This window comes from Tauraco erythrolophus, chromosome 13 (assembly GCF_009769465.1).
Source record: "Tauraco erythrolophus isolate bTauEry1 chromosome 13, bTauEry1.pri, whole genome shotgun sequence".
NCBI lineage: Eukaryota > Metazoa > Chordata > Aves > Musophagiformes > Musophagidae > Tauraco > Tauraco erythrolophus.
Window position 1 is genome coordinate 6,917,583 of NC_141477.1, and position 139,160 is coordinate 7,056,742.

Consider the following 139,160-nt stretch of genomic DNA (forward strand, 5'->3'; position numbering starts at 1 on the left):
TATAGGAAGGATATCCCTCGCCCTCATATGATCATTCCCTTCTCCTCATACTGTCGCTGTGCTGGTCCATTAAGGCACCTTACTCAGACACCAGCTTCCACTTGGAGCCTTTACAACCTCTTATCCAGAGCATGTCTGAATTTTTAAAAGTTCTGCATTATGTCTCCTTGCATTTCGTATTCAGCTGCACAACCAGAGCTGTTGTCTGCACTCTCATTGTCTCAGACCTCTATTAACATAACATCTTCCTTGATCTTGAGGAGTTAAAGCTCACGGTGAACCCTGCTGCTAAAATCAGCATCTTCCCTGGCCACATCACCACTTTGTATAGCTTTCCTATAGCCTCGATCCCTGTTGCCCCAAAGATAACCTGTACATCTCTGCCCGTGTTCTCCATACAACCGATCATCACTCCTGGTCCAAGCTGACACTCACTTTTTTTAGCCCAATGCTGCAAATCTCTGCTGTCCTGTTCCCCAGGAAACACTTTCTTACTTTCTCTCCCTACCCATCATGATTACACAGAGTCCTTGTAAACATTCACTTTGTTGTTCTCCCCACACGTTTCCTTAAGACGCCAGTTTGTGCTACAAAAAAATAGACATTGATTAGACAGCTGGTGTGTTGCAAACAACATCTGAAAAGGTGACTACCATGTCCAGACTAGTCTCATTATCTTCTACTTTTCCATCTCAATGTCTGCATTTCTGTTTGTTTCTTTTCTTAAGTTAAAAGTTTTGGAAGGACAAGCTTTTTGTACAGCAACATGCACATCGGTCCTGCTCCACACCTGGAATCTGTGGCTGACGCCATAGCAGTAACAGGGAAATTGCTTCTTCCCCCTTCGAGTGCACAGTTTTCATGCAACACAGGGATGGCATCTCTCCCAGATGTCTTCTGCTGTCTCCTCCTCTGGTTCAACCCTTCTCTGTTTCTTGGCCAGTGCCCACTCTCCATTTCAAACTTCTTCCCTTCTCTGTTTCACCTGTCCCAAATTTTTGGTGTGCCTCTGGAGTTTTCGTCCATCTGCCTTTCCACCATTCAATCCCCTTGCTCTCATCACTCACAGCTCACTGAAAGCCCACTTGTTTATGCCATCTCCTGGTCTCCAATCCTGCTCTGCTTCCCTGCTGCATTCCCGTTTCCCTGGACTCTCCTGCTTCCCTCTTCGGTATTTCCACTGATTACCCATGTCACTCACTCTCTGCTCATTCCCTTGAAACACAGACATATCTCATGCAGAGAGAAATCAAAATATACGAAAAGAGGAATGGGGGATAAGACAAGACCCATTGCCTGTCTCGTCCAGCATGCTTCCACTGGCACCAGCTGTTCCAGCCAAGACTATTAAAATCCCATGTGCAGCCTTAGGATTCAAACTCCCCCAACAGGAACATTCAGCTGTAATCCCTAATAGTTACAGATCAGTCTGTCTTAAGGCAGGAAGTTTTATGTGTGTGTATGAAAACATTATCATTCAAGACATGGATATCTCATTACCATCCCCAGATGAGGGAAGTACAGCAGGACTTGCTGCTCTTCCAGATCATGGCTTAACATAAGCAGAGGGATCAGGGTCTGCATTGCTCCTGCCCTACTGTGACGGAGCAGGGGGTGCAAAATCCCATCTCCGGAGGAAAGACACATAAACACTGCTTTTGTGTGCTGAGGAACCACATGGTGACTCGCTTCAAGACATCAAGACAATGGTCGGTCCTTACGAGCATCCCAGAGAGCATATCCTGATCCAGACATCCCCAGTACCTGCAGAAGGACCCAACGACTACCACAAATTCATGTTGATTTTTGCTGAACCCCCAACTTCATGGTCTCGTCTGAGTGCACAGCAGGTGAAAAGGGCACTTGGCATCTGGGAGCAGCTCCTCTCGCCCGTGTCACGTATCACTCGTGAGCATCCCACGCTGCCAGGGCCCGGGAATGTCGCTGTAATTGGGGTTTTGCTACAACTCTGGACTGAGCTTTCAGGTTGTAGCAAACTCAAGCCGATGCCTTACAGAGCTCATTAAAAAAAAGCTTTGCATAGCTCTAATTTTCATTTCAACATTTGCTTTACACCTCCAGGCTTACTAGAAAGCTGTATTTGTACCGGCAGAGACCTTAATTTGTATACAGAAACAAAACAAAAAAATCAAAATTAAACATGTGAATTCAATTGCTGAAAAACACCCTTTGACTAAGGGTTCAAATGTAATGACACTATCATTTAGAATAGCCTCATGTGAGTGTGTGCCTACCGAGAGCCGTGAGAGGAAAATAAACCACATTAAAATACAATTCCTCTAGCAGTTTCTGAGACGCAATCAAAACCTTACAACAGGGATTTTTCAGAAGACAGGATTCTAGCTCAATAATATCTATAGATTGGGTAGTCCCAAATGGCTTATGTGGAATTTTTATTCCAATCTAAAGGTGGAAATAATCTTTATGTATACATGTGCGCACATACACTCTTCACCACTGGAATAGCTGAGAGCCACATGCTTGGATCCTTGTCCTTGTACAGCCTGTGTAAAACTGGAAATTTAGGATGCCAGGCAGAGATTAAGACACAGGCACTGATGCCACCCATTTGCAAGCACCCGGTCTAGCTGGTTTCGATAGCAGGCTGCTCTCCACAGGTCACGTCCCAGCACGTGTCACTCCGCTGGGTCACTGGTGTGGGAATAAGGCGAATCTAGTTGATATAACACATGGGAATCCTCAACGTGTTGTTGGCAACATGTCTCACCAAAGGGCTTTGAAGAAACTAAGGAGTTGCGGTGCAAAAGCAAAGAACTTCTCTTGAAATAACAATTGTTCTATAGAAACAAAACTGAAAAAGAGGGATAAACGGTCGGTACTCACAGTGGAGGGGGTTATCTGCAGGGATCTGCACTGCTCGGTGCTGCTCAGCGTATTTGTATTTGAAATGGGAAACATGCTGGTTTGGTCTGCAGCTTCTGGATGGGTTCAACTGGAAACTGTAGAGAGAGAGTGCAGATGTGACCATCGCTGTGAAAGGGCTCCCATCCAAGAAGCCTTTACCTGGGCTGGGATTCCCTACAGCTGGGAAAGAGATACACAGGAAGGCTATAAAATCAGGAACGTCATGCAGGAAAAATAGAAGGGACAATTATTTACTGTTTCCCACAATACAAGAAGCAGGAGACATCTCTGCCTGGAAATGATTAGCAGCAGGCTCAAAAGAAACTGCAGAAAGCACTTTTTCCCGTGCTGCATAGTTAAGCTAAAGCACAAACGCACCCAAAACACCTTCTGTTGGCAAACGGTGCTCTCGGTCATCGAAGCCCAAAAAGCAGTTCTTTTTTATATTAAACACAAATATGTCAAAGAATATTCCCCAGGCACACGTGGGCATGGGTTTAGTCAAGCCTGCAGAAGACAGCACTTCACGACAGCCAATCCATGATGTCAAATCCAGTATCCTGAGCAAACTCCACACATTCACAGCTTCAGCAGTGCATGGACCTCCACAATACCATAAGAAATCCTGGCTTCTCACTCCTTGCCTCCAAGTCCTTGTGTCCAATCGGAGGCAATGACTTTCACCTAATCATCCCACAGGCTTTGGTCAGCCTGCTCCAGCGGTGTTTGCACCCACCAGGACATCCACAAATGGATAGCAAAGTATTAGTAGGATTACTCTCTGAAAACAAATCCTAAATACCCATCCTATCTACATGTCTTCTGGTTTATCCAGCCAGAGCTGCTGTGTGAGTCTTCTATAGCAAAGATACTGGCAGACCCTGAGAGTATCCTCAGACACTCTCCGTGCATTTTCCAATCAGATCTGCTGCTGGTGGCTGGGCTCACCAGTGCACATGACTCACTCCCAGGACGTTAGAAAGCATGAAGCAGAAAAACATCCATAAAGGATTAGATCACAATCCAGTGACAGCACTGACAATTACTAAGGGGGGCAGAAAAAAGGCTCTTGCTAAAGACTTTTGCTAGGATGAGTATTTTGCAGCATTTAAAATTCTTTGAAGATTAAGTGTGTGTTAAAAGATACCCTTGCTCAGAAACAGACAACCTTTGGCCGGTATTATATGATACAGCTATGTGGCCATCTGGATTCTGCCTTCAATCATTTCCATTGATTCAGAGGCATTTTAAAATGCTTAAGTTACTACATCGGATTTAAATTTCAGATCAATGTTGTCTTTGCAGAACTGCTCTATCTCGAAACGTGGCTAAGCAGACCCGCGCAGCGGCGGCAAGGGGCTGTGCCAGGCGCTGGAGCTGGCACCTCGCCGGTGCAGGCAGCCATTGACAGCGTCCTCTTGAAGCTTGTTGTGTTAATTCTGCTTGCAGCCTTCAAGGTCTCGGATGTCTTGGACGGCACAAGGTCTTTGCATGTTAAATTCTTCTCCTGGCAACAGCAAAGATGGCTCCAATTACCACCTTCTTGGAGACTTATTAACTAGAGCCAAAGTCTCGGAGTAGCATGTTTGGGTCTGCGGGTGGTTCACATCTGCTTCCCTTTCATCTCCATGCAGTGCGGTCAGATGGCCCGTACCATGCGTGCTGTCCACATCACCTGAACTGCTGCGTGTTGCAGGACCAGTCTCATCTTGGCCGCTCTGCTCCTCCTCCTCCCAGGAGCTCCGTGTGTCGAGCTGGCCCCATACGGAACCAGTCCTGCTTTATAGGGCATAGCAGAAATCTGCCAAGTGTGGTGCTGCGAACTATCCTCCTCCTCCTCAAACCAGCCATGGGCTGGTGCTAAATTAACTGCTTCGTACAGTGAAGGTGAAGTTCTCCATCGCACCCCCTGCCAGGATTACCCGGTTTGGCCTGGCCTCCCGGCCGTGCCAAGCCTTCAGAGCGTGTTGGGCTGCAGACTTTGGTTGACGTTTGCTCCTTCTCCTCCACTCCTGTCCACTGCTTTGCAAGAAGCCCCTACAGAGGGGATATTAGTTCAATCCCCTGGTGCCTCTTTTCCAGCGCTTGTGCGGAGAACGATGCTAATTACTGTGTTACATCCTGCAGCTTGAAAAGAATTCTCAATGAAGCTGAGAGAATTGGACTGAACACCGAGTAAGAAAGTGAAACTTGACTGTCAGCAGAGCCGTGACAACACCACAGGACATAATTCAGCCACATGCATCTGCCACGGTGAGTCCTTTTCCCCACAGTAAGAGAAACGAAAATTTAGTGATAAGCCAGAGCCTTGCATTGGTAACAAGAAATACAGCTCCTCCTGCCTGTAAGGGGCTGCTGAAGCTGAACCATAAAGGCTTCTGCTAAATTACATGTGGACGGGTCTCAATCGGGATTATATTTTTCCTTCTGTATTTTGGTACAAGAGAGATACTCTTTTTACAAAGCTGGAATGGGAAGAAACGCTTCCTCCTTTCAAGCTGCACACAGTGACTAAAGCTTTGTTGCTCCCTTAAATACCTAACATCAAAAATTCGGAAATCAGAGGCATTATCATTTCCCCAAGCTTTCAGGGCTGTTCTATAGGAGTAAAACTCTGGCTGATGTGTAGGAAGCCAGTAAACCTTAAAATAATTTTAGGAGATCCTTCCTCTTTTCCTGCAGCCTCAAAACATGCATTTAGGGATTAGCATCCAGGGCACCTATCATGACAGTCTTTAACCAGGATCAATAGAAGGAGAAATGCATAATCGATACATTGATGAGAACAACCTGACCTTTCCACAAGAACTGCAGGGACAAGGGAGCATTTAAAGAAAGTATTGGTAAGTTTTCATAAAACGAATTTCAAATTTGCAGAAAGTTCTCAGCTATATATAGATGAGGATGGGGGAGCCGACATCAAACAGCTGCATATGCAAAGGGCCTCTGGCCAGCTTCTGGCCCAGCTCCACCACGCAGCCCATCTCCCAGCTTATTTGCACGGCAGCCCAAGGTGAAAATACAAGATCAAGTGGGGGGAAAAAAATAGAAAAGAAAATAATAATCTCCCGCTGCGGATGCAGAGAGCTCTCAGGCAGGTCGAGGCTCCTCGCCAGCGCAGCGGGGTGAGCCACATGCTCGCAGGAGCCGGGGCTGCCCTGGCCCAGCACCCCCTGCCTCTGGGGGGACAGCCCAGGAGATGCCTTCGCCTCCTCAGCAGAGGAAAATGCAGAAACAGAGGCAAAACTTTGCCCCAGCAGCTCTAGAGCTGCTACGGCAGCAGAAAGGCAGGGCTGACCCTGATGCTTCGAGAAGGCATGCTGTCACTGCGGTGCCCAGGGCAGCAGCAGAATAACTCCCTCAGAGAAGTACACAGCTAATTAATTCCCCACATACTGTGCTCTGCATGTGCTGCTGAGCAGCCACCATTGCAACCAGAAATTAGTCCAAGTGTGAATATGACCGAGTAGGCAGGGGCTGACTTATCTTTCGCTGACTGCCGGCCACCCATCATCGCAGGAACACCAGCCCTAATGAGAATTTATGAGAAGCCACCAGCCTGGGAAGCTCACCTGGGCGGGAGGACGGGTCGTGCACCAGGACCTGGGCTCTTCCTTTGCTGGGAGGGCAGGCGTGTGTTTTGCTTCCCCAGGGGAAAAGGATGAGCAGTGCTAGCATAAATCAGAGCATGGAAGCACTCAGGCTGCTTTATGCACCCAAAACGCTGTGTTCTCCAACAGCTGTGGCCAAACAGCACATGGGAGCTGGTCAGAGCAACCCCTCCCCAACAGCTCCTTTCACCAGGGGTCTGCACCGTTTGCTGTGAATCCCCGGGCTTTGCTTTCCTCTCTTGCTTGCTGTGTGTTGGAAATACGCAGGGATGAAGCCAGAAGCATGGCAGTCTTCGTGATGGTAGGAGAAGACCTGTGTGGAGCATCTCATCTCTGCCTGGGTATGGGCAGGGGCTCAGGTAGCAGCCTGAAAGGCATCCCAGGAGATTTAACTGTAGCAGCAATCAGAGTGAGGAACCGTATAATCATTCCCTATAGGTGATTTTGCAAGCCATTATGTAATTACTGCTTTCCAGATTGGCATAAAAGTACCATAAAACTGTGCCAAACTGAGCTCAGGACTTAAAAATGCTTGGAAACCTTTGATATAGACAAGGAGTAGGACTCTGCTCATATCTGCAGCGCTTGGAGGGGACTCCGTGACAGAGGCTCAATTTCTTATTCTGCTGCAGATTTCCTGGATGGTACCAAATATATCATTTATCCCCATTTCCAAAATGGGAATAACCTATTTCTATTAATTTGCAGCAGCACGGTAAGCTGCTGGAGGCAGCTGTACGTTGCCCAGTACAACAGGGTGTCTAGCCCCGTTAGAATAAAAAGCTCAGCATTAATAAGTGTTGTCAATGCAGGACTTGTAGGACATGCTCAGACTTTGAAAATTCCTAACAAATTCAGCAAAGTACAAGGCTCCGTCTTGCTCTGACAATATATTTGGTTTAAAATCTATTATAGACAGATAAATAGATATTACAAAGTATACGTTATATATACATACACATATATACACACACACAGAGTTTTTCTTTAAAGCATCTCTGTCGCATTTCTTCTTTAAGTGCTATTGCTTCTCCTCTGCAACTTCAAACCCAGAACCAGGTATTTTAAAGCAAGGAAATTATGACCAAAGGTATAAATATGTCTTAGTGTACCACTGACTGACAACATGAGCTTCATTTTCATGCTTTATAACACTGCCTGAATCGCTAAATATATTTCTGTTCTTGTAAGACAGCATTCCACATAACTTTTATTTGTGAATAAAAGGCAGAAAGATGCACGCACGCTACTGGAATCAGGAATAAATTATTTCAGCAGAGTCCATTACTCTGGGAAGCAGTCTGAATAACAAGCCTGAGACATAAATACAGACCAAGACTAACGCTACTTCTTCGCCGGCATTTGCAACATCTGTCCCAGATCCCCAGGTCACCTCTGCAGAGCCTGAGTCAAAGCACCATCAGTGCGAGTCCTCCCGTTGCTTCCCACCAAGGGGCTCAATCTGCTGCCACACGCTAAGCAGCAGCCTCGCGTTAGGGTTTCAACCCCCCAACCATCACCACAAGACAGCTACTGCTGCGAGTTGAGTTGTGCCAGCACCCAACAGACCCAGCGCCAACAATCTCATTGCACGCCTAGGCACACACAGCCCTATGGACACCTCAGACAAGGAGCACTGGGAAGGGTTGGGATCCCTTGGAGTTCCCAAAGAGGCAGGACTAACAGCAGACACTTCCCTGGAGATGAGGGAGAACATTGGAATTTTTGAAGAAAACATAGGGAGGAGTTAAGGAGGACAGCACTGAGAAAATAATTTTTTCATCTAAATATGCAACCAGAAGTATTCTTTAAATAATACCAAACAACAGTCAAGAGAAGCACCAAAACATCCTTCGGTCACTCTGCTTTTACATTACATCCCTTCTTGCTTAAGTCAGGGCTCCCACCCAACCTGCCCAAGGTAGAAGTCGCAGGTGGCTCTGCCGTGCTGCCCGCACCACCCAACCACTGCTCTGCCACCTTTGTGTGCCAGCTCCCGCCTGGCCCGAGAGCACCACCAACCCCAACAGCAGCCACGTTCAGAACCCAAGGCTGCAGCTCTGGCCGGGCTGCCAAACCTGCCTCCAGCTCTTTCCCTGAGATTTGGTGTAACCACGTTGACCACAGCTGACCCAACAGCTCCTCCAGCCACACGTGTGCTGGGGACCCCCCAGCTTTCATTCCTGTCAGGAGTGCCTGGTTCGCATGAGCTTTGAGCACAAAATTGACGATGTATCCAAGCAGCGCCCAATAACATCGACTGGTGACAATGATGTATGGAGTCAGGTTCTCGCTGCTACACCTGCGTTGTAATCCATGTTCATCTTTCATCGAACACGAGAACAAACCCGTCTGATTTACATCTATCATGTCCAACGGTGACTGTGGAACGATCTCCGTTCAGTGCAGCCCTGTTCCAGCCGTGATACTGAAGGTCAAAAAAAGCTACGGGCAATATGTACGGGAGTGCTGCCTGGGTTTGAAGAACCCAAGTTCTGTTGTCTGAGGTATCTGTATATCATTTATTTCAAATGCTGTCCTGGTTCTGAGGACTATATAAACAATCATAGTGATCATATCCTTCCTGTCAATCCACTACTAAAACGCCTTTTTCACTCCAGTCTTCCCATTGGCAACGGATACCTTCAGGGTATCCTTGTATTTCTAGATATTCCAGAAACTGCAGATGATTTACTCTCACAGTCCTAATGTAGCTCAATCCATTCTTGTTTTCTATTCATGACAGCAGTAGTTTGCTAAAGAACATCGGCTCCTATCAGTTCATATCGCTCATGACAACTTTACAGTATCTGATATAATTTCTAATTTTTGTGCCTCGAATGGCAATGCGCATCCCAGCAGCTGCGTGTTCCAGGGAAGCGCGAAGGCACAGTCTGCATCCTGCCACCAGATGGTCCTCCATATGGACACAGCAGAGGAGGACATACTGGTGCTGCATCACCAGTGGCAATTCAGACCCTTCCTCCTCGCCATATTCTCTCTAAAGGCTGTACGTGATGTTGGGAATCATATAGCCCAAGTTCTCCATTCATTTCTGCATGCTACATAGACTCCAAATGTGGTGGAGACCACTTCATCTGGTGCGTTTTTCTGTTTCGAGGACTTGCAGGCAAGTGTGGTGACCCTATTTGTCTGCACCCTCCCAAGCTGGTTTGCTGTTTCCCCTTCGCCTGCGAGCTCCTAAGCAGCATCAGCATAGTGACAAACTCCATGTGGAGATAGATGGCATTTCTCCAGGGAGACACGTGTCCCAGTATGATTTGGAGGCCACAGACTGCATGCCATTTGGGTGGTGCAGAAAAATCAAATCCCTGCCTGCTGCCAACCAGAAAAGACCCTGGCCACTGCTCGTTCTGCCAGTGCAGAAGAGGGAACCCCAGAGTACTAGCCAGATTCCAATTTCTGTAATTACTTATTGACCTGAACGTCTTCACTCGTACCTTCAGGTGGAAAATCTGTTTGACATTCTGGAGCAGGATTGTCCAGACAGAATGATTAGACTGTCACAAGGGGGATTATTTTTAAGTGAAGTAACAAACCCATTCCTGCATAAGCTTCAGATCTGACAAACCTGTTACTGGAAGGTCCTTGGTACTCCTCCCCGATGGTTACTCACTTCCACACACCAGCACTGGATTAGTTTTGACTTTCGTACAGAGACCAAGACTCGTACACCAGGTTTCTTACACAGCCTATGCTACAAAGCATGTCCCACATCCCTCTTCCTCCTCTTCCCTGTGGCTGATGGCACTAAAGACAAAGGAATATCAACAAAGGGTGTGCCTGGAGACTGGTCTCAGAAGAGGGACATGTCTACTTTTTTGCTGCATAAGGAAATGGAGTCTTCTGAGCCACCAGCACACAGCAGAGCCCATTAATAATGTACATACACAGATGAGCTTTCCTTTAAATCAAGTACCAGTGGTCACCTGCGCAGTGACTACTGCAGGAGGAGGACAGTGGTACAACCAGCATCAAGTATTCCAAAATCCTGACCCATGACCTCAAAATGCTTGAGTTCAGCTAAATAGTATAAAGAAAATAAATGTCGGGCTCTTATTTGCTTACCTATTCCTGAGCCTTGAAGATGTGTTTTCTTCTCATGTACAAGACTTCTCATGAAAGCCCATCTACGTGCTGTAACCCATCTACAGGTACATGCTGCAACCACGCCATCCCCTGCTGCAGGAGCTGGATGTGCAGCAGCACCCATGGCTGGTGCAGCAGATCCAACCCCTCTGCAAGAGGCCACTTCAGTGCCACAAGGAGAACACAACATCATCTGCTCCAGCGGTTGTGTCTACTGCTGACCCTTGCCCCAGCCTGGTCTGCCTCGTGTTTTGCTCATTGACATCTGATGAGCTGCCAAGGCAGCGCAAGCCTCGAAGAAATGCATGGTCCTCTGCGAGGGGTGGAGGGAGGAGAAGAGTCAGGCATGGGCCTGAACAAGTGCTCGCTGCCAAGAACCTCCCTGCTAGAGGAACTGCTGAGACTTTGTTGTTTGAAATCCCACTGGGCAGCAAAACAGCTCAACGACTCAGCACCAACTCAGGATAGCTTCCCCACGAAAAGGAGCTCCCGACCCCAGCACCGTGGTCCCACGATTCCCACCGCCCCTGAGCACTGAGGGAGCCATCCAGTCATTACATCCCCTTTGATCTTTTCCGGAATAAAAGGCTAAAAAAGAACAGATTGTTTTCCTTAAATGTAGGGGGAAAAGGAGCAAGGGCAAGAAGGAGCAAAATTGGCCTGCTAGGTTCATCCCAACAGCAAGAAAAAGTCTTTTTAACTTCTCTTAATGAGAACTACTTTTTCCAGATACTACCTAATTATTGCAAATTGCTTCATCTTTTAATTGTTACTGCAAGGCAACTAAACATTGTTATGTTGATTGCTCAAGAGTGGATTGTTAATGGCTTTAATCATCTGATAATCCAGTAATACAATCAATGCAACTCTGCAACTTGTAGGAATAATTTTTGGATCCACATGCTAGGAAACATATATTGCCTTACCATATGTCAGCCTCCGTGGGCCGGATTCTGCCAGTCTTCCCCCAGTGCAGCTGTACGCTCACACAAGGCTAGTCCGGCAGATTTCCGTGGGAACACGGGAGGAGCAATGACTCATTTTATACGGGGCTGGCCAAATCGGGTAGGCAAAGGGAAGCCAACGGATTTAGGTTCTGCATTGAGATGGATGATCTGTTGTCATGGGAGAGAGGAGATAAGTTCACACCTGTGCAATTGTCACCAGGGCTGGGCCCTTGCTATGGCATGGAGAATTATGCTGTAGAGCACGTTTCCTAAGGAGGGTCCTGGAGCTCCAGAGCTGACAAGGGCACAGATGATGCAAACTGCCTGCGGTGGGGAAGAAGGAGGTGACAGGGGACCCTCTTCCAGGGGTCTCCAGAGATCAGGCATCAGAACTTCCAGAGCCACTCGAGCAGCAAAGCAGGGTGTCACGGAGGAGCCATATTTCCTACCTTCATGCCTCTGGTCTCACTGTGGCTTGGGACTGATCCTGGCAGCTGAGGTCTGATGGAGCTGGATCCTGGATCCCAGGCATCTCTGCAGCCTGTGAGATCACTGCTGTGTTCTGCAGGGAGCCCCAGAGAAGAAGATCAGACTGTTTGGAGAGACAGGTCTTAAAAGATGTAAACCTAACAGCGTTTGGCTCTGGAGCAGTATTTAGTCCTCATTAAATGAATCTCGATTCTCTTGGCTTTAAGGCTTTGTGTTATTTTGTTGGCAGAAACTGTTGATTTTCTGAAGTTTGACTGCCCCAGAGGAGCTGGGCTTGACACAGGCAGCCTGCTAGGGTACACGGCCATCTCCACCAGTGAGGAGTCCACTGACTGCTCAATCTGTAGGGAAAGCTAAACCCAAGCACAGAGCTGGGCACTGCCATCACTCCTCGCGTGGGGAGGGAAGAGACCAGCACCCACCAGCGTGGCACCGCGTGACGGTGACACAGGTGGAGGAGGACAGGAGGTCATGTACAACGTCCAGGGAGATGCGGAGCGGTTCAGACAAGCGTGCAGCAGGAGTGAGAGGCACGTGGGGAGACGCAGGCGACGGCACCAGCCAGGAGGAGCCCTGCCTGGGGGTGGAAGCAGTGGCAAGAGGTTTTTCTGCCCAACAGAACGGAGACGTCGCCTGCGTCGCACTCAATCAGATTTTCAGCTTCAGACTGAGCACTTTCGGAAGCTCCGCTGCCCCCCAGCAATGCAGGACAGGACAGGACACCCCTTCCCCTCACTTCAATTGATTCCCCCCATGCCACTGGGAGCGATTCTCACCGAGGATCACGGGCACTGCCCAAAATGCACCTTTGAGGCATAAAAACACCAGTGGAACATGAATCCCTTACAAGTCGCTGGGAGAGAGCTAAGGAGGAGCATCATCTGACACAGGCTCAGTCAAAAAAGTCGTTTCTGACAGACAGCAAGGACACTAATAAACTAAAGAGTTGCTTTGATTTAGTCTTCAAGGAAAAGGAGACAATTAAGAGGCGGTGTAACTCAATAACAGTTAGCAGGAAAAGGAGCTGTCATAAGCAGAGGAGGGAGCCCGGTGCCCAGGCAGCCTGCGGGGCACAGCCACACTCGCCCTCGGGGCTGGAGGGACAGGCACGGGGCTAGCTGAGCCCACAGCCTGTCCCCAGGACCTCGGGGACAATGAGGGAGGGCAAAGGGGCAAACATCCCTTTTTCTCAGGGGGCAAATCAGGGTAATCACAGATCAGCTTCCCTTTATTTTTAACACCAGATAAAATGAAAGGACATTTAACGAAGCACACAGGGGAAGCACCCACTAAAAAAAAGTAGAAAGATGATGCCGAGAGTCAGACAAGCCCCATCCAAGGCAGAGCTTGCCAGAGCAATTTAGCCCCAACTTTTCTAAAATGACCTCAGATCAGTGGGATTCATTTTTACTAAGGCTTGATTTTCTCATGTGCTGGGAACAGATTTTCCATCAGTGGTCAAGGAAGAGGCTGACCGTCACCAGGGGTCTGCAGGGTCAGTCAGGACCAAAGGTGAGGGGATGCTTCCAGAAAGCACTGGCCTTGGAGACTTGCCTGGCTATGGCAAACGGAGCTACACCCAGCGCCAGCAAGCAGCAATCACCTAAAGCAGGCGTGTGAAACGCAAGCTGGTTCCGGCAGTCAGAAGCATGTAACTGAATTAGCGAGATTTATTTTTTTTTCTCTGTCACCTCTCCTTTTTCTTAAAGGCAACTTCCATCCACAACAGAGCAAGGAAAACCTGCTCGAGACAAGCTCTTTTGAGGGGCAGAGTGTCTGGTTGCAAGTTGACACTACCCGGGGCTGGAACAGCCAGAGGTGTGAGATGCTGCCGCCCACCCCAGCACCAAGGACTTGACCCTTCAGGTTGTTCCCTGGTTCTAGGGACCAGCCTCATCACCTGGCACGGGCTCTGCACAGCCCCTGCCTCTGCAAACTGCCCACCTTTATGCTCATGATTAATTAGAGTCCGCAGGAACTCTGAGCTGATGTGTCATCCCAGAGCAGGACCAGAGCTGCTGAACACAACCCTGATTTTACAAATCCAAGCCCTCAGCCTGGCCAGGGCACTAGGTGCAAATGCTATGAGGAACAGGGGAGTCTCATTAAGGGATCAAGGCCTCAGAATTTTATTTTGTTTACAATGCAATATGATATTTTATCTTCAGACTTTACACCAATCCTGCCCATCGGTATCGGCAGCTCATCAACAGAAAAGGGCTCAGAGACCATCGTGTCAGATATCATATCTATCACTAGGGGGATCCTCGGGCGGGTGGCTGGAGCTACACAGATCAACATTTTTATTATCAAAACATCATATGCCTCTCTACATAGTGTAAATAAGACGAACTGTGAGAACAAAGATGTGCTGCTGATTAAAAATACATGTGCACATACCTCAACAGTTCAGAGTCCAGTGGGCAGAAATGTTAAGTGGGGTCCCACTGAGTGCCCTGCGAGGTCAATACAATTCAATAGTTTTATTAACAACTTGGAAACCAGACCAGGGGTATGCTAATCAAATCCGAACATTCTACCAGGATGGGAGGGTGGCAAATAATTTGCAGGACAGAAATAAAATACAATACGAGCTTGATAAATTAAAGAAGTGGCCTGCAATCAATACAAAGAGGTTCAGCAGGACAAATGCAAAAGATTAACTCATAGGAAGGAATAAACAAAAGGACAGAGGCTGTATGGAGATATCTGGCCAAACAGCTATACACCAGAGCGTGTGGTCTGGGGGGGGATGATTGATTGAACAGAAGTCAATAACATCAGGCTGCTGCAGCCCAGCAAGGTAATTATTCTGCTCTTCCCAGCACTCGTCAGACTGCTGTTGGAAGCGCAGCACGCCCAGATCTGGGCATCACGTTGTAACAAAGACAGACAAGCTGGAAGGAGTTCAAAGAATCACAAAAATGCCAAAAGATTTGGAAAACAAAAATCTCTGTATGTGTGTGAAAAATGAAGCGCAAGTGCAAGACCCCACTCCACTTTTGTTCCCAGCCGCTCCCAGGACCCTGCTGAGGCTGGAGGAGGTATAGCCCCGAGAAACTGAGGCTGGTCTGAGGTTGGTCTCAGACACAGCCTGGGGAGAGACACGCTAAATAACAGGATGCTACAGATGGGCAAAAGGGATGCGACATAGATGCAGGGATTAATTAGGGCTCATTTTGCCCTTGGTGAAATTGCAGCATCAGGCCAAAGCTCCAGCAGAGAAAATTTAGGGGAAATTTGACTCTGTAGCATTTCTGAAAATTCAGGCAATGAGAAGCAATAAAAGACCAAAACCCTCTGCTTAGAGGGGAACTGAAACCAACCAGAACACCAGCAAAAAGAAGAAAAAGAAAAAAAGCAGAGAGTGCCCAGAGAAGTCTGTAAAATCACTCTGGTTGGAAATGCTCTACATACCTCCCTGCCATGTCTGAAACAAGCCCCATCACACTCAGGTCCTGCAGACCCTCCTGAGCAGGGGTGCATCCCCACACTGCACAAAGCCCAAAGCACCCAGGAGCCCCACATAAAGTCAGGAGTGGAGCTCACCTGCCCCCCTTACAGCAGTAATGCTCTACACGTGCAGCTCCCACCACCATCAAACCTGGCTGCAATTAAAGCAGAAATGAGCTCTCCGCCCTTCGGTGAGGGCTCAGAACTGACAGAAATCAAAGCTTCTTGGCTGCAGCTGGAGGAAGGACCCACAGGAGCTCCCTGTGCCCCAGACAGCTCTGCCAGCTCCAAGAGCAGGAGCAGGGAACCGGAGCTGGAGGAAGGCAGGGCCTGGAGACGAGCCAGAGCATCGCTCAGCACTGTGGCGTGGAGACGGAGGTCTGCGCCTCTGCAGCACAGTGTGCAGGCTCCTGCCAAAAGCCCAATTGCACCATCTGCCAAATTAATATTCCTATTTTTAATATCTGGTTTAAAGGGAAACATTAAGGGGAGAAAGGAGAGAAAAATAGAACACCACTGCGCTGATTAGATTTCTAAACTGCAAGGAATCACACCAGGCATCGGGTCTGCTTCTATCCTGTCCTCCCACGATCAATGCTCTCTCCAGAGGTGCAGGGCTGCTGGGTCGAACGCGGGGAAATGCACCACTGAACACCATGCTGCTGCTGCCACTGCCACTTAGCGAGGAGAGGAGAGCAGGGAGGCCTGAGAAGATGAATCAAGATGGTTCATTTCTTTGTGAGGAGCTGTCGCCCTGTCCTATTTCCATCCTGGAAGCAGCGCCTGCAACCTTGCATCTCTTGGAAGGCACGTAGGGATTGCACCCTCAGCGCAAAAGGGAAAAGAGTGAAAGCGGAGGAGAGAGAGAAAGAAAGATGGCAAATCCCTCCGGTGAACAGAAATCAAATGCACAAGCCGTATGCGGGGAAGGAGATGGCCCGTGGAGCGGGCAGCAGCGGTTGGTGCTGGATTAGCAGGGGAGAGCGAGCAAGAGGCAGATGCTGGGAGCCGCGGCAGCAGCTGATAAGCCGGGGCAGGGCCTGATCCTGGCCCCCCGCCAGCTGCAGGGTCCCCCCCAAGAGCAGCACCCCCCGGGGCTCGCCCCGGCAGCTCCCAGGCTGAATGGCAGCCACCGCTGCTGATGCTAATGGAATTAAACACTAATATGCTAAATAGAAGGAAGAGTGAGAGAGGGGCTTGGATTTCTCTAGGTAGCAGACATGTCTGAGGTTAATGCCTGCCAATTCTTATTTGCTCTGCGATGTCAAAATCCATGTCCCTGTTAGCCAGCCCATTAGTCCCCCGAGGCTGGTAGCCCATCAGTCCTGTCTTGGTCCTCACCAACACTTACTGCGCTCACACGGGGCAGTGTTTACAGCAGACCTGCTCCCACTGGGCATCCCCAGGCAGGAGCTGGGGCAAGGACCAGCCCGGCTTCCCGAGCCTGGGCCAGGAGTGTTACAAAGCCAGCCTTAACGAGTGCTCAGGGAGTGCTGCTCTTACCTCTGCCACCTCACTTTGATGGTGAGCGGGGTCATCCCGCCATGTCTTTTGTTCTCTGAAAGGTGAGATGAGCTTCCTCACCTTCCTCTTCCTCCTCCAAAATGTTTTGGGGCTGCTCAGACTCTTATCATTGACTTTACACTAAGGACCCCATGGGACAGGAAACTTGTCTTCCGTTTGCCTATAAAACACCACTCTGTACATAATGAATACTAATAATTAGCAGGCATAACTATTAGAGACAAAAGATTGCAGAACCTCATCAGGCTGTTGGTCCATTAAGCTCAGCATCTGCTGCGTGTATGGGCACGGGTACAACGAGGGATCTCCAGCCATGACTCCCACCCACCGGGCAGCAGCTGCAGCTCAGGGCACCGCTGCTGGGGCACTTTGCACCAGCAAAAAGTTCGGCCTGTCCGCCCTTACCACTATAAATAGAGATTTGCTGTCAATAGGTTGTGAAGCCCTTTATCAGTGAGACCTGTATCATCATCCCCATCTTGCAGATGGGGAAACTGAGGCACACAGGACACGCAGGCAGCCTTATGATAGGGCTTGACCAAGGCCAGGCAGCAAGCTGGGAAAGTAACCCAGATTTTCTGCAGCGCTCATATTTCCCAGCTTTAAATTAATCCTAGTATAAGATTAAAAGGGTGAGCAGTGCCTTCTTCACCTCCTCCCAAGAGGGGAGACACTCACTTTCATAGTTTTCTTCCGTTTACATACCAGGCCACAGCAGTGAAATAAATTTTCTCCTCCTGCAACCATCAAGAGTAAACAGTCCAAGCTCAGTTTGGAGCCACATGTTCTTCCCAAATACAGATCACCAGAGACACTGGGATACAGGTAGGAAATTTGTCCTAGTATCAGTTTCGTCTACCTCCAGAGTCAATATTTCCCCAGAAGGTCTCCCCACTGCAGGCAGGATCCTTCCATTTATTTCTATTCCCAGACCTCAGATTTAGCAAAGCACTGAAGCAGGTACTTACCTTTAATCAAGCACATTAGTCGCCCCATTGAAGTCAATGGGACTTCTCAGGTGCTTAAAGCGAAGAATGTGCTCGGAGTGTGCTGCTAAGCCAAGGGAAGTGGTGGCTGATGAAGACAGAGAAAAAGCAGTCAACAAATGAACCAGAACCATCTGCAAATGACTCCCAACTGGGCAGGCTCCCTTCCATCTCCTTATACTGCTTTGCTTGCTGGAGAATTTTTCATTATGAATACAGAGCTCCTGCTGCTGCTACTGCTTTTAAATGGTGCTTAGTAACGCTAAACCCTTGGGGTTTGCCGCAGACACAGCCAGACCCTCCCGCTCGCTGCTGGGGCACTTCCAGCCCCGGCACAGAGGGCTGGGAATGGGAGGGAGGTCAAAGCATGGCGTTCCAGATGGGGAATAAGCCCAGAGCCATCATACAGGAAAAGCCATGATGGAGACACTCCTACCTGGGTTAGACCAGCCCAAACTGTGGCCCAGACATGGAAGTGATGGCCTCCAGGGATAGGTGGTGTTCATGCTACGGGGGAAAATCCCACGCAGCTCTGCATCCCGTTATCCCGGGATCGCTCTTCCCTGGCTGAGTCGTAGCCGGTGTGAGGGCACCTTGAGAAACACCTCCCACAAAGCATTCTCTGAAAGTCCTCCCTCACCTACCCTACCCATTTTGCCAAGCAGATCACCGGCACTCAGCCTCCATCAGCTACCCGGAATCCTCAGAACAAGCACCCGGTGTAAACAGTTCTTCCTAAAAGCTCAAAACTCATGTTTTACAAATAAGCCCTTAAAAATTCACCATTTTCTGCCAGTGAACTACTATAAAATATTCACAACATTCAAAACGAACCTGAATGCAAAACAATTCTTTCCTTTTTCAGGTGAGAAGTCGCAGAAGATGTTACCCCCAGCTCAGGTCCTGGGAGGCAGAGCAGTTCGGAGTAGCTTGTGCACGCTCTCTATTGCTTTTTAAAGACATTATAGGTGGCAGATTGATTTTTATTAATTATTTCTATCGCAGTAACACCTAAGGCTGATCTGATGTTGCTCTTATATTGCGTAGGAGTAGCAAATAATGAGATTATCAGGCTGTGTACTGCCTCTGAAAGTGCTGTATTTGGAACTTGTATCATTTATTGCCACGTACCCTGTAGACAGTACTTATCAGAGCAACACGGAAAGAATCCGTAATATTCAGCCGCCTGTTGCCACCTCCGTGATAAGATTGCAACGGCAGTTCAGGGAAACTCTTGAACAAGTTTCAGTGTCCTCAGTGTTTTCAGAGAGCGAGCGCCGTCAGCCCCGGCAGCTGCTGGGGGGCCCTTCTGCCAGTGCTCCTCTTCCTCCCCAGCGCAAAGACACTCTCCGGGTGTCCAGCACCAGCGAGGACGATGGGAGCAGCAGCGGTAAACTGTGCAGAACGCCGACCCCAGACACGCACAGAGCAGCTGGGAAGCAGCATCTTCAATCGCTTCAGCCAGATACCTGCCCTTATTGAAACACACGTACGTGCCAGGGAAGAGATGGTGTCTGTTCAAGAACAGGATCCACTATGCGTGAAGGGAGAGAACTGTTGACAGAAAGAGTGTAGCTTATTATTTAAATCCCACTTTAAAAAAATGTCTTTTTTAATAAAATTTCCTTAGAAAAGTCTCTCTTGTGTACACAAAGCCGTGGGGAAATTTCCCAAAGGGTACAGCAGAGATTACAAGATACAGCTTAGGCTGGAGCATCAGGGGGTGGATGCTTTGAACTCAAGGGGTTTCTAAAAGCGCAAGGGAAATTCTTCCCGAGACAGACTATTTCACAGTGTTTTAATAGGGGACAAATTACTCTTTTTTTTTTTTTTTCCACTCTCTGCAGGTCTGCCCAAAGAATCACAAACATTTTTCCTCCTTCAAATCATTCTCTAGTGAGAGAGATAACAATACATCTCTGATAGTCTGACTCCACCTATAGATCTCAAAGCACTCGATAAAGTTTCACAGGTTTCACGAGAGCTGTTTTTCAGGGGCAGGGAGAGGTGAAGTGGTTTCACTAAAGAGCTAACCTAAGTAGTTGAATCAAAAAAGACCTTATTATAGTAACACAAAAGCTTCGTTTGAGATACTACGATTTGACATCATCCCAAAAATATAATGCTTCAGGGCATGACTCCATAGCCATTAACGTTTGTGTAAGGCTTTCCATTGACATCGGTGGAAGCTGGGTCTGCCTTTTAAAAGCTATCCCTTCATCCACTCAGACAAGCCTTTTTTCTTTTTTTCTTTTTTTCTTTTTTTCTTTTTTTCTTTTTTTCTTTTTTTCTTTTTTTCTTTTTTCTTTTTTTCTTTTTTTCTTTTTTTCTTTTTTTCTTTTTTCCTTTCCCATTTGCAGCCGATGTTCTCCAGCCTGTTTTCTGGAAAGCGACAACTTTTCCATTTTCACGTAGAGCAACTTTATTTCCATGGTACGCCAGTCTGCTTGGGATGTCACGGCGTGGCTCACAGCAAACGCTAACGTGACACGACAGGCAGATGCAACTCACTGAGCTCTGCCTCGGCAGGACAAGCCAGGGAAGAAGTTTAAAGCAGCTTTTTCCAAGGAAACATGATGGAGAGAGAGGGTAGAAGGCTGAATCCCCCATTTCTGCTTCTGGAAAGAGAGACCTGACATTTTACAGCCAGGTTTCACTAAGGGCACGACACCACATCCCCAGAGGCAACAGGGACAGCGAGGGCACCGTCAGCCGAGCCACGGACGACCACAGCAGCCCGAGCCAGGGTGACGTGTTCCTCTGCAAGACTTACCAGCTCGCAGTCACAGCCGAGTTGTGTGCAAGCTCAGGTTTGCCTCTTGAAACACCCAGGAGACATCCTTTAACAGAGGGACAAAAGGAATAAATCATGTCGCCTACCCAGGCTGTAATACCTTGGAGGGTCGCCAAGACTCTGAAGCACACAGGCAAGCACCAGAAAGACAGATCCGTCCCACATCTGTGATGGCGCGAGGCAGCTCATGAGTGTCTGGGAGGGTGAACCCATCACCTGGCTGGGCTAAGTTGGGAGGAGGATCTGCACTGGGTCCCCAAGGACCCTTCTGGAGGGTCAACCAAAGCAGGAGCTGGTGTCTCCTCACCTCCCTACACCACCAGCTGAGGAGCAGGACCTGGCGAGCCCTGCTGGCAGGTGTCAACAGCCCTCAACGGGCACCTGCTGCTCTGCTCAGACCACTCTCTGGAGAGGAGCTGGTCAGCAAAGTGCCCTGCCTGGACCTTGACTTTGGTCTCATGGCAGCCACGCTGACTTCTTCAGGTATAGTCCTTCCTCGCTCCACTGCTTCATTGTCTTTCTGCATGTGCTTCCTGAAGTCAGGCCTGAAAAACTCCCAGCAAGAACAAACGCATCAGGGATGAGACAGCTTGGCGTAGCTTTGGACTAGAGCCTGCCTGCACAAGGTGTAGTATTCCAGCCACACACCAGCCACCATCACTCCTTGGACGGGGTGAGTATTTATGATGACCCAGGAGCCTGCATTAATTCATTTACCGTCATCTGGAGACTGGAAGACAACCCTCGGCTTCAATGGGTTGTTGGCTCAAGCCCATATACATCAAACTGTATCTGCAACATCTGAGCTGTCCCCATCTGTTACCCTGACTGTGAAGTTTACAGATGAGAAGCAGGAAAAAAGTTATAAAACGCAATGTGCAAGCCCTGCTCTTGTGCAGACATACAGGGCATGTTTAACTTCTCACACACAGCGCAATCTCAGCCGTCCCCGTGGACAACCAGTAACGCAGAGACATCGGCACGCGTGCCAGGCCACCAGCACGCACGGCTCGGGGCAGGCAGAATTAAGGTCAGCTCACATCTCGCAGAGCCCCAGACATGTACTTTTCAGGAGCTTCAAGCAGGTTGAGATAATTAATATCAATATTTATTAATAGTCATTAATATCCATTCTATACGGGGTAGAGTGAAGTCTCAGGACTCCGAGGAGCTCACTCTCGGTGAGCAGGATGGCTTTTCCCAGGGCTGCACCTCTCCAGCCCAGCACCAGCACGCAGAGTGGGCTGCACCATCCCGCTCACCCATCCACCCTCCCAAGGCATGACCGTCTCCGAATCTTCCGGGGCAGCGACCATCTCTGTAAGATTCACCACTCCCTTTGGCTGCACGAAGCCTCCAAGGAACGCAGGAGTTTGTGGGTGCTGGCTCCGGGGGAAACAGGGAGCACTTTTGACGTCCCCCTGTGCCAGCAGTTGAGGTGCCACTGCCACCTCCCCACCGGAGCCACTTGGCAGCCGGCAGAGCAGCCACGGAGCAGGCGCCTCCCGGGAAGGGTCGGTGTCAGGACGAACAATGGCTGCGTGGCGGCGCTGGGAAGCGGCACAACAGACTCTCAACGCAGAAATTACTCCAGGCACAAAGAAAACACCAACAAAGATCATACTCGACAGAGGCAGGAATTTCACAGCAGAAGAGAAGAATAGAGGCTTTAAAAGCTGCTTTCATTTCACTTTGCAGCTCGGTACGCGGACAGTCAAGCACCAGAAACGTTAGGGCTCGGGGCACGCTGCGGGTCATCAGGATTTCCTCATTTATTGCTTATTTCTTACATAAGCTCACTACAAACACAGGAGTGCTCATCCTCTCTGTATTGTTTGGCAACAGCGAGTCTGAACAGGATCTTTTCTTTTTCTCTCTCCTCTCCCTCTGAAGGGCTGCAGTAATGAGTGGAGGATGGAGTTCACTTCTCCGAGAGAGGCGGCTATTAGAGCTGGTGCTAAACACCCACATCAGAGCGGCTGCGAAGCAACGGCTCCCTCCTCTCCTCCCCTGGGAAGTCACCATCCATCCCGCAGCTCTGCTGGGGAAAGACAAAGAGGATGGCGCTACTAAAGGACACTGCCAAAAGGATTAACTCCTCCTGGTCCCATGCATGACCAGATGCCCTTCCCGCCGAGTGTCTGCTGCGGGCAGTGGGGCTGAGGACGGGGGTCAGCCCCAGGAGCTGGAACGGAGTGTCTTTGGGGAGCAAGGCAGACGGGAAGAGGATGCCACAGTCGGTATCCGGCCGGATGCCTCCTGACACCGAGGAATTTAGGGTTTCTGAAAAAGCCTGTCACGAGGCCAGGTTGAGATCTGCTGTGACCCTAAAGCGATTATTGCCTTAAAGTAGGTTAGTGTGTTAATAAATTAATTATGCACTGGGATAGCCAGTTGTCTGAGGAGAGAAGGATTAAAATTACCTCCTAGATAAATTAGGAGCAAGACGTCCTGTGGGGAAGGCAGGATCTGAACCCAAAGGAGTCTCACAGGAAACTGAAAGAAGAGACCAGAGTTGAAACCTGCCCCGTGTGCCCATCACTGTAGTGCGTGCCTTGGTGACGGGTGCCTGGAGTCAGCATCCCCGGTACCCGGTAAGAGCCAGGAGTGGTCCCTGGTGCACAGCAGGATGGGGGACGGGGGCTGAACGCTTGCTGGGGCTCGCGGGGATAGCCCCAGTGGGGCAGTGGCCACCGAGGGCAGGCAGCACCGGCACCACCCAGCAAACTCCCCGGATACCAAGGGGGACGCCGACCGGCAGCCAAAGCTGCCAAAAATTCAAAGCCTGTCACCAAATGATCAGCAGGATGAGATAAACGTTCCAGGAGTGCCTTGTCCCTCCTCCCCCAAGCAGGCAGCGATTACTAAGGACGTTTCCATGAGCGGTGTATGATCTTTATTTTTTTCATGCACAATGACCTTTAAAAGTACTGGCTAAGCTATTTGCATTGCCTGGCCCAGAGTTTCAACAGACAGCAGGAAGACGAGCATTAACCTTAATGGCTAAATCACTTCATGCCACTCCGAAGACAGAACACTCCCATGAGTCGGCAAAAGACCATTTTCATTTGATTATTATATATTTAAACAGCAACAAGCATCTCTTAAGGCTAAAAGTTACATGCCCTCCAAGGCTCCCCTGGTTTTCTGGAGGGCCAGCCCAGGGAAACATCCAGCCTGGGGCTTGAGCAGCACTTTGGGAGGAAGCAGGACACCTTTGAAGGCACCTTGCTGCCATGAGGTAGGGTGGGAGAGGCCATGCCCCGGCACAGACACGCTGCCTGCGACGGCTCCTCTTCTCCCACCGCACATTGGAAAGCCGCGAATTCAGGTCCGACCCCCAAACCACCCCGCAGCACTTGTGACTCCTTCGCGCTGGGATCTCACACATTTTTTTTCAGAGAAAAAGGATTTTTGTAATGTGTAAGTTATATTTATACCCACAGTAAAGAAGCAGCATAAAGAGCGTGTGAACAAAATCACAGCCCCCTCAGCGCGCTGCTTAGGTGAAAATACCTGCTTTGGAGCGAGTTAATTTTACGTTCGTAAACACGAAGCCTAAAAGGAGTAAGCAATGCTGAAATAAATTCCTAGAAATTGCAACGCTCATGGCAAAACGCGGCGTGTTATTCAGGCAGCTCTGATAATTAAAACCTCACACCCAGCCAAGGTCAAAACACGGCCCTCGTCCAACGCATATTTACTTTCATGGAAAGATTTGCACTGATCCTAAGAGATTCCCAGGAAAGACCAGCTCTCTATCCCTCCCGCAGGCACACAGCCACCTCCCACAATGCAGCTATTTCCCAGCAGCTCCCGGCTCTGCCATGATGCCGGGAGGAAGACGAGAGCGAGGGCCGTGGTAACCAAAGCGCACGGCGTGCGTGCTCCGACCCAGCCGGGGCACCCACTCAGCCTCTGCCCCTTTCTCACGTCAGCCTTAACGACTGTTTGAGATCTGGACCTCGCAGAGGTCGCAGCGCGCGCGCAGCCCCAGCCAGGGCTCTAATTCCGAGCCGGAGCGCTGTTATTAAGCCACCCGTGTCACCTCTCCCAGCGGATGGCTTGCAGCCCGTTCTGCTCCGGTGGCTGCGTGCAACTGAGCAGCACCTACATCTCCATATATCTATATGTGCAGAGAGGGGTTGTGCTGCCTACCCATGTGCAGAACAGTGTTTCTCACCAGGCTCTGGCTGCCGCTGCCTTATTTCTCTTCAGCCCTTCTAAACCTGGGATACCCCCAGCAAAGCCATCCCAAACAGAGCTTCGGGCTGCAGAAACCTCTGGGCTGGCGATCCACCCCCCGGCACAGACAGCAGGAACGATGTGGGGTTGTACCTGCCCCAGCCAAAATGCAAATGCAAAATGAGCCCTGGTGATGAGCCCAGACCTGAAGCATGGACGTGGAGGGGGCAACATGCCCAGGGGACACACAGGCACCTGGAGAAGCCAGCTCCCTGCCCAAGAGGTCTGCAGCTGCTGGCAAAGGGCACGGGAGACACTGGTAACATCTCTGGCTACCAGGGGAAGATTTGACAGAGGACATCTGTCAAAGCCCTCGTACTACAAACTACTGGAGAGGAAGCATGTGATCGTATTATTGGAGCTTGTATTGTGCCGCTGAGCAGCTCTATTCTTCATGTCCTTTTGTCATTTAAGAGAGACTTTTGTGACAGCATTTGCCTATCACTCCTAATTCCGTGCAGGTTTGTGAAGTGCCCTATTTTAAAAAAGCACCATACATTAGATTTTCCCATTCTCATTTTTCTTGATGTACAATACTGTCTAAATCAGTTTAAGATCAGGCCTGTACATCATCTCTGGAAATGAATACAAATACCTCTTATTCCAAGTCAAATTAAATAATCAGGAGATACAGCGGCCACTCGCATATTTAATACAGAGAAACACAAAGCCCAGAGCTTTCTGCTGCTGTGACACTGCCCACACCGCAGCCTCTCTGGCCCCAGCGTGGCTGCACGGGGCAGAGCCAACACCAGGAGAAGCACCGTGAGGACAATGCCAGCCCTGCACCGATGGTCACACTCGGCAGACCCTGCGGGAGCTCCGATGGTGCCAGAGCCCAGGGCCAGCATTGACCCCTCTGCAGCATGGCTCTGCCTTGAGCAGCCCTGGGGGCCACAGGTGGTCCGTGCAGGGGTCCTTGGGGAGCCCTCTTGCAGCATTTCTTGTCCTCTCCAAAAGCCAGAGGGATGCAGACACAGAGCATTGCGTTAGCACGTTGCCAAGGGCCTGGGGCTGCCCCTCAGTCACGTTTCAGTTTTCGTACAGGTTTAATCCAAAACATACCTTGGCACTTAGAGTTCACTGCCAGTTGTGCCTGCCTGGCCCAGCACGGGCTGTGCAGGCTCCTGGGTACTCAGCCGTGTTTGCTCCATGGGGCCCTCACCAGGGCTTGGGGTGGACAGGGCACAGCCATACTCACTGGCCAGGAGCAACCATGAGCACCTGGGCTTGCTAAGGTGCTAACAAGGAGCAACTGCCCCATGGCAGCTACAGCAGCCTTGGAGGAAAGAGAGCCTGGGATAGCACACAGAGCCCCTCTTGAAATCCATCACCTCCTTTTAATTAGCTGCAATTCCTGTAATTGGCTGTAAAGAGGAGGAGCAGGCATGAGGGCTGGCAGCAGGAGGCTGGAGGAGCTGCAGGTACCAACCCCTCCAGCTATCCCTGCCTGGGGTCACAGGCACATTTTGGCTGTCGAGTGGTGTGAAGCCGCAGGGCAACGCGGTCCTTCAAGCATGCCAGGGCACCTGCACCCTTCCCTGGCCACCACATCTGCCCCACAGGGCAGGGAGCACCACGGGCTCAGCAAACCCCATTGCTGCCCACACCCCACATCCCCCCCAGCTCCAGCAGCCAGCTCGGCTCCCCACCCGTGCTCTGTATGCCCAGCCATGCCTCCAGCCGTTGGCATTAGCCTCTTCCTTGACTGCTACAGCATGATTTTGTTTGGGTGATGGAAGCTGAATGCAGCAGTCAAGGCTGACACGTAACGCTGATGGATATATTGGCACGTAAGAGTTTTTTATGTTACTGGCAAGCGGCTATCAGGCGCTGCGACTAGCTGCCTGCCCCTTTTCAACTCGCCAGCTAAAATAAAATAAAATAAAATAAAATAAAATAAAATAAAATAAAATAAAATAAATAAAATAAAATAAAGCAGCAGTGAACGCAGCAGGAACGCTAAAGGAGAAACTACCCTGATGGCAGGGTCAGGAGAGCACAGCCTGCCCCAGCCCAGGGCTTGCTGGGCAGCCCGAGGGGTGGAAACCATTTGCCTAAGACAGTGGCAAGGAGTTCAGATGAAAAGGGCAGACCCTTTATCTCTAGGTAAAGGAGGTGCCAAAACTTGCGCTTGGATTGAACAGGACTGTGGGAGCTCAGGGCCACCAGCATCCTGCCTGACGCCGTGCCTGGAGACGGCCAAGCGCACCCATGTCCCATTGTCCTCCTCAGAAAGGACCTGAAGATCTCCGTTGGTCTAACTGGGCGCTGGCACCGTCACGTGGGCCCGCAGAGCCACGGCTTCTCTAGGGAAGGAGCAGTTGCCTTCTCCTCCGGTGCCCGGCTCCCTGGCAGCATCAGGATCACTGCTGCCCGAGTCACAGTCCCAGGCAGCGAGTGAGGGAAGTGGACTCAAGCATGGGACTTGAGTAGCAGCTTTTATAAGCTTTACACAAAAAAAATTACGCCTTTATAAAAGCTTAACAGCAGGTAGGCATAAGGCCATGAGAAACAGGGAGGTGGTAATGGTCTTTTGAAAGTAATTCCTTTCAACCATAAAACCAAGACTTGATGAAAATGATAAGCCATGGGATGTGGCTGCCTGATAGCGTATTAACATAAATGCTTCAAGGAGCAGCCGCAGCGGCCTCGCGAGCCAGCAGGAACAGGGGGAATTAGCAGCCTCATCAGCCGACGTGGGAGCTGCCTCACAAAGAGCCCCCCAAGGGAAGAGGCGCCGATAATTAATTGTTGGGCTGGAAATAGGCCCACCTGTGTGAGCCGCCTCTCCTGCCCCACAGCCCGGGCACGGGCAGGACAGGGAGTGGGTGCTGGGGAGTGAGAACAAGATGTTGTCCTATCACACCCCATCTCATCCCACCTCATCTCATCCCAGCCCGTCTCATCCCATCTCACCCCATCCCACCTGATCTCATCCCACCTCATCCCATCGCATCTCACTTCACTCCATCCCATCCCACCCCATCCGCTCCAGGCAAAATACTCCATCATTGCCCAGTGCTTGCTGTGGAGAGCAGGAGATCTTATTTCTGCCTTGTTTGCCATCTTTGCTCTTCCTTCCTCCTGCTCCCTGGCAGACAAGCAGACGTCCCTGCAGAGAAGGCTCTCAGGAGACCTGCTCCCAAATTCAGATCACCATCCCCCTGAAGAGGTACTCACCTGCCCTCGACTCGTGTCGGCAGCCTGGCAAGGCTCCCCCTGCCCACTCCCCTTCATGGATCCATAGTTAGAAACACAACTTGTGACAAAGGAATTTTCAGAATTCAAACGTCCCCTTACAAAACTAATATTCCAGTTCACTGGTGTCCCTGCCAGGAGGATGCGATTTGGTTGCACAGTCTATTATGTTCCAGAACGTGAAAGGTCAGGCTTAAATGGGATTTTTCATTGTAAAAGTCACCTACATGAATGACACACAGTACCACCACAAGGCATTTGTAAAGCAGAATCCAGGATTATGGATGCACCATTTACTTCTGTTTATCCCCCAAACACAGAACTGGAAAATATTTGCCTCTCCCGAGCCTTCAGCTTAAGAAATTTCCTGGAGCTCTGTGGGCTTTGGGGCCAGGCTGTCAAACAAAAGAGAGACGCCAGGAGCAATTAGCACAGCTGGGGATCGGAATCCTGCCCCAAAAATTCATCCTGCCTTGGGATCCATCTTAGTGGGCACGCAGGTGCTCCGTGGTTGGGTCTAGGTGCTGGCAAGCGGGATGTCGCCTGCAGCGTGAAGGGCTGCAAGCGCCGGGATGCCAGTGTGCCCGCGGGCACTGCCGGTGCTCGCCGCGGCCAGGAACCTCATGGCGCGGGCACACAGGGCTGGGTGCCGCACCACAAGGCCAGGTGAGCCACAACGGACTGAGAGGACACGTCAAGCCTGATCACGCAGAAGTTCACGAGGAAATGCCAGTGCTGAGGTCAATGTGTACCCCAACGGGTTCCCATTGCTCGGCAGCACCCCATCCTGTCTCGTCCCATCCTGTCCCAAACCTGCTCTCCCCAGGTATAAGCCCCATCTCTCTGCATCACCTTTCAGACTTCTCTTCATGCTTCTGATTTTTACTGCTGGGATAAAAGGGCTTTGAAAGCAGCCTCCTCCGAGGACTGAGGAAAAAAGGATCAAGATGTGAGAGTCGGGCTGAGAGGGGAAAGGTTTTGGGGACAAAAGAGAACAGAGTTGCTTTTGCCCTTTCAGGATCACGCATCCTGCTCTGGCTCACTCCAGAAGATCCAGAAGAAAGGGAGAGCCCTTTCAGCACGGAAAAGCAGAGAAAGGTTCAGCACAGAGAGCAGCAGGAGTGAGAGCAGCCCCATTATCTGACAGAAGTAGAAATAAGACTGGGAGAAAGAATGACTTAAAAATAAAAGGAACATTAAAACCGATGTTTCCCAGAGCATACGTGTGTGTGTTTCTTTCCATGAGGAGGGCATTTGGAGGGATAAGCAGGGTTAAAGAGCCTCATTCATCTTCCCCTTACAACTGTGCTGACTCAGAACCTGGTCAAACAAGTTTAATCTTTTTAGCGACAACAAAGAGGAGTGGAAGGAGGGTGGAAAGGAGCCAGCCTGGACGGGCAAAAAGGGAGAAAAAGAAAGCACAGAAAGAAAACTTCCCTTTTATGGCTTTCAGTTAGTCATTCCACCACGGAAATCTGGCCTGATGAGCTTAAGGGAAAAACAATGTCATTAAAGCTGTGGTTCTGCATCTGTCCTTTCCCCTGCTGCTGTCCTGGCACAATGACAGGGACCCGGTGGGGATGGTCCTGGCGCTGCCACCCCGAGCCCAGGGCATGGAGACAGCAGAGGGAGAGCAGCTGGGTGAGCAGGGGCAGGGTGAGGAGGAGGTCCAGGAGGTCCTTGGTGGGGATGGATCCAGAGCCTCCTTACTCCCAGGCTCACACGCTGCCGCCAGCACACGGTGCCGGTGCCCAGGAGCCAGCACCTCCTGCTTCCAGGGCACCGGCAGCCACCATGCAGCCCACCGCCCTGGCATCCAGCTGTCCCTTGAAATACAAACCTCAGCCTCCACCTCAGCCCTGGATATCTTCGAGCTTCCAGGGCCAGAAGAGTATCGGGGTGGGGTAAAGAAACAGCTTTTGCCCTTTTCGGAGAAGAGCGGCAGGAGGGCATCACTGTTGCGTCTCGCTTGAGATGGAAGTGTACTTCAGCGGCACTGCTCTGTAAGGAAAACGGCCATCGTCTGCCAGGGAGAGAATATTTTAAAAAATCAAATACACTGTATGAAATAATCCTACACTGGCTGAAGGATGAGGTCTTTTTCATCCTTAATTTCTGTAATTCCCAGTCATGCTGAGTATGATGCATCCTCATTTATAATGTAAGAGTTAAGGTTGGGGCAACAATTATTTTCAGGATCCTATAATCTCAACTGTAAAATTTCACCCCGGGCTGAAAATGAAAGAGCAAATCCTTCACTTTGGCATGAGCTGTATAAGACACAAAGCAGTTCCACTGCTAGCGAGTTACGCAAATATAAATGCACATTAGATTCCCCACTTAACATTTTTTTTTTCTGATCTTGAGCCAAAAATAAGATCTGAACCGAAATATGAATTTTTCATTGCATGTTTCTGATTCAAGATGCAAAAAACAGACTTCCGAGGCTGCAAGCGTCTACCTGTCTTCACCCACCTCCAGAGCCCTGGAGATGGGTTTGCTGAGCACACACCCTGCAGACAGCTACATCGTCTGACTGCGCCGCCGCCGGCTGCAGAGCCTCTCCGAAACGGCTCACTCCAGTCCTGCTCCAGATCCGTACCTGGCTGCAAATGCTGCCAAAACACAGACCCCCTCGGAAAGGTCTGTGCAACGACAACCGTGTGCGGAAAAGCAGAATCCCAGCTCAGCAGCCGGCATGCAGAGCAGCACCTGCCACAGGCCTGCCCATCACCTCTGCCAGCCGCTCCGCATTGCCATGAGTTCTCCCTACTGAGCCATGGCGCTTCAGCAACACCCAGCCTTGGAGAGGAGATGTTTTCCATGGGAAAGTTCATGCTCTCCCCGCTCCACTCCCCTCCAGACCTCACCAGGACGTCGGGTCTGACGTGAGCACGGTTGGCAAATGCAGACACGTGAGCTCTGCAGCGCGGGGACCCACACGGATCGATGCCAACGGCCGCTCCTCGGTATCCGCCACCGGAAAACACCCACGTGTGCAGGGAAACCTGGCCATGGTGCGGAGCGAGCGCTGCTCCTTTGGCTCAGTTTGATTTATCTTTTTTTCCTTCTTTTTGCTTCTTTAAGATCCTTCTTTAAGGATCACCACCGGGCAAGTTGGGCAGTGTGGGCAGCCAGCTGGGAACTGCAGGCAGAGCCACTGCCCTCCTGTCCAAGCGCGGGGGATGAGGGAGAGGAGCCCAACGAGGCAAAAGTACAGAAGAGCTTCTTTTGGTCATAAAATTTGACGGTGCTGTGACAGGCTGGGAAACATTAATTACCATTATTGTTAAAAAGAGGAATGGTGTCTGCTCTGGAGAGGGATACCCTGGCCTGATCTGGGAAAACATCCCAGGACAGCCCTTATGGACCTGCTTAAAATTCAGCTCATGTCGAAGTGCCACCCTCATTTGGGCTGCAGTAAGCAAGTGCTTAAGAGATTTTTTTTTTTCTCCAAGCAAAGCCAGACCAAGGCCACACAGACACAGGGCTTGGAGGAAGAACAACAGGGGAGGCTTTTCCCTTTCCAAGCCCCACGATGCTTTGACAGACATGGCAAGGCTGAGTCTGCAGGAGAGCCCGAGGAGAGAAGAGGACAGGCAGCAGATGCATTTGCAGGCAGCGAGGGAGAGGGAAGCACCGAATTCCTGTGCAGCTGCAGAGAGGTGGGGGTGCAGCTGTGCCGGGGGGGCAGAGTCTCAGCCCCCATCGTAATTCAGGCAAGAGTGCCCGAAACGAGCTTCAGGCAAAACCCTTCAGCTTAAGAGTGTGAACAGCTGATCTAAACCAGCCTGTGGACGGCGAGGCGGGCAGCCCCAGCTGGCGAGGGGAGACGTGCCCCCCAAACCTGCCTCCAGCACCGCTGGAAGTGACCAGGACCAGGTGAGCACTGGAAGTGACTGGACCCCAGCACTGGGTGTCCTGCAACAGCTGCGCAAGGATCTCCCTGATGATGCACATGGTGTGAGAGGAAAGTCAGAGCACCAACTTTAAACCTGGCTGCAGTATTTATGCACACGTACATAAGACTGAGAGATGACAGAATTATATAATTTGCTTGGTACAGATTTGCTGCTCAATTTTGCAAAATGTAGCGTGTGATGCAGATTGCTATGAGTGTTTGTTTTTAAATACCAGATTAATGGGCACATAAAATTACCGTAGCCTTGAGCTGATCCATTGCTCTATGACATTTAACGTTGGGTTGCATCAGTCATGCCACGTTGCGTTGCATCACATAATGTAATGTGACATGACTGATGAATACAGACCTCCTGCTCCATCGCCAGGGAAGCCTCACCAGCCTGAGAGCCACTGCTCGGACCGATGGCGCAGCTGGTGCTGCCGCTCCTCCGTGGGCTCTCCATCCAGGGCCCTCCCCATGAGGCACAAGGAGGGGACAAGCAGGGTCACTGGAGCCTAAATGTGCCGTAAAGGGCTATTTTTTTTTTAATTTCAGCGCCTCTTGGCTCTGGAGCTGCTCCACAACATGTTCTCCTGGTGCTCGGCACCCTCAGCTCTGCCTCAGCCCCTGCAGAGCCCTCAGCGCGGGCAGGCTGCCGCAGGGTTGAGATGCCTCCAGGCTGGCAGAGGGCTGCACGCCTAAAGTGGGCTGACGAGACAGGGATGAAAATCCACGTTAAGCTGCAGGGAAGTAAAATGGATTGAAGAGAGCATTAGCTAAATCCCCCGGTGAAAGGAGCAAGGGGGTTCGCTGTGCCACTGCCTTGGAAGGACGGGAGATAATGCTCCTCATCAGGCTGGGAGGGAGGCGGCAGTCCAGAGACCTTGTGCCGGCTGGCTGGAAGTGAAGGAGAGAGGAGAGGTGCTAAAGAGCTGTAAAAGGGTGCCCTGCACCTCTGTCCTAAATTTGCTCTCAGCAGGAGGTGAAGAAAATCACAGGGTTTTTTTTTCCCCAAACCCATCAAAAGATGAGCGACCACTTTGCTGTGCGAAGTCCACCTCCGCAGCCCCAGCTGTGCTGCAGTGATGCAACTCATCGCTCCACACCAGATGGAAACATCACACCTGCACCCCGTGAGGTCCCTCCTTCGCCCCCCGGCGCGGGCAGCAGCCGCGGCCCGGAGTCGCTCAGCCCCACAGCTTCTCCCTGAAGGCCACCTGCCTACCACTCCTCCAGGGCTCAGCCCGTCGATCCGATCAAGGAAATGGTCTGGGCTAAAAATAACCCAGATATAATCCTTTAAACTGCCGGGGAGGCAATCAAAATGACGATATTTAGGGATTTGCATGCAGTAGCTAAACGAAGATTATCGTATTTAAATTAGCCAGGGAAGGAAGGTCCACCCGGCAGGGCCAACGCAGTGGTCCGTACGGATGCCAGCAGCGATGGAGCCCTGCTCCCTGCCCCGACCAGCCCCTTCACAGCAGAACCAGGATCTGGCCAGTGCTCGGACTCACCACCCTAGCCACGCTCAGAAGAGAGACGGTTAATTGTAGTAAAATGGGAAGGAACGAAGGGAGCCAAATTGGCATTCAGTACTTGGAACGAGCGCTATCCCCGACAGAGCGTGCATGACTGCCTTCCAGAGCACGGCGAGCGGCAGGCGCACAGGGCACGTTCCCTCAGACACCTCTAAATAAGCACAATTTATTCATCTCCTACCACTCACATAATTTTTCACAAGCGATTATTCCCTACCTGTGCCGCTCTGCCTGGATGCTCAGCAGCAAAAACACAGCTGGAGCAGGGTCAGCCTGTTTTCTGCCCAGCACAGGGTGTAGGCACCAAGACACGTGGGATTTAGGAGTCTCAACCCTGCTGAGCCCAGAGATGCGGGTTGGGACATGGGAGCACAGCAACTGCCCTCGTGACACCCCAAACCACAGCAGAAACGATTGGTGAAACATTAAAAATGAACCAGAAACTTCCCTAAGCCCAACAAAGGGTTAAACTCCAAAATGTCTTGCCACAGGATTTGGCAGATGATAAAAATTTACTTGAGTTCAAGAAGAGAAAGGAAATGAGTAGGAGAAAATTCCCCGTGGGCTGAGGCATCCCAATCCCATCCCATCCTATCCCATCCCATCCCGTCCCAGCTCCTCCAGCCCCACCACAGCTCTGGGGGTGGAGAGAGCCCTCTGGGAGGCAGTGGGGTGTTTGCTTCTTCCTCTGTTCTTCCCAGGGCTTGAGCCAAAGCCCCTCCCTGGGCCAGCAGCTCGGGCTGGCCGGCCCTTTGCTGTGACCTGTTATGACTGCTCTTAAATCCTTAAACCAGCTTAGTTTAAATGTCAGTGAAAGATCACAGAGCAAGAGCACATCCATACTGGGCTATCACGGTTCAGCTGACGGGAGATACTTTGTTATGCCGCTGTAACGGGATCCCATCTCGGGCAAGTCCTCAGATGTTAACGTTAGTTTTGAAAATGGGTGTGGGCAGTCAGGACGTGAAAGGGGGTTGGAAAACTTTGCCCAGGATAGAGGCACCGCCATCGAATTCCTCTGATAAATCCCTCCTATCCCTTTATTCCCAGCAAAGGTGGGTTAAACATCCCTCTATGATCCTATATGCAGTGGTATATTATTTAATACACTTCCAAGACGACTGGCAGGTGGTGAGGGCTGGGGTGACAGGGCACAGAGTCCGTACAGTGGGGCTGGGCTGCTCCCGAGCACAGCCACGGCCCAGCTCACCTCTTCTCTATGATTCTCTGGACACTCTAAATAAAATCCATTTCTAAGGTCTCAAACAATGAATTTTCCCAGCAGATCTTTACGAAGTTATTTAGTTCAAGTGTCTTCGTAATTGTGATGGATTGAGACCAATTCGTCCCAGCTGTAGGGCGGGCAGCAGGAGGGAGTGGGGACGAGCACGGACATCGGCTCGAGCCCCTGTCACCGATTTTATTATGCCAGGGACATTCATCAGAGCCCGGCAGCCGGAAAGCACAGTCCGTCTTCAGCTCAAGGGGGATCGGCGGCGGGGGCACAGCCCCGGGAACGAGCCTGGGTCGAGGGCTGTACGGAGCCAGGCTAAGGATGGCAGCCTTCCCCTTCGGACACCCTGCGGGACTCAAACGGCAAAGCCACCAGTCAGCTCCACTGACTGGCATGATTTAAAAGCCTCCCAAATCCAGTCCTTTAAGGAACAAGATAGAAAACTATAGCAGTGCTGGGAAAAAGAAGTCGCTAAGACACCCCAGCTACTGAGAATCAGCCAGCGGCAGCAGCGAGGAAGCTGCTATAGCACAATCTGCTGTAAGGTTGGATGCAAAATAAAAAGAATTAAATGTATAATTTTACACAGCACTTTAAAAAAATCTATTCTCATTTGCAGAGATTGGATTTCCTCCTTGTCCTTCTCCCAGGTCATTTTCTCTCTGCACGGCCTTATCCCAGTGATTTCTCATCGCGCTTCCAGCAAGTGTGAATGGTGAGTTGCTTTGCAAATTCTGTTCCCTCTAGACTTAGATTATTATTCGCTATTGATTCATCGCATCCATCCACAAAGATGCGTATTGCAAAATATCCAGGAGCGGTACAAGAAAAGCAATACAAAATACCATTAAAAATGTAAAGAACCAGTCATCCGGACAAGACGCAGGATATGAACAACTGCAGGTTCATCAGGCTGCGGCATCAGCTCCCAGCTTCCTTTCAACCAACCCTACGGAATCTGAGGCAGAAGAAGAGAAAGAAGAAGCCAGTGTCTAATCCTGGCTTTGTCCACAAAAGCACTTCCACAGGAGCAAAGGCAGCAGCCCTGGTAGGAGGTCCACTACTCATAGGAGGTCCAACTCCTCGTAGGAGGCCCAAAGCAGCAGGGGCAGATCCGACTTCAGTCCAGACAACAAAGGGGAATACATGATGGTGTGCACCATGGCAGCAGAGAGAGATCCCAAATCTCCCCAAGCCCAGCCTCAGGTATCCCACTCCGTTTTCTAGTGATCTAGCGCAAAAAAAACTCCCACCCTGTGTAACCTCATACTCTACAGCTGCCCAAAGCCATGGATGATGTAAGTTCCTCATGGTTCACCACACTGAAAGACCTGATTGTGAGAGGACCCTCAAAACCAGACCTGCTGGATGCTGAGGGGCTGACCCCTCTGCCACAGCTTCAGAGGGATGAGGTAGCCCAGCTCCCCGTGGGCAGGGCTCAGGCTCAGTGGCCAACCGAGACAGCTCCTCTCTGGGAAGAGCAGCAGACGGCACTTTCCCACCGCCCTCACTCTCCTGGTTCCAATCCAGATGTGCAATTTAAAGCGCGTCTTTGCAGACTCTCCTCTGCAGACATCACTGCGAGCGGCACATCACAGTGACGCTCCGAGGGAATCCAGAATTTCCCTGTCTCCCTTCCCCTGGCCATCCTATCCAGGGCTCACGTTGCTTCTCATCCTGTGCGTATAGAAAACAAAAGAGAAAGGAAGGGGAAAAAATATATGGCTCACTGTATGCTCCGAGCAGAACAACCTACGTACACAGAGCACACAAATCATCTAATTCAGGGCTTTGTTTGCAGGAGTTTAATATTCATAATGCACCTATTTTTATTTTACTGCTATCCATAAATATAACTGAATAATTGCAGCTGATTAAAGACAAAAAGAAAGGAAATGTTAACACTGAGACAAACAAACACTGACTGTGTGGTAAATAGAAACACTCAAGGATTTAATTCCCTGAATAAGAGAAGGGAGGGGGCAGCGAGAACAGAGAGCTCTTGCCATCGAATTCCTCAGATCCGACTGCAGCTCGCGCTCCTGGTTGTACTTTCCTACAAATAATTTACAGTGCTAATGTAGTTTTTGCTGTACAAACAGCCATAGCCCCAGTGTCACACTGGAAGTTCTACCTTTTCCCATCAAACACCAGACTGAATTCACGTCTTCCCTCCCGCGCAGGGCATCGCCGCCTCTGCCGCAGCTTCCACTGCTGGTGGCTCATGTCCAGCTGAGACGGGCAGCCTGGGTCCACTTCTCAGCAGACCAGGAAAAAAAAAAACACCTTTCCCTCTCCCTTTCCATGCACATGGCCTCGGCACGGGGAGGTGCCACTGGTGCCAGGAGATGCGCTGTGCCCCGCTGCATCCCTGGCCCCGTGTGGGGACCATCCTTGGGTCCTTCTTCTTAATGACACCAAAATGAAGGCCTCTTTGTCAGGCAGCAATCTTGAAAAAATGCAATTGATTTTCTGACTTCTGGTCAGATTTTCCACCAAATTTAACACCCTACATGTCGTGCTCAAAATACAGGCTTTAAGAGCACACGGCAGTTATTGTTAAAGTTTATTTTATTATACAATATTACAGCCATTCGAGATAGATTGTATCCCCTGGCAGTTTCAGGGAAGTTTTTTTCCTTGTATTCATTAGAAGGAAAATAAAGTGCTTGCAAAAACTGGGAAATCCCCAATTTCAGTTAAATTGAGAGCATTTCAGGGACTTCACCTTCAAGAAGGCAGCAAGATAATTTACATTCTGACCTAGATTTCTAACCCAAATGTATTTGCCTGAATGTGAAATGACATTTCATCTGCTCAAGCGTTCTATTTATTTAATTAATTACCAAAGAAAAGGGGTGGAGGAAGGCTCTCTTTCTCAGATCCTACCAAAAGAGTTGGGAAGAGACAGGACTAACTCTCTGGTCACACGTAAGCAGAGGAAGAGCAATCCCTGAGAGGTCACTGCACCCAAACATCTGCTCCATGGGCTACACCAAGTCCAAAAGCTGTGCTGAACCTCAAGTCTAGCTTCAGCAAGTGCTTTTGCCTGGTGGGACCTCAACCCCCGGCCACCCTGTGCTCTGGTTCGTGTGACACCAAGAGCCAAGATGACTTTGGGCTTTGGGAAAGCCCAAAGGTGTTTGAGATCATACAAAACACTTCCCAAATGTTTCTGAAAAGCTGGACTCCAAAGCAACATGAAACCAAGGTTTTTGCATTGCAGGAAAAATACTGTCTCCATCTATGGGAGAGTCCATGAAACAGCTCTGACAGTCCTTCAGCCACTGAACAGTTTATCTTCACAGCCTGGGAGCTTCTGGGTTTCTTCCCCAGCTAATTCAACACTTCAGCCCTGAGAAGGGCCAACAGTTGCTGTTTTGCGGGATGGAGGAGAGCAGCAGCCAGGAACAGAACAGGCATAGAGGGAGTCCTGATGACCCCACACCTCCTCAGGCCACCTCCACATCTCCTCCTGAACCCTTGCTTACCTGCTCCTCTAACTCATGGCATTGCCGCTGCCGTTATAAATGTCTAATCTCACCAAGAACAGCTCTGCACAGTCTGTGGCACCCGGTTTCACGTGACAATCTTTCCCTGAGCCTCTTCTCCCTCTGCACGTTTCTGATGGAGTCCTACTGTGTCGGATGGTTTCCTGCTCCGGGAGGAACGAAGGCAGCAGCAGATCTGAGTCAGACAGCGGCCGGACCCTCCAGCAGGCCCTTTGAAGCTCCTCACCTAACAGACTCTGTGAAAGACACGTAAGGAGGAAGAAAGAGCCTTAATATTGCACCACAGAGCTAATCACCATAGAGAAAAGCCTTTGTGCTTTGTGAAGAGCGGGTCAAAGCAGCTCAGCTCGAGTGCAGTCAACAACCCCTTGTTCTGACACAAACAGATGCTCATCACCGAGAGACAGGTGAATGGAAAAGGCTGGAGAGAATGACATAATCACAGAGTAGCACCTTTGAATATGAGTGTGCTAAGATAAAACTTGCCCTTGCCCTCCATCCGCTTACCAGCAGGTCCCTGGAATAGTTATGCCTGGTACATGACAAGAATCTAGTCATTAGCTCTGTATTTGCTGGCGGCCAATGCCTGACCTGCTGAATTCATCTGGCTAAGAGGTTTATTTTCCTCTACTTTATTCCTGACAGTGTCATCTTTCAAAAGGCACACATTTCTCCATCCTAGAAGCAGCTTAGCATGGTCCCTCTGAGGACAGGAGACACTCAGAAAGATTTCCAAGTGAAACGCCTGAAGTGCACCTTGACTCCTCTCGCTGGGGACCTGTTCCTCAGGCTACACGTGTCCATCAACACCATTAAGAGCAATTGGGAGCTAAAAACTCCCTTACGGCAACTATGAGGCATCCCTGAGGAGCCCCTGCCTCTCAGCTTTGCTGCTGAGCTTCTGGCCATCAGGGTTATTCCCATCCTTCCAGCCTGTAGCTTTTCTCCGGCTGCTGCTGGATGTGGCCCCAGCGCTCACATGGCCAAGGCTGTCCCCATCCATGTTTCCGCACCCCAGAGTAACCCTGTCCCTTGCCACCGGCCCATAACCACCCTAAGGTGCTGTGATCACCTTGTTCTTTCACTCTAGCCTTCCTCCCCTGTTCCGCCTGGAGAAAACACAGAGCTCAGCTCCCACATTTGACTCATCCAGGCCACTGGTGGATAATGAGAGGGCGAGTGTTTGTGCTCCACGGAGCTCCCATTGTTCCTGGCTCTTTGTCTTCCCGCCCAATGCTCACTGGCCACCTGCTTTCCTCCCCAGCCTTCTGAAGAGGGATTCTTTGCTTCCCTTTGTTGTTCTCCCTGCCCCAAGCTGCCCGTGCCGAGGCGAGGCAGGCTCCGACCTCCAAAAGGAGTCAACAAAGAGGTAGGGATGCAGCCTGCCAGGACAGGGAGCACCACGGCACAGGGCGGGGGGAAGAGCAAGACTAGGTGGTAGGCAAAGAGTGGATCTCCCATGAGAAAACCAACCAAATAAAACAAACACAGCAGAGGAAAAGTGTGGAAAGTGACCCTATTTCTCATTACGGGAAATATTCATCCAGCGGAGGCTCCTCGTAAATTGTACAGGAGCTTCTTGATGAGAAGGGCGGTGAGCCTGGCCAGTGCCCTTCCCCATCGGCCCTGGCCACCGTGCCCAGGCACCGGCTGGACCATGCACGGTGGCCATGGCTCGCCTCTTTCCCAGCGCTCCCGCGAGCTGCACCTGGCCCTGCCGCGAGTGGCACAGGCTGCAGCCGGGAGACAGATCTGACCTGAGCAGGCAGCAAGACAGAGAGGTGGGATGTCAGAGCTCAGAGCAGGCTGGCAGCACCCTCAGCCGTGGCCAAGCCCGAAACTGGCAGCACGTGTCTGCTGGGGGGATGCAGTTTCCGTATCACTCTCGTACGGTCCAGAGCCATCGGCATCCGTATAAAACCCAGTGCCACCTCTTTCTGCCTAACAGTGGCTCCACGAGGCTGCAGGGGCTCCTGCCCCGCTGCCAGCAGGGATAACGCTTCTGCTGTAAATGAGTGTCCCGTGCCCACATGCCATAGCCAGACCTTGCCTGGCCCATGGGCAGCTGCCCATACACCCCACTCCCCCTCGGACCCCACTCTGGCTCAGGGTGCGAAGCGGCCCCCAGTTTTCATCCCCTTCCCACAGCTCTCCCACCGAGGACGGGGAGCACGATGAGGAGGGACTCAGCTGGCACCAGCCATGACGAGCAGAGCCACGGCAAGACGAGGCTTTGCAAGACCAGGTTTGGTCTCACACTCAGGAGCCCCCTCCAGCCCATCCCAGCAGACAGGGTGACTGCTCTGCACAAGGGTGACACATGGCCCCCACTGATCTGCTTTCAGGACAGAAGACGAGTCTCTCCACAGACATAGAACCAGCGCACCGAAATAACTAACTATCCGTTCAAGCCTGGAGACTGGGAATGTAGTTAAGGGAATAAATTGCTCCCGGCTACCCTGTGCCCTCCTGGCCCCAGCCCACTATCGCGTGTGTGCCGATGCCTGCAGGTCACAGCCCCGCTCGCCCTGCCTCACCTGATGCATCCCAAAATACCAACCTCCTCCGGCAAAAATCACGGAGCTGGATTAACTATGGTAATCAGCTCCACACATTTCTCCTGCCACAGCCAGGCAGCACAGCTCCTGTCGCCCGCAGAGCCAGGCTGGGAGCCGAGGTGGCCCTGGCTGTTCCTGGCTTTGCAGTGAGACCCCTCCAGCCCCTTCCCACGCTGGAAAGCCTGTGTGGATGCTGCACTGCTGCGGGAGATACTGCTGCCGGGGAGCTGCTTTACACAAGGAGCACTTGCATACAAAAAAGCTGCTCTGAGGAAGTTATTTGTTGCTGTAGCGCCAACCTAGTAGAAATCTAGCATGTACCACAGCACACATCGGGTAAGACCTGGCAGTGCGAGGTTTATTTTTGCCTCAGTTATTTTTTACCTCCCTCTGGTCCTTGATTTACCCTGCATGGGAGGATTTGCACATGCCAAAGAGCCTGCAAAGCGCTTCGCAGGAGAGTGCAAGAGAAGGGTAAAATGTTTAGCAAAGACGAAACATGTGTGCGTTCTCTGCACCAACATTTGCTGCTCCTGTATCCCAGAGGGTTGGAGGCTGGCTAGGGGTGCAGGAAGGACTGCAGGGAGCATGAGAGAAGGGAAGGAAGTTGGTGGGGTGGCCACGCTAGCAGCAACAAGCCCAGCTCCCCATCTGCCACCTTCGCAGCGCCGGGGGGGCAGGCTGCAAGCAGGATGGGCAGAGGACCACAGGACGGGCACCAAGAGGTCTGGGAAAAGCATCACCTTGGCTTGCTCAGCCTACAGCTGTGACCTGCCTGGCATGGGGACATCATTGCCCCCAGCAGCCCAGGGACCTGGCGGGGAGACACAGCTCATCAACGGCCTTGGCCATAATGGGAACCAGTGGCCTCAACCAGCGCAGAGGCCGTGTGCTGTGGCTGGGAGGACGCAGGGCCAACCACCCTTGAGGGTTTTGGTGAGCTCTTCGCACCACCGCTCGCAGCGAATCCCGCGGTGTCAGCGAGGCTGCACAAAGGCGAGGGCAGGGGGTTGCCGCTCCCCCAGCCCAAACCCCATCCCATTAGCACATCCTGATTCCCGTTCCCACACTGTTGGCGCATTATCCCCGTGCTGCATCCCGGGGCCTCAGGAAGCAGCCGGCGGGCGAGCGCTCTCGCCCTATTCAAACCAGGGAGCTGCCGCACAAAGAAAGGGGAGCAAAACCCAAACACCCTTTCACCACTCGCCCAGACACTCACTCTGGGTGATCAAAGCCTTTGCCGAGGAGCGGCTCGCCATGAGAGCTCAGCCAGGAAGGTCTGGTGGGACGGAAAACACGCCCGGCGGGAGGGGGGAGGTGGGGGGGATTAGCCCAATTTCCTCAGGAAATGAGACTGGTTGAGTCACAACTATTAGTCACAGTGCCTAATGAATTCTGAGCCCTTTAGCCAATTTCAGAGAAAATTGACTGAAAGGGGAGTCCTCAAGGTATCCAGTTCCTAGGAGCTTCAGGGGCCGGCAGCAGAGCCTGCTCCGAAGGGAGATGCGGGAGCCAGATCTTACCCATCCCATCACTCTCAGGGATCCTGGCTCCAGCCCGACTGATGCAACCCAAAGACAAGGCTCATTCGAGTGAACACCCCAAATTTCCTCACCCCGGTGCATCCCTGGGGTGCAGGGACGTCAGGAGGGGCCGCGTCTCGCCAGAGGGGCGGTGGGCAGGAGCAGCCTGCTGTGCCTGGCAAGGAGTTTGCTCTGCTCCAGCCCACGGTTTGCTGATTTATGTTTAAAACACAGACAATTAAATTACATGGGAGCTGATGCTGCTTAATGCATAAAGGCACTGAAATGCCAGGCCTCATCGGGTTGCCATGTAAATCACCATGGTTAAGCGGGGAGCTGAGAGCACAAATAGCAGGGGCTGAGTGTGCGTCACCCAAAACTCCCTGCCCGCAGCAGAGCCCAGAGGCATCTCATGAGGATAAGCAGGGCAGAAGGGCAGCAGCCCCACCAGGGGGGCTGGGCTGGCACAGGGGGGACTTGACCCCTCCACGGGGGGATTTTGTTTTGGGGATTACACCCCACATCAGGCAGAGCCACGCAGAAAGGAGAGCTCGTCTCCAGCAATTTACACACCAAGTGGTTCAGGTTCCAGTGAACTAAAATCAATACGAATAAAGGAATAATAAGAAGAGATGCTGCGAGAAGGGATGGGAAGGGAATGGCTAAGCATCCTGCTAGGGAAATGGCATAAATCCTGCTGAGCTCCAGGCCGTTCCCCGTGGGGCAGGTTTAGGGTGCTGTCCTGCTTTCCCCCTGCCCTGGCCATGTCACCCTGCGCCGGGTCGAGCAGCGAACCAGCACAAAAACTAAACTTGTAAGATAGAGCCCAGTGCGGGTGAGGAAGCCCAGGAGGAGAGCTCATGGCTGGCCGGGCTGCTCTGGAGGCAGCAATCCCGGATCCCCGTGCTGAGCAGTGACGGAGCAGGGCGCTGTCCAGCTGCCGCTCACATCAGGATCCTTCACACATCACCATCCAGCCACGCCAGGATTTTCTCTCGCAGGGAAGCATTTGCTCCTCTCCAGGATGCATCCATGCCCTGAATGCTGCCTCAGAAACTGCCAGAAACCACCCAAAGAGCTGATGCTTTGCTTCTCTTGCCCTTTCTTAACAACTCCGAGCACCGGACTTCTGCTGCTCATTAATTACCCGTAGTGATGAAGCAGCTTTCCCGTCACGTGTCATATATGAGGAGCTGAGTGCAGGGGGAGGGAAGGCATGGGAGACCGGGGGATCAGCTCCTCTCAGCAGGTTTTCTCAGCAGGAGCAAGGGAACGTGCGGAGCTTTGGGGATTTCACGGGAAACATTAGCACTGCCAAAGGTCACCCATTTCTGTGAGAGCTCCACAATTCAAACAAGCAGCCCTTGCAAGCCAATTAGCAGCAAATGTGGCAGATCTGGATTTTATTTATGGAGCATCCAGCAAACAAAACCGGATTTCAGCTCCATCTAACAGGTCGCCTCTGCCTGCTGGGTGCATTCGGTGTGTCCCAGTGGGCGTCGAGACTTTTACGACACTGCAGGCTGTGCCAAAAAAGAACACTCTGCAAATTACTGCCAGTCCCACGATAACATTCCCCACCCATCCTTGGCCATATGAACTCATTAGGTAGTCGATTTCAGCTGAATTAAAAAAAAAAAAAGGAAAACCTTTTCAACACAGAACACAATTACGTGGTACAGTTTATCACCCACCCAATGTTGCGGTAGCCAAGAGCACAAGCTGCTTCAAAAGAGACCAGATGCATAAACAGGGCAGCAGTTCGGCTGGCTACCAAGCCCGGCAGCCTGGCTGCCATCCCTTGCCTGGGGCATCCCTGTGCCCCTTGCTGCTGGAAGCCGGCTGGCTCTGCCATGGGAAAGCTCAGCCCTCACTTGTGAGACCTTCTCCCAGCGTCTGCTGGTGGCCGGTGCTGGAGGCTGAGAGTGGAGCTGAGCCCTGCGCTGGGCTGGGCTGGCACAGCCAACCTCCTCACGGGTGGGAAGATGCTAAAGAGCAAACCTGGAGTCGATGGCACCCTGGCAGGAGCCCGCAAGCAATCCAGCTGTGCGCTGCGAGGCAGGTGTTTGAGCGACGGTTTAGATCCAGGCATCGATCAAGCCCCTCCTGGTTGGGGGTAGCTACCTGCCGAGGATGTCGAGCTTTCTTTTTGGAATTGGCGTGATGCGCAACAGCTCAGCCCATCCTCATAGCACAGAGCGTGGGCTCGCCTGGGGCTGCAGCAGACCCTGGGGAGGAATTTCCCATGCCTTGGCTGGACTGGCACTGCTAAGTACCGAGGGCTGGAAGCTGGAATTCCCCCCTGATGCAAAACAGAGCAGGAGCCCATCCCCACCGGGGCACCCCTCCGTGCGCTGCAGGCAGGAAAGTCTGGCTGGCCATGGGTTCACACCAGTGTCCCCCCAAACTCCTCCACACCTGAGGACGAGGCAAACTACTTCACCTGCTTTGTCACCAGTTTAAAACCCAACATCCCACTGCTCCGTCCGCACCGTGAGCCGTTGAGCAGCAAAAGCACATGGTGGTGTTGGATCAATCGCTGCCGCTCACCGGTGCGGCTCACACACACATCAGCCCAGCAGGAGCCAGCACCGAGCTTTGTCATCGCAGAAGTACTTTTCAAATATACATATAACAACCTAACATCAAAGATCCTGAAAGAGAAGCTTCTTTCAGATGGTATCCCAGGCTCAGCCTCTACAGAGCGCAAACAGAAGGGATGAATGATGCTGGAAACAACAAAGAGAAGTAAATTGTCTCCTCTGGATGAACTCAAGCTTAAAATCTAAAAGAGGAACTTGTCTTGCTTTTGTCTCTGCTGAAAATCCACCTCCTGCCTGGACAATACGCGACTGTTGGGGAGGCAAGAGGCAGCCGCAGGGCTGGGCTGCAGCCTGGTCAAGCTCTATTTACAGCCCCGCAGCTCACCGGGGAAACAATGGAACCTGAGCACTTACTTTGATCAGCCCATTCAGATCTCCATCATATTAACGTAATATGTTAATTAATAGCAATAGGTCACGCTTCAGAGGTGCCTTTTATGCAACAATCAAGACAACTCTACCAACGCTCATTTGCACTCTCCAGCACCAAGGTACATGAAGGTCTCCTCTCTCCTTTCAAGATGACTAAACAGCGAAAAGCTGGAATCTGGGCTGCAAATGCGCCCACAATGCTGGACTGAAATGGGCTTTGCAGGGCGGCCCTCGGACACCTGCAGGTGGTCAATACAGAGAAGCACCTAGCACACCTGCAATCCTACCGGAGTAGCCCGGGCTGCAGACCCTGGCTGCAAAGCACTCGTGCTGCAGTCCCTAACATGGCAAGTGTGGCACATCACCAGGGACCACATCCTGAGGGCAGCAGGAGTACAAGAAACACCCTTCTCCGAAAGGCAGTGGTGAGCCAAGGCTGGGAAGCACCGAGCAACACCCAACCGTCGTGTGTCACTTAAGGAGAGGCATCCCCAGCCATTATATAAATTGCTGGTTCGCCATTTAACAAGTTAGCATTAATATTTATTGCGGCATGTTCACAATTGTAAAGATCTTCATTTAAAATGTTTTGTGCCTCACACTCTGTCAGCAGGGAAAGCACTATAAGGCAGAGAGCAGGCTTGCAGGCTCTAATGCAAAGTGATGGCTCCAACTTCAGAAGGGAAGCCTATTTCCAGCAGGAACATCTGCTCTCGGCATGGAAAGCGGGGTACCTAGTCAAGAAGGCTGGGAGCAGATGGAACAGGAAAGTTTCTCCTCCTCTTGTCGCAGAGTGAGGTTCACCACCTCGCCAGATTGCCCGGGCTGCATCTCCAAGCTTTCCTCTCTTCTTGCTTCCAAGCAGGCAGGGAGCAGGGAGAAGGAAAAGCGCCGTAATTGTTGGGTGCAGCAAGCGTGAACCCGACTGGGATCTGGTGCTAGAAGCCGTGGCGCTGGCGGTGCCGCGGTTCTCCACCTCTTGCATGCCTGCGGAGCCGCAGCCCGCCCAGCGAGGAGAGGTTTGCATCATCTGCATCGCCGGCGTCAGGGGAGGTGAGAACCGTCGGTGCGTCGGGAGGAGGAAGGGGGAGAGGTTGAGCTGAACCAGGCAAGGGGAAGGTGAGAGGACTGTGAAGGGAAACGAAGATTAAGGTGGAAAAGTGAGAAGAACTTAACACTGAGATCTGTTAAACCTCCCTCTTGCAAAGCCTTATGCAGGTGCTTAACTTTGCAGGCTGTGAGTAATCCAATTAAAGTTGTTAAATCCCGCAGAGACTTAAATTCAGGGGAATTAATGATGGCGCGCAAAGTTAAGCGCACACTTACTGGGAGAAATAGTGTGAAAAAGACTCCTTAGGAGAGAAAGCTTCGTGACTTGGGACTTTTAGAAGTGGAAAAAAACATCATCAAATATATCAAGAAATAGTCTTGCACTGGGCTGGAAGAAGCATTTGATGTGACCTAAAAGTCTCTTCCATCTCTGACTTCTATTAGTCTGTGACAAGACTTAAAAGGTCATCTAGTCCACCCCTTTGCTAATGCAGGATTATTCCCCACAGCACAGTGCCTGTTACTTTGTCCAGTCCAGTTTTAAATGAAAAGCCTTGCAAAATTTCCTCTTCCCAAGGACCATTATCCTCCCAATTCTAATGTGTTTCTTTTTGTCAATAGTTCTGTCAGTATAATGAAATCCTCACTGTGCTAAATTGCTAAAAAAGATCTAAAAGTCGAATCTTCTTCTAATATGACATGAAAGTGCTAGTATAAAAATAGGATTGTATTAGCGATTCTCCGCTGTATTGTATTAACATCCTATTTCACTTAAGAGAGGCAGGACTGAATTATCTGCAGATTCTTCCAGCCACTACTCTCACAAAGGTGTGTATTTGGGGTTCAGAGCTGCAGGATTTCCCATCAAAGCCATACAATAAAATCCTATGCGGCATGCAAAATGCTGAGGCAGGAGTTTAGGGCACGTGCCAAGCACAGAGCCCAACCCTGTTCTTCCCTGCACTCAAAGTCCATAGGGTTTGCGAAGCTGCCGGGGATGTGGGAAGAGGAGGGAAAAGGCAGGTGGGCAAGGCTTGAGGCCCTGGGACAGTAGAAAAAAGGACAAGCAAGAGTCTAAGAAAAAGCAAAACTTAAAACGTCCACGGTGGAAGCGCAGTGCAGCAGTGGGACGGGAACCCCGTTTCTCCCATTCGCAGGTCAGGGCTCTTGGCCAGCCCAGGTGAGAAGAGGAAAGAGCAGGTGGCAGAGACCGTGCAACTTCAATACAGCCAAAATGAGCATTCGGAGCCAATTTTGAGGGTGTGCCAAGATATTCACCTACCAGGAGGAGGACTGATGCTCCCAGCACACTTCAAGGAACGAAGCTCCTGGCACCCTTCAGAAGGGATGGGAGAAGCAGTGGAGGGGTTTGGAATGAGCACGGAGCCCGTGCCTCGGCTGAGAGCCAGGACAGGCAGTGCCCGAGCAAGGAGGGCACTCTGAGCACTCTTGACCGCCTTCAGCACGGGTTTTTGTTCGAAGCCTTTGCCTGCTGTTCAATGGCAGGTACAGCTGCTTCCTCACTGCACCGGGGCTTCAACTAAGTATTTAAACTAGCAACTTCGCACAACCCATCCCTGCCAGAACTAATCCAAGTTTAATGTGTTTTTGCATTATATTGTAATAAAAGCCAACACTAACATAGTTCTGTTTTCTTCCTAAAAACAAAGTCTGGCCTCTGACCTTTGGCAAAGTTGATCGTAGCATCCCATTTACCAGGAATCTGGAAAAAAAAAGTTTATCTCGCTTCAGCTCGGTTCTAGTCACCATTCCCAGCATGTTCTGTAGCCGTGCCCTCCCTGGGATTCACAGGAGTGTATTTTCCCAACACATGCTCCCTCGTTGCTATTCTTTTTTCTTCCCTTTATTTTTTTCTTTTTTTTTTTTTTACTGCATAGCAGAAATCTATTGAGTAGAAAGCCAGTGGGAAGCCACAGCTATTGTATCTCTGGTTTAGTTCCTTATCTGCTGAGGGGTCCTTTTGTGATGTGTTGAGGAAGGACATGCAGACAGCGCCTTTTATCACCAGCACAGCATCTCCACAATGAAAGGAGAGGCAGCGGGGATGCAGATGTGACGTTCAAGTATAAAAATCCACCATATGGTAAAGATTGCTTCAGCTACCGTTTGGTCAACATGTTGACACTTTGGTTATGAAAAGCAATATGTATCTCTCTCTTGGTGGTTTCTGTTCAAATTAAATGTTTTGTATCAGGCAGAGAAACTAATAACGAGCCAGGTTTTCCCTTGACAGAAGAGTAGTAACAAATATGGAGCAATGTGAAAGCTGACTTGAAAATTACTATTCCCAAGACGTGATAAATGTAGAGATAAGATTTGCTTGGAGGACTCAAATGAGACAAATGCTAAAGGTGCTGCTGGTGGGAAGAGATTCCAAGGGGAACAGGCAAAAGCAAAAAGTAGCATTTAAAAAACACAGTCTGACCTGTCAACGTTTCTGTTAACACTGAATTCCTCCCGGACACTCAACACCACTTCAGCCTTCTGCAAAACACCCTCCTTCTCGCAGCTAAGCGTAAGCAAAGAACCAGAAAAAAAGGCCTATGCAGGTGCAAACCATCGTGTGTTCCAGTCAAAACAGCAAGTTGTGCCTTTTTCAGCGCCTTTGAAAGGGATGAGATGCCCCAACACGTATGTGTAGACACGTGTACAGAGGTGGGCAGGGGCTCGGGCACAGCCCCTGCAGCTGGCCAGGGGCCGGGGGGACGTGGAAACGCAATTGCAGCAGCACCAAGAGAATCGAGGTGCAAAAAACCCCCACGAAACCATCCGAGGTTGTTCCACTGACCAACGGCATTCTGGCGGCGCAGCGATTCCAGCCTGGCTCAGGCTAAAATAAACTTCGTGCATCAAATATTTAATACCCCAAAGTCTCTTCCCGAGGCTACGCCCTGCGGCTGCGTACCCCGTGCAGGCAGGCTCCCGGCCCGCAGTGCCGAGCCGCGCACCCGGCATCTTCCGGCGCTTAGCGCGAGTTAGCAGCAGCAGCGATGACTTATTTAAGAGCAGATCAAGAAACATCCCAGCTCTCTTTGGAGACTTCAAAAGCAGCTGAACGCTACTGGTATCCTCCGATAAAGACACAGCTTTGCTGTACTGTCTGCCTCAGGGGAACCTCGCACCGCCAGCAGTGGGAAGGGGAGACGCCGCCACGGTAGGGACATCACGGCAGAGGGGGTACCCCCCACCACCAGCCCCAGCACCGCGGCCGCCGAACCCGCAGCAGGTGGAGGGGAGCCAGCACAACCCTTCCCCTGCCAGGGGCCACATCCTGCCCATGGCCCCGGTGGGCAGTCAGGGTGCCCAGCCAGCCTAGCTGCCCGCTGAAGAGGTGGGATGTGGTTTCTATGGCAACAAGGAGAAAAAAAAAAAAAAAATGTATTTTCCCCCCAAGGAGCACAGCACTGGATCCCCCAGCACGGGCATGGGTGTCAGCGCCGGGCACCTTCCCTGCACCACGGGCCAGAGAAGGAGCACTGGGGGACGCAGAGCCATGCCGAGGTTTGAAGATTGGGTCAAACGATGGAGGAGGGATGGTGCAGACAGCCAGAGCTCACTCCTCGCTAAGCATTTCTCCTGCCTCACCCAGCCAGGCTGGCCACCATTGCCTTGCACCTTCACACCTCCAGAGGTGGCCAGCGAGGTAGGGGGAGGGCTGGGGAGGTGACCCACAGGTGGGTTCGAGGCTTTCCGCCTAAATTTAGAGCAGGAGACCTCACCCCTTGCCTCAATCATGAGCATGGGCAGGTGGAGCTGGAGCAGAAGGACAGCAGGAGCGACATGCTTTAATAGAGACCTTGGGACCAGCTTGTTGGCCGAGGACGGAAACATCCTCCATCAACAGATGACATTTCCCGCTGGGAATGGGGGAACAAAAGCCCCGTGGCCAAAATCTCCACCCCAGGCTGAGGTTGATAGGAGATTCGATATTGATTCACTGGGGCCAGGATTTCATCGTGTGATTTAAACCTAACTCCTCCAAAGAGAATAAGATCAATTTTACAGAGAATCAAATAGATAAAGAACAGCCTTTGAGCCAGTGTGCAGCAGAAGCAGAGAGAGGAGTTAGAAAAAAGGTTCTTTCCTTATCGGGAAAGTTAAAAAAAAAAAAAAAGATAGAAAGGAACCTGGAGAAGGTTGTTTGCTCATTTTTTCCTTTTCCAGTCAAAACAACCCCGCCTCTGTCTGCTCTCCGCATGGGCACCGAGGGAGCAACACAGCAGAGGGTTTCTCATAGCAGGGCTGGATGGAGCTGCCATGGTCCCTGTCCCTGGAGCCGCCCATCCCTGGAGCCATCTCAGCACCGCGGGGGCCGCAGGGTCCGAGGCACTGGGCGCTCACGGCTGCAAGGCCACATGCAATGGGAGACAAGAACCACACTGGTGATACAGCCCCGTCTGCTTGAGCAGCAGAGCTGCCTGCAACAGGGGCTGGGGAGCGAGGGCGAGGTGGGGAGGGCAGAGATTTGGGGCTGGGGAGGAGACAGAAGCTCTGCCGCAGCAGGGGAGTGGGGCCAGGCTGGACCCCCTGCCCTCGGGTGCAGGGAGCCCCTGCCCCAGCTACCTCCACCTTTGTGGGACATGGGCTCCCAGGGAGCAACCCCCCGACCCCTTCTGTCTGGGAAGCCGGAAACCCTCGTGCTGAGCTCTCTCTCAGAGGTTTTATTATCGTAATTCCTTTTTATTTCGGCCTTGAAAGACAATTCATCACCCTGGGGCAGCTCAGACTGGCCCCGCCAAGGCTGCCGCTCTGCTCCTGCGCCATTTCCCCCCCAACACATTGGGCCAACTTTGAGCCTTTTCTGTCCTACAGCTTTACAAGGGGTCAGCCTCGTGTTCATCTGTGACCCTCAGCAGCCATCCCAGCCACCTTCGCTCGCCCTGGGCAAGACAGTCTGTGAGCAGCATGGCACCCAAGGCGGAGGCTCTCATGGGCAGTGATCTCCCTGCCTGTTATTTGACTGCAATCTAGAGGCAATTTTTCTTGGGAAAAGCTTTTAAGTTTGATCAGTGATGGGGTTAATATCGTTTGCCATGTGTCTCTATTTTTTATCTGTATTAAAGTGCCATGGCAGGGATTTCTACAGCAGTACCACAGTGGGGTTTTGTTGGGGTTTGTTGTGTTTTTTTTAAACACTGGGTTGCGATGACTGATCACGCTGCAGCACAGCAGCTACCAACCACGTCCCCACAGAACCTCCCGGACACCTCCACCAACGGAGTGATGTCTACCCTAAAACCCAGAGCTTGTCCCCAAAGAGCCATCCTTCCCGCTGCAGCCCATTCCCATCGCTGAGTGCTGGGAGCGGAGGCGGGAGCTGCGCCGGGCTGAGCACGGCAGCAGAGGTGAGCTCGGTAATTGTACACCTGCCTGTGTTTGTTCTCTGATGGCTCTTTGGGGACGCTCGCTTACATCACGTTCCAAAGAAAGGACAACAACACAAAACAAAAACAGATGCAAGTTAAACAAGTGGAAGGCCCGCTGGGGCTGCCGGGGAAGTTGGGCTCTGGTTTGTGCCCAAGGCGAATGTGCGCGGGCAGCTGCTCCGCACCCGTCCCCACGGCACTGCGACATGGGAGCAGAGCTCGGACCCGGGACCAACAGAGACCTAGCACAGGGACCTTCGCTCCCCCCACTTCCCTGCCCTGCCTGCCATGCTCTGTGCTTGCAGAGCCACGCATTAAACAGAAATATATATATATGTTTTTTTGCTTTGTGCTTTCAGGCCTTTGATCCCTCCAATTTATTTGTTCTTGTCTTTGTGGGCTTAACAGTCAAAGTGTATGATAATTCATTGCTTGTTAATCCAATTTGGCTCTATTTAGCTATTCCAGTTTAACATCAAATATAATATAAAATAATGTCCAGAAGAAACAGAAATGAGATCCGTGTCTATGAACCAGGTCTGAACTTTTGCCCGGTGAGGGCTGGCTGCTCTCTTTGCTAATTTATTTTCTTTCCGGCTTCGTCGAGCCAGTCCTTGCAGCTGAACCCCTCACCGCAGCCGGGGGCACAGCAGGGCGGGGGCTCCACGCCTTGGGGTGCAGCACAGCACCCTCAGGAGCTGTCTCCCGTGGGGGAGAAGGGACAGGCAGCCTCTGGCACAGGGAGACTCTCCGAGGGATGCTGCAGAGCTTGGGACTGCAAGCTGGATCACCAGGTCTGGGCAGTCTGGGGGGGACCAGCAGCTCCCTGGGGAGCCCAGCCCACCTGCAGCACCCACCTCTCAGGACTGGCTCCTCCTAGGTATCAGCACATGCCAGCCTGTGCCCAGCAGTGCCAGGCCAGACCCGCCCAGCCAGAGGCAGCCCAGGCCCAGTGGCCCCGCATCAGCTCAGGATCCGGCCCTCGGAGCAAGGAAGCCCCATGAGCAGGAAGATTTAGCACATCCCTTATGAGCCAGCAGCATTTCCAGACAGGCACGCTTGAACGGAGAATCCCTTTTTTATCTGCAGCAGACGCTCAATCACCCTCCCTCCCGCTGCCCGCCTCAGCCCTTCCCAGCACCGTTATTTATGTAAACTCCAGTGCCACCGTGCCCGCCGCTGCCTGAGCGCAGCAGACGCGGCAGCTCTTTGGGGGCACCGGCGGGGACGGCTGCTGGGGGCGTACAGTGAGGACATGGCACCAGCCTGACATCTCGGAGCCCGCAGCTCCCTGCTAGCAGGAGCCCACAGCCCTGGCCTTGAAGGGCATTTATTAAATCAGGAGCAACCCCAGCATCTACAGGGTCCCAGCAGGTTCTGGGTGAAAGCTGGTCCGGGGTGCCGCAAGGACAGTCATACCCCCGGGCAGCCATCAGCCCTGTTTCAGGTCTCAGCCCGTGTCCAGTCCCAGGGTCGAGGCTCCACGTCTCCTTGCTGCCAGACCCCCCGGCAAGCCCCACTGCAGCGTGGGCAGCCCCACAGCCACCAAACTCTGTCCTCTGCCTCCCACTGCTGCTGTTCAAGGGCAGCTCACCACAACCATTCCCCCCAAAACAGCATCAGCTCCTACCTGGGAGACAAGCCCATGGTGCTGGCATGGCTCTGGGTCCTCAGTGCAGGCAAGGGCACAGCTCGGGGACACTGCGACACAGCCCACTGCCCCACAGGCACCGGCACCAGTCTGCAGCACAGCTGGTCCCTAAGCAGGCTGCAAACCAGCCCAGACAGAGCAATGACTAGAAAGCCCCAGCCTCCCCTCCACAGCCTGGCTTTATCACCTCAACCCCTCCTTTCACCCACCTGCCCAACAACTCGCTAGTGAGGGTGCAGCCAGGGCTGGGGTCCTGCCGCTGGACTGATGCAGACCATTGCCCAGGGTCCCGGTGCCAGAGCTGACCCCAGGGCAGCCAGCCAGACCCCGCTGCATTGCCGGAGCTTTTACTGGGGGTTACAGCGGTGGGGGCTCATCCAGGCATGGTTAGCCCCAGCTGCCCCCCGCTCCTCGTGTGCCCCAGCCATGCGAGTGATGCTTGGGCATGCAGCTCAAGCATCTTCCCACCCCAGGGCAGGTGCTTCCCGTGTCACTGCTCTCACCCCAGTTCCACCTTAGTGTCACCTTGACTGTTAGTGTCACCTTGACTGGGCCATTGAACGAGCAGAGGTGTTAGGGAAGGGCCTTCACCCCTGCTAGCCACAAACCACCCGGATGCTCCGTGCGTAAGGCCGATCCATCAACAGACCATTAATTCAGAGGCAGTGGGTGCTCCTCGCCATCTCCCCACAGCCTCCAAAGTGCTCTCCTGAAAACGCAGGGAAAAGAAGTGTCTTGGTGGAACAGCAGTATGTGTTGGAGGCGTTTCCTGCCCACGCTTGCACCTCTCAAAGCTGTATTTCCCCTGTAAGTGAGGGGTAGCGGTGCCAAGGACTGGCACCGTGCCCGGTTTCATGGAGGCAAGCAGAAGGGCTCTGGCATGGCCAGAGCCACAACAGGGCTCAGAGCCTGCCCGCTCCAGTGGGTCACCCCTAGGGATGGTAATGACCCCTCCTCGGGGCTGGGAAAGCTCCGCCTGAGGTTTGCAGCCTCCGATTAGCCCTGGGAGAAGCGCCTGGGGAAAGGGCTGGTGGCACCCAGGAGACCATGCAGGCGCCCAGCCGTGCGCTGGCTTCTGCAGGACCAGCACCTGGAGCCCATCAAAGCAAACCCACTTAGGCGTATTTAACCAAACACTTACTTTCCATTTTATTCAATAATTGCTTTAATACTAAAATGCATTAGATGCTCAAAGCAGAGAAAAGAAAATAAAATCACATTTAGGTGGAAAACAAAGTTCTCATCAGATGAAAAAAAAACCCATGTGGCAGGTACACCATTTTGAAACAGAATCGTAATAATTTAATAAAGCTGCTTTATCATCTTCATAAAATAGACAGAATAGAATGGTGATTCTTTTTTTTTTTTTTCCTTTTTCCATTTTCTTGTTTACAATGATTCAATCACTGTGAAAATGTACAGAACATATATATCAGCATATACAACAATTTATTCTTCGTATACTCGGCAACGGAGACACCATGACGAGACGTACCGCGCTCAGTCCCGCGGCAGCCCTGCCTGCTGCTGGCAGGCGAGCGGCGCCGGTGCCGGCTCTTCCCGCTCCACGGTGCGAGACCCCCGGCTCGTACCTGCTGCCCGTCGAGGCTGCACGGAGGCGCGTGCTGCTGAAAACCAGTTTGCGTTGGGCGTGTTGGAAGATTATATCCCAGCTTAGATCAGCTGAACATCAGCTGAAGCCGACGGGAGATCCGTCTCGGCCGCGCTTGCAGCAGGGTCGGCTGGGCTTCTCCCCAACGGGAACCGCAACTCACAGGTTGGATCAGAGATTACCCATAGCTGCACGAGCAGCTGTAGCAACAAGATCATCGATTTTCCCCAATGACACACAAATGTGTTTCCATTCATAATTAGATTTTTGCCCCCCCCCCCCAAGAAGAATTTCAACATATTCATCAGACAGTGTGTTCTTTACAAAAGCAACTTGTTTCCTATTCGAAAAACAAATAAAAAAAATAAAAAAGGAATTCACTTCTGCACAACGTGTGATCCACAGGCCACCTCCAGCTTCACAACAAACAGGGAACGGCAACAACCTCAGCAGGATGGTGCTCGGGGGGGGCTGTTTTTCCAGCCGTCACGCCACTCATCATCCCCAGCCCTCCATCATCCCTCCCGGCACAGCCCGGCAGCCTCGAGGGTGGGAAAGGCCAGGGGCTTCCCAGGGAGCGGGGAAGGGTCCCTGGGCCAGCACACAGCGGGATCATCCCCTCCGGACCCCAGCCCTGGGGCTGCTCCAGATTAGGGTCCTCCACATGCTCGGGGGAGAATCGTAGGCGGTTGCTGCTCCCGGGATAAACAGGGGAGCGGAGCAAGTTTGCCTGGAGGAAACCAACAGATCCCAGCGATTTTTCCAAAATCAAATCTGAGGACACGTTTAAGTTATTAAAAAGCACAATAATTACATCTGGAACCACCCTAAACCCACCCACTCCCACCTACCCACCCTGCAGCCTTGAACACTTTTGCATGGCCAGTTTTATCACAATTAGGAAAAAACCAAGACGGACGGCGGTTTGCCCAGGAGCCCTGAACTCATCTCGAGTGACAGAGAGGGACAGTGACAGGAGCAGCAAAATATTCCGGAGTGGGACGAGGCGGCAGAGCCGGGGCCGCTCTCCGGCCCTCCCCTCGGCCCCGCGCAGCCAGGACGTGCCGGGGAAAGGCCCCTCGCTCGGCATCCCCGGCCGCAGCCCGGGTCAGCCCACAAAACTGGTGTTTAAACGATTTTCTTGGAGGCATAAGGGTTTACTGACCTCTTTAATGCCCCCTTTTAATACAGAATTATTTCACATTCCTTCTCGGCTGTGCTTTTATTCAGAGTGGCAAGGAACGTTTCCTCTGGGTAAATTAGAGAAATGTTTCTTTTTTCTTTTTTTTTTTTCTTTTTTTTTTTCTTCCTTTTCAGTTAGCATCTATTTTTCATCCAAAACGCTGGGCTGGTGGTGGCAGCTCCGCAGGCAGAGGGCAACGCTCAGCAGAAATTAAGGGCTGGCACTTTGTGGGTGGCTGGGAATGGTGATGGGGGTGCCCAGGGCCGGGCAGGGGGACACCCACCCTCCCCATCCTTGCGATGGGAACAGGGGGAGCTGGGTCCCATCCTGCCGGAGGTGGCGGGCAGACAATGGGGCAACGTGGGGCCGTTGCCCTGCGAAGCCAAGACGATCTGGCAGATGGGGCATCGCAGGCTCTGTCACTCAGCAAACACATACGAGAAGCTTTCCCCCAAAAAACACCCTCCCGAGCTGACAAAAACAGGTAACATCAGAATAAACCCAGCCTAACAGTTACAGAAAATCCAGTTACTCCAACAGCCCCAAGCCAGTCTCTTTCTTCTTTGCTTGTGTTTATATTATAATACACACATTTGGGGAAAAATAAAAAACAGAAGTAAATGACAGCAGTAATGGTAACACAGGCAGGAAACAATGCTGGAACAGAACTAACATATCCCTGAAAAATGGGCTCAAACTCCAGAAGAGGGGGGGAAAATCCCCAGTTCACTTTCCGGAGGGATGCAGGACATGACGTTAACGCATGTGATGGGAGCTGAATGAGGTAGTCATCAACACCAGCAAGGGAAGCACCACAAATTTCATTTTTTATTGGTTCTTTCCCAATTCCTGGCCCCAGCAAGTGGCAGGGGGGACAGACTTACTGTGGACCTGTCTCGGGCCAGCTACAACTTCAGGCAGGATCAATTTGCCCTGAAAAAACAAATGGCTGGAGCTTAATTTTATTTTGAGGATAATAATGACTGGAGCTTGTTTTCTTGTTGACATTTTTAATTTAAATAAATCAAAGCAACAAATATCTTATCATGATATGTAGACCTAGAAAGACTATTTCTCTAGAAACCACTAATTTCAACTTGCTGGTACAGCAAACATTGGCAAGAGCTATATATTTCCCTTCCATAATCAATTTTAAATTCTAGGAAACATTATTTAGGGTAGGAAAATCTGTCCGGTGAAGGGTTAATAGTTATAACACACTAACTGAAATCCTCCTACCTTACTCATACCTCACTGAGGAATTATCACTGCAAGAGAGCAGAGGGCTGTGAAGCCCCTTCCCTCTCTCCCTTCTACAAAATGGCTATTAAAGTAGCTCAATTTTTCAATCAATTTTATATGAGTAAATTTGTACCCACACAAAAAAAAGTCCTTAATTATGAGAAAAAATAATGAATTGCTTTAATTTTTCTCCATTAAGAAGGCACATAAATTGAATTAGTAGCGTTGTTACGTATCACCTGTCTGCCCCTAAATTAACATCACTATTGCTCATTCCGTACTTCTTTACGATGCAGGGATAGAAAGAAATCACAACAGTCTAAAGTCCATGCCATGGTGACATACACACACACATACTTGGCATAATCACGGTTGGGAAATGCTGACGTGGAAGTGTGTGTCTAATTGAGAAGGTAATTTAGATCTCTTAAATAATTCCATCACTTTGACTTGGAAATGATTGGCGACTGGGGATATCTAAATCTGGGAACTGGAAAAAAACCACAACCTAACCAACTTCTGGAAAAACTTTCCATGCATTGCCTTGAATTTATGCAAAAGAAACGGATAAGGGAAAAAAATTCAGCTCAGTGCATCCAACAGTCGCAATACAGGCAGAGTTTTCTCCCAGTTTTCCTGCAATGCCCTGTCACTGCCCTGCGAGAGCTGGGCGAGGCTGTGGGCGACGGGGGGTCCTGGAAGAAGAGCTTGCTCCACCGGGTCTGAAAACTGCAAGCTCCCCAAGATTTAAGCACGATGATTGTGATTTTTTGTATTTTTTTTTTTTTTAAGCTTGAAAGCCTTTTGCCATCACTAGACGTACAGTAATTTGCAATATCAAATACAATAATAGTACAGATAAGCATGTGACAGCAAAAGGATTCATAAACGCAGGGGTGTCCATAGCAAAACAGCAACATCTCAAAATACAAACCACCTCGTGTTGGGCGAATATTAAAACTCACCCGACTGTCATCTTGAGCAGTCGCACACGAGCAACGGCCGCTATTTTGTCTAGACTACAAAACCGCCGGGGTGATTACTAAAGGTGTCCGAATAAGGAATTTGACATTCAGTTCTTTCCAGGAACGGAAACTGATCTTTGTTTTGAAATATAAAAATATATAAACTCCGAGGAGGGGATGCCCTGTGCTCCTGAGGACCGGGGTGGGGGGTCTCACCTCTGCCCCCTGCCATCCACCACCTCCCCGCAAAAGCAAACCACCAGCTACTTTGCTCCGGCTGCACACCCCTGCCCGCCCCTTGAGACAAGTGGGATTGTCACATTAACGATAGCTTCATTTATAAACAATACATTTAGGGAAAGCTTTTAAATACAGCAATCTGTGAACCATTGGTAAGCGATAAAAACAATCTGCGCTGGGAGTCGTGCGGTCCCTCATCCTCCTCCTCCTCTCGCCAGGTGCCGCTCAGAGGACGATGTCTTTTAGTCTCCGGGCGCCGGGCGAGTCCTTTTCCCGGCGTTCCTGCAGCAGCGGGTTGCCCTCCTGCCCGCCGCCCTCGCTGTCCGCTCCCCGGGGCTCGGCCTCCGTTGGCCGGGAAGGGCCACTGTTCCCAAAGGGCTCCCGTTCCCGGTTGCCGGCGCAGTGCCCGGCGCCGTACGGTGCAGCTGTCTTGCCGGACAACGGGCTCTTCAGGTGGAGGGGCGAGGTGACGGGGCTGACGGCCTCGCAGCCGTTGCCCGCCTCGCGGACGGCACCGCTCACCTTGGGGCTGCCGGCGGCCGGGTCCACCGTTCTTTTGCCTTTGGGGTTGGCGAGCCGCTCGTCGACGAGGGGCTCGCCGCCCTCCTTGCCGAAGGTGGCGAAGGTCCTTTTTGTGCTGCAGTCTGCGTAAGGCTCCGCGTCCACTGCTGTTGCCTCGATGGAGAGGGCGATGACGTTCCTGCCGTGCTCGGGGGACTTGGCGCGGCTGGGGACGGCACCGCGGGGCATCCAGCACCTGTCCGAGTGGCCCAGGATGCGGCACTCCTCCCTGCAATGAAATCCTTCGCTCTGATCTGCGTGGAGAAAACACAAGGGATGGTGAAGGGCAGGTGCCCGCCGCACCCCCCAGCCTGCCCGGGGCAGGGGACCCCCGCCGAGCCCAGCACTGCCCATCTCTCCCACCCCAGCAGCAATCCTGCCCCGAATAGCAATCGTTTTTTAAGGCAAGGCTCGGAAGAGGGATTTTATTTATTTTTTACTGTTACTCTCTGCTGCTCTAAAGACCGGAGCTCCATTTCCAACAGGTTGTGTGTCATCTGCTGCCGCCAGACCTGCAGCCTGGGGAAGGGAGTCCCGGCTGCGAGTCCAGCACAGCGCCTCTGTCCCACGTCAGCACTTTCTGGGTTTAGGAACCAGCGCTAAAAGCCACCGCATTTTAGGCTTGGCTTGACGTGACATTTAAGCCTGGCTTTCTGCAGAAGGCGGGGAGGGAGGAGGGAGTTTTCTTTTTTCCTTGCAATGTATACGCCTGTTTTGTCTTTTTGCTTAATCCCCACTGACCTCCCACACATTGGAGGCTTTATAAATCTCCACAACTGCCCACTCCACTGAAGATTAAATGTGTCATTCCCAGCGTTGGGGCTTTATTCATACGAGAGCAATAAAGATCCCTCCTCTCGACTCAGGGCTGTCCCGACACCACTTTACAAGGCTGAAATATTGGAGCAGTGGTTTAACACTTTCCAAGGACCTTCCCTGCCCAGGTCCGAGCACTCCCAGGTGGGTGCAAACCCTCACGTCCGCTGCTCGCATGCATCCCCGTACTGCCAGCTGACCCCAAGGGATGGCACGGCCTCACCCCCCAGCACGGACGGACGAAGTGGGGCCCAGGGAAGCAGCCGGGCTCAGCCAAGGGCAACGCCGAAAAGCAGATCCAGGAGTCTTGGCTTTGCCGGCCTTTGCTGAGCATCTGACCGTGGCTCCCACCAAACACTGCAGGCTCACGGCTGCTTTTTGGTCTCGACTTTTCCTTCCTTTGACACAAACATGGAATTGCAGCTCAGAAAGCACAACCTTTCGCTACACAAATACGCAGCTCCATCCTGTTGTAACCTACACACACGCGAAGCGGCGTTGAGCATTAACGCCATTACCCGCGCAGGACCATGCTCCGTCGGTGCCGGTTTGACGGATCAAAGCCTGCGAAGGTGCAGACTCAGCCTGGGTTTGCTCCCCCTCCATCTGCAGACCGTTCATTTTGATGCTTCGTACATCTGTGTGCATAACCTCCGCTCCTCAGACACATTGGTATTTCCACCACATTCGAGCACTAGGGCGGCTGATAAAAATTCCCAGCACATAACACAATGCACCAAAATATGAGCAGCTTAACACTTACAGAGAATAAACGAGTAAAAGGCAGACCTCAAAAAAGAAAGAAAAAAAAAGAGGGTTTGGGTTTTTTTTAAAGGAGAAGCAGCCAATTAATTGAAAAATCTATGGGTAAAATATTACCTTTTTCTCCACATCTATTACCTTTTTCTCTACATCAGTGCAGCTACCCAGTGGTGCGGAGCGCGGTGCCGGGTGGCTGTGTAGGAGGTCTGGGCTTTACAGCAGTTTGGGAGAAGGATGCTCTGAGCCCGACATGCAGAACAACCTGCACTGAGATCTAAAAGCCCGTGCTCCTCGACTTTGATTCCATTACTTTCAAGTACTTGAGCAAAATAAAAAAAAAAAAAAAAGAGAAAAATTGCCCAGAAAGTGTTGCTGTCTGTCTATTTATCCACAGCTTAACTTGAAAAGGGTGCTACAGGCGTACAAAGTTGTGTAGTCTGGCTGTGATAGCAGAGGACTTGGTGATGGCTGGAGGGGCTACAGAAATATCTTGGGTTCTCATCCCCGATGAGACACTGATTTATTGTGCCGGGTGACCTTGGGCACGTTGCTGGAGCACACATCCCTTCAGTCGCTCCGTGAACATGAAAGGCCGGATCCGGACAGGCACTGAGCTGGCTGGTCCAGTGTGGGGAGGCACAGGGGGAGCTGCCGCTCCTTGCCTTCCCCACGCAGCCCCACATCCGTGGGACCACCGCAGCCGAGGCAAACCGCGCTCCGCATGGAGCATGGGCAGGTTTGTTTTGCCTCAACTCATTTATTCCACAGTGGCACATTTGACAGCTAAAAAACAAATGGAGGACTTCACCGACTACTGCTCTGCAGGTGGATATTCCTCAAACCCTAGAAGGGGACCCGTGCTTTAAGAGCAGTTTTATTAAAGACTGCTGGCGTGGTGCCTATCTGCTGGGAGATGATCTGCTTTGGACACCAAGATGCTCGTCTGCAAGTCGCGCCAGTGGCAGCTGAAATGGAGGCAGAAGAGGAAATAAAAAGCATTACATTAAATTATACCGTTTCAACCTTTTATTTTATGAAGGGAACATAACAAGTACAAAGGATGCCAGGTCGACAGGCAGAGAGACAGGAGTCTGCAGTCTCCATCCGTAGACCTGAAGACAACAGGTAGCTCCACAGCATGTTCTGCCTCCCTGCTCCTGTCCTCATCACCTGTCTCAGCTTTGGTCTGCAGATACCATGTCATAGAACCATAGAATGGTTAGAGTTGGAAGAGACCTCAAAGATCATCTAGTTCCAACCCCCCTGCCATGGGCAGGGAAACCCTCCACTACACCAGGTTGCTCAAAGCCTCATCCAGCCTGGCCTTGAACACTTCCAGGGATGGGGCATCCACAACATCTCTGGGCAACCTGTTCCAGTGCCTCACCACCCTCAATGTAAAAAATTTCTTCCTATCTAATCTAAATCTCCTCTCTTTCAGTTTAAAGCCATTGCCCCTTGTCCTATCACTACACACCCTTGTAAAAAGTCCCTCTCCAGCTTTCCTGTAGGCCCCCTTTAAGTACTGGAAGGCTGCCATAAGATCACCCCGGAGCCTTCTCTTCTCCAGGCTGAACAGCCCCAACTCTCTCAGCCTGTCTTCATAGCAGAGGTGTTCCAGCTCTCGGATCATCTTTGTGGCCTCCTCTGGACCCGCTCCAGCAGCTCCATGTCCTTCTTGTGCTGGGGACTTCAGAGCTGAACACAGTATTCCAGGTGGAGTCTCACAAGAGCAGAGGGGCAGAATCACCTCCCTTGAGGTGATTTAAAAAGCTCCCTTGGCTTGTCCTGCAGCCAGAAACCATCCTGCTCTGGGGAATGCAGAATCATAGAAGGGTTTGAGTTGGAAGAGACCTTAAAGATCACCTAGTTCCAACCCCTCTGTCATGGGCAGGGACACGTTCCACTACATCAGGTTGCTCAAAGCCTCATCCAACCTGGCCTTGAACACTTCCAGGGATGGGCCTCTACAGCTTCTCTGGGTAACCTGTTCTAATGTCTCACCACTCACCAGAGTGAAGAATATCTTTTTTATATCTAATCGAAATCTCCCCTCTTTCAGTTTAAAGCCATTGCCCCTTGTCCTATCACTACACTCCCTGATAAATAGTTCTTCTCCAGCTTTCTTGTTGCCCCCCTTTAAGTACTAGAAGGCTGCTAGAAGGTCTCCCCGGAACCTTCCCTTCTCCAAGCAGACTGGAGTGTCTGGGCTGCCCAGACCAGCCCTGATCTGGCAGCAGACCCAGAGACCAGCACAAAGCCCTGAGCAGCAGCCGCTTCTCCATGGCAGAATGAGGACCTTCAGCTACTCACCCACCACTGTCTTAACCCTGTACTTCACACAAAATACTGTTTTGGGAACACTATGGCCCAGGGAACACTATGGCCTAAAGAAAGGGAACACTGTGGCCCAAGGAAGGGGAACACCATAGCCTGGGGCTGCACAAGCTGCTCTGATCTGGGCTGGGCTTTGTAACGAGCCGAGCACATGGCCGGCACGCTGCGGGGAGAGTCCCATTGCCAATGAGGCTGTGGGGACACCTGTGCCACACGCAGGCTGTCCGGAGAGATGCTCAACAGCTTGCCCGAGCACGGGTGCCATGCACAGGTGACGGACGTGCAGAGCGGGGCACAGGTCCCGCAGCAGTGACATCCATTTTTCAGCCGGTCTGCCTTCACCCAGCGCAAATCCAGACCTTTGTTTCAGAGCACCCTAGGGCAGGGGGGCTTTTAAAACGTTCCCCAGGTACAAAACGTCCTGGCGGAAGCCTCGTCATCAAGAGGTGAGCGCTTATCCTGACATCAGGCTTGGCAGAAAAAAAGTGTCATTGCTGAACATAAGCCCTCACATAGCAAACACGAAATAAACCAAAACCAACAGCCACCTCTGGCATGAACATGCTCCTCAACAAGAATGGCAAAACCCATGTTGAGCTCCAGATTTCAAACCTTCTCTATTTGCACCATGGGGGACCAGCACAAAAGCAACTAATAAGGATCCCCAGTGCTGCCTGCGGGGTCTGAGCTAGGCAGCCAGCTGCCAAAAAAACAGGAGCTGCAGGAAGACCTGGTGGGAGAGACACCGACACCCACGGCTCCTCCACAGGCAGATGCACAGCCCGTGTCACCGGCACAGAATGGGAGCCGGGGACAACGGCACGGTGACGCAAGAAGCAGGGAGGTGACATGAAACACTGGGTTGCCCTAATTCCCGGGGCTGAGTGCCCTGATGCCTGCCTGGTCGAGACCCTCAGCACTTCCCAGTCCCACCAGGAAAGCTCTTGGCCAGAAGAGCAGGGAGATGGGATGGACAGCCAAGAGCCGGGAACAGAGAGGAGCCCAGGAGGAGCTGGCAGAGGACATGGGGTGGGCACTGGAGCAACAGAGCCTCCAGCTCCCCCCTGCACAGGGCCTCTTCTCGTTAAAAGGACGGACTAACGAACGTCCAGGGTGTGGAAGTGCTTTCATTCTCCTATTCAAAGCCAGCGTACCTGCGGCAGAGCAACACGAAGGCGGTGTGCGAGGCGCCCGTTCGGCTCTCGGAGCAATTGAATTATCTCCAGCGGCATCACAGCGCTGGCCAAAGAGACAAAGTTAAATCGTAGCAAGGTGCAAGTGCCTGGGAATGTAATATTCCTGATAAATGGCCAGATGACATGTGCTGTTATACAATCTAAGGTGCAATTTGGGCGATGACAATAGTCCCTGGAGTTTCCATTTTCAAACAGCCGCTCAGTTCAATCCAATCCATGTCAGAGCAGCTTTGCCGAGGTGAGTAAGTAGAGCTCATTTGTGCTATTACACGGGGAGCAAGGAAAAGGAGCGGAAGAGTCGCTTGAAAATGAAAAATAAGGAAAAAAAAGAGCGACTGGAAGAATCGCAGCCCGACTGGGACGTGCACAGGGAAAGGGGTGCATGGGGGAGCAGCATGGTGAGCGGCCCCAGCCCAAAGCCCCCAGCTCCGTGGCAGTGCAGGACACACGTGCCCATAGCTGGGCTGGTTCCGTGGGTGCCCCGTGCCGGAGCCCGGCTTTATCGCCACATTCCGGTGTTTCTTCAGCAACCGTACGATTATACTGTAATCACGATGACACTGCTCCTGGGTACAGCAAACAGCACGATCATTAAAAAATTCATTTCAAAATCTTCCTGGAAGCTAATAAATTTTACAGCAGTTTCAATCCTTTCTCATTGCAACAAAGAAAAGCTTAGTTCCAGACAAATTAAAAGTAAATTGATTGCCTTAGGGGAATCTATTCAAATATCACTTTTCCACGTTAGAAATCTCTTCCCGAAACAAGAAGAGGAAAGCCAGGGAGAACCAGCATGAGAACGATATGGAAAAGCAAATCATTAAATCTCAGTTCATGAAACTAAGGGGAGGGGGGGAGGAGAGGCGGAATCAAACTTAAAATAAAATGCAAATGTCTCACTGGGGTGCGGGCCTAGCGTTTGTGACGGAATTTATGAATAATAAATATGAATAAATAGTAAACACGAAGGGATCAAACACTGCTGTTGATGTTTACTCATGGTTAGCCATCTTTCATGGACAATGCGCAACTGCATTATTTAACGCTCCTCTTCCAGCTACTTTGGGGTTTCTCTTCAACTCCGCCACCTTAATTTTCCAGCACCCAGCACCCTCGGCACACCGGCGGAGCCCACCTCCCCTCAAGCCCACTCCCAGACGTTCCCAGCTCGGGAGCAGCGACCCACCACATTACACTCCAGATAAAATAATAAGCTCCAACAAAATACAAACAGTCCCCAGCCGTGGTTCATCATCTGCTTATAAATTAAGACTCTGCACCTCTCCCTTATCTCCTGTAATAGCATAATATCAGGAAAGAAGAGGTGGGGAATAGTGTATTATGTTTTTGACCTATGGGCTGTTACAGAGCCTTCTTCGCCTTTCCTAATAAGAAACCTCCAGCCTATGCAGAAATGTAATCCTGGCGTGGCTTCCCCTGCACAATGCTCAGAGGATACTAATAACCAGGGACAGTGACAAATGCTTTTTACCGCAACGAGGAGCCTTTCTTTTCCTCTCTTTCGCCATTGTTCGGGATTTACGCAAGCTAAAAAAAATGCTGTATTTTTAATCCTGGATTGTCTGTCCCGACACAGGAGGTCAACGGCGCTTGGACGAAGCAAATGCCTGCGAGGAATTATTTTAACGAAACAAGGGATGCGAATTAGATTAATTTATCAGGCGACTGCTGATAAGGACCCACGGCTGAATGCAGCTCACGGGCAGTGCTTCTGTAATGGTCAACGGAGAGATGGGATGGGACTCGCTCCCAGCTGCTGCAGACACACACAGCTGCCAAGAAGTGCCAAAGACCCACACTGATTTACACCAGCTGGATGGTTGGCCCATTCATCCCTTCCCCTGCTCTATTAATGACACCTTTTCTTCACCGGAATGGTCCCTGTACCACAAACTAGCCCACCGGCACATCTGGGGTGCCCAGCTAGCGACGCACCAAAGCCTAAGGAGGGATTTGATGGAAAAGATTTTCTCTGGAAAAACGTCTTCCCAGGCATGCTGAAGCCTTTGGGATGAGAAGGTAGCTGTGGGAAGGATGGTGGTCACCCAGGGCAAGAGGAGCTGGTTTTGGGGCACGCTGTGCATTACAGCAGAGCCAGACCCAGAAGGTATTATGGGCTGGGATGCAATTTAAGGCTGGTTGCCCCCCTTTACCTGGGACTGCAGGCCCATCCCCACCTCATTCACATGGCAAAATTAATTCCCCTTCAGAGGGCCGGTGGAACACACCATTTAAACACCAATTAATCCTTTTCTGAGGACTTAAGTGGTCCGTAGAGCTGGTGCCGGCCCCTCAGCGGTGGGGATTTCACCTCCAAAGCTCAGCACTCACGCCTCGATACAGGGCATATTAGCATCCTAACTGATGTTGGGATGCAGGATCCAGTCCTCGGAGAGGAGAGCACTCCGGGATCCAACAGACCTTTTCCATCACAAGCCATTACGGCTCCGTAATTCATAGGCACAGCTCCCATTAATGCTAATGGCAGTTACTGTGCTGCCTGCACGAGTGCAGAATACAACCCTTTGACTTCATTACTGGAATTCAATTTCATTAACACTGGATACAGAGGGATTGTCCTAAATACACTCTTTCTTACATTTTTTTCATGTTAATGTAACCATTTGAGTATATTATACCCTGCAGAGATGGAAACATTTCTAGTCTGTTTAAACACATTTCCCACAATTGGGAGCAAAACTTTGTCTCCGTTTATGTCTTTGACACCAGCTGCCTTCCATTTAATGGGACTTTAGTCACTAAAGCAAATTAATCCAAAGGTTACTTTTCGCCGCTATTGTCAAATCCGAAGCGGAGAAATTCACATATTCTGTCGGGGTAACGTGGGACCAGCCAGGCAGTCACATTCCAACGGCAGCAATTAATTGAATTATTACCCTATCCCATTCAAAACTAGGCGCTGCTCAGAAAAGAGCTGCTCGGCGATGCTGATAAAAATGCAGCCAAACAGAAATAACAGTTGGGGGAGATAAGATGCAATTCCCAGCTGCTTGTACTGGGCCAGCTCCTGGACCAGCGCCTGTCGGAGCAGCATCCCTGCCCCGGCTGCCGCTGTACCAATATACAACCTTTGGGAGGGTCACGGTGAACGCGTCACTGCAGCCTTCTCCGGCACCTCTCTTGGCCAGGATGAAGCGGAACAACCCGTCCCCATCCTCGTCCTCTCCGTGCAGAGACACGGAGGCCAGAGTGGTGGCAGGAGTGGGGATGCAGGTGAGACCCCTGCTTGCTCCCTCCTCCTGTGCACCCGCCAGCGTGGCTCTCCCACCCCTGCGAGGCTTCCGGTGCCTCCGCTCCACAAGTGAGAAATAAAGGAGCTGAGGTTATAAACGCTGATACATAATTTACTCCTATTATCAAGATTAAACACATCTTTGCATGCTTAGCATAAAACAACTGCCTTTCCCCAGATTTCTCAAGGACATGCATAAACTTCATTATTATCTAAATAATCAAAAGAGTATTTCAATAGAATATTTAACTGTCTGCCTACTGGAAACTCACAGCCTTAATCCAACACTGATCCTCTGTTGTCCTTCATGTAAATATTGTTGGGACGTCAGCCAAAGCCTAGGGAAGTGAGCTTCATCTTGGTGGATGGGAATCTCTCGTGTCAGATACAGTCAGCCTGACTAATGAGACCTACAGCTTGCCAAAACCTACAGCCTCGCTGTCTGTTCCAGCCATTGAATGCGTTCAGAAACCCAGTGGCACCAGCCCAGCAGTCTACAGATCCCAATCAACTATCAATAGCTTAAGTGTAAGTGATTGTGTATGAAGTATGAGCCAAATGTGTTTCCTTTTTCAGTTTTAGGACCTCCAGTATTGTTATTGCACCAGTAATGCTTGCACGGAATTAATCATAGACGTACCCACAAGGCAAAACATTATGAGAAGCTCTTTGTACTTTCTAAAAGTGCGCAGCTCTGAAGAACGGAGGGAGCTGGAAGGCTTCCCAGCACGGTGGGGCGTTCCCCACCATCGAGAGATAGCTAGGGAATTTTTCCCTTTTTTGTTCTATTAAACCAAAAGCATTGGTTGCTGGCCATCTCTCATCATGACATTGACCTCTCGTTCCTCCACCCTGGAGCCCAGCGTTATCTCCTCTCTGGTGTTCTACTTAACTCTTTTTTGGATGAACACAAGGCTTCTCCATGCTGGTGAATCCTCTCCTCTGAAGCACAGAGATGTCCCACAATGAGATAATGGCCCAGGGTGGCATCAGAAGATCCCACAGAGGACTGGGATGGCCACGGGGACAGGTCTGCAAAAGCTGCTCCGTGTTGACCAGCACCCAACAGAGCCCACAGTCTGATCCGCTCCTGTTCCTCTCTGCCCTGGCCACAGATCTACACGGAGAGCTCAAATGATGCTCCATCTCCATGCCAACGAGGGATAACAGTGATGCCAGGGGAACACCAGCCGTGGGTTAGACAGGCCCCATGGCCACCAGAAGAGATCATGGCATTGCCAAAGCCTAGGAATCTGGCCCGTTCAATTCAGCCAAAACTTTGTTCTGGCCATTGTTTACCTTCATTAGTTAATAGGGTGATCATAGTGTATAAATATGCATATAAAATTACTATAAGGTCAAGAGTGAAATCTAAAAACACATTATAAGCTTAGGGAAACTCCATTACCTGCGAGTCATGGACAAGCTCAATTTCCAGCAATGCATTCCGTCCTGTCCCATCCCATCCCATCCCATCCCATCCCATCCCATCCCATCCCATCCCATCCCATCCCATCCCATCCCATCCCATCCCATCCCATCCCATCCCACCCCACCGGCCCCACAGCTGTCAGGGCGAGATGGAGAACGAGCCCTCAAGTTTGCCTGAGGCTATAAACCGAAGAGCTGCAAGGAGACGGCTGAGCAACGGGAATGGAAAACAACTGTATTCTCATGAGCTGTGTAAGTTCTGCAAGGAAAGCAGTCGGCTCCACAGCTCCAGCCCTCCCAGCCAAGCTGATGCCAACCCCCTGATGCCCAGGCACTGATGCTGAGTGTGACATAGGGGGTCTGCCCACTGCCCAGGGGTCCTGCCATGTGCTCCCTTCCTGTGGCTCCATCGCAGAGGGCAGGAGGCTCCTGCTGCCCGAGGTGGGCTCTCCAGTGCTGCTGGAGCATGGCAGACTTCTGGGCCAACCTCTGCCTGCCCAGCCTCTGGTGATTTCCGATTTCTCCGAGGCGTTTCTGCAGCGCTGCCCCGAGGTCAGGCTGGATTGTGTTGGCTCCCGGCCCCGGTTCACAGAGCTGTCAGCTAAACTGCACCGCGGCATCGTTACTCCTGGTGATGGTGTGACAGACAGACGGAGCCCAGCTGGATTTTCAAAACCCAAGCACTTTGCAACACTGACAGGCAAGGAAAAAACCACCACCATCCCACAACCCTCTTAGTCTAAGCAGGTTTTATCCGGAAATACCCAACGTGATAGGTGTAAGACCCCACAAAGTCATTCCTCCTGAACCACTGTTCTGACCAAACCTTTTAACCGTCACTGGGAAATAAAGAGCGACAGGTACCGGCCCCAGCCTGCGACACCTGATGAGTCTCGTCCCCACTGCATCCTTAATGCGGCCTTTCTCCAAAGGGATAAAGCAAGGCTGAACTGACTGATATAACTCGGTGCTTTCAGACAGAGTTAGCGTGAGGAGAAGAGTCACGCTCACGACGTCGGAGTTCACCGCAGGGCTGCGGCAGCTGCAAAGGTGCAGCCGGTACCGGGGCCGAGCCACCGGCCAGGTGCCTGCTTCCGCGGCAGGAGCACAGGAGGCATCGTAAGTGGGTAGGTTTAACCCAAACGTGTCCTTCTGCGGTGGGGAATCAGCCTGATTTCCCTCCACCCTGGGCGCAAAAAGGGGGATGCGGTGGGAAGGGAGGCAGCGAGGTCCTGCGGTAATTCTGCTGGAGCCTCTCCACCGGGATCCACCCTCACTGTCTGCGGCACACGGATGTAATGCTGCCTCTTTGCCACTGCACGCTCGCCTCGTCGCTAAAACACTTACACATGCAGCATGCATTAGAATTAAAAAACCATTAAACCTCGGAAAGGAAAAACTTTGACAGGATGCGTAATATACTAAGTATAATTAATTAAATTGGATGAGGCACTGGGGGACGAGAGAAGAGTGGATGGAGACTGCTCTTGGAAAAGGGATGGTAATGCACTAATGTTCAGTATGTGCCATTAAGGAAGAAACAGCCTTGGAAGAGGCGAGGATGAGCGACCGGGGCTTTGAGAGGCGGCACCAGCCAGTTGGGCACCTCGGATGCATAGCAAAGAAGGTGATAGCACGGAAACGTGGCCAATTAGAGCTCTGAAAAAATGACAATGAAGGTGGAAAAGGCACCCGAGAGATGGAAGAGCAAAAACAGCACCCAGGTCGCTAAGCAGCAATACCCTACCAGTGACAGCCTCCTCCAGAGAGTATCTCACAACGCCCCGCAAGGGCTCGGGGCGATGGACCACCTTCACTGCCCAGCACCAGGTTCTTGGGGCCAGCACGGGCATCAGGGGGAGGTGAGAGGAGATTCATCCTGGAAACCATCTGGCTCTCCAGATGAGGTTATTCTTCAGTTATTTGTACCCCCGGCGTGGTTCCCTGGCATGGGGAGCACCTCGGTGCATCCAGCCCCCTCGGTGGGTGATGGCAGCGGCTGAGCTGGGGTGGGAAGCAGCAACCAAAGCCAGGGCCAGGGAGGGAGCACCGAAGGCGGCCCCAGTCCGACACAGCAGGCACGACGTGATGAGACAGCCCCAGCCCGGCTGTTCAGCAGGACGAAGTTTTAACAGGCTTAAGAACAGCATCAGCACTGATCATTAGGCAATTACAACTGCTGAAAGTTGACAAAGCACCAGGACCAAATGAATTATCTCCCCAAATCCTGCAGGCAGGAGCATGGAAAAGAGAAAAGTCAGCGTCAACAGCCTCTGATAGCTCACCGGGTGCAGAAGCAGTAACTAAAAACTAAAGGGCTGCTCATTTACTTGCTGTTTGCAGAGATAAAGGGGAAGGCCAGGAAATGAGGTCTTCAAAAACACTCTCATCGTTTTGGGAGTGGTGGGAGGGAAGGTCCTGGAAACACTGATACAGCCAGGATTGCTCAGCCCCCGGGGACATCTGATTCAACGAGGAAGGGATTGCTTGTGTTCGGAAAGGGAAGGCAGATTTTGGCTGGGGGAGTTCGCCCCTGAATCATCCTCAGCATGGTCACTCACTCAGTTCTGCACATTCCCGCACGGCAGCCAGCACTGGCGGAGGGGACGGTCGTGAGCTCTTCTCATAGAATCATAGAATCATAGAATGGTTAGGGCTGGAAGGGACCTTCAAAGGTCATCTAGTCCAACCCCCCTGCAAGGAACAGGGATATCTCCTACTAGATCAGGTTGCTCAGGGCCTTGTCCAACCTGGCCTTGAACGTCTCCAGGGATGGAGCATCCACCACCTCTCTGGGCAACCTGTTCCAGTGTTCTACCACTCTCATAGTAAAAAATTTTTTCCTAATATCCAACCTGAACCTACCTCCCTCTATTTTAAAACCATTACCCCTTGTCCTATCACAACTGGCCATCCTGAACAGCCTCTCCCCATCTTTCCTGTAGGCCCCCTTGAGGTACTGGAAGACCGCTATAAGGTCACCCCGGAGCCTCCTCTTCTCCAGGCTGAACAGCCCCAACTCTTTCAGCCTGTCCTCATAGGAAAGGTGCTCCAGCCCTCTTATCATCTTCGTGGCCCTCCTCTGGACCCTCTCCAACTGGTCCATGTCCTTCTTATGTTGGGGACTCCAGAACTGGACGCAGTACTCCAAGTGAGGTCTCACGAGGGCAGAGTAGAGGGGGAGAATCACCTCCCTCGACCTGCTGGCCACGCTCCTCTTGATGCAGCCCAGGACGCGGTTGGCCTTCTGGGCCGCAAGAACACATTGCCGGCTCATATTGAGCTTCTCGTCCACCAGTACTCCCAAGTCCTTCTCCTCAGGGCTGCTCTCGATCCAATCACCACCCAGTCTGTATTTATGCCTGGGATTGCCACGACCCAGATGTAGGACCTTGCATTTGGCCTGGTTAAACTTCATGAGGTTGGTACGGGCCCACCTCTCCAGCCTGTCAAGGTCCCTCTGGATGGCATCCCTCCCTTCCAGCGTGTCGACGGCACCACACAGCTTGGTGTCATCGGCGAACTTGCTGAGGGTGCACTCCATGCCACTGTCCACGTCACCGACAAAGATGTTGAAGAGGGCCGGGCCCAACACGGACCCCTGAGGGACGCCACTCGTGACCGGTCTCCACTTGGACATTGAGCCGTTGACCACTACTCTCTGAGTGCGGCCATTGAGCCAATTCCTTATCCACCGAGTGGTCCATCCATCAAACCCATGACTCTCTAATTTAGAGAGAAGAATGTCGTGCGGGACAGTGTCAAAAGCTTTGCACAAGTCCAGGTAGATGACATCCATTGGTCGACCCTTGTCCACCGATGCTGTCACCCCATCGTAAAAGGCCACCAAGTTGGTCAGGCACGATCTGCCTTTGGTGAAGCCATGTTGGCTGTCACCCACCACCTCCTTGCTCTCCAGGTGCCTTAGCATGGTTCCCAGGAGAATCTGCTCCATGACCTTGCCAGGCACAGAGGTGAGGCTGACCGGTCTGTAGTTACCCGGGTCCTCCTTGTTCCCCTTTTTAAAAATGGGGGTTATGTTCCTTCTCCTCGAGGACATGCAAAACCCACCCCTCTGGGGATCTGCAGGGCTTAATCCATGCAGGACCACGGCGACTCCCTGCTCCGCTCCCTTGCAAACCACGGGACGCTTGGCTTTGTCACGCCGTGCTTCTCAAGCACAGTCCTTCACTTTGAGTGACTAGGCAAGCTTTTAGGAAAAACATGCAAATGTGATTTAAAGCCTCTAAGTGATACAGAATATATCACATCCCCTGGGAATCTGTTCCAGGGGGTAATTATTCTAATTCCGAAAATCACGCGTCTCATTTGCAGCTAGAATTTTCCGAGGCAAACCTCCATCCCCCAGCAGTGGCTCTGCCCTGTTCGCTGAATTAGAGATGCTCAGTGGCAGGTATCTTCTCCCTGAGTCCACTCCTGAACACAGGCTGAGATGACCGATGTCTCAAGCCAAGTTCAGAGCACGTCCCCTGAGGACACCATCTCTCTTGGGCCTCATTTCAAGCCCAACGGTCTCAGCTGAAAGAGTCCCGCTGGATTCAACAGGCTTTGAGTCAGGTCCTAAATCTCCAGATATGTGTTTGGAGAGTGAAAGCCAACACCTTCAGCTACACCCAGAAGCTCCTGAGGCAGAACAGTCTCCAGAAAGCACAGGGATGGTTTTTGCACTGACAAAGCATCTCCTCTCCACCTGCCTGCCAGAGCTCAGTGGTCTGCATACAGAGGAAGGGCTGAGGTGGGTTTTTGTAGTGAATCAGTGAGACACGTCTACCCAGTAATGATGGAGGAAGACTGACAAAGCAGAGGTCAGGTGATGAGGGAATTGCAGGTGGAACGATTCATTTTAATTACTCGTCTTCATTAACATGAGGTTCCTGGATCCTACCATGATGACTAATGGGTCAAAATATTTGCATGAGTGAATATGCTTCCACAAAAGGACACGTGGCTGAAGGGTGGAACGGATACAGTATTTTCTTTGGATTTTACAAGGGCGTTTCCACTGAGATGAAGTGACTCCCCAGAGCTCAGCAGCGTACCAGAGGGGAGCAACCCTCGATGTGAGATAAAGATTTTCATGAGGCACAAAAGTGCCCAGAAAAAGCACGGCTGAAAGTGGAAATAAGTGACGAACGAGGTAAAACGTGGCTTATACTTGAGCTGTTTGTGTCTCCCCGGCACTCAAATGAGCTGGATACCAGCGTCGTGGCTACCTGTTCTCCTGACAGCACGGAAAGGAAACAAAAGTTTGGAACAAGCCAAACAAGTTCAATTTGCCTGAATAATTTAGGCTGCTGAGTTATCATGTGCTTCACGGCCTGTTGTCGAGAAAAGCTGAATTGCAGAGGAAAGGTCTGTAAATCAATGCATCTGAGGAACCAAAACTAACCAGAGAGCGGCTGCGAAAGCACCGGCATGTCACAACACTGCCGGACATAAGAGTCCAGGGGCGAGCGCCGCGGGGCAGCCGGCAGCCGCGGGCTCCCAGGATGGCTCCTCCAGAGCCTGCTGAGGGAGACACAGCCAGGCCAGGCAGAGCAGAGCATCGAGAAGCCACGGCTTCCATCGAAACGTGCTGGTGAGCAGCAATGTCAGCAGCACAAATAACGCAGAGAGCGAAAAACAGGAAACAAATGGAAGTCCAGTATATAATATAAACAGTGCCCAGCCAGAGACCCTCCTGGGTGTGCCAGACACTCCCCAAAGATATTTATACCTTCTGCTAATGCATCTACCGCTCCAAAAAACACTTCTGGCTCTCTGACCTTTTCTGGATTACTACTACGCACAGTTTTGACTTGAGGTTTCTAGCCAAATTCCTCTTCCCAAACCAGAGGTGCCCCTTTGTAACTTCTCAGTGAGCTGTGTCAAATCCAGAAGCACGGTTAGGTGAATTGAGAACACCGTTCCTCTCGCAGGGCAAATCCAGAGGCTCCTGGCCTGGATCGGGAGCAGCTCGTCTATTAAACCAGCTGAACGCAGAACGTGCCCACGCAGAGCAGGCAGCACTGTCTGCTGCACTCGCACCAGCCACTCTCCTGCCTTGTATCTTTAATGAAGCCGACACTTCCAAAGCAGTCAGAAGAAATCAAGTGCTTGACCTATTTGGGTTTGCAAGCGATGCGGGCACCCACCTTCCTCGGGCTTCTCACAGAGGTTTCCAACCAACGCTCCTCGCTCTTTCATTTTTCACATAAAACGGTGTGAGAACAACCACAAAACCTTCTCTATTCAGCACGCGCCCAGCAGAGCAAAGTCTTCTCCCTAGAAAGGGCCAGAACCTTCTCGCCTTTAACCCCACCAGCTGCAGGTGTTCAGCACCCCGCAGGATGAGGCACCCCCCTGCCTTACAGCCACCCCCCTCTCTCCACAGGGAACCTCCGGTGCCCGTCCCCGCACCGCCAGCCGCGTGCCGCGTACAGCTCACGGGTGCTTCCCTGCGATGCAAGGTGGCACCTGCGGTGAAATCTCACAAAACGATCCAAGATAGTTTTCTCCAGCTGGGACTGATTGGATATAGCCTGGGCACCGGATGATGTGGGAAATCAGTCGTAGCCGAGCACAAATTGCATGCGTAGAGGTAATTACTGCAGCACAAGGTTGGTAGCACCACTACCCACATGACAGTATATCTCAGCAATTTTCATTTCCTATTGCTTCAATTCAGAGAGGGGTTTTTTTCATCTTTTTTTTTTTTTTTTTTGTGGTTCAATTTTCTCCTTTTCCTACAGGGACTGACGTTAACCAGGGTTTCTTCAGGATAAAGCTCTGCTTTCACTCCAGCTAGTCATTCCACAGATCCAGATGTCCTCCTGTTTACTACACCCAGACCTCAAGCTTGACCCATCTCGACCTGACTCCGCTTCCCTGCCCCGACTGTGACTGTCACTGCCCGAAGGTGCCGTGACACAGCGGTGACCGCCGGTCACCCGCTGCCATGTGCCGTCACCCGCAGCCGGCTGTGGATGTCGGTAATGAAACACAACGTGTGAGGAGCTAATGAAGCTGGTTACAAAGCAAGTCGTTCTCCACACTTGAAAAAGGGTGAAAATACGATCGGGAAAACGGAACAAAACAAGGTTTCTGTTGAAAAATAAAAACACTAAAGAGAGCTAATGCTGGGAGTGGGGAAGCTGATCATTACTATTACAGATACTCAGCATAAATAGGGCCATGTTATGCTTACTGTGATTATACACATTGTGGCTAGCATGTATCTATAATACTTGCTATAAAGAACTTATTTTCCAAACAGACCCAGGGGTTAAATGCCGGATGGAAAGGGAAATCACTGAGCAAAGGCAACACAAACCCAGCCAGAGCACGGCACAGCCCCGCGCTCCCCAGCCCAGCCCCACTCCACTGCGTACCTGCGTGTCTGCCACCAGGAAAGGCTGCCAAACTTCTCTAGAATTCGTGACCCATTTAAAAATATTTACTCCCTTACCTTCATATATGCTGTATGAGAAATAAAATAACAGCGCTCGCCAGTTTTGAATGGCAGCACTTCCCTCAAGACGGATAAAAGCTGCGAGTTCTCTTTGCTGTTTGGTGCCAATTATTGCAGAGTTTTGACTTATATATTATTACGTAGATCATTTAGTAAAACAACCTACGTACAAACCCAGTGGTACGTCTCCCTTCAGCAGTTATCTGTTGGAACCGGAGCAGTTTAGACACTCACCCATATATACCTGATTTTAGAAAGGGGTGGGCTCCTTCCCCTGCATCCCAGGGAGATGCAGTCCCCTGCCCCGCAGCTCTGCAGCGTGCAAGCGTAATTAAGAGAGGTCCAAATGATTACTCTTTATTGCCCTTAAAAAGTTATTTGCACCACTTTTTTGGGGAAAAAAAAAAAACAGGCACTAAACTTATACCACCTGCTCTGCTGCTATGGGTCCAGCGCTGTACCTGACGCAACCCCGAGGTGCCGAGCGCGTGTTTCCATAGAGCAGGACAGGATTTAACCTGACGGCAACCACCCGGGCCCAGGAGGCTGCTCCGAAAGGCACCGTGCCGTGCACCCCGTGCCCACCAAGCCCAGGGTCAGCGCCCTGTGTGCGGTGATTATTCCTTTAATAAAGGGCCCTGTATTTTCCAGCGGCTGCAAAATTGATGCAGGTTGCCATGGTAAGCACACACTTTCCCATTTAGTAGAATAATAGACAGCTTTGTATAATTCACTGATTTCGGATGATTTCTCAGCCCAAGAGCAAGTCGCTCAAGTTACATAAGTCACCTGTTGTTTAGTCAATCTGGCAATTTTAATTAGAATAAATTTTTACGATTCCTCTTTGCGACACTTAGAGCTGCTCTGCCACCAGAATGCAGAGATGTCTGTAAATTATACAGGCTCCAATCACATCTTTTTTTTTTTGCCATTTTAATTACAGTAACATTGCAGCATTAATCATGTAAGCCTCTGTTAAACAAGTAACAGTCATCCTCCATCATAATTAAAAAGAAAGGCCAAGCAAACAGGAGCTTTGGAGTTTACCATATTTCCTCTGAAAATTGTGTTTTAACTTAAGAGTTTCACAAACAGTAGTTTTATTTGGCTCTAATTAGTGTTGTGAAGGAAACACCGAAAGGTTAATAAGAGATGGTTAGTTTGTAATGCAAGTTTCCCAGTGCCAGCCCCAGCAGTTCAGTCTGTTTTCAGAGTCATTAACGATGTAGATTGATTACAGGAGGAGATGGGGAAGTGCTTGCTTGCTGCGTTAGCAGAAGGTTAGGTTTTAGTCATATACCTTCCCTACTGTTAAATATGATGGCCATTACCTTGACCGTTTTGCTCGTCTTAACTGCTGTGAGATAGAAAGTGTTAATGGTTTCCTTAGGGGTTACTGGCAAAAGGAAAAAAAAAGAAAAAAAAAGTCCACATGAGCCTTGTTTTGGCTCGTTTATACGGGAAAAGGAAGCTGCAAGCTTGACTGAACTGTTTATTTATCTTAGAAATACTTGAAAATCCAAGTATTGTGTGGTGGTTTCGGAAAAGGATGCTTTGGGAGAGCCAAGGTTAGCACCGCCCCGTCCCCCAGCTGAACCCGGACAAAGTTCTCCTCTGCGAACCTTCTGCTTGGGCTGGAGTTGAGGAGCAGTTAAGAAAACCAAGCACAACCAGAAGCTGAAACTCTCTTATCAGAAATATCACTTCGTCATATCTCCTGTAAACTGCTCTCCAGTCACACAGCAAAAACATGGGTAAGCAATAACTAAATTTGACAAAACCTCATCAAAAAGTACAATAAAACACTAGAAACCCTCCAACTTTCTGGGTTGATGGTTCATCCATTACAAACCTACACGACAGGGCACGGATCCAAGTTTTAATTTTCCTCTCGAAGTTGCCAGAACGTTCACATCTGGTGAGTGTTTTCTGTGCTTCGATGGAAAGGATTTGAGGATCTAAAGGTTGTAACTCCTGTGACCCTGGGCTGAGTAACTGCAGTGACGGGGACATTGCGGGAATTATCTTTGATGGAAGGAACCTCAAAAGTGAAGAAAGAGTGCCAGGAATGTGGGATATAGGATAACGCTTCTTATGCAAACCAAGGCGGCTACACATCTGTTTGTTATTTAGTTCTGCTGTTGCAGAACAGGATCAGTGTTCACATACTGCTAAGGATATGACTTCAGTGTCACCCCTGCCCCATCAGCAGTTTCCAGTGAAGACTTCTCCACGCTGAGCTCAATGCTCCAGAGCTATGAATCTAAGGAAGAGGCATCACAAGGGACCTGTCTGTGCCAGCCACAGTGTCCCTGCATGGATTAAACCTCCTCGAGTGACCGCTGCCCCGCTCTGCCACGACGCGATGCAGCGGTGAAGGAAGCTGAGCCCATCGCCGGGCAGCCTGACCCACTGCCCAACTCTGCCTGTCCAAGACCAGGGACAATGGCTTTAAACTGAAAGAGGGGATATTCGATTAGATATAAGAAAGAAATTCTTCACTCTCAGCATGGTAAGGCACTGGAACAGGTTGCCCAGAGAAGTTGTGGCTGCCCCATCCCTGAAAGTGTTCAAGGCCAGATTGGATGAGGCTTAGAGCATCCTGGTCATGTGGAAGGTGTCCCTGCCCATGGTAGGGGGGTTGGAACTAGATGATCTTTAAGGTCCCTTCCAATCGAAACCATTCTATGATTCTATGAAAATGGAGCTAAGCACTGCATAGCTGGCCATGATAAGGGTCAACCTGAAGAGAGACTTGTTAGTCTGAGTGCTCGACAGCCTGTTTTCCAGTTACATTCACTGGTCTAATAAAAGACATTACATCCCTCTGCAAGCCAGGCTGGGCAACCTTAGCAGGAGCGGATGCTTGGGGAGGATGGAGAGAGGGTGTACAAAAGCATCAGTAACCACCATACAGCCATCCACGAGCTGACTTAGACGCTCAATAGATAATCGTTTAAAAGTGGAGGAATCAAAAGACAATCAACTCCTCTTCCCAAAGCCCAGCTTACCCACTCATCATAAAAATCCTTCTCTGGGGTTTCAAAGTACTGTGAGAAGCTGACTGCTCCCTCCAGGCTGGCCACCGCAGGAGCACCACTGAGCTCCCGAGGCTGCTTTACTGAGATATCCACCAATAATGCAGAAATCAGAAGAGCTGTAATAATTGACATTGCCCTGTAAAGAAAGCTTACAGCATTTATCCATCTTAAGGGATGTGGTGTCACTCACATATGAATGTTACACTTTATGTCTTGTGCTGCACATATGAATACAAGAAAGAAGGTATTTTTATTAATTCATAGAAACTTCCAGAGAAACGCAGCTGTATTTCCAGCCTCCAAAGCCCTAGAATATGTCACTTAGGTCTTCATGTACGTACAGCTCTACAGAAAGGCTTTTCTGCAGAGTAAAAGGAAGCTGCAGGTGGAACGACTGCTGGAAATCAGCTTAAAAAATCAACAGTTTCTAATACCTATGTTTGCCTCCAGTTAATACCATTAGTCATGTTCTCAATTCACGGCTGAAATGCACCCAGATACTATGGAGATGAGCGTTAAGAACCAATCGGAATATTCTAGATAAAACCTGATCCCCTAAATGACGATGTATCTGAATAATTTGGGATGCAACCAGCAAGAAAAGTTTCAGTGAACATGATGTGCCCGGCTCTCCTTTACATTCAAGCCTATTTCTATACTGTGCGATAGTACAAAGAAGATTTAACGTAAGCATTTAAATACAACCTGTTTCTATTCAAAGTACCCTGCGTCTTGGTGGAGTTTATGAGAGTCAGACACAATTAAACCATCTATGTGAGCAAAGTTACTCAAATGTGGAAATGTATGCGGGATCAGGGCTTTCCAGATGACATTTCACGCCAACCTTTACTGCTGATCTGGCACCAGAAAATGGAAGTGATGCTTTTAGAAGCAACTCTCTGAAGAGACACATTACTGACATTGCTTAAAAACCTTCTCACTTTGATTTTAAAGCTTGTTCGCTGTTTTATGGCTGTAGTGACTATTTCTAACGTTGGCTTTTTTTATGATTAGTGTGTGTTTATTATTTTCATATTTTCTTCTGCATTCTATTTTTATCTTAAACAGCAAATCACTGCTCCATTGAGCCAACGATTTTCCTTCTACAACTGATGGTAAAAATACTGGCCAGCACTGGGAATTAAGACAAGTCTGAAATCTGTTGCTTCTAACATTAAAACCACGTATTTGAAGTAGTTCCTTTCTGATTTCTGTGCTGGCAAGAGCTCCTATGACTTATAGCATGCAAGTATGGCTCAGCTCAAGGCAAGGTGAAAAAGGTAATAGAAAGGATTTAAGCAAATCCAGGTGCCCGTATACACCCACACAAAGAAAACAAGCCAAACCTGCACAGACGCTATGAAAGGAAGAGGGCAAAGGGATTTAAAAAAAGTCCCAGCATGAGCAAAACCAAGGGAGGAATAACTACCTGAATCACAAAACAGAGTATCTAGCCTCAAAGATGCTAATTCAGGTCCTGAGGGATCTAATCAACCTCTTTGTTGAAGTAAAGATAAAACTTTTTGACAGCGAATGCTTTCTGATAAAATGGAATTTTCAATTACCCTGCGAAACATCTGGTCGGCGCTGCCGTTTCCCGGGAAAAGTACCGCCACGCTCTGCAGTGTTGGAAAACATTTCACGCTGAGGTTTCCTCACATCGCTGGGAGGAACAGGCGTCAGGAGCTTCAAACCCGACGGCAAAGCTCCCACGGCCGCCGGCATCGCCCGGCACCGTCCTACGGAGACGATGCTGATGGCAGGTCTCCTGCCCGGCATCACCACACACTTCACCCTCTTGCTGGAAATCACGTTTTCCTTCAGCGCCGGGCTTTCAGTCAAGGTTATACCAGGACTTGGAGAAAATTCACCCCATATCATGGTGAAATAGGCCAAGATACGAAGGGGGACCCCAGGATTTACCCTCAACTTCCAGCAGATTTCTCCAGCCAACTCAAAACTTCGCTGAGATCCAACAGATGCTCTGAAGCCTCCCTTTCTCAAACAAATCTGTTTGGAAGTTCAGCTGAGGATGCCGTTAGGAAAGGAGTGCATATAAACTTCTCGCAGCGTTTAACACCTCCACAAATAAACAAACAATTAAACGGCAGCAAGGCAATTGCGAAAGGTGGAGTGGCACCGGCACCCGCCTTCCTCAGCGTCCCGTTTGGTATCAATTAGCAGGGGAAGGAAAACAATTCTGGGCAATAACGAACTCCAAATTGGGTACATATTAGAGCAATTAACACGATCTTTTCAACTGATGAATTTATAATCAATAATTAAGACCCTGAGGCAAAGAGGGACTGGGCAGAAGTCCTACTCCCAAAATGAGCGCCGTGGCTGAGCTCCAGGCGGTATTTCTGATGACCTGCTGCTGCCCACTAAAGCTCGACACCCTTCACGCTAGTTTGCCATTTTTCTGGAAATCTAGGTCATTTCCAAAGGAAAAGCAAGGGCTCCCGCCAGCGGGACTGGCAGCTGGTGTCACTCCCATCCAAGAGCAGCATCAAGGGCAGTGGAGGGGTAGGTGGCCCTGAGGCCACCTAAGCATCTGCCCAGGAGGTCCCTAGGGCTCCCATGGCCACATACTCACCACCAGTGCCAGGCTCATGCACTGTTTTAAGAACACTAAAGGAGCTTGGACCCACCCATGACTACCTCCTTCTGCAGGAAATCCAGCACCTCAGTAGGCAAAGGCTGGTCAAGCAGGTCCACGCTAACCCCCCAGTGCCACCACAAAGGGACTGTCCTCTACCACCAAGCTGCAAGGATTTCTGCCAACCTGCATCTTGCCTCGGCAGATCCAGGATTGCCCACCGAGCAGGTAAAGACTCAAATTATTATTTGATGAAGTGTGAGAGTTGGCTGCTCACAAAGTGTTACAAGGAGAGGTCCAAGCCCAGCAGACCCTGGCCATGAAGGCACCTTGCTGGGCTCCCAGGCAGGATCATTAACATCAACAAGCAAAGCCTGGAGACTCTCCCGCCCCATTTCTCTGGCATTACGTGAGATGCGATTCAGGCAGGGCCAGCGAATGAAGGCAAAGCATGGGGACACAAGCTGCCAGGCTGCCCTTTGGCTGTGGGCTGTGTGCCTGGGGCAGTGGTCAGTTCACTGGTCCTGCTCATCCTTGGAACTGAACTTGTATTTTCTCCTGTCCTGCCTCTCTGACCCAAAATTGAGTATAAATTACCATTCCAAAACCATCACTTTAATCATGCAGGAGCCGCTGTTATCACCATCATCTCAGCTTCTTGATTTTCCTGATTATTTTCTGCAGTCTCTGCTCAACAAATCAGCTCAGAAAATATTCTCTTTAACCTTTTTTTTTTTTTTCCTCAGCTTCTGTGACAGTAACCACTAACCTCCCCGCCTGCGCTGCTCCTCTCACTGCTCCACGAACACTCCGATAAGCCCGAGTCTCCCCTGCTCCTCCACATGAGACGGCATGAGTCCCGGAGGACAGGAGAGCTCGTCCCCCCGCACACCTGCCTGTCTCCAGCTCCAGCTGGATGGCCATGCAGTGCCGGCACGCCAGCCTCCTCCCAGAAAATAAACCAGAGCCAAGAGCATCAACCCCTTGGCCACTGCGGGACTGGGAGCCAGACACACAGGTTGCCTTTGCAAGTCACCTTCTGGAAATACTCCTGATTTTTCGGGGGAATTTTACATGCAACGAGGAGTTCATGTTACAATGGACCGGACTGTACTTATTTCCATCTGCCTCCTCCAATGAGCTCTGCCTCCAACTCATCGTCTTTAACTTATTTGCATTGTTATCTGGTGCACAACAGAGCCAGCACGCACTTATCAGAAATGTAATCTCTGTAAAACCCTATCTGCAGTCCATTGAGATTGGCTTTTTTTCCGAAGAAATGTGACAAAAAATTAACAGATGTTGCTCAGACCATTCAACGGGACAGGAATCAATTATGAACATTTTTGCTCCTACAGTCATCCCTTACTGCAAGCGCATCTTAGGAAACCCTCTCCCGATCGAAATGAAAAAGCATTTCTTTGTAATCGAAGAATAATAAATGATAGCTATCAGCCTGCATTCTCTGACACGGCGCCGGTCCGCGGAGAATTAAACTGCCACCGTACAGTTATATAAATGTTTAATTTTTTTCATCTTTGGCCACAGTAGGGTTGTCTGGAAATACATTATCGCTGCGGATGCCATCCCTCTCCAATTAGCGTGGCTGGCAGCGTGGAATGGGTAGGTGACCTCCACGTTCCCCTCCTCGCGGAGTCTTACAGGGTTAACTGCGGCCATTTAACAGACTCTATCGAGAATTAATACAGCGATCAGCTTCTCTCCAGAAAAAAAAAACACACATTCAGCAGCGCAGATGGCAAGAACTCTCTCTCCCCCGTTTGACTCTTTTATGACAGCAAAACAAAGGCTTTTAATGATGTTTACCATGAATTGAATTAAACAGCTGAAGACCAGTTCATAATCACAGCATTTTGTTTTCATATCCTTAAGTCTTTTAGCAGTGGGGCTTCCAGTGGAGCCTCAGCTACAGCTTATCTCAAGATATAGCCAAGCGCCCCGAGGCTCCCCCGCGCCCGAGCACCAAACCGCACTCAGGCTTCTTAATTGAAAAAGACAGGATGTTTGCATAGGATGTTTGCATCAGTCAAGACATTAAAAGCGACATTCATGCCCGAGTACAAACGACGGCTTGGGCTCAGCTGAACTCCTCTGACTTCTTTCCTCAAGCTAATACCAGGCTGGTTTCGGAGCACGACTTCATCCCTGCACGTGGGGATGTGGTAAGAGCTGAAACCTCGCCGCCTCTTCAGGGGGCAAAGACACCAAACCCTCGCCCACCAGCCCGAGCAAATCCCTCGTGGGACACCCACTAATTGCCTAAACGCTCCGCTGACCTTTTGGAAACATTGCCCGGACGGCTCCTGTGCACCAGCTCCAGAGAGCGCGAGCGGAGCGCACGGGGAAGGGCACAGCGGCTGCGCTCCGGGGAGGAGCACCGGCAGGGATCAGCCCCGGGCACCGCGCTGGGAATTCTGGCCCTGATCCCAACTCCGCCGCTCGCTCACTGTCAAGCGGATGCTGAGGGCCCTGGGTTTTCTGCTGTGAAGCAGAGGCTGACCCTGACTGCTTGCTTACCTGACAGCCATGGTGAGAAGATGAATTTATATCTACCCAGCACTGGCGATGCACAGCATTAGCCCTGGCAAGCACTAAGCATCCTTATTGTGCATTGGAGCCAGCGGATGGGGCATGCGGAGGTCAGCGGGGTGGTGGGCAGCCCCTCAGGATGCACGGTGGTGGCTCACCTTGCTCAGGGCCCTGGGACCCCATGGAGGGCACGCTGGTGTTCAGCACGTCGTTGACGGCCGTGTCGCAGTAGAGGCCCCGCTGCACGTCGTGCTCGCTGTCCGTCTGGTCGCTCTCCTCGTGGCCGCTGTCCTTCAGACTGTTCCCTTCCAAGTCCTTGAATGTGGAGCTGCTGGGGGAGACACAGCTGTGACTTACCAAGCAGAACACGGTGGCCCCCACCACCCCCCAGAACTGCAGCCAGAGCTGCGGTGGTGGCACGGCTGCCATCACTCAGTGTTGTGCCCACAGGGACAGTGAGGTCCCTCACCATTCCCCAGCATCCAGTGGCACGGCTGGGACGGCTCCGTCAGCACAGGGAACTGGGGCAGGGGGTGCAGGGGGGGGAAGGTATCCTCTGCTCAGCACCTCTGTACCCCAAAACACAGCATCCAGCCCGCACCCTCTGGCAGGCTGCTTCTGCCCGCTGGTCCAGTGCGAGCCGGTGGGTCGGGCTGCTGTGAGTACTATGGAAGCTGAGAGTGAAGCAGGATTTGAAAATAAAACTTAAAAAATACACGTTACAAGAGCTGTTTCTATAACTAGGCTCCCTCAAACAGTATTACCTCGTATTGAAGTTACACAGGATCTAAATTCGAATTTTTTAAGGTTATAGGCCAAATCCTAATCACTTAAAGTTTGAAAACAAACAGGAACGTCTTTCCACAATGGCAATGCTATTCTTATTTTCAAAAATAATCCGCTGGTTCTGGGTCTGAGTCCACGCAGCTTCAAGGAGATGTGATCCACAGCTGAACCCCTTGGCATCCCCTGCAAGCGCAGCCACTGCTGAGGGATCCTGAGGGCTGAGCTGCTCCCAGCTTTCCCCCAAGGGCTGAGCAGCTCCATCACCCCACAGCTCCTGGGCTGGAGGGATGGAAGAGTTTCATTTCTGGCTGCATTGGGGATCCTTCTGCTGCTCCCTGCAGCCCTGCAAGGGGTGATGCCCCGCGTCACCCTGCTGCAGCGAGCCACAGGGATGTCTCGAGATGTGCCTGCCCCAGGTGGCACTGCCATCGGGGTGTCCCTGGGGCCACCCACGCTGTGCCTCCTTCCTCACCCAGCCTTGGCGTGGGAAGCCTGCACCCATTGAGGGGGAAAACACCCGCACCCATGGCCCCGAACTTTCTCCTTGGCTGATTCAGTGTGAAACGTCGGTGGGAGAAGGGGCCGGTGCTTCAAAGCCCCAAAGAGGTGGAGATTTTCATTACTTTGAAAAGCCCTTTTGCGTCTCCACGGAAACCAAGCAGACCACCTACCATCTGATGCTTTGCAAAAGCTCGCGAGGGGGGAGCTCTGAAATACATATAAATTGGTAAACCTTCAAACATTACCTTTTAAATAAAGATGTCCCTGTTGAAGCCGCTGACTTTGATGCCAGGTGGCATCAAAGAATTTTAAGTTAAGAAAGCACTACAAATCTACAATTCATTTGTGTGCCCGTTGACGAGTGAGAGAGGCAGGCAGACAACACAGGAGAAGTACAAATAGATTAATTAAAGTGCTGGATTTCTGGAGATTCACTCACCAAAGATAGAAGAGCTACAACATCTTCATAAAGGCAAAGGATGAAAATGATGCCACAGTATGATACAGAAAATATTTTCTGTTCTTAGACGTCTGCCCAACGTTCCCAGCACCCGTTGTACTTAAGATAGGAGACAAAGCGTGGGGAAACGCAGTCCTACACGGAGCTGCTGTGCGTGGCACGCAGGCACCCCGCGTTACAACGCGTCTACCTTCCCCGCAGTGAGCCAGCCCGTACTGCAGCAGCCGCACGACGCGTCTCCGCGCCTGATGCTGCTCTAAAGGATGGGCAGGTCCCGGGGAATCGGCAGCGGCAGCATTTCCCAAACAATACAGCCTGGGAGCGAGCCCTGCTGCGGCAGGCAGGAGCGCCGCTCGCCTTTAGCTTAGGTGTGAACAGGGAAAGATTAATAGATTTGGGTTTGGGTTTTTTTTTTTCCAGGACGCCTGCAGACTCTCCGGCGAGGAGCGGCGTGGCGCAGGCAAACCATCTCTCCCGCGATCGCGCGAGCGTCGTTAAACATCACGGGCCACGCAGGCAAATATACCTGCCCTTCGCCAGCTCAACCCCAGCGGCTTAAACAACGCGCTCGCCGCTCCCTCACTCCTTACATTTTTAAGACGTAAACAAATGGGATCTCAGCCAGGCAGATAATTGGATTTTTTTACTGCTCAGATCAGATCTCAGCAGTTCCTGCTCCCCGTTACACTCCCACTGCCGCGACGGCTTCTGCAGAGTCCCCAGGCACAAACCCACCGGGCCTGGGCACGGCCCCGGTCTGCCCGCCGCACGCCTCGGCCGGTGCCCAGGGAAGAGAGGGGAGGTGGGCAAAGAGCTGCCGGCCACCTCCTGCGCCCGCATCCTGCGCGGGGAGACAGCCCTGCAGCCCCGCGCCGCGGCTCCTGACGCGCATCGATTGTGCCGCGTCAGCACCTTTCCCGGCCTCGGAAGTAGCCGGGGAGGCAGAGGCAAGCCTGGCCGCCTGCCCGCAGCGGGATGCCCGCCTCCAATTTAACACAACCCGGTGGGGTTCGACCGGATAACCCTGCCATTAACCTCCCCGAGACGTTCCTTCACCACTGCTAAGCTCTGAGGATATCAGTGTTTTATCCAAAGGGTTAAATTGCCCCAAGGGTAATTGCCTGGTTGCAACTGAACTGATGATTTCCCTGTTACCCAGGGAAGAAAAAAACCCAGCAAAGTGCTGGTTTGCTTTGGTATTCAAACCAAAACAGTGAGCGTGTATCCGACCCAATTACCTGCCCCCAAATGAGATGTATTTTGTTTTTTTCTTTTCCCCTGCCTCGCATGGCAGGGAGATCTCACCACCCAAATCTATCATTTTATTCCCGTGCGTTCCAAATAGAACAACCTCTACGAATTTGAAAGTTGTCAGGGTAACAGCACTCCACCTAACTTGCTGCAACTTCCCAGTGCGAAGGAGCCAAAGGGAAGGCAAAAAGCCTCGCCTCTGTTGCAAACCAAGAGCAACGGGACTTAATAGGAAGTAAATACCGGTTTTAAAATCAAATGATGACTCTCGAAACGTTTTGCATATTTAAAAAAGCAAGTAGTATATAACGCAGTAAGGAAGAACATTAAATAATCAGGATTTGGCTGGGCGAAGCCAAGCGCTTTCGAGCGAGCCTACGTACCTTTTTATTAAATGAGCTCTGCTATTCACGTAGTTGGAATCGAAGGAGTAGTTTTCGGTCTGGAAGGAGGAAAAGAAAAGGGAGATGGTTACAGGTCTGATTTCCCCACGAAATCCCTGGGCACAGCCAGGTTTGCAGGGCCAGGACAAAAGCCAGCAGCAAACCCCACGGGAGGGAGGGAGGGAGGGAGGGAACATCCCAGCACGGGACAGACCCCAGCCAGCGGGACAGAGCCTGGCATGGAAAACCCCAATCCCAGCTGGTCTTTCCACCAGCTTTCACCGGAAAAAAAAAAAAAAGAAGGTTGGCTGGTGACCACAGAACAATTTGCAGAGAAGAAACAATGTGACTATGCTCTGTTACAAAACTAATTGCTTTTAATTCCCTGATGGACTCGGTTCTGTGTGTGTCAATTTGACTGAAAGTTCAAAAGGTATTTTTCTTATTAGTGTATAATTAACATGTTAAAATATTTATTGCATAGATATGTAAATGCCAGCAAGGTAATCCCCTGCCGGAGAATTTAATGCGGGCACTTTTCTTTGTCTTACATCATTTCATTTGCAGACAGGGGGCTCAGTTATTAATAAAAAGGCAAACATTGGGTGACATGCTTCAAAGTTGGAGGGGAGTGAAAGCTGGGGGAGAAAAGTCAACGGATTTGTCATTTGGAAGTAAAACCCATGAACTCACTCCACACTTGAAACACCACCTTTCAACCTCAGACCACACGGCCTCGATTTCTGGTGCTTGCAGCAGGTACGGAGCCAAAAAATGCAACCAGAAGGTAGGGAAGAGAATAGGGTGTTAGCACTAAGGGGGCCACAGTGGGAGCCATGGGGTGGGACGTGGTGGGTGCTGAGTGGTGACAGATGCACGGTGGTAGGTGGTGGGAGCTTACGGTGGGACACAGTGGCAGTTTCACGTTAAAACGTGGTGGGAGCCGTATGGTGAGTCCCAGTGGAAGTCGTGTGGTGGGACATGGTGAGATCTGCACAGCCTGGCCAGGATCCTTCCTGGGCTTCAGGGACCCATAAAGATGCAGGTATCTTTGCATGGGCCAGGCACCCCGGTCCATCCGTCCGTCCATCCATCCATCCATCCATCCATCCATCCATCCATCCACCCACTCACCCACCCACCCAAAGTCCCCCCAGATCTGCAGGGATCCCACCTGGGCTCCCACCAGCATCGCCCCTGGCCCAGAGGACACTCCTCGCCCTCACCGGGCACCCTGGGCAGCAGAAGGGGCAGACTCTGCTCTGCCCCGTTCCCTCTGGGCTGACAGCAGTGTCCTCCCAGGACAGCCGTGGGGACAGCCGCCCGCCCCAGCAGCCCTGTCCTGCCTCCTCCCCGCCACGGCTCCTCCTCGCCCCAGCCCCGCAGCCACTCTCCTTCCCAAAGAGCCACTCTGGGATACTATGGCCCGTTTTTAAGGCAATTATGAACATGGTAAAAATAAATGCATGCATCTTTAATGTCTCAATAAATAAAGGAAAGCAGAGTCTGCTGCTAACGTAATCACAACGGCAGGATGCAGGGAGCGGGGCCGCTGCAGCAGAGCCAAACGTGAAATCCAATCGTACCCCGGCAGAGGTTACGCGGCTCTGCCAAGACAATAAAGCAACGGCGGCGCTGGTTAAGTGTGACCTTTTCTGAAATACAGCACGATATCTAATTTACCAAACAGGAGCCTCCCGGAGAGAAACATGCAAGGAGCTGCGAGCCGGGGGAGCCGGCCTACCACTCAGCACAGCTCCGTTATTACTTTCACATAGTAATTACTGCTGGAGAGTCACGCAGGAGATTTACTGCACAAACTACTGGTCCCTGCAGCTCCTGCATCCCCGCTCCTGCAGCACGGCTCTGATGGTTCCAGCTTGGGAGCAGACACACACACTTATTTTTAAAATACGTGATGCCCAAGACTTCAAACGCTGCAGAAAACACTCAATCCTGTGTTTATCCATCAATCCCGATGCTGCCATGCCAGGGGGAGGGATGCTGCCCCACAGCATACCCCCCTCATCAGCTCCCCGGAGATCCCAGCCCCACAAACAGGCTCCAAGGGCAGCTGAGCGACGGAGGGCAGGAGGGATGGGACCCAGTTTGGGAGCAACCTCTGCTCAGCGGGGAGCCCCCTCCATCACCCTGTGCTGGCGGACATGGGAATGGCTCCAGCAAGCTCAGAGCCTCAGCTGGCTCCGTCCCCACGTTCCCAGTCCCTCCACCGTGCTCAGCAGCAGCATGAGACCCCCATGCACCCACCACCACCTCCAGCAGCTTCATCTCCCTGTGCGTGTGCATCCCAGCCCGGGGAAAAACAGGAGAGGAATGGGTGGGTGGGAGGACCCAGAGAGCAAATTTCAACATATACACATACATACAGAGCTTTAAATGCTCAGGGCACTGCCACCGCATGGCCAGGCTTCAGGGACCACGGGGCACCCAGGACCATCCGCAGGGAATGCTCAACCGGTGCCACCGAAACCCCACCACACGTGCTGCCATCACACCTCCTGCCCCAGCCCAGATACAGACCTCGTGCCAAAGCCTCTTCTGTCCAACACCACCGGGAGCTTTGCTATTGATTTCTGACCAAAAAAACACAAAAAAGACCAAATCCTGACCCAGTTGAAATCATCCACCAATGAGCAAACTCCCCATGATTTACGTTTGATGGACTGGAGTTACATCCTTCCCGTGCAGACCCCCTGGTCCACGTGCCTCCCCTTCTCGAGATGCTCTGCCCCACATCACTACTGAAGACACAACCCCACAAGCCCGCGCACGAGCCAGCGGGTTCCCGCGGGGCTGGACACAGTGTCCATTCCCAGGCTTCGGATCTCCTGCGCCACCGAAAGCAGCACAAATACCGCTAATTACTTCCAGATTTCGGACAAAACAAGGAGTGACACGGCCAGAAGGAAGGGAAACGTCCTCCCCTTGGGCTGGGGGGTTGCACCCTTGGCAAGAGGCGCCTGCCCTGCCCGCGCTGGCACAAGGGTGGGCTGCGTGCCCTGCCTGCACCGGCATGTTCCCATCGGCGCACGAGGCAGCCCGGCAGTTTACGAGACCTCTCCTCCACCGTGGGATTATCCGTCAAGGTTATCTCCATGCAGGCTAGGGGATCAAAACAGAAAAATAAAAAAGAAATGAGATTTTTCATGGAGAAGGGCCGCTTTATAGCTCACATTATTCAATCGAAGTTCACTTGATTTAATTCTAGTTCATCCTGCGAAGCGCAATCACTTACAAACAGAGGCAAAACAATGGGGAAGGAGAGCGTCTCCGACATGTCAACATTTTAATCGGGAAAGGATCCACTCCCTCTCTTAATGAGGCCCAAAGAACAAAGTCGAAGCACAAAAAAAGAGGGAAAAGGTAATGTTGGCTGGCGCTGATGAAAGCATGCTCTCCAGAAAGCACATCATGAAGAGGCCAACCCTCATCTTCTTCGTTATTTTGGCAAAAGCAAACACACCGTTACTTTCTCACTGATCAACACGGCTCCAGTAGAATCCGAAGGGAAGCCCAGCCTCTCCTTTCCACATCCAGAGCCAGGTGCGGCAGGGACCTCCCAAACGGCACTGCCCATTCTTATCTCCTGCTCATGGCAACATGAAGACAGGGTGCTGCTGCTTGTCAGGATGAGACCCTCAGCCTCTGTGCTAGCAAAACACAACACATTCAAGCCGTTGGGAAGCGCCAAATCACACCTAGCATAAAGTCTGTGGTCTCAGCCTGCGTTTCCCTTAGAGGAGAGATTCCCTGCTGTGCTCTGGGCTCGGGATTTGCTTCCCAGATGCAGGCGTGTTGATGTCGATGCCATCCAAGAGAGCACCCTGGCTCGGCACGTGGCTTACCAGTGCCTAATTTGAAAAATGCTTTCAACTGCTGCCTTAGCAACACAAATATAAATATAACAACAGACAGGCTCAGAATTGAGCAATCAGCAGGGAAATTTTAAACTTTTTTTTTTTTTCCTCCCCAGCAGTTGCTTTCGGTTGAGGACTGCCAATTCCATTACATTAAAAAAAAAAAAAAGACGTACAAACGTCAGTACAACTGTTCTTGACCAGGACATCGCGGGGGGGGTGACTTCCCTGTCAGCAAAAGGTCCGTTAGCAACAAGGCGCTGCTCTAACGACTGCTCACTCTTTGCCTTAGAAACAGAAATAAACCCCGGAAGATCCAAAGGCGGTTTAAGGGGAATTAACACGAGTGCCAGCAGAAAGGTCCGCAGGCTGCGGCGACTCCGGCCACAACCACCGCTGTGGACTGATGGAGAAACAGAGGATGCTGGCTGGGATAGGTCCCCAGGGTAGGGGGGACGTGTCCTGGGCCATGCCAGGAGCTGGGATCAGTGCAGCTGTGTCCCTGTCAGCCTCAGGGCAGACACCCAGGATCTGGCTCTGTCACACTTTTCCCTCTTTTCAGTTATTTCAAACGTGTTTTTTTTCCAAACCAAACTCCGTGGAGGTGAAAATCCCGCTTTCCGTGCTGTGTCTGGATCCAGGCTCTTGATGGGGGGTTTGGCTCCTCGGTCCACACACCAGCCCCCTGGCAAAGTCCACGCTTGTTCAAAGCTGGACCCATCTCTCCCGACCCAAAGTGACAGGTATCCGTCCCTCCGCCAGCCTCCGCCTCAGAAGATGACTCTAAAGCATCTCAATGCGGGTTTTTTTTGCCCTTCTTCTCACTTCAGGGTGAAAACATTTCTATCTCTCTACAAATTATTGTAAACCTGCTGCAACCTCCTGCCAAAGCACGTAGGGACCCTTCACAAAATCAGCTTCATAAAAATGACACATTTAGCACCACTTTTTCAGGGTTATCCCTTGAGCCTTTTTTTTCCCTACGTGCCTTGTTAATAAAGCTTGCATGTCACCCTTTATTATTAAAAAACAAAGCGGACCTTTCTCCAAGGCTGCAATGCGCATCTCTCCCTTTTGGGTTTCAGAAAATCCTCCCAAAACATTCAATGGCTCCTCATCCTCTGCATCAACCTGCACGTCTTCACCAGGAGCACCAGTCTCCTGACCTTCCCTCCATGCTGCAGGCATCACCAGGGACCACAGACACGGCAAATCATTCCCAAAAATCCAAAGGGCCATCCCAGTGGGCAGGGCAGGGCTTGCAAGACCACTTCTCCTGGTGCTCCCGTATCCTCGGTCCTCTTCTCCATGGGCTTCGGCATCTGCAATAAAACTGTTGCTGCCTGTTAGATCTCACCAGCACTTAATTCTTACTGTTTGAACTATGTTGCGGGTGATACAGAATTCATGTAAATTAAATAAAACCACTCCAGCTGCACTTGGGAAACAGGGAAAATTTCAAAGTAGGGACCAGGTCAGATGAAGTATGTACCAGCAACGAAGGAAAGTCATTATCGTTTAGCAAGCTGCTTAGTTACCCCATGGGAAATAAACCAGCAGGCTAAGACTCCTTCCCGCCGGGAGCAGGCACGGTACGAAACCACACTGAACAGCCCACCCTCTCCTCTGACACCCCAGCTGTGGTTCGGAGACCTCCACAGAGCCTTTGGATAGGACCTGGCTGCCACCGGTCCCCGTCAGCAGCTCCAGCCCATGCCATGGGCGCTGGAGAACAACTCGGGGCAGAGGGGCAGGGGCTGTGCCTCTGCAGTGCCAACAGCCCCGGGTGAGACCGAAGGAAAACGTGCAGTAATTTGGTTCTTATTAAGGACCATTTAAGAGTCAGGCACCTGGAGGAGTTCAATAAGGGTTAAGAGGATCTGACCCCGGCATCTCCCTTTGAGCCATCTCCCTCTATCCCAGCTCAGCGCCAAAGCATGTAATACAGGAGATTGCAAACTGTAAACTAGCAACATCGTGTCTCTGAAAAAGTAAGTGCATTTAGCATCTGATATTGATGTTTTATAATTAGATGTAATACAGCAGATCATTTTCCTGTCCTTGATCAATGAAACCAGGGTTGGTTTTGGGGTTGGGCTTTTTTGCAGACACTCTGATTGCTGCCTAAACCAAATGGAGCGGTGCCTCGCTCAGTTCAGCAGGAACGAGCAGAGACGAGGATGTGCAAACACAGCATCCATTTAGATTTACTATCCCCGAAATATAAACAGAATATTTATTTCTGACCTTTTAAGCACTAATTCCAAATTTAATGAGCCACGATGAACATTCCTCAGAGCCAGACTCCGTGGCTGCTTAACACCACCGACCCTCTAATTATTACTGCAGCTTAAATAAAGGGCACTTGGTTCTGATGGACATTATTAAACACCGAAGGAACCGAGTCCAGCCTCCATTTTCTCTTGATGAAATAAAAACCATTGCAGAGAAATCGCTGGAAAAGCTCATCCTTTAGCATCACCCCGCTCATCAGAATGAGCAGAAGTATCAAACCAGACGGTATCACGGCACAGGCATGCCCACTAATCCGCTCTGAACTCCTGTCCCCTCCCCAAATAAATACAGGCTTTCTCATTTTTTAGGTCTGAAAGTGAATCGGAGGCAGAAGGAGAGGAGCTGTTGTGACGTGATTTTGAAAAAGGGTATAGGATTAGAAACCCAGAGTGATGCCGAGAACGGTAACACACAATGAAGCCATAATTACACTCCTGAAAGCCACAAATAGTGTCACCCGCTTGAATTTGTCAACATATCGGAAATCTACAGTACGGTTACAAAGAGCAAAAAATGCAAAAATAAAAAACCTGCTTTACATTTGATGGCATCTATAACCCAAAAGCTCTTTGGTGGCTGTGGTACACGAGCCGTTCCAGCAGCAGGGCTGGGGCAGGCACCCCCTTGGCACCACTCCCCCAAAAATTGATCAAAAAGCAAAACAGTGACCCAAAAAGGGGGCATGCTTTCTAGGGGAGAGCATACAGACGCCTTGGCTGCCATGCTGGCCATGGCCCAGCAGCTGTCCAAGGCCCACCCAGGCTGGGACAGGAGGGATTTTGGGGCAGGGGGGGCAACGCCTCCCTCCCGTGTGCCCATCGATGGGCACGGGCCGAGCTCACTGGCCCCCCGGGGCACAGCTTTCTCCAGGAGGTGAGGAGGGGCTGCCTTAAGACGCTGAGGAAAAATCCCTGCGGGGATGTAATAGCCAGTAAAGCTAATAAAAGGGTTTTTTCCCATCACCTATGCCTGGGACTTGCAGATGTGTAATGGATCCATGCACGCAGCTTCCAGCACGGACTACACCCCTCCCTAAGTAGTGCAAGAAACAATCTGGATCTAATCAGCAGCCCCAGGGTAATGGGGCATGACTTGGAGATTTGTTAAAAAACCTTTCAGAACTGTCCTTTCCTTGCCTCCTGCCATTAGGAATGAAAACAAATATAACAGAGGAACCTTTTTTTAAATGTTCCCATCGCTAGAGCTAAATAAAACTCCTTGTCATTCACCTTCTGGAGCGGCAGGTCAGACCGATGTGTTTTGTAGGGAACGGGAGAAATCACAGATTTGTCACTAAAAAAAAAAAAGAAAAGAAAAAAATAGAAAAAGAAAAACTAAAAATCACTGCAGCTGAGCTAAAATAGCAAAGGCGTGAGATACCGCTGCTAGCTCGGCACATCGGAGCGATGGGATGCCCGGGTGGCCATCCCACCGGTCGTGTCCCTGGGTGGGCACAAGCCCCGGGGCAGGTGGGGGCATGCTGAAATGGGGCCAGGCACCAAAACGGGCAGTGGGTTCAGCTGGTGCCCAGCTGCCACGGGGGCACCTCGTTCCATTTCTCATCCCAGAGGAGATGAGGATGCCAGGAGGCAGCCCAGGGCAGTGGGTGAGGGGGCTCGTGGTGGCAGTCAGAGGATTTCCCTGCTTTGGGCCTTAGCGGGAAGAAATTTGGCAGGGGGTGCCGAGACCTATGCCAGCAGGTGCCAGCCAGAGAGGGTAGGATGGGCACAAGGGACCTCGTCCCTGCCCCGTGTCTCTGTGCGAGCCCCATTCCATTTCTTCTTCTTCGGCTAAAATTCCCTGGCACTGGTGGATGATAAAAGTGGGGGAAAATCCCACGTGCACCCACCATGTTATCATTGGCATTATGGATCTGTAACCACACGGGAAGGCTGTAACCTCCCGGGTGGGGAGCGGGATGCAAAGCCTGGCTCGGCTCAGCCCAGCTCGACTCCCCTCGACACCAGTGGCTCCCAAAGGTGCTGCTTGGGCTCCAGCATCCTTAGGGACACACCAGCACCAGCCCTTCATCCCCTCTGAGCCATGCTGCCAGCTTGTGGGCACTGGGAAACTGAGGAATTTGGCCCAACAGGAGCCTGTTTTCTCCCAGAACAAACTATAGGGAAATAAATGATAATAAAGTGCTTGGCAGGCACGGGGATGTCTGCTCCGCTGCTAACTGGACGCCCCTCTCCATCCCCACGCTGCCCCTGCCCGACAGCCACCCCGCGTTATTAACAGCCTGGTAAACACGGCGCGTTGGTTATTACAAAGATGCCAAAATCTTACTACTTCTTGTTCCTTCCAGTTAATGTACCATAGCCAAGGATGAATTGCTATTACAAGGAACTAAAAATAAAAATGTTTCAGAGGCCGTAATTGGCTTGTCTTGTTGGGCTTTTTAAGGAGCCAAAGTACCAGTTCCAGGCTATTAGCCCTAAGGTTGTAGGAGAATGGTGTAAAATATTTCTTCATTAAAACTCTACCTTCTCCGTAGAGGTGTTTTTCTTTAAGTTTTTTTTTTACCTCTCCCTTTTCTTCTTCTTTTTTTTTCTTTTTTTTTTTTTATTCTTTTCTTTAAAAGAGAAGTGTGTTATCAAACAAGCTTTAGTTAAAAGAGGACTTCGGAAGCCCAGAGGTGATATAAATAGACAGGGCTCGGTGCAGCTGCAGAACCAGCCAGAGCCTTCACTCATCTATTCAGGTCATTTTTCTACAAAACCTTACGTAATATTCCTCAGTTGCATCTGTAATCTCGGGCCATTTTTAATAATCAGCATCAAATCTTGCTGTCCTCGGGGAGGCGGTGCTCTGTGCCAGCAAGCACCCAGCCCACCGGCATGGGACAGGGACCGCCACCAGAGCAGGCTGCAAATCCTCTACGAGGGATGGGAACCATGGGGTTTCTCTTCCTTCTGAGGCTCTTTGGTGCTACTTGGTGATTAGCTACCACCATTACTCAATATCAGCAACAACCATGACAAAACCAAGCCCATTTATTCAGCAAGACCCTTCTTTGGAAAGAAGCAGATGCCGTGCTGAGAGAGGACTCGGTGGCTTGGCACTGGCTGTCCTGATGAGGATGGTGACGATGCACCAGCAAAACAACAATAATTTATGGTCAGGACTTTAAAATGGGTTTGAAGCCCTGCTGCTTGCAGAGCCTGCTCCGACTGATGGCAGCACCTCGGGCTGCCCTCGCCACCCGCACGGAGCCGGGCACAGCAGAGACCCCTCTGCACCCACGGCTCGGAGCAGCACGGCTTTCAAATAAATAATAATAATATCAATAACGATGATGACCAATCTCTGCATAGCACTACACAGCGGGGGAAGCTCAGCAGGAAAACCACAACAGAGCCTTTTACTCCCAGCTTCCACACAAGGAGAAGGACGACACGTTTCTTTGCGAAGCAACAACTCAACGGGTATTTACCACTTTGATTTTGGGATTGGAAGGTTGCTGCTAGAAGACGACTATTTCTGTTAGGTGCAATTGCTATTTTTTGATAGCGTCTAGGCAATACCTTGTTAAAAAGGGCTAAACAACAGTTATTAATTACCCTAATTAACCCAATTCATAAGACACATTTGTGTGGCTGTCATGACAACTGCTTTGACTAACTTGCCAAGAATAGCTTAGCTGTCCATTCAAATAAATCCCTGATAATTACTAGTCTAGTTTACTGGGCTTCTGTGATAATAATAATTAGTGCTACTGTACAAAAGGTCGCACTAAACAGTTTATGAATGATGCATTTCGCATGGCGATTACATGAGTCACGCAGCACCCAGCAAACGGACCCAGCCACGTTTCCGACGTGGCGAGATGCAGTTAGATGGGAGCCGGCCGGGGAAGCCTGCGGCTGCTCTGCCTGTGGACAGCACGGCGGGCTGAGAGGGAGAAGTCACTAGCATCAAAGGAGAAATAAGCAAGAAGTTGAGTGAAGCTGGGACAGCCACCAACCCACCTCCTTGACCCACCTCCATCCACCCAGCCACCACAAGCCAGGAGATGGTACTGTACTTCAATGGAGGCACTGGTAGACCCTGAAAAGCTTCCAAGCCTGACCTGTTACACGTTAGTATCCCACCTTGCCACCTCATTTCCCTCCCCATCAATGACAGATAACTACAGCTCGCCTCTCTGGTTTTGGTGTATTTCCCCATTATTGGGTTTCAGGATCAACATCAAAGAGGTTGAAGGCAACGTGAGCTGGAGCTGTGGAGCTCCAGCCCTCTCCGTCTCCATCTCTGCAGGAAGAAACCCTCCAACCTGTGGCTCGGGTCTCCCCGCAACCACCTGCAGCTCCAGCACATCCCATGGGTGCTGGCTGTCCCGCAGGCAGGAGGCATCGCTCAGCCTGGCATCGCTGCTCCTGAGGCTGCTGCGGGCACAAGAAGAAAGGGCTACCTCCCCTAGCACCTTCCTGACGTGGCTATGCTTTTGTCTCACCTGCACAACAGGAAATCCAGGCCCGTCAAATGCCATTTTTCTTTTGCTGAGGTTTGCAGGTGAAAACTGATCCATGGGATCCCATCGGACTGTACCCAGGCGGAGGCAAGGGGGGATGGGACCGCAACACCCCACTGCCAACACTGCAAAATCCTGCAAAACTCCGGGCAGACCGGGGCAGCAGGGCAAGGACAGAGGCAGCGTGTTCACATTTAATAGAGGGGACAGCTGCCAGCTCCATAGAAATCGATGAAATTACCCCATTTAGAATAAATTCTGATTAAATACCACATATGGTCCTTATTGTCCGTCCCTCGTTACCTATCACAAGAGGCATCTGCATGTAAACAGGGTCTTAATCCGCAAATATTTGTCTGCTACAGCACTCTCCTTCCTCACCCCCACCTGAACTCGCAATTATTCTTATTGATTGACTTTAAGAGAGCACCACGCACATGCCTCAAGCTGCCACGCGCCGAGCAAACAAGGGAGCGACGCCGGGCTCCGCTGTAATCATTACCGGGGCGAGCAATTGCCCTGTCACACATGGCAGGTTACGGCTTCAGACTGGAGGCAGCAAGGCCAGATGAACGCTTAAAACGTCGTCACAGTGTGAAAAGCGAGGATGTAGAAATGACACCTCCTTTCTCAACAAATCTGTTCCCGGAGCATCTCCCAGCTCCACGGACGGATGAGAAATTTCATCTTGTTAAGCTTGAAGAGCCAGCACAGCCCTTGGAGGGGGGACACGGGCTCGTGTCCTCTTCATGTGCCAAAATCAGCTCCGATGAGGACGTCTTCAATCCAAGAGAAGAAGGATTTGAGGTCCCGAGAAGGATTTTGGTGCTGAAGCCTGAGCCCAGGCTCGCCAGCGCATCACCCGCAGCCCTGGCCAAAAGCACTCGCTGGAAGACGAGGTGCTTTTATCAGACCAACGAGGAGAAATTACGGAAACCTGATGCTGAGCAGAACCTTCCCCAGTTTTCCCAAGTGAAGCCTGCAGCTCGGTACAATATGTTAGTGCCTAATGAAGGTTTCCCCCATATTCTACAGGGTATAATCATTCTCCTCCTAATGAGCATGTGTTAATAGCATATTAATGCTGACAACAACTAAGTGCAGAGAACAAGAGATGAACATATTCCAAAATTCATCTTTTTTTTTTTTCTCCGAACAAAGGAACCCGTCGCCCAGCTGAGCAAGCCCCAGCCTGGCAGGAGCCCGTGGCTCCCACAGCGATGCTGCCAGCTCTGGTCCACGGGCTCACCACGGGACGCAGAGCCCAAATGGGACCGTGGCTTTGGTTTCTCTCTAACCCAATCCCTGCAACAAACTCACATACGGGGAAGGGTCTCAGCCCAAGTGCGGGATTTTCCCCCAGAGAGGGGACCCGGCTGCGGGGTGGCGGGGCACAACAAGAAAGCAGAGGATCCGCTCGCAAACGTCTAGAAAAACATTTCACCGGGCAGACAGGTTTGGATGCTGTTTCTAAGCCAACAGCCGTGTGGATTTGATTACTAAACGCCAATGAAGCTGGGTCCCTGCCAGAGCATCCAGATGTGAATCTGAATATGAAAAGTCCAGGAGGGAGCAGGTGATGGGAGTCACAGGCGCAGGCACCGAGCCCCCATCCCAGTGCTGGCATCCCAGCCCATCCGGGTTTGCACGGCTGATTTTACGTAAGCTCGCAGACATGGAAAGGAATACACATAAAATGGGTGTTCTTCTGGTTTGTCATCTTCAGTTGTGAAGACAGCTCCCCAAAACCCCAGTAACTCCCCAAAACAGCATCCACCTGCCCCACAGGTGTGCTGCCCGCAGCCAAGCACTGCAGGGAGGTGTGGAAGCTGAATTCCCTAATTGTCCGACTCCCATGTGCTCCCACCAGCACATACTTTTAGATTTCCAGATCGATAATCGATCCTCCAATCAATAACAGGGAATTTAGCTACATTATAAAAACAGTAAAATCAGCCAATACTGAGAAATGACTATTGAGTCCTGTGTTTTCTGTACTCACTTAGCCTAATAATGGTGAATGATATTTTCCAAGTACATTATTCAGCAATAAAACCACCGAATTATTTGATCTCTTTCTAACCTTTATGAGTCTAAGCACTCTTTTTGACCCAGATTGAATTGAGGCAACATCTGCAGAGCCTTTCACAAAATTGTACTCGGCGTGCACTATTGTAGGTCCGCTGCCAAAGATAAACGTTATTATTTTAAAACCATCATCCTCCTAATAGAGGAGTGAACGCGCTGCATTAGCATAGCCTGCAGAGCTGGAGCACGGGTGAGAAAATGCCAGAGGGTTTTCGCTTAATGGAATTTTACATACCTGACTTAGGATGGGTTAATGCAATCTACCAACACGGGAATTTTAAAACCTGCCCTGTGGCATACACCTGCCATTACAAAAGATGGTATAATCCGACAAGCTCCAGATCCCCATGAGAACCACGAAGGATTCACGTCCAGATCTGTGGTGGCTAACGGGATGTCGAGACGAAGACCTCGTCTGCGTGGCTCTGACACACGCAGACCTACACCATGTATCGCGAACCTACACCATCCACCAGGTGTAAGGAGGAGGAGTGGCTGGTGGTACCCGCAGAGGGTTTCCATCACAGGATGTCCCACACGCCATCGGGGGTACGACATGCAGCACCTGCCACGCACATCTGCCTGCTGGATCGGCGCTCAAGACCTGCCCAGCCTAAGGAGAACCCACTGTAATTCTGGCCGCCGCTTCGGGGCTCAGTCCTGATCGCTTGTCCGACTGACATAAGCCATTACTTCCTTCCAAATTCAGACTAGAAACTAGAGGGAGACACTGAAGCAAGGACGCTGCAGTCTCTTCTCCGGCAAACCCTGCAACAGGTGCCACGGGCAAGCTCTGCCCCAACAGGAACAGCGAAATTGGGGGCCTCAAGGTCCCTTTGCTGAGCCCTGAGCGATGCCCTCCTGGGGACGGTGGGGACAGGGACAGCCTGCCCATGGCCTTGCAAGGGTAGCACTGCCAGCAGAGCCCCCCGTCCATCGCCAATTCAGAGCACGCTCTAATTTAAATTATAATTACACTTATAAGTACACAGATTACAACTATTTATGCTACAAATAAGACCATCCTGTATTTTAATTAACGGAAAATGATTGGAACTCAACTATAGCCTCTACTGGGAACAATATCTAATCATTTATTGAAGCGAGGCTGTGCCCACCCCCGTAGGCAGCCTGGCAGGAATGGGGGAGCGGGCAGGGTTGGGGGTCCCCCCATCTGAGCTGTCAGAGGGGGTGAGAGGAGGGGGCTTATTGCTGGGGAGCCTGAGACCTGTGCGGGGGAACAGCCCCGTGGGCAGAGCCCGCAGGTGGAGGTGGGCACGGGACGATGGGCAGGCAGGGCTCTGCCCCTGCCACCTGATGGGAATTTAGGAAAGACCCAAGCAGGGCAGGAGCCTGGGGACCTGGGAGGGCACCTGGCTGAGGAGCTTCTCCAGCTCCAAAGCCTCAGGAGGGACTTCAGGAGACAGCAGCTGGAAAATACGGCTCTTCCACGGAGCCGAGCAGATGTGCATGAGGTTATTCAAAGGCGCCGCGTGCTTGGCCTTAACGATGTCTTTGCATGCGGCGCGTGCTTTATGCAAAGTAAATGACAGGGAGAAACCACAGAGTTCAAATCGCTCGATACAACAGGAGCTAATTTGGAAATTACTACAAGAAAGGCCATAAATAGTGCGCAACACCGTCCTTTTGATGTCATTTAAAAAAAAAAACACTTACTATAAATCTTAATTTAAGGCAAAATTTCTTATCGGCCATGTAAATATAGCTGCAGGAGCTTTTTTTATAGGCTCAACAAGTAAGACATGCATCAGAAATATGCATCAGAAATTCAAATTTACTGAAAGGAAAACAAGATGAGCCTCTCTACTTTTACTGCAAGTGAACCATAGAACCCAAACCAATTGCACAAAAACAAATTATAGGTATATATAGTTATATGACATATTATATACCTATTTACATAATTAGGTAAAATATATAATAATTCTATACACACTTATTCTAGGCTTACAAATATATTGTGTGTATTATATAGCATATAGTAGACAATAGATAATACATGTGCGTGGGCAGATGTTCCTGCCCACAGCTGTGGGGCTGGAACTAGATGATCCTTAAGGTTCCTTCCAACCCAAACCATTTTATGATTCTATGATATATAATATAAAGTATGTAATACATAACAATATAATCAGTATATATAGGTCTTGACACCAAAGGAGAGGGGTTTTACCACAAATACAGCTTGGCTACTGCCATCACGCACCACAAACTGGCCCTAATTCCTCCATGGACCCTTACACCAAACCCCCTTGGTCCCACCCAGCCAGGGACCCCGGGCTGGAAAACCCTTGGAAAACCCAAAGAGGTGCTGGGATGGGGTCGCAGCCCTGTATCCCCCATCCCAAAGCCAAATGGTGTTAAACCACAAGCTCGCCTAAGGCAAGGCAAGACGTGGTTAAGCAGGAATCGGAGCTGGCATATTTATCTCTGTTGCAAGGTATTCAAATGAGTTTTTCCGAATGGAGCGATTACATTAGGAGATGTATAATTTGGTTAGGCTGACCTGGGAATGGAATAAAAAGCTGCTGATTTCCATAAGGTTGGCCTCCGACACTGGAAGAGGTCAGGGAATGTGCAGCGATACACAGAACGTTTTGGGAGTTGTTAAACCGAGGGATCTGCTGGGACTTGTGATTTCAGGGCAGATTCGGAGCGAGCAGGGAGAGGTGCTCACCCAGCGCGGTGCGCAGTGCCGGCACAAAAACGTGCTGAGTTACAGTGACCTCCCAAGGAGAAAACAAGACTGGCAACGCACGCTCGCTGCGAAGGCAGCCTTCCGACGAGTCGAACATCATCGCTGATAATGCTTTAATCATCATTTCTGCTGAAAATAAGCCTTGTTTCAACAGCCTGGCATGTCTCAGTGCTGCAAACTTTCTCTAGGTTGGAAATTATCTCCTTTTTTTTTTTTTTGCCCACTGCTCTATACACAGTATTACTCAGAAGCAAGCCAAATCCCTTCCAATTATGTATCACGACATTTCCCCAGCGTTACACTAAAGCAAGGCCCTTCACTCCTAAACGGCATGGTTTATAACAAATTGTCTGTTATACCAGACAGAAACTGATTTCCTCAAACCCAGCATATTAAAGTGAGTACATTCATTCTGGTTGTAACACACAAAATGTGATTATAGCAGACACTTTGGGGGCTTTTTAAGGCTAGCGGAGAAGAGGAGGATAAGCTGGAGGGGAAGAAAGAATTGACAAGTAGAGAAATGACAGAGAAAGAGGAACAGCCACGCTGATTTCATTTCTTACAAAACAAAAATCTTTGTGTGTTGTAGAAATGTGCTTTAGTTAACGCCGCCAGATAGCCAGAGCAAAAACTGCCGTTGCCGCCTGAAACGAAAATTGCTCTATTGTGCTTAGAAAACCATTTCCTACAGCGAGGAGAACGCTTTCCAGGTAGTAAAAAGCGTATCTGAGACCACCGGGGCCCCATCCTGCAACTGCTGCTCGTGCAAATAATCCCTGCTGCCACGAGGAGCCCAAACAAAATCAGTGTGAGTGAGGATTACGCGGGAGTGTATCAAGGTTGGGGGATTAGACCAGGATTATCACTAAAACCAGTAATTCCCCATCTTACTGATGGCCACCAGCTCAAGAGGCGGCGGCTCACCATGGCCATGACCCCCCTGCTGGCACCAGGGCCGGGGTGCCGGAGGACTTGAGTGCTGGTGGATCACCAGTTGCTCCATCTTGACCTTCTTCATCAGGATCTACCAAACCTGCCCCAAAGCAGAGCCGTCCTCCACGCTAATTCCACCTTCGGATGTCCAACCACTCAAACAACGCTCGTCCGCTCCTGTTTCTCGCCTCCTCACCTCTCCCACGCTCGGTCCTGCTGAGTATCGGCCACCGTGGTGGCCCTGGGTGAGACCGAGGGGCAGAGTGAGCCGCCGTGCCCCGGGGGATGCTCCCCATCCCGGGGCGGCACACGATGCTTCGGCACCCGTTCCCAAAGTGGCGCAGATTTTGGGTGCGAAACTGTCTCTGAAACACTGGCGCAGCCCTCACGTGCACGTTGTTTCCTTTTAAAATCACGAAGTCAAAATCCAGGCATGTAAGTGTTACCCAAGGGTGGCTGCTCCACATGCAAGTCATGTCCCGGGGATCCTAAACAGCTCACCATTCAGACCAGTTTCCACACCACCCCAATGCAACATGCATTTTTATCACAGAAGCTGCCTAAAGGCTCCTATTAACTTCGATTTTTAATCTCCTGGTACAACTTCCAGTAATATATATGCAAAAATGACAACAAGCCCTTTTGGTTTCAAAGCCGACTTCTCCTCCGGCTCAGCAGGAAGGAAAAAAAAAAAGCCCTCGGCAGCAGCAAAGCCTCTGACCGGCAATGCCCCTGCAGCCCCAGCACGTCCCGCTCTCCCTTCTGCAAAACAAGTCGAAATACTAACGGGGGCCAAGGCTCCCGCTGTCAGCCACGCTCGCCAGAGCTGCTCGCAAATGCTTTTTGCCATCACTGCCTGCAGCCACCAGGATGCTAATGGCTGTGGGCAGGGGTGCTCAAGTGGTACTGCAGCACCCAAGGGACCACCAAGCCCCAGTGGGGCCAGAACCCCCCGGGGACGTCCCCCGCCACCTCCTGATGCTCCCTTGGCAGCCATGCCCTGGCACACGCAGAGCCGGCAGCCGAGCCCGGCCCCTGCCCGAAGGGAAAAGCTTTTCAAGGGTCATCTCAAACTTTTTTGGCATCATCAGAGCAGGGTTGCAGCACCCGCAGACGCTGCTGTTCAATCCTTTCTGGATCAGCAGGGAAAGCTGGGGAGCACCGACGGACCCAATTACCGCCGGTACAGCGCGGCACTGCCAGCCCCAAGACCTGCTGCCGCGCGTACCGCTGCCGCGGCGCGGGAGGAAACATTTCCTGAAGCTCCACAAACAACCCGTCCTTGGGGACTTTTATTTCAAGGTTCCTGACTGTTAAAGTAAACGAGGCTCACATTAAAGACCAGCTACGTCGCAAATCCACCGCTGCCGGGACAGCGCACGTCTGCAGAGGCAATCGCTTACTCCCAGCCACAACCACGCTACGCTAAGCGACACCGCCAGTGACACGTTTACCTCCGTGTTTTATCTTTTATCAACCGATGCTTTGCCTTCCCATCAGGAAAAGTCACTCCCGGGTGGAGGAGCAGCGGTAAGTCCCCGATGCTGACACCTCATGAAGGCTCCCGGGGGAAACGCTGGCGGCCTCATCACTGGAGGCAACTCAAACCAGCCCAGGCAAATCCCGCTGGATGCACTGCAGGGAACTGTTTGGCTCTGGAAACTCTGGGCAGCAACTGTATGTATTAAATCATCACTACCCAGAGCTGTACCACTAGTGCACTTCATTCACGTCATCACACCGTGTCATCGCACCGTGTCATCACACCATGTCATCACACCGTAACACCTGCTAAGGCAGCGACAGGCTGCGGTGGGTACAAGGCTGTGATGCTCCTCTGTGGAAACATCTTTTCTGGAGTTCCTGTGTCACCCCGCGTGCCGGGACAGGGCTGTCACTCTGCTCACTGGTGAGCCTCCTGACCCTCAGGATTTTTGGGAGCCAGTTGAACGCACTCTTCCAGTGGGATAACTTCTCTTGCAACAGCTGGAAGCATAACGCAGAGGCTCTCTGCCAAAAAAAAGTAAAGTTCCCACCCTACACCAAACTTCCAAGCAGCTTCCAGTTGGGATTTCTCCTTCCTGTGCCCTGGCCCTGCCCTTTTGTCCAAAAGCATCCCCAGAGAGCAAGCAGACCCCTGCCAGGACATGCTGCTCTCTCTGAGAGCACCCACCCAAGAGCTGCTGGTCCCCGGGCAGGACCGGAGAGCCCTCAGCTGCCCTGCTGCAGCTCAGGGGCTGCCCAGGACCCGCTCTACACTCACACTCCACGGCACTCGTTACAAGACACAAATTGATTTCTCCAGGCAAGGTACCAGCTCTTCACGCTGCATCCCACCTGCTCGAGTGATGGGGAAACGAGGCAAGCTGCAGGCACGGCGAGAAGCAACAAGGGTCCTGGCTCCCTCACACAAGGGTGCACAAGGCGGTGGGGGTCTTTGGAGAGCCCATCCCGCTCAACTCCAGGCTAACTGCTGCGTCGGGAGGAACATGAGCAGCACTGCCTTCTGCCTGTTAACGATATCAGCTGAGCTATGATGCTCCTGATGGTCCATCCCTCCCCCCCGGCACCGCAGACCTCCCACTGCTGGCACGCACTTCTTCCTAACGCTGACGTGTGACAGGTTTTATGACCGAATTTTGTCCGTGGCAGTGAATCACAGGCTGACAGGGTGCTCCACTGTTCGCTGCCCTTAACAAGGCACCAGCTAGAGACGCGTTCCAGACGCCTCTCCAAAGGACACCACTCCAGGAAGGCAGGAATTCCTCAGGGACCGCTACCCCCAGCATCCCAACAGCGGCAGTCACCCAGAGCCTCAGGATGCACCCCCCAGGCAGCTGGGCACCCTGAGCCCCAGCCGGTACTCAGCAAAGAGCACGGGCAAATCCAAGCATCGATGGGCATACCCAGTACATGACGGTGGTGTTTTCCACTCCTGGCATGCCCGGGCACAGCACAAGGAGCAAGTGGCTTTGGTAGCAGCTCTTCTGCCTTATTAGACCAGAGACAGGCTTATCCCAAACTGCTCCCATCCAGACTCGCATGCAAAGTCCCTGCTTTTCCCCATCGGAGCAGCAGAGCCTGCTCAGCTCTATGGCTGGATACGTGCAAGTAGAATACGTAAGTGCTTATATCCAGGTCATTCCCATTCGGTTATTGCTAAGAAACTCTACCACAGCTTTTAAACTGACACCAGAAGTTAAACTGAGCTTTACTTTTTGGGACCACTGCTGGGCTGTCCCCGCCGTACTCGCCCAGGCACAGGTGGCTGCACCAGGCTGGGCTGGGGCACCCGTGCAGAACTTCCCTCCTGGCAGCATCTCCGTGGGTAACCTCGGAAGGGCAGCGCAGTGCGGCGAGGGACCCACACGCACGAGGGCGGGAGAGGCTCGAAACACGGGCTGGGCAGAAGAAGGCCAAGTGTCCGTGGTCTGTCATGGAGATCCCGACAACCTCCTCCCCACCCTCTGCTCACTAAAAGCTGCGCCTCTGCTTGGAGCGACCGGTGTTTGGGCTGGGAGCACCCCAGAACTGGCCTGACAGTGGTACGTGACCTCTCGGGAGCTGGTTCTGAAGCCTTAGCAAAGGTTAAACACCAGGGTTCACGGAATGTTTTGCCAGTCCAGATGGGCAGGATCAGGCCCTCTCTGGCAGCGCTCCAGGCTCTCCCGGAGGGCTGAGCTCTGCTCTCCATGGAGCACGTATAAATCTGAAGCACTCCACCGTCCTCAGCAGCATTGTTTTGCATTTACACCAGCACACTGAACGCAAAACAGAGCAAGCCATAAATATTTTAGCTGCTTTTCCAGCTTTGTTATTCTGTTCAAAGCAGGAAACATGACAAACCTTTGATTGTTTTGCTTAATACCAAACAATAATTCAAAGAGAGACAAACAAGCAACACTAAATGACGCCCGTGATGTACAGGAAAGTCGATGAATTAGAAGAACCCGATGAGGATGGCGTGGATCGAAGCGGCCCCTTTCCCTGCCTTCGGCAGGTGCCGCGCATCCCTCCCACACCGCTGGCACATGCAGGCGGTCACAGTGGGGCACTCTGCGCTGCCGCACCCCTGGCACAACCCGCTGCCTCTGGAGTGACAGCCACCACCATCACTTTCAACAACCTTTTAAAAATACTCCTGTGAAGGCAATGAAGGTCTCTTCCCTCGAGCATCACCACGCTCCAAACCCACTCTCAAAGCAGCTGTCTCCAGCCTCCTGGCAGCACGGAGGCAGCCTGGCCCGGCCTGCCCACACCAGCACCCCTGCTTGGGTGCTTCGGAGGAGTTTCTGCAGCATCCAGGGGTGAAACATCCACCCACGACCACGTGTCGGGGCTGCCCCAGAACCACAGTGTCCGATGCACAGAAACCACCACTGCCCGTTCGCTGGACACGTCGCTTCGGCAGCACTTGGAGCAACAGACCCCGCACGGCGCGGTCCACGTGCAAAGCCATTCCCATTTGCCCACCCGCACTCACCTCCGGCAGCGGCATCCCGTTGATGATGAGGTCGGGCTGCTGGGGGCTCTGCCCCGTGAAGGTGTGATGGTAAATGTGGTTGGAGCCGGCGTTCCTGTTGTTCTGGCTCTCCACATTGAGGAAGGTGCTTTCGGAGCGGCGGCAGCCCAGCGGCAGGGTCTGCTGGTGGTAGTCAAAGTAGTTGAGGGATGAAGTGAGAGAGGAGCAGCTCACGACGTTCATTTTATCCGTCTCTTCCACGTCCCGCGGTACCAGGCGGATATCGTTCTTGCTGATTTTCTTCTTCTTGCTTGATTTCTTTTGATGCCCGTAGGAGTATTCTGCGATTCTGGGGGACAGAAGGAAAAGGAATAGCTGAGAGCATCCTGAACCCTGCCCCGCTAAATACACATGTAGAAACCCAGAGGGCTTGGCCCCCATCTCCGTGTAGGCTTCTTAGTCATGCACATTACGTCATGTTTTGGGTCTGGTGGCACGACACAGTCTTTAGCTTATTTTCATATGTATAATGCTTTCAGGTCAAATATGAAAAATAATGGGAAGGGAGAACGCCTCTGTTTTTCTCTAGTGTTTATAATTGCTGGTATTTAGTGACTAGGAGTAAAGTCCAGCCTGCAGAAGAGAAAAATGGAGATGTTAAAATCCATGAACTGAAAAGGGTACCTGCACCCATTTCCATGCATAAGCAGGATTTTTAAAGTGATTTAATTTGGTCCCCGTAATGAAAATTCAAAATGAATAGCGGATTTTTTTCCCAGTTCATTTTCCATAGCAGTAAATAAAGCAGACCGAGAAGCAGCCCTGGCTGGCAAGCTCTATTCTCTCACACTCCAAAGGCTGTTTGTTTATTAATGCTTTATCCAAATTGCTGGTGTTTTGACAATCTCCTGATAACACCTGATAACTTGAAATCTTTTCTCCAACCACATCCTATTCCTCCTTCGCCCTCCAACACAAACACCCTCTTCTGCTGGGAAATGCTTTTGCCTTCTAGAAATCGGAGAACAACTGTGTTTTGCAAAGAGAAATGATCTTTTTTGACCTTTTTTTTTGGTTTTATTTTTACTGCAACCTTGTTTTTCTCTGCCTTTCTTTCCCTCTTTGCTTCCCACCTGCCAAAAGAATCAACTGATGAAGTGCCTCGAATGCCTTCTGCAAAACACCGGAGGAAAAAAAGTTATTGTAAAACACCACCGGAGCAAATAATGAGAAATACAACTGCACCTTGCATTAACTGGGTATGCTCAGCTCAGAGTGACCGTGACTCCTCTTTCCACAGGGACCAACACAGCCCCAGCCAATGCCCCACAGATGAATCTGTGCACGCACAGTGCTGGGCAGCTCAGTATTTCCCAGGGAAGCACATCAAACACTACCCACAGTCAGAAATACACATTTGAAAGTCAGGACTTTGCTCCTCTTCTTGTTATGATAACAGCATTAACAAAACAAAACAAAACAAAAAAGGCAACAAAATCCAATAGCTGCCACAGAAATAATGGGATGAATAAATAATACAGTTTATCTAGAAAGGCAAATATTGGACAAATATTCTTGTTCCAGAAAGCTAATTGCCTGAGCATGAAAATGCCACCAAGTTGAACAGCTCTCATATAACCTAACGTGCCTTGTAAATTAACACATTTTATGAAGACTCTCCCGCAGCTGTTGTGAAGAACCTCTAAATTAAGGCCCTGGCAAAGCCTAAAGGCACGTATCCAGCGCGGGGAGAGCGTTGCCCCACGGTCACGGCCGCCGCTGAGCCTACCTGGGGCTCCTCTACCTCTGCAGCTGGTTCTCCTGCTCAGATGCACACTGATAACAGACCGTGCATCCCCCTGAGTGTGCAAATAAATCAGAGGAAGGCAGGGATTTCTGTTGTGCCAACAATCTATATGCTGCTGACTCGTCTAACAATGCTTGATGAAGCTTTAATTGTTTTGTTTACCTAAATGTTTTAAGTTTGGCAATGCAAGAGCCCAATTATTTCCTGCAGGCATTCATTTTGCTGTCCTTTCTCTATTGACCAATTATTTAATTAAACTGCACTTCATTAATCCCTAAGCCATCACAGTAAACCCAGAGCTTATACATATGTGTGAAGCTATTAGAGGCACCACCACAACGTCATTTTTATCCATTCAGGTCCTATTCTTGTTCAATGGGCCGAGCTGGCAAGAAATCTGGAATACGAGCTTTCACTTGAAGCTAGACATCCCATAATAATACAGCACAGGCCAATCTTTATTTGCAGATGATTTCTTCCTCCCCCAGCGAGCAAGAAGGCTTATGAACGCACTTTACGCTGTGAAAACGGGGTATAAAACCCGAACTCTCCGGCGTTATTTCTGCGTAAATAAAAGTTTAAAGCCGGCGCATCCCCCTGCGCCGCAGAATCGCCGGGGGCCAGCGTGCGTTTCCAAGGTAGGGCGAAATTAATTTCCATCCCTCCCCTCCGAAACGACTCGGTGCCGAAGGAATGGAAAAGTCATGGCTATTTCACTAGTAACAGGATTAAACCATTTATGAGGCATTGCAGCTGCTCTTTTATGGCATCTGATTGATATTCATGTGTGGTTAGCATTTGTCTCCTAACTTGTGTAACACAGAGAATAGTAAAAGAGAGACAATAATCGCCGGGCTGTTACATATTCAGGGGACTGGATTTCCCCTATCAGCCTTTGAGCAGCTCCGGGCGTGGGGCTGACCTCCCCTCCGGCATTTCGGACCCCGGAGCATGCATCCGGCCAGGGCAAAATAACAGCAACGCTGCAAAAAATCCTCCCTCACCCCATCGCTCCCAGCCCGATCTGCCGTGCCGGGCGATGGAGCGACGTATCAGGGGGAACCGCCTGATTTTCACCACTATTTTATCCGGTTGGCCCCATCGTCAGCCCGTGGCGAGGAGCCGCATCGGGCGCACAATAGCTCTTTTGAACGGCGAGCGAGGGCTTACGGGTGCCACAGCGGCCACTCGCCCCGTCTGCTGCGGGGATGCTGCGGTGGGCTGGGGGGGTTCCCCTCCTTGCGAGCCCGTGGAGCTGCACCGGGGACGGGGGGGCTGCCCACGGGAACCGGCCGTGCCGCTGTAAAACTGTTCTCCCCCCCTTTCCTGCGACGAAGCGCGGAAAATCAAGGCTGCTGCAACAGATTGCCAAGCCGCGCGATCCAGTCGATTCGTTACTCAGCGCGGATTTCTGGGCTTCTCCCAGAGAAGAATTTTTTTTAAGCTTCACAGGAAATTTCTTGAGAGGGACGCGAGCCTCACTTTTGTTCAAAGCAAATTTAACACCACCTCCCCCCATCAAGCACACAGCGGCAAAGGGACAAGTAACTGCGGTGGCAAAATCAAAGCAGAGCCGGCAAGGGCACAGAAACAAAGATGTCTTTACCTGCAGTTGTAGGTCCTGATTTCCTTGTTATCCCTTTTGCACTTGACTGCCACGAAGATCATGGTGACAAAAAGAATGGCTGCGATAGACCCCAGAGCAATAATGAAAATCAGGGAGAGGTTAACAGATCCTATGGACTCCTGGGCATCCAGGGCTGGAGACAGGTATATCAAAATCAAGGCAGAAGCCGAGAGAGATGTTTTCCCATGGTCGTGAGCCACCACGATCAGCTCGTAGGCTGTCTTTGCGTTCTCCCCAAAGGCTCTGGTGGTCCTTATCTCTCCATTGACCTGGTCTATCTCAAAAAATCCTCTGTCTCCTTCCACCATTTCGTAGGAAAGTCTGCCATTTTCACCCTCGTCGTAGTCGTCTGCCTTGACCACTGTCACCAAGTAGCCGACCCCCGCGTTCCTGGGGATGTACACCTCCGCGGTCCCGTTGACCAGTGGTGGGGCCGTGATCACGGGAGTGTTGTCATTGACGTCCAGGACGATCACCCTGACAGTGGCATTGCTCTGCAGAGAGGGATTACCCCCATCTTTTGCCAAGACCTTGAACTCAAAGGCCTTCGTCTGTTCATGATTGAAGGACCTCAAAGCATAGATATCTCCAGAGTTGGGGTTGATGGAGACGTAGGTGAAGACAGGCATGTCCCTGACTTGGGAGGGCACGATCTGGTAGGAGACGCTGCCATTGAGGCCCAGGTCAGGGTCCCTGGCCGAGACCGAGAGGAGGTAGGCCCCTGGGGTGTTGTTCTCCTGCACGATGACCTGGTAATAGGGCTTGGAGAAGTGGGGATGGTTGTCATTCTCATCGGTGATCTTGACAGTGAAGGACTTGGTGGCCTGCAGGGAGGGGATGCCATTGTCCTTGGCCTGGATGGTTAGGTTGTACTGGTCCCTCTGCTCCCGGTCCAGCCTCCCATCCACCAGGATGGTGGAGAAGCTCTCGTACTCCTGGAGCCGGAAAGGCACGTTGCCCAGGAGCTTGCATTGCACCCGCCCATTGGCCCCGGAGTCACGGTCCGAGACCCTCACCAGGGCAATGACGTACCCTGGCGGGGCGTTCTCGCTCACCTCCACCAGCTCGCTGTTGACGGAGAGCAGGTTGATGAGGGGCGGGTTGTCATTGGCATCCTGGACACTGATGGTCACTTTGCAATGGGCAGGGATGGAGTTAGGCCCCAAGTCCTTGGCCTGCACATCCAGCTCATAGACATGTCCCTCCTCGTAGTCGATGGCACCACTCACCGTGATGAGGCCACTCTGGGGGTCGATCTGGAAGAGCTCCCGGGCCCGCTCAGAGACGTAGCTGTGGAAGGAGTAGAGGACCTGGCCGTTGGTGCCCTCGTCTGGATCAGAGGCGTTGAGGCGGATGACCGGCGTACCCAGCGGGGCGTTTTCAGGCACACTGACGGTGTAGGCCGGCTCCTCGAAGAGCGGGTTGTTGTCATTGGAGTCGATGACACGGATGCTGAGCTCCACCGTGCCGAAGTTGGGTGGGTCACCACCGTCCAGCGCCGTGATCACATAGCTGTAGTGAGACTGGGTCTCACGGTCCAGGCTCTTCTCCACCACCAGCTCGGCAAAGTGGGACCCATCGCCCCGTGTCTTGGTCTCCAGCCCAAAGAGGTCGTTGGGGGTGATCTCATAGCTCTGCACACCAAAGCTGCCCGAGTCCGGGTCGTAGGCACTCTCTAGCGGCACTCGGGTGCCAGGACTGGCCGTCTCTGAGATCTCCAGCTCGATCTGGTCGGTGGGGAAGCTGGGTGCATTGTCGTTGAGGTCCTTGATCTCCAGCTTGATCACACAGATCTCCATGGAGCTGGACATCACCTCCAGCGAGATGATGCACTTGGGGCTCTGCCGGCACAGTAGGTCCCGGTCGATCTTCTGCTTGGTCACCAGCAGCCCTGACCCGGGGCTGATGTCCACCAGGTGGGGGGCCGAGTTGGAGACCACCCGGAAGGCGGTGGGCTGCCGGGGGTCCAGCACGAACCCGGCGTCCCGGGCGTCCTTGGCGACGTTGGCAATCACCGTGCCGGCCCGCTGCTCCTCCTCCACCGAGTACTTGAGGTTGACGAGGGCCCCGGCGCCGGCCCACAGCAAGGCGGCCCCCAGCAGCGCCGGGAGAGCCCCCATCGCCGCCACCGCCCCCTCCGGCCGCTCCGCCGCGCCGCGCCCCGACGGCCGCTCGCCGCCCGCCTCAGGGGCCCGCCGCCCTCATGCGGGCAGCGTTCGCCAGGCTGCCCCGGCGGCGGGCGGGTGCGGGCACCGGAGCCGCGGTCCCCCGCGCCCACGCCAACGCCGCCCGCTCAGGCGCTCCGAGCCGGCGGCGCCGCGGATGGGCCGGGCATGGCGCGCGGGAGCGGGAGCTGGAGCGGTGTGCCGAGCCGCGCCGAGCCGCGCCGAGCCGCGCCGTGCCGAGCCGTGCCGAGCCGTGCCGAGCTGCACCGAGCCGTGCCGCGCCGTGCCGTGCCCGCTCCCGCCGGCGCTCGCTGCGGCGGCCGCACGCCACTGCCCGCAGTCCGGAGCGCCGGCGGGCGGCGCGGGGGCGGGCGGCGCGGGGGCGGGCGACGGTGAGTTCCGGCCAATGGGCGCTCGGGGGCGGGGCCGGCGCAGCGCGCCGCCGCCAATGGGGCCGCGCCGAAGCGCACGGCCGGCCGGCGGGGCGGGGCCGGGGCGGGGCCCGCGGAGCGGCGCGGTCGGGAGCGGGAGCGGGACCGGGACGCGGAGCGGCGCGGGATGGCTCCGCCGCGCCGGGAGCCTGTTGCGCTGCGGCGCGGAGCCCGCCCCGGTGGCCAGGAGCTGCGGGCGTACCGGCGCTTTAGGGCGTCGCGGCAGCCGCTGCGTGGTCGCGGTCACCGGCGGTTCCTTCTTCAGCACCGCAGGCGCGCAAAGGGCGGCGGCGGGCCCTGCGGGCACCGGAGTGGGCGCCCCGAGGGCTGGGCAGGGCGGACCTCCGAGTTGGCGCTGAGCCCTCCCGAGCCCTTTCAGTCGGTTTCCCTCTGGAGCAGGATTGAGCCCGCTCCGCCGGGCGGGGTCCCTCGGGAGCCGGCGTGAGACCCGGGACCGCCAGGCCCTCCCGGGCTGCTCCAGCCCCGGCAGCGCTCGCCGCTCACGGCTAATTGTTGGAGAAAGCACCATGGTACCGTCTTCTCTTAAAAATTAAATAAAACTTCCATTGTCCGTGTGCCGGTGCCTTACCTCGGGTCTCCGCGCACGGCACTCACGTTCCCAGGCTGTAATTAAAGGGGGCACGGGGAAGATGTCACCGTGCCTCGGGCACGGGGGCGGTGCTGCCCCCGGCGGGTTGCGGGCGCACTGCCGGCCGGTGCAGGTGGGGCGCTCCGGCGCTGGCGGCGCCCAGCTTGAAGCCGTTCAGCTGCAAACTTTCAGACACGCCGTTACCCACCCCCTCCCCACCTCGAGGTTAAAAGAGAGCGCGGGTGCCGGCGCGTCCCTGCGGCAAACCGCCCCGGGAGCCCGCCGATCGATATCAGCGAGCCGGCGCCGCGGCGGGAAATGCAGCGGGACGGGGTGCCCAGCTGGAGCTGACGCGCCATAGGCCCTGTCGGGGCGGTGGGTAGCGGGAGCCGCCGCCTCCCCGGTGCATCCGCCCCGCGGGGACAGCCCGGCCACCCCCCGCGGCGGCGGCCCCGGCCCGGCCCCTCCCCGGCCCGGCCGCGCCGTCGGGCCCCGCGGCGCCTTCCCAGGCACAAGGGCGCCATCTCGTGGCCGCCGCGGGGAGGCGGCGCGGCGGGGACCGGCCCGGACACGGCAAACCGGGAACCCGCCCGGCGCTGGGCGGGCCCCCAGGGTGCGCTGCCTCTGCGGTTCCGGGGCGGCACGGAGAAGGGCCGACAGCCGGCTGGACGGGCCCGCGGAGGGTGGCCGGGACACCACCCCCTCCAGGGACACTATCCCCAGGGACACCATCCATCCACGGACACCATTCTCAGGGACACCACCTGTCCAGAGACACCGTTTCTCGGGACACCATACCCGTGACAATATCCGTCCGGGGAAACCACCCCTTCCAGGGACACCGTGCCCCAAGACACCCGAGGGGATCCCCCCTCCTCCCCGGGGGACACGGGAGGGCCGCAGGGTCCCTCTGCTCCTGGCTGCTGAGTCCCGGAGGAGTGGGAGCACAAGCCAGCGGAGAGAGGAGCCTTTGCCAGGCGTTTCCTCCCATCTTCTGGAAGCAGCGGCGAGGGTCACCGTGACCCTCGGGGGAGGGACACGGGGAGGTGGCAGGTGGGGACGGTGAGAGTGGGCAAACCCTCTGCTCCCGCATTCGCGAAGTCTTCCTTGGGAAAATTAATTCTGATAGCTTGAACTGTGCCATGTGGATTGAAAACCTGGCTGAAGGCTCATAAACAAAGGGTAATTAGAAACAGGGGGAGGTGTTTATGGGGTACTGCAGGGATCGAGGTTAGGTCTGCTCCCATTTAATACCCTCATTAATGACCTGGAAAGAGGGAGTAAACTACACATTAATGAATTTGGCAGATGATGCTATATTGGGAGGTGCTGTGAACTCCAGCAAGCATAGAAAATTAACACAAAAAGGACCTGGTGAGATTAGAAACATGGGCAAGAAACAGCAAAAGGAGCCGTGCCTTGGACGAGCGTAAGTGAGAGCAGCTGGGAGGGAAACACGAGTGGGAGCCCACAGCAGAAGGGGCAGCGACGGCTGAGCCAAGGTGGCAGCACCGCACCGCAGCCAGAGCAACGCCCCAGTGAAGGGCTCAGGGTTCAGGGGACAGCGAGGAGGGGGCCAGGAGGCTGCGGAGCATAGGGGCAGCAGGGAGGGATCAGCCACTGGTGTCCCAGGAAGGCGTGGAGGGGCTGGGAGGCTCAGGTGTGGCCAGAGCCAGAGCGTTGGGCTCCCTGGGCACAGACGCGTTGGCGGCGGTTCGGAGGGAAGCCACGCGAATGATCAAAGGCACGGAGAGACTGATTTCTGAAGGAAGATTAAAAGGCTTAAATATATATATTGCTTTGCTAAGAGCTGTCCGTGGGGAGACAAACTAAGAGCCTTACAGATCTGGTTGGTGTAAATAGAGAGGGAGGGAAGGAATTATTTAATGGAGTACAAGGGGCATCACCAGAAGGGATGACAGGAAATGAAGAAATGGAGCATTTAGGTTGAATGTCACAGGGGAAAAAATCCCCTCTGCTGACAGCGAAAATTATGAGGCTGCGACGTGGTTCCCTGGAGGGAGAAAGTTCTGTGGCTTGAGATATTTAAAACCAGACAGGATCAGTCTGAATATAAAGGCGCCTGAGATGAGCCCCTGGCAGGGGATGCAGAGAGGAGCGAGGACTGGGCAGGGACACACCTCCTTTTCCAGCTCTTTTTCCACTGAAATATGTCTTTATATATCACCTATATAAAAGAGCTGCATTTTTTATTTATTGCATATATGTATTTCTGCTGCTGTAAAGGAAATCACTGACATGATTAACGCTGTGCCAGGCACCTTCTTAGCTGGGCAGGGCTGCAAAGGTGCTGAAATTGGAGAAGTTTCACCTCCGTATAGTTATGGAGGGGGATTAGAGGGGGGTTAAGTGACTGGCATGAGGTGACTGAGGAGGTCTGTGACAGACCCTGGTGTTGGTGTCCCCTGCACAGTGTGACGTGCCCTGGAGCACAAGGTCTCCTGCAAGTTTGGCTCCTGTAGAGCTTCTCGTATCTCAGTGGCTTTCTGCAGGACGTTCTCCAGGTGACCAAGTTGAAGCCAGGCCACAGCTGGCCAGCTGCACAGCACCCGTAACCTTGGCTAATGCTACATCCTTTCACCCTTAGCTAATGCTCAGTTTGCCAGAGGCTGTGACGGGATCCCGTCGGAGCAAAACAGGCATCGATTGCAGCCCCAACCCTCCCCATCTCCTGCCTCACTGGAGGTCTGTGAGTGCTGTCAACAAAATGGATTAATAGTCCTATCATCAGTTCAGATGGATGGCCAGGGTGAGGAGAAAACATCGCGTCCCAGGGAACTCAAGTAGGCACATTAATAAAGATGCCACACGTTGGCTCTGAAATCTAAAAGCTTCGCTCTGCTCCTTGCAACACAATTAGTTTATCCAAAGCCCAGTGCTCCTGTTGTGACATGCCTGCTGATGCCCCCGGCACTGGCACGTGGTGGCCCGGTTGGGAAGGAGGGAATGGGTGACACAGTGGTCCCCATGTCCCCCTTGGCCAAACCTCCTGCCAAGAGCAATCCGTGCAAGACAGCAGCCCATTTCATAGCACCCTCCTCCTGTCATACTGCCACTGGGGATGGTCCCCTTGGTGCCAGCTTGCTGCTCCTCAGCATCAATTTGAGGACCTGGAGGGGTCACGGGGCCAGCTCAGCCCCAGCCCTCGCAGCAAGGTGCCAGTGTGACAGGGCAGCGCTGTGACCTGTCGCTCAGCCAGCTCATCGATGGGTACGGGCAGTGTGTAACAAAGATGTTGGTTCTGCCCATGCTGTAAAATAAAGAAAGGTTTTAATTAGAAGCAAGTGGTGCGACTTGCAGCCCTTTGAGCGCTAACGGGAATGACTTTCCCTTCCAGCCCAGCTTTTATAGCCGTCTCTCTCGTACCTGTCAAAAAGTAAATCTCGGGATCTAAACCATGTATATTTAAAAGTACAGTATCAGCGGGCTGTCAGGCCTGGGGTTTTTATTAAACATTCCTTGTGCGAGGGGTGAGGGGGAAGGACGAGCGCTCCAGCCTCTCCCGGGCACACCGCTGCAGGGGCTGGCGGGTTGTGGGGGCTCGACGCACGCCCTGCCTCCCCCTCTAGCAAAGCCTTCATCCCGGTCCCCTGCCCTGCGGGTCCCCAGGCCACCCCTCGCATCCTCTGCTACAGCAAGGGGGGAGCAAAGCTGGCTCGGCCCCCGCTCCCCCACCACCCCCTTCCTCCAGCTGCGGTGCAGAACTGGAGACGAGACACATGAAAACAGTTTGAAATTTTGAGATTTGTTTTAAACATCAAAGAGAAACTTTATCTTTTTAATTTTTCAGAGCCTTTCTTTTAATTTCACATTTCTGAAGTGTTGTTTTTCCCCTTTCCGGCCCCTTTTCCATTTAGCTACTAGGTGAAGTAAAATAAATGATGTGGATTTATTTTTTTCCTTTCTTTGCTTATCCAGTTCTGCAAAACTTGAAAGCCTTTCAAAGCATCTGGATGTCGGGAGTTACAGTTTAGGTTTGTGCTTTTTTTTTTTTCCCCTAGCGATGTTTCTAATATCACAGCGAAGTACGGAAAAAAAAAAAACAAACTGTAGCATAGAAAAAGGAAATTAAGAAATAGGAGAACTCAGAGCAAAATCCCTAGACCATTCAGCCATCAGACATCTGCTGTGTGTGGAGAAAGGCAAGACCTAAAAAAGAGAAAAATACAATATTTTTTATTTGGAGGGTGTTTGGAAAATAAGGCAAAATATTCAGCTTAGAATTAAACACACAATTTTTTTCCCCATCGTGTGGGAATTCGGCGCATACCCACTCTCAAAAGGTTTTGGAGCGAGGACAGCCTGGCCAGCTCTGCCTGTCAGCCCTCTGAGAGCCAAACTTTATCGAGCATCCGCGAGTCTTGCAGACATCTGTCCGTGTAACTCTGTTAGCAGTTTGCACATCATGCAGATAAGGGACCGCTGTCGTAAAATATTGAGTCTTTAGACTATAAAAAACTGTCTTTCTAAGCTGAAATCTAACTTTATTTGTACTCCCGCAATTCCACCCAAGTCAGCAGGGTTTCCTGGCTGTTAGCAAGGGCAGCGCCTGGCACGCTTCTTCCACCGGAGAGGTTAAAGTGCCAAAGAGAGGACAGCATCACTCTGAGGAATTCGATAAACTCCTATCACTCAATAGTTTAATTCACTTTCACTGATGCAGCATCTTTTATCAAAGATTACATAATGCTGAATAATCATGAAGCACATAATGCCGAGCCAGACAGGCAGTTATAATCAGATTTAAAGCCTCTATTAAAAAACGTGGCAGGTGCAGGGCTAATTCTCCACTCCCGCACTGGTGTCGGTCCAGAGGAAGCCCGATTTGTGCAGCCAGCCTGACGGCAAAACGTGGGCAGCGGGGAGAGATCATAGGATGGTGTTTCGTGGACGTACGCAGGGAGCCGGGCAGGCACAGCCCCAGGCGGAGGCAGCGCAGGGCACGGAGCTGGGCAGGGGCTGATGCTCAGCAGCGCATGCGGGGCAACGCTAAGGCGAGAGGCAACCAGCAGCATCAAATGCTCTCTTCCCAGTACGGTCCATTAAGATGCGAAGCAAAAAACGCTGTGTGATACACGGGGGAGCCGTTAGAGGCGATGCAGCCTTTCCCCCCACCTCGCTGGCCCCCATCCCGCGGACTGCTGCTGGCGGTCACTAGCCGGCGGCTACTCAATGGCCTGTGGCAAACGAGCGTGCTCGTTCCCGGAGGGCACATTATGAAAAGCTGCTGCTGTAATGGGCATCTCTGCCGGCTGTGTCAGCCGGGACCCAGCAGGGTGGGCAGGTGTCCCCCACCCAGGCAGAGGACCGGCAGTGAGAGCTGGGCACGCCGCTGAGCGAGCTGGTCCAGCAGCCAGCGCAGCATCAAGCACCAAACAGCATCCTCACCGGTGACCGATGCCGATCCACTGTCTGCTGCAGGATCACACCCAAAAACTACGCAGCTTGATTGATTTAATCCCGTATCTTCCATGAAACACTGACCTGGGGGTCCAAAAAGGGCTGCTGGACACCCCACGGGATGCCTCTCAGGTGCAGCACACCTGCGCCTGGCAGCCTGCAGGGAGACACACGTTGCAGCCACGCTGGCTAAATATTTCCCATGCAATCAATTCCAGCGCGTAAACCCATCAAACAGGATCACCTTGTGATCAAATGGCCAACAGAGAAAAGTGCTTAATATTACCCACTCCAGATAATGAGCTGTATTTCCAGCACAGGCCCCAAACACACATCACCGTGCCCTGAACGCCGTGCAACCGCCTGCACAACAAGTTAAGCAAAGATTAAAAGCGGGGAGGAGAGAAGAGGGAGGGTGGAAAAGGAAGCACAAGGAAATTGCAATCTGTGCCGCCGGCGTGTGCCGGAGCAGAGCCGGGGGAGGGCTGCAATGCAGCTCAGCACACGATTGCGTGGTGGACCTTCAGGACAGCGCCTTGGATGCCTGCCTGGATTTACAAGCCATGCGTGCTGTTACCCGCACAGGTGAAGAACAGACGGCCTTAAGGTTTACAAGACAGCAATGCCATGGATGAATTAAGAGGCAACCAAACTTCTCTCTGCAGGAGAGCTGCCTGCCGGCGAAGGTTATCCTAGGTGATGGAAGAATCTCTGCTCTTCCTACCCTGCTTACAAATAGCACGTCTTAATTCAGTCTGCAGGTCCTCGCATGGACAAACAGATTGCGAAGGTCAGGGGAATAGAGATACCTGGGGAAGGACAGTGATTTAGAGAAACAGGGCAGCGCAGCATCTCTGGCCTGAACAGCTACATGGCTAACGCACGCACCAAGGGTAGCAAACTGCACAGCTGCTCCCGCAACATCCATTCTGCCTTTCAAAATTGGTCATGAATTCAACTAAATCACTTATTCTACATTTTTCTTTTTACTTTTCTCCCCCCTCTTTATTCCAGCACGCTGCTTAGTCTGCTGCTGATCCCATGGGATGGAGGAAAGACTGCGATGCTTCCTTCTCCCAGCAGAAATTAGATACCTGGCACTGGCGGAGGGCTGACAGCTCCCAAACATTCGCTTGCTTTTACACCCAAGCCATAAGCTTCCTGCCCAGTGTGCCAACAGGCAGGAGCGATCATTTCTGGGATATAGAGCCTCCTGCCACAGCACCGAATGCCAGTTGTGAGATTTCAGCAACGTTCCTCAGCTGGCACAATTTGCCCCAGCTCTGGAGCAGCCAATGGAGATGAGCAGCACCAGCTGAGGAGCAGCCACGGGGCTGGGACCGGGCTCCGGCTCCATCCCACCAAGGTGCCTGCATTGGGAAATCTGGCTCTGGCTCCTCACCAGTATTGATGTAGCAGCATCCCGCAGTTTGGCATTTCAAACACTGCCTGCCTGTATCCTACACCCAGCAATTAGCAGTGCAGGGACTGATCCCAATCCCAGCATGCTTCCCTCCTCCCCTCCCCACTTCTGCAGATGTAGGGAAATGGCAGAATACACCCGTTGGAGCCCCGGCTCTCCCCCAGCATCGCCACGTGGATCGTTTTCACCCACCAAACTGAGATTCACGCGTTATGGCCCCCAGCCTGCGCTGTCTGCAGAGAGCCTGATGTTCCTGCACCGCAGCCGGGCTACCGGTGGTGTTTCGGCCGAGCGCTCGGCGGCGCGAACATCAGGGAAAGTGATTTGTCACATAATGTCGCCTATGAGAGAAGGGAGAAAAGGCTAAAAAAACACCTAACAATCACTGTAATTGTGGCCTCTTCAAATGGCTACATGGTGTCAGACACGACATGGGGGAAAGGGCCGGCATAGCTTATCCTAGCTGAACCTGGGTGGACACAGTTCCAAGCTAGTGATTAATAGTCTGCTAGGATTTGTTTTGGCATAGCGAAAGAACTGAGCATGGTGTCTCAGAAAGATGCCAGATGGACGGCCCGGAGCAGAGCTCCTGGCCAGCCACTGGCCCGCCGCAGAGCAGGCACTGGCAACACCGGTGCCAGCACAGGTGGCCACCCCGAGCTGCGTGGTGCTCGCTCCTTATTTGTGGGGTAACTGCACCCTGGCAGGGACCCGCTCCTGCTGCTGTCCCAGGCCCTGGTGCTCCTCGAGCTGCTCCCAGTGCGTTGCACAACAGGCGTAACGCTGGGTGGGAAGGGCAGCTGCAGGCAGTATTGCCAGCTCCCGTCCTCCCGCAGGCAGCTTTGTCACTGTCCTTGCATCGGGTGCATCTCAACAACTAATTCCCAGACCTCATGTCCGGCAGGAGTGCCAGGACAAAGCCTTACTTCTGCAGCCCAGGCTGGTCCTCCTCCTCCCGTTCCCCAGCCTATGGACTGGCAATGAGACATCACCCTCCGGACAGCTGGAACAGCAGCTGCAGCTCCAGCAGCGCATGAGCACGAAGTCAGTCCCTCGAGGGGTCACCCACCTGCCACGGAACGGGTGAGCAGGGCACCCAGCCCGGGGTGGAGCTGCCTTCCCCGTGGGACCCCGAGCGGGCATGCCACCGCAGCCACAGCGGACCCTGTCCTTCAGAGAAGGACACAGCGGGAGGTGGCAGCCATGCCCGTCCAACAGCTCACATCGCTCATCCTGTTGGAAAGCAAGAGGCAGATCTTGGCTGTCCATGCGATCAGGTACCAACATCTCGGCGTCTGCTGATAGCAACATATCCTCCAGGGTGAGGCTGAGGGTAAAAGCGAGTCCAGCTGAGCCACAAGATATATTGTTTGGATCAGGCTGAGAATCACTTATGTGGTGTTTTATTAACCATAATGGATAGCTGTGCTTGGTAAAATGAGTAATAATCTTGTTTAAGGGATCACTCCTGAATCACACAGTGTCATTGCCAATGCGGCAAACCTTCCTCACTGGTCTGCAGGCCAAAATCTGTCCTGGAGCAAGCGATGCCCAGAACAAAAGAGCACAAATCAAGTAGGAACGGCTTTCTGCCTTTTTTCTTTTTTTTTCCCTCTGAGAATTCGAGATAACATGACAGGTAGCATACTCCATCTCACAGTCCGTCTGACTTTCGCCCTCCATCCCATCTCAGTCCATCAGGATTGCCATCATACCCAGCACTCACCCAGCCTGCTGCTCCACATCCAGCTTGGGTGTTTCCCAGGGACAGAGCTCTGCCTGGGGTAAATGGTGGGTGGCTAATGGAAGGAAATAGAGGACAAAGTAATTTACATCAGCGAAGCGTTTATTCTGTACACTGCTATTTTGTGATCATCTATAATTTTAATCTATTAACAGTAAAAGATGCATCTGTTCTCCAGCTTCCTCTTGTTTACGGGTGATGTGATCAGGGGGGACTGGTCTGCTATTCAGTGGCATTTTTGGAAATTCCATATTTTCACAACTGTGAGCGACCCCTGAAAGCGAAGGGGGCACCTGGGGAGGGACAGCATCCTACCTGACAAAGGAGCTGCCTTTCAAGCAAGACACGCTCAGGAGCAGCAAAGCGTGCTGCGCCGAACTGCCAGCCAGCCTTCGCGGTGCCGAGACACACGGCTGCCATCGCCCCAGCTCTGGCTAAAGAGCAGCGGGTGACGTGCAGCCTGGGCACAGACACCCAGACACCTTGCAAAGCTTGGAACGGAGACCCAGACTGGGGGACCAATGGGGAACGTGTTGGGATCCCAGGGAAAGCAGTCTCCTGGAGCATAGCTCTGTGTGCACATCCTTCTGGGACATCCCCTCCCTGGGATGGGGTGCCCCTACCCAGCACCCAAGACCCTCATGCAGCTGACCCAGGGCTGTGATTCAGGGCACCGAGCTCTCCTGCAGCCAGGGAATAACTAATCATTGAAGTTAAGGCAATTACTGCATTCCAAGGGAAAAGCAGCAGTTACAGCTGAGACCACGTGGCAGAGTTACGTGCTGCACTATGTGAAAAAACACTCTTCCTGGTAGATCTTTAACATACACCCTGACCTAGCGTCATGGTTTACTTTAATTAGCAAGCTCATCAGCTGATGGTGCAGTGGAGCTGGCACTGGGTGATGGCTGCGGGTCCTGATGGAGAAAGCCACCAGCGCAACCCATTGCCCACATGGCCCCTCTGCACCCTATGCAGGGCACCCCTAAACCTGCCTTAACCTGGGAGGGGTGTGGGTGGGGGGCTCAGCACCACAGAACTCAGGTCAACCATCCCTCCTTCCGTCCATCTGTCCATGGGGAAAGGCCTGAGCAACCAGCCTGCAACAGAGATCAGGTTTCCAGCCCTGAAGAATGAAAACACAGCCTGTTGAAATTCCGCCTGCCTTTGCAAACAAAGTCCGTGGCTGCTCTGGGCTGGGTGCCCCAGCCCTGCCACACCGCTGGGAATGGAGGCTCATCCCGGACCTGGATAGGGGACCCCATGCAGCCGGCCTCTCAGCCTCCTGTAAACAGCAAATAAAGGGAAATAAATACTAAACAGGTCTCTTGCAATGCATGTCAATGCTGCGGGGACCATCCTCTTCAACATGAGCCGTTTCCCCCCCAGGAGCCTCCTTTCAACTCTGTTTTCTTCCAAGCCCAGGACCGTATCTCCCCTTCCCTCGCGGTTATCATTACAGGCTGTCCCCCGCCGCTCGCCCTGAGGGGACATTCCTGCCCGCACATGGAAATGTGACACACTCACTTGGGTTTCCAGTAAGTCACCTATCTCCAGAAATCACAGCCATCTCCAGCAGCTCTGCCCGCCAGGGTCCGGCCAATGCCATCGTTGGTGCCCCGAGGTTTTCATGGCTTACAGCACCTGCAGAACTCGAGCTGGAAGGGACAGGGCCGGTTTAGGTATTCTGTCAATTTGCAGCAAACAGTTTATTGGAAACATTTAGCCCTCTTTCTGCTCATTAACGAGCAGAAGTTTAAACATACTTTGTTTTTCTTCATATTTGCTCATTATTTGAAGTTGCACAGGGAGGCTTTAATGGGAATGTTTGAGAGCAGGGACGGCCTGCCCGCTGCTCAAAGGCAGGCAGGCAGCAGCCACAGCACGTTCCTGCTCCAGCCCCGACACGCTCTGCGGGACGGAAACCTGGCAAGGGCTCAGGCTCCTACCGCTGCCCCCCACCCCTCCCCTTTCTGCAGGCTTGCCTGCAAGCAGACTTTGCTCCAGATGCAGAAGCGCTCGCTGAGAGCAATTTAAAAGGGTTTGCAAACACCAGCATGGTTCTTAGTGAAACAAACATCCACCAATCTGCGCCAGGCTCCGAGAGCACCAGCTCTGGGAAGGATCACGTCTCCCCAGCTGGTTCGGACACGGTGCCATGGCAGCGGTGTCAGAGCTGCTTGGCCATGGGCAACCTCCTGCCCGCACAGTGGGCCACATGTCCCAGCCACCCTTCCAGTCCGGACACAGCTGCAACAGGGGGAAAAGAGGAAAGAGAGTGCAGCTGGGGAGATGTGAGAGGACACGCCACCCCCAAAGTGTCCCATGCTGTAGAAACGCCCAAGCAGGGTGGGCAATGGAGTGGGAGGCCACAGTGGGCACCAAGCACAGCTTCTCCATGCTCCCATCAGCGCCTGCATGGATAGCAAAGCTCTGTACACATGAGACCACGACGCAGGCAAGGAAACACGGAGCTGGGCTCTGAGATGTCTCCTTCCCCCTTCAGCCCCCTGCCTGAGCTGGGCCAGAGGGTCTGAGATGACCCTGGCTGATGTAATCAGAAGGGAGATCATGGGGTAAGATGCAAAGCCTTTGTTCATCCTGATTACACCACAAAGGAGCATGGGTGGCTCTGGCACATCTGCCAAACTGCAGGAGAAAGTCTCGCCCCAGGCACAGCGGAGCTTCCCTGCCCCAACCATGGGACCAGCAGCCCCCGCGGGGGTTTCCGAACAAGCAGCCCACACCAACCAGTAGAAAGGTTTTGGGTGGATGCTCCCAACCACTGCCAAAACTTCCGTGGACTGAATATTCCAGACCTGCTGCAACATTCGGGTATTTCACGTATATCGCACAAGCCCAGTTTATTTCAGGAATTATATGGTGATGGATAGCTAGATGCAAGGAAAGGCCATTATACGCTATAAAAAGCTGCACAGTCTTCCTGCCTGCTCCGTGCTCTGTGACAAACCATCTGCTTCGCCTGCACCTCCCTTTGTTTATCCTGCTCAGCTCAGCTGAAATTAAAATTGACAAAAGCAATTTCTACTGATCAAGTTGGAAAGATAAGAGCAACGGTTGCCGCACACACCGCTATAGAAACCTGGGCTACTCCAGCCTTTCATCCTCCTCCTCCTCGGGCAGTAGTTAAGCCTGTGAAGTGCCCAGCTGCAGTGGGAAGATCCTCCTGCTCACGCCAAAGGAGAAACACAGATGGATTTAGCCACGGGAGATCCATCTCGCAAACGCAGCACTGAGAAGGAGTTTTGTTTTATTTGCGCTCCAATCCCCTCCCCTCCGATACAGAAGTACAAAGCGGCCCCTTTGATTAGAAAAGCACATTTGGCTGAATTTGGAATTATTTCCTGTTGGAGGGAAGGGAGGAGAGGAAAAGCAGCATATTTTCTCAGAGAAAATTTCTGGAGTTTTTAAGAACCTTCTAGGTTATATTTAAACTGTGAAAGATCTTCCCAGCTCAAAGCACTCTGCAAAACACGGGTCCAGAGTGCAGACACAGCTGTAGCTCAGCCCTGGCACTCAGCCTTCGAGGCTCGGTCCCCCAGCCTGACGATACACCTGCACAGGGTCATAAAAGCCGTAGGATGGGAGACCCTTGTCACCTCCTTCCAGCTCGGGGACCCTCTCCTTAAGGGACTGGAGCACGATTTCCCCCAGCTATAAGCCCAGCAGGGTCAGCTCTGGCAACATCTCTGCGTCCCTCGGTGCCGCACCGCGTGCGAGAGCCAGGAGCCGGAGGCACGGAGTGCAGCTCTTAAAAGACAGGGAACCTTCATATTTCTACATCCAATTTCTTTAGACATGTTAATAGCACAAGGCCTCTTTTCTCCAAGATGCAGGAGCAGCTGCTCGAGTCCCCACTGAATTAAGCTAAGGGCAAGTTTTATGTTTTGAAGAGAGATTTTTGGGGTCTGGTGGTTTGGTTTTTTTTTTTTTAAATCTGAGAGCAAAAGGCAGACATCAGAAAAACATCAAGCTGCGAGACATACCATTTTCCCTGCGCTGTTATAACTCAGGAATAGCTGAATAAAACTGCAGTCCGTGTTCCTGACAAATTCCCTGGTGGGCTGAGTAAAGGCTGGAAAAATTCCACCCCAGAAGGTAATTGCTTTTTTTTTTTTCTCCTTCCTGAAGTTATTACAGTTGCAGGAAGGCCCTGACGCAGAAGCCCCTTGACTCATCCCTGTCGCAGGAGCAGCAGACCTGGAGCCCATTGTGGGCTGCAGGGATCAGCTTTTGCAGGGCAGTGCAGTAAAGGGACCATCAGATGCCACAGCCCTTCTGCTCACTAAACATCATGAGCGGAGGGTCAGGAGACCTCCAGGGCCAGAGAGGAGACCAAGGGGTGCTGGAAGTGGGAGCAGGAGCCTGACCTACACAGACCGCACCTTCTGCAGGCATCCATGGCTCCATGACCACCTTTGACAGCAAAGAAAAGCTCTTGCAGCTCAGGTGAACCATGAACAGAGGGTGCCTTGACTCCCAGCCAGCAATTTAACCTCCTCCCTCTATTGTGCCAGTCTTACATAGGCAGCCCCATCGCTCCACAGCCCTGCAACCAGAGATGCCAGGCGCTCACTACCAGTGATGACCAGAGATGACGCTCGATCACGCTGCATGTCAGGGGGCAGATAATGCCAATAAACCCCTCTGCAGCAAGGCAAAACTGGAGCGACACCGCCAGTGAATCAATGGAGCGATTCTGGATTTACGCAGGATGCATTACCTTCGGATCTGGATCCGCTCCTGGGTTTGTCCAGGATAAGCAAGATTAGATCTGGATCAATCCTGGGCTTACCAGGGCTAAGCAAGATTAGACCACGGATCAGCCTCCGTATTGATTGTGTAATTTGTCACTACTGTGCTTGGGGAAAAAAAAAAACCCTGTGCAGCTACTGGAAGCTGCACCAGCACGAGGGAGCAGAGATGCCAGCCCTGCTCCCCTCGCTGTATTCATTAGACGTGTCATTCACTCAGCACAGTCATTGTTTTCTGTGATAACGTACTTAAAATTCAGCAGCATGCTCTTCCCCACATTTAAATAGAAAGAGAGATTTACCCCTGGACATATATTATGCATTAAAACGGTATTTTAGGAATTGGAGTAAGAATTCACCTGACTCCTCATTTATCTGCAGCTAATGAGGCTCCTCAAATCAGTGCCCCATGAACACTCCTGCCCGGACGAGAGCCAGAGGGACCATGACACCGGGATGGCACAAGCCAAGGGAGCAGCACGCAGTCTGGGTAGTAACTCAGGGGAGAAGCCAGCCACACATCCAAGGAAGCTGGGTACGCAAAGAGAATAGGGAATGATCCGCAACGCCACTCACTTGACAGCATCTGCCAGCATCGGCCGATGCGATGTGACATTCCGGTGTCTGGGATGGGGACATGACTTCTTCATCTAGACCTTGCTGAGTTGCCCTGGGATTTTGAAGGGTTTGATGATAATAACAACTGGTTGTTTTGGGGTTTTTTGTGTGTGTGAGCTGCTTTTTATGCATCCCTGACTGTAAGAGTTAGAAGGAATCAAAGACTTCGCAAACCTTCTGGCAGCAGTAGGGATCGCAGCCCACTGCGAGTGAGGAGGAGAGGGAAGCGCTCTCCTGGCCTCTGAAGTCTGCTAGTCCTCAGGGAGCCACGAAAAGTTATTTCTGCAATATTGCAACTGGATCAGCCGAGGAGGAGATGACATGAGATTAATAAAATAATAGCGCTCTGTGGGCTGAGCAGGGCAGGATATTGCCCTGGCAGCACTCTTGGCAGCTAGCTGAGCATCAGGCAGGGGAAACCACGGACGCCAGCCTTCTGCCTTCAACTTTCTGCCTCCGGCAGCAAGGACTTTTTCTGTCTGTACCTCTCCTGTGCCCTTGTCCCCTCCAGGGCAAGGGAGGGTCATTTCCAGGTGCAGAGATGACACGCTGCTCAGTTTTGGCTGGTGCAAGAACCCAGAGCCACAGCTTGCTTTGTTTGCAGTGTGATGAATGCACCATGCTTGGGACTCATTTATCCCAATAGAAGCCATCCCCAAAATTCCTCTGCGAATTTTCCCAAGGTATCCACGTCCTCTTCTTATTGACTGCGCTAGTGAAAGCATTATTTGCTGAAGACAAGCATTCTCACATGCGTGGCGGATAACACCTGTGAATCACTGGGTCACACTGCTGCCAGGGACAGGCTGGGGGGCACCTGGTGATAGGTGTATGCCCCCCCATTCCCCCCTTTCCACCCCAGCCTCTGAGCAAGCCTGGGGCTTGTCCCACACACACACCAGGAGCTCCTGAGGGCTCAGCCACCTTCCACAGACACCAGTTCTGCAAACAGTTTTTTGCCTGCTTATTCCAGTAAATATGTTTCAGTTAATCCAATTTGCTCTCACATGGAGTAGCGTCAAACACAGCAGCTGCCAACCAAATATTAAAGATAAGAAAAAAAGCAGCTCCAGACCCTTGCTGGTGGTTTGGGAGAGAAGGCTCAGCATGGGCATCTGCACATTACAGAGGGTGAGTGATTCCCACAGCCCCCTGAGATACAGCTGGGGTGTGCTGGTGACCAGCAGCAAATAGCATGGGGCAAAGGGCTAAATCACATTTATACAACCTCCTCCCTCGTGTTTCTCTGCATTATTTAAGAGAAAACATGTTCTCTTCTAGTCTTTATTCTTTCCCTTTTGCACTCAATTCCTGCTGCTGGTGAGTGAACTAAATCAAACCCTTCAAGCCCAGGCTTCAAAGCAGCGTGAAGCCACGTTCCAGGTCTGATCCAGGTCTAGAAAGGTATCCCAGTTCCTGCTGCGGGACAGAGCCAGCTCTCAGATCAGATGGACCTGGAGCAGTGCAGACCTGGGCTCAGCAGAGCCAGCAGCTGTCACACATTGACTGAAAGCCCAGAGCCCAGCACTTGTAGCTTTGAAATGCAGATCCAGGTCAAAACCCCAGAGAAGAGCCATGCCCAGGGAGCAGACACATGGGCAGCTGTCACTGACTCTGCCCAGGACCATCATGAGCATCAAGAAGGACCAAGACAAAGCAAAGCCCAGGGCCACCATGGTCAGGCACCACCATGAGCCCCAGTCCCCCACCATCAAGCAGAGGGGCCCATGGCACTCACAGTGTTGTGAAATGACAGCATCACACTGGGCTCTGTAGACACCCTGTGAGCAGCCCTTAAATCCCCCTCCACCTCACTGGGGCCTTGCAGAAGCAGCATCGCTTTCCCCAGCAAAATGCCTCCTCCCCTGCACCATCCCAGCAGACACCATGGGCAGGAGATGAGGGTGACTGAGGGGCAGCCCCAACAGAGGGGATGGGCAGGGAGCTGCTTCCCCCTCCCAGCAGGCTGAGCCAGGGGCAGGGAGGGGATTCTTCCCCCCCCTACCCCCAGGCACACATAAGGGCATAAGGTTAGAGCAGCACCAACATCTCTATTGGAAAACCTGCCCCTGCAGAGCTCAATTGATTTTTTAAATTAATGTATTCAGAGCAGCTGGAGCCGAGCTAGCTTTAGGTGCTGTTTGAGCTGCTTTCCCTCTGCCTCACATTCCGCATTTGCACAGTGGGATGAAGTCAGATGGAGGAGCAGGAGTGGAGGCATGAGCACGTCTGGGTGCTGCTGCCCAATGTCTGCATGCCCAGAGCAGGACCTGAGCCTCCTTGCAGACCTCCATCCGGCATACCCAAAGCATGTCCCCATCAAGGTGAGGCTGGGGAAGCAGCAAAGGAGCCCCTAAAACTTTGGGGTACAGCATTGGAGAGCCAGACCTCCCCCACAGCCTGAGGTGCTCCAGCCCAGCAGCCTCCCCCAGAGATCCTTCATGCTTTGGAAAAAAGCTTAGTGGGGAGGATTTCTGCTCTGTCATTAACCTGACATAATGTCTTTTCTGCTGGCAGCTTTCAGGCTCAGCAGGTTTGTTATAAAATTCATTATCAGATATTGCAATCACAGTCACCTTTATTGGGCTCTGCATTTACAATAATTAGGCCAATAAACACTGATTTATAAAAATGACAAACAGAAACTCCCAGTAAGCAAGAAAAATGTGCTTTCTTTAGCAAGTAGTTTCTCACAGGACCGAAAACAGAAGTGTACCAATCACTGTAGCTACAGCAAAGTTAAATAAGTCCTCCTGGGAATATCCACTTGCCAGCCAAGACCTCACCAGGGACAGACCCAGTGTGAAGACCCCATGGCCAAGCAGCCCAGCTTGGGGCAGAGGGTGCATCTCCTTTCCCAGGGGCTGCAGCCCTCTCCTGCTGCAGAGGTGAGCCAGAGAATGGGGGATATGCTGGGGAGGCATTGGGAGAGGATTGCAGCAGGTGGTATAGAGAGGGAAAGAGCAAGGAGGAGATGGGAAGGAACTGCGAGGGAGAGCAGGAACAAAGCAAAGGAGGAGAGAAAAATCCAACGGAAGGGAAAGGCCTTGGCAAGGAGGGGAAAAAATATCCCTGCCAGGTACAGCAAGGGGAGAGCAGAGAAATAGGAGAGAAAAGGTGTGAGATGGAGCTTCAAGGCTTAATATTTGGAAAAAAAAAAGCCTCAGCAGAAGGGAAGGGGAGAGAAGGGAGGTGTCATCCAAGGGGAGGCAGTGTGGGTGCTCCCGGCACACCCGGGCTGTTCCACAGGCACACAGGGCTGGGCTCAGCCTGCTGCAGGTGGGCTTGTGGGGCACAGGGTGGGCACAGCCCCACCGCAGCAGACCCTCAGGGTACGTGGGTGGGAGGCAAGGGCAGACACATCACGCACACTGGACACATGCAATTGTGATCCCAAAGGCAAACACCCACCAGGTCAGGGAAAGAGCTGCAGGAGAAGGAGGCGATAAGCTTGCAGGACACAGAATGGGGCCAGCCACAGCATCAGTGGCCCAGCACCACACAGGGTGTGATCCAGACCTCCCACAAACCCCAGGATGGGCATTCAGAGAGTCCCATCCAGGGATCAGCACACTGGGACTCAGGCATCTCCCAAGAGGGCAATAGCTCAGTCACCCAGGTTTCAGCAGGGTCCCCAGTTACAGTGGGGCATCAGCTCCTGGGACAATCTGCAGCAGTTCCCAGTGCCATCCACAACAGCCCTGGAGCACTGCAAACCCTCCAGCTCACCACTGCTCAGGCAGCAGCCTCAGGACATGGCTGTCTCCAAGAGCTGCTCACACTCAGTGTCAGAGCAGGACAATGCCCAGTAGCATAGCAGGAGCACCATGCCCATGGCCCCAGCAGCCAGCCCACTCTCACAGGCAGGCAAGCAGCACATGCCATGGTACATCATCACCAATATGCTTATCATCTCCCCTCCACACCCCTTTTGCAGCCCATCTGCCATCACACATGGCTGAGACAGAGAGAAAGCTACAGAGGAGGAGGAGATCCCCAAGCTCCCCCACAGCAGGGCACACAGCCCAGCCTGGCACAGGGGCCATCCTCATACAGGAACAGGGCCGGTTAACACACACAGCCCTGCCACAACCCCACAGCTCCCACCTCACCAGCATGCACCAAAGCCTCCTCCTTGCTCCATTGTCCACCTTTTTCATCTGTATTTGTCCCAGTTTCCTCTTGCCAAGCCTCAGCAGTCCACACTCCTGGAGCTGCCCTGCAGCCCTCCTCCACCAGCCAAGGGCCAGCAGCAACACAGCTCAGACCCCCTAAGCCATCCCATCCCCTATATACTCCCCCAGGCAGGGGCAGCTGAGCAACGTTGGCTCCAACCAGCTTTGCTCATGGGGACCACCTGGTGACCCAGATGGAAGCATGGCTGGCTGGAGTGGCCCCCGCTCCGGGCTGGACCCCTCCAGGACCCCACCAGGTGCGGATGAGCATCCGGAGGGGAGCCAGCCCACAGCAGCACCAGCTGATGGACCCCAAAATTCATAAACTTGCAGAGCCTTCCACTGTTGCTTTCCACTTGGGGCAGAGATGGGCAATCGTGCTGACTTTGGTTCATTTTATTTATTTTATTGATTTTTAAAATAGGTGCTTTGTTTTTCCAAAAGGACCTTGGAGCCGTGAACAGCTCGGCTGAACATGTGAGAGCTGAGAAAGAGACAGCAGCTGAGCTCGAGGGGCAGGGCAGGCAGATGAGGCTGTGTGGAGACATCACCGAGAAAGGACCAGGCAAAGCCCCGTCTTCTGAGCCTCAGGATCTCCCCAGGAACCTCAGCGCACCCTGGAGCCCAGGGCATCCATGCTCTCATCGGTGGGATGCTGCGGCTCTGCGCGGTCTCAGAAGATGAGGGAAAATGATGCTTGCAGCATCACAATTAATTGCAAAGCCTGTCAATGGGAGATTTAATGACAATTAAAGAAAAATTAACTGTCTTGAAATTCTTCAGTTTAATGGATTCCTTCTCGATTAGTAGCATTCAGGAGTAATCTTAACTCTGCCTTTACTTGCTTTAGTAAATAAACAACAATAATACATATATCAGGTAACACTAAATGACACAGGAGCCTATATGATACCAAACTGAACTGATTCTGTAGGAAATGTTCCATATCTTCATATTAAACATTTTAGGTTTACTAAGCAGTGGCAACACACTGGTTATTCTCTTCACACAATCCCAACACGACGCAGTCATTTTTACCAAAAATTTTCTTCTCCCTGCAGGTTTTCCATGGTCAAGTTCATGATCGAGGTGAGATCTGGACCCCATAGCCCCTTGAAGAGGAACCTGGTGCCTCTCCCAGTGCCAATGGACTTATGACTGCTGCTGGAGGAGCCCAGAGCACCCATCCATCCTGTGATGGACCCACACATCCACAGCACAACATCTGCACTTCCCCAAGAAACAGGCTGGCCTCATCCCCCTCCTTCCCCCCCGACCTCGGACACACTCATCACAAAATTACCCACTTCTAACTAAGCAGGCTGGCAATTAACGCCTGCATCACCCCCAGCATCCGTCTGCTGCCGTGGACATGGAGCCCAGTACGGCCACTTTGGGCACTGGGGTGGTGGTTACCGCAGGGCAGAGGGAGACCCAACCCCTCGCTCCCCCCGACTCATCCTCTTGGTTTCCTTTCTCCCATCCAAGAGGAGCTTTACAATATTCCTTCAGGTCTTAACAACCCTTAAACTATTTTTAATAAAATGTTTTTCGGTGTCACACCAACACACACGTAGCTTTCAATTACATTTTAGCACTCCCAGTAGGAAGTCGGTCTTTATTGTGAGAAGTGACTTACGATAGTGCAGGATTATGGGTCTGGTCTTTGCGTTACAGATATTTGAAGCCTGGTGAAAATAAAAACTGCTCAGCACACATTCTGTAGATATATTCTAAGCCTCGCGCACGGGGAAGCGTTTCTGAAGGAGTTAAGTGTTTGAAATAAAACCGTGTAGTCATCCAGTAGAACAGAGACATGAAATTGTTATTTATCAAGATGAAACCAGCATTTGGATAAAATTCTCCGGCGCCGTTAATAACTTCTGTTGACGAGGGAGTCGCGGCAGCAGCAGTGAGGTAGACGTCCCCCCGAGCTCGGAGGAGCGGGATTTTTCACGGGCAGTGAGCAAGGAGAAGCGCGTGTCTTTGGTAATAACTTTCCGAGCGGCTCCATCAGGATGGCCACCACGAATTTATCTTTCTCTAGTCTCTCCAAAAGCTTTGTCAGCTTTGAATAATCTGCTGTGGCTACAGACTGCCAGGGTACCACATGGCCACGTGCATCTCCAACATGATGTCCAACTCCCCGAGCAGTTTTATCATAATGATTAAGTTTCTCAACTTAAATCAAGGCTGTCTCTGGAGTTCCCTACGACAACGTGAACTTAAGATAAACAATGAATGATGAATAGGCCAATTACTGAAACCTCCCTTCAGCTGAGGCCATATGAGGCTAGTTGATAAGAGGAGGGACACGTCCACTCGTCTGGCAAATGTTACAGAAAATGGGACGGTGTGAAGCTGAAACGGTTCTGCGTAATCAGCCACTGGCTAATGAGCAATTTCCTTTCATATGATTTTTCTTTTTCTCTGTTTTCTGTCCGGGATGCTGGAAGTTGGGAGGGAGCCGACAGCCCAACCAACACGTGTGCAAATGCTTCGTTATGGGATAACTCTGCCCCCACAGCAGGTCCCAGTCTGGGACACAGAAGCAGCAGGAGATGGCTAAAGGCTGCATGGAGGTACTGCACGTGTCTTCCGAGGGCGAGGAGGCCTTTCCTGAGAGACTCACCCAAACCAGGGGAAGTGACAATCTGTCCATCTACCAGCAGCCTGCTCAAAGCTTTGTGTCTGCAACAGCAAGGGGGGACAGACACCTTGGACCACAGCTGCAGAACCAGGGGACAGACGCCTTGGACCATGGCTGCAGGACCAGGGGACAGACACGTTGAACAACAGCTCAGGACTATGAAACAGACACCTTGGACCACAGCTGCAGGACCAAGGGTCAAACACCTTGGACTGTGGATGCAGCACCCCAGACAAGCTGTACACCAGCGCTCTGGACGTATTTTGGGGCTGGAGCACTTAAAAGAGCAAAGCAAGAGGCATTTCCTCTATTGAGAGACACCCCCAAAAAGCACCCGAGGAGCAGGGGCTAAGGCTGGCGGGGGCAGACACAGCGGCATCCCCGCAGGTGCTGCGGCTCCGTGTCGCTCCCCCCGGCTCCATCCGGGAGCAGCTGCCACCGCTGCCACCATGCCACCCCGCAGAGAGAGCCATGAAGCACTGCGTCCTGCTGTGAATGAGATGATTTACTTACTACCTATAGAATTGCCCAATTAATTCACTATCCACATTAATATTATGGCTCATTTTTAACTTTACTGTCTCCATCGTTCCAATTTAGTGCTGCTCGGAGATGCTGCCACTGACCTTAATGGGTTTTTCATTATAACAAAGAGCACTGTATTAATCACCACAGGGTTTGGGCTGGAGGTTGTGTCCAAGTCCCACTGCTTTGGGGAGCTGCTTTTTAGTGGTTTGAGGACCTATCTTATCTCTGCCGGGCTCCTCACCCCCGTTCACACCGTGTACGAACCTTCACGCAGTCCGGGAGGAATTTCTTGGTGTAACATTTCCAGGCACAGAAATTTTATGCGAGAGTCAAGCCACGCTGTGGATATGATGGATTTTTCTGGGCAAATTGGAGCAAGAAGTAGAAAATGGAAAGGATGCACCAGTCATAGCCAATGAGCCTCTTATTGTCCTGTACAAAAATCAAATGCCTTTTAATCATTTCAAATGTTCTTCTGGGTATCAATTAGTCACACATTAATATCAGTATTGCTTCTCTTCCTCAGTTTGCATCAGATTAAATTCTCCCCTGTCTTATAGACTCGCGCTTATTAGCTTCAAGGAAAATTAGTGATTGTTCCCTCTTCATTGGCACTGATGGCAGATTTCCATCGGAACTGCTTTTTATACAGAGAACCCAATTGCCATCTTAAAGAGTTTGAGGGCTTTTTTCAAAAAAAAATTGTTGTCTTTTAACGGAAAAGCCTTTTTTTTTCCTTTCTCTGAAACTCTGAATGCTGAGTGTGAGCATTGGGGAGGGAAAAAAACACCATTCCTGACCAGCATCATCCCATGGTATCTGTCCCTCTCTGCATCCCAAGTGTCCGCCTCCCCATTGGGATCCAGTGGCTGTCACACAGCCCACAGCTGCTGAGGCGAAGGACAACTTGGGTTGCACAGGGGTGGATATTTATAATGGTCCCTATGGAGAGCGACGGTGCAGAGGGGTCTCATCCTGATCCCTGCCCTGCACGAGAGCCAAAGCACACGGGGCTGAGCTGGCTCCGGGGCTGTGTGTGCATGTGTGTGTGCACACATGTGTGCACGCTCGCTCCCATGGCTCCCCATCCCTCCTGGCCAGCAGTGCCCAATTTTGCAGGCTGCGGCGAAACAAGGTCTCCAGCCCAGCGGTGAGACCCCTCCCTCACCCCCCACCGCTCACCCCAGCCGCTCCATCCCCAGCACTTGCCAAGCACTGGACGGGGCCGATGATATTTATTGAGTTTTATTAACTCCCAGCCCTGGGAGGTTCTCACCTCTTCCAGCTAATTCAGACGCCCGACTCCTGCTGAAGTTACAGTGATTGCCATTAAAAAGCTTGACATTTACCTTACAACAGTAATAAAATAATAATGCCTAATTTGGTTTATGAGTGGTATTTGCAGTGTTTCCTGTGCCTGGAGTGGGGGATATTGTGAAGATCGCTGCTACGCTGATCAATTATGTCTGCTTAACGGCACTGCTGTAATTCTTTCCTGTAATCATAACTGTCTTTCAGTAGAGCTGCTTCAAAGTTTTCCTTTGAAACTGTAATTTTGACAGGAAAAAGCAAATGTTTTCAGATACTTCAGTTTCCGGTGAATAACAAAAGCTTCAGAGATGAAACTTTCTGGTAAAAATAGTGGAGAAAGACAGACCTGGTGTCTGCACAGATTTGCTGCATTTAGATTTCCGAAATATTTCAGACATTTCCAAAGGCTGCCTGCGATTGCTTTCCATTAAAATGTGATTTTTCTCCTCCAAACAACCTGCTGTCTTTCACTTGTCGATATGATTCCCTTCTGTTATTGGCTTCTCAAGTATTAAAAACCCCTGGTGGGTGTTATATCCCCGAGGAGCTCCTGCCACCCCAGGGCCAGGGACTCCAAACCCCTTTGCAGGGAGCTGGCACACACCAGGGCACACGCACACACACATGCACAATGATTTCCTCGAGGTTTTTAGCAACTTCGTTTCTGTCCTGCATGGATTTACCCCCAGCTCACAGGCAGCAATGCCCCGACATGCTCACAAAGCCGGTGCTGGACCCACTAAAAGCAATTTCTTTCTCTGTTTCTCACCCTGAGCAAAAGCCAATGTGGATTTTCTTCTTT

At 51.8% G+C, this 139,160-nt stretch overlaps 1 protein-coding gene across 1 annotated transcript; it reads right to left on the reverse strand.

Moving 5' to 3' along the window:
- Positions 1–59,048: 59,048 nt before the first annotated feature.
- PCDH19 (protocadherin 19) lies at positions 59,049–114,648 on the reverse strand. Its single transcript, XM_086619777.1, has 5 exons — positions 112,508–114,648; positions 109,116–109,443; positions 88,243–88,301; positions 85,020–85,189; positions 59,049–59,638 (listed from the first exon to the last, which is right to left on the reverse strand). Exons 1-5 carry the CDS (start codon positions 114,646–114,648, stop codon positions 59,049–59,051), a joined length of 3,288 nt encoding a protein of 1,095 aa, XP_086475903.1.
- Positions 114,649–139,160: the final 24,512 nt, after the last annotated feature.

Excerpts from the sequence above, each read along its gene's own strand:
- PCDH19 (XM_086619777.1), bottom strand. The coding sequence starts at position 114,648 with ATGGGGGCTCTCCCGGCGCTGCTGGGGGCCGCCTTGCTGTGGGCCGGC. Across the intron at positions 88,302-109,115 it reads ACGGGATGCCGCTGCCGGAG|ACCGAAAACTACTCCTTCGA; the intron begins GTGAGTGCGGGT and ends TCCTCCTTCCAG. Across the intron at positions 85,190-88,242 it reads AGAGCTCATTTAATAAAAAG|CTCCACATTCAAGGACTTGG; the intron begins GTACGTAGGCTC and ends CTCCCCCAGCAG.